General features: G+C 38.1%; 5 protein-coding genes across 9 annotated transcripts; 4 read left to right on the plus strand and 1 right to left on the minus strand.

The window, feature by feature from the left end:
* Positions 1-7,034: 7,034 nt before the first annotated feature.
* Positions 7,035-38,766, plus strand: LOC117300026 (integrin beta-1-B-like). Its single transcript, XM_033783676.1, has 24 exons — positions 7,035-7,111; positions 14,891-14,997; positions 15,270-15,346; positions 16,200-16,313; positions 16,838-16,925; positions 17,413-17,544; positions 18,611-18,707; positions 18,865-18,949; positions 20,439-20,525; positions 20,622-20,705; positions 20,991-21,068; positions 23,593-23,688; positions 24,339-24,428; positions 25,291-25,478; positions 26,407-26,491; positions 27,003-27,145; positions 28,128-28,200; positions 31,753-31,834; positions 32,871-32,998; positions 33,569-33,661; positions 34,430-34,556; positions 35,499-35,612; positions 36,811-36,977; positions 38,163-38,766. The coding sequence occupies exons 2-24, from the start codon at positions 14,904-14,906 to the stop codon at positions 38,223-38,225; spliced, it is 2,385 nt and encodes a 794-aa protein (XP_033639567.1). The 5' UTR covers positions 7,035-7,111; positions 14,891-14,903; the 3' UTR covers positions 38,226-38,766.
* Positions 38,767-44,926: 6,160 nt separating this feature from the next.
* LOC117300374 (integrin alpha-9-like) lies at positions 44,927-70,659 on the plus strand. Its single transcript, XM_033784151.1, has 25 exons — positions 44,927-45,211; positions 46,842-46,975; positions 48,996-49,111; positions 50,586-50,721; positions 51,531-51,632; positions 52,545-52,637; positions 53,156-53,298; positions 54,513-54,647; positions 55,524-55,629; positions 56,536-56,630; positions 57,047-57,177; positions 57,596-57,741; positions 58,582-58,733; positions 59,783-59,902; positions 60,250-60,332; positions 60,988-61,132; positions 61,824-61,922; positions 63,229-63,392; positions 64,632-64,923; positions 65,828-65,935; positions 66,537-66,692; positions 67,771-67,884; positions 68,437-68,541; positions 69,095-69,220; positions 70,089-70,659. Exons 1-25 carry the CDS (start codon positions 45,042-45,044, stop codon positions 70,200-70,202), a joined length of 3,285 nt encoding a protein of 1,094 aa, XP_033640042.1. The 5' UTR covers positions 44,927-45,041; the 3' UTR covers positions 70,203-70,659.
* Positions 70,660-73,756: 3,097 nt separating this feature from the next.
* On the plus strand, positions 73,757-90,014 carry LOC117300313 (methylmalonyl-CoA mutase, mitochondrial-like). Its single transcript, XM_033784056.1, has 19 exons — positions 73,757-73,872; positions 75,142-75,285; positions 76,845-76,976; positions 77,621-77,727; positions 77,878-77,956; positions 78,454-78,558; positions 79,662-79,796; positions 80,309-80,426; positions 81,131-81,342; positions 82,410-82,586; positions 82,992-83,075; positions 84,073-84,178; positions 84,749-84,885; positions 85,375-85,449; positions 86,149-86,301; positions 87,051-87,191; positions 88,154-88,281; positions 88,875-88,963; positions 89,426-90,014. Exons 1-19 carry the CDS (start codon positions 73,819-73,821, stop codon positions 89,506-89,508), a joined length of 2,259 nt encoding a protein of 752 aa, XP_033639947.1. The 5' UTR covers positions 73,757-73,818; the 3' UTR covers positions 89,509-90,014.
* Positions 90,015-92,196: 2,182 nt separating this feature from the next.
* Positions 92,197-97,667, plus strand: LOC117300066 (cytochrome c-like). The gene is made up of 3 exons (XM_033783743.1): positions 92,197-92,285; positions 94,912-95,127; positions 95,649-97,667. Exons 2-3 carry the CDS (start codon positions 94,938-94,940, stop codon positions 95,801-95,803), a joined length of 345 nt encoding a protein of 114 aa, XP_033639634.1. The 5' UTR covers positions 92,197-92,285; positions 94,912-94,937; the 3' UTR covers positions 95,804-97,667.
* A 13,904-nt stretch (positions 97,668-111,571) lies between these two features.
* Positions 111,572-116,395, minus strand: LOC117300297 (serine/threonine-protein kinase greatwall-like). Of its 5 annotated transcripts, none has more exons than XR_004520153.1 (4): positions 116,365-116,395; positions 113,079-113,205; positions 112,549-112,659; positions 111,572-111,757 (listed from the first exon to the last, which is right to left on the minus strand). XR_004520153.1 is itself a non-coding variant. In XM_033784033.1 (4 exons), the coding sequence occupies exons 1-4, from the start codon at positions 115,032-115,034 to the stop codon at positions 111,711-111,713; spliced, it is 366 nt and encodes a 121-aa protein (XP_033639924.1). In that variant the 5' UTR covers positions 115,035-115,136; the 3' UTR covers positions 111,577-111,710. The 5 variants fall into 5 exon arrangements, 1 of the variants encoding a protein (XP_033639924.1); XR_004520152.1 differs by lacking the exon at positions 116,365-116,395 and adding an exon at positions 115,245-115,356; XR_004520154.1 differs by lacking the exon at positions 116,365-116,395 and adding an exon at positions 115,241-115,356.
* Positions 116,396-116,422: the final 27 nt, after the last annotated feature.

Consider the following 116,422-nt stretch of genomic DNA (forward strand, 5'->3'; position numbering starts at 1 on the left):
AAAGCCTTGAGCAAGTATTTTAGTATGATTTTTGCTTTGTCATACTTTATCCATATTACCATCTTACTAGGCCAGGACGACTAATGTTGAAGTTGCGACTAACCGAGTAGTAAATTTCACTAGTCGCCCAGGCCTACATCTTACTATAGTTTGGACAGTGATATTTTGTACCTTTTGAACAAGTCCACTCTTTTAAATTCGATTGGGAAAATCATGGTGTGGGGGAAGTAAATAGTTGGTATTTTGTGACGTTCTATGAGGACTGAGCCAGAACCCTATAGCAAGTTTTATACGGATACTTTTATAACAAATTTAGAGACTAGATTTGTAATCATAACAGTGATTAGTTTTTAAGTGAAATATCTTGTGAACGTTGTGGTGAAAATCAAAAGAAATTCGACATTCTTGATAATTTCAAAAATGGAAAACGTCTTCTTTTTTTTGGGGGGGGGGGGTGCTTTTAGTATTTGCGAGTATTGTTATATTGGGGTAAAATACACTGGAAGATGTATATATTCCATAAAGACATAAAATCTTTATTTGAAGACTGGGGGAAAGTTGCCGTGCTGGTGTGAGTGTGGATTGTAGAACTAGAAATCAAACGGGTCTTTCAGTATCTAGGGTCGTCTGTAAGGAAAGGATTCCGGTTTATTGACAGGGTATCAGAGTAGTCAAAACTGAGGTAGGGTCGTCTGTAAGGAAAGGATTCAGGTTTATTTACAGGGTATCAGAGTAGTCAAAACTGAGGTTTAACAACTTTGTTGGTGTTCATTAACGTTTTCTGATGATGAACAGTTAATGTTTTGGGAAACTATATATGGTTCAGGTTAGGTCCTTTGCGTACACAAAACAGCATTAAGAAAGTTGACCCCTCTTTTGCTTTCAGTACAGAGTCACAAACTCATTTTCTGTTGTTTTTTTTCTTTACAGAAACGCTTTAAAGATAAATTCATTTACTGATTTGCCGCAAACAAAGTCTATTCTGATCATAAACAAAATTAACAAAAACAATTTTAAAATGTTGTTATCACTTTTGAGTTCATGATCACAAATTCCTCAGAAGTGTTTGAGAAAATTACAGAGTCCTGTTTGAAAAAGTCTTTCAAATACATCTCAGAGATGAAGACAATGAAATTACACTATTAATTTTCAAGGTACTTCTCGGGCTATACATCTTTAAAAGTTTTGAGCAATTAAAATAGAAACCAAAGATTATTTATTTATAGAAATCAGAAAATATTTATTGTTCTTTTAATTTATCAAATTTCTTCTTTTTTTATGTTTAAAAGTCCATATAACGACATTGAATTAGAAATAAAACCCTTATTGGAAAACAAAATATTTAAAAATGTAATTTTTATTATGTGAACATGACTCTAGGAGCATATAAAACATTTTAGTCACTGATTTAGCACCCAAAAAAACGTCAACTTGATTTAATTACAATGTTAAACAAGATGGCTGGTCTGCAAAAAAGGTAAGGTGTCTTTTTTGTTTGTCTTTCAAGAAGAGTCTTTGAAATCGATTATAATTTTCTTTCAAATTTATTGAATGCATCCCAAAATCGAATAATTCAAGGCTTCTTTCTTTTTGAAGAAAAAAATATAGAGTTTGCATCTTCTGTTGCCATACTCTCAACTTCACATCCAGAACAAAAAGAAATAGCCTGGGATGTAAACATTTTGGGAAAATTCTATCAATCATCAAATGTTGTTTAAAATATGAAAAACCAATCCAGCGGTCTTTTTTTTTTAAAGATAGTAAGAGAAATAAGTAAAAGTGACATTTTAACAAAAATACTCAAGATATAAGTATATTGCTACATTTTTAAACTAAACAGAAGTAAAGATGAAGTTTTCATTATTGTATTTGTAATCCAAAGATATCCGGAAAAAAAACTCTGGCAATTTGCCTTTTAAACTATTTTGACCTTTTTCTGTACTCAGTAGCTTTCCGTAAGATGTTTTGTGTATAGGAGAGATTTTGTCCGTGTTTGTAAGTCAAAGAGATCAGCGGAACCAGATCGTTCAAAAACTGTTTCGCAATGATGTTTGTAAAACTGGGTAACAATTTCTGGCTAGAGGCCCATGATTGAAATTAAAAGAAGAAAAATGAAACTGTAAAGTAATTTTGATTTTTGTGATTGCCAAGCTACATTTAAGATTATGTATTATAGTACTGTAATTATTGTTCCGTCCATTCTTTATAAAACATTGTTCTCAAGTTGTTCATTCGTAGATGTCTTAATATTCATGAAGTTGCAAAATGTCCGAAAACACCTGTTCCATTTAAACGATGCTTTTTTCAAAAGAAACAAACTTGAATACTTCGGATAACTTTTCCACGGAGAAATTGATAACTAGTCTTTAAGCACCGAGTTCGTTTTGAATCTAGACGGATTTTTACAAAAAGAAAGGTCCAATGGTTTCAACAAAAAACATTGACATTTAAGCAATTTCAACTGTATATAAAATCGATATGTGATTGATGCTGATTCATTTAATCAATGTACCTCTTAAAACTCAGTTATTGAAAGTCAAATAATCTTGAAATGATGTGCAATGATGATGATTAATGATTAATAGTATCAATATCTTATCTTGCTGCTTACATAAAACGAATCCCTTTAAATGATATTACTGCCACTAGTCAAAGAAATACTTTAAGTACTTTAAAGGGGCATGTAACTTCATTGTTATAAGTTGGCAAGATAATGATTTATTTGAATGTGCCTTGCTCAAACTATTTAAAAAAGAGGTTTTCTGCAAATGTTGATATTTTCTTGAGTGTCGAACTGATTGTAGGGAAGATGAAGTTATTTATGAACCGACTTAATTAATCAGGCCTTTTAAAAACATACCTGGAATTTCATCTTTTAGAAGAAAGCAATTTTCCATTAGGTTCTTTATTCTTAAAGGATTCGGGTACTTTTTCCAAATGTCCACAGATTTACATTAAACTTACACGACTTGAAGATAATGATAGTATAAAGCTTCCCTGAAAATATTACGTGCTGAGGTGCTGTAGTTTTTGAGAAATTAGTAAAACAAGTCACAAACTAATTTGTAAAAAGAAATTAACCAGTTATGGTATTATACTATAAGATACCATAACTGGTTAATACGTTTTTACACGCTAAAACTGAGGCGAAAATGATTTTTGTGACATTGTTTTACTCTTTTCTCAAAAACTACAGCACCTCAGCAAGTAATATTTTAAGGGAAGCTTTCTACTGTAATTATCTTCAATCTGTTAAAGTTTAATGTAAATCTGTGAACATAGTGTTTTAGAGTCTGAAGCCTACAAGATCTCCCAGGTCAGTCTCACCAAGACAATCGTTTGGTGGTTTCTAAAATGTTCCAAAAATAATGTTGAATTTCCTTATAGAGGTGCCCTTTACAAAAGAGAAAATGCCTTGGTGCCCTTGCTCTTTCAAAAACCAAGCATCAGATGGTATACCTCTTGACAATTTCATTGATTTTAGTTCATGGTGGCCTATTTTTGCACTTGAGAAAGTATCGACATTAGAGAATTCTTAACCAAAAAAAAAAAATGTGTATATATAATGTGTGTGATTACTATAAAAAATTAATATGATCTATTGTTTTATACACCAATGAAAGACAAAGTAAGAATCAGTAAATATGTAAAGAAAGTTTGTATTCAGGCGTTGATTTTGTCAACATTGTGGTGAAGATACTCGCAGACAAAGTATGTGTTTCGTATATCAGGAATTATTCAACCTCGTTCCCAGGGGTGATCGATCTTGCCGCACTTTTTTCCCAGCATGCCTTGTTCGCTCATAACCCCTGGAATAGGTTCGTTAAAATGTACGAGAATTTAACACTTTTAATTAGGCCTGTGATCGATCCCCCGTTTTATTTTTTTTATTTTTTCGTGTTCGTGCAAACATGCAAACATCTTAAAACTATGAGTGTGTGCACTTTACATCTACATCTTATGCATTTAACCAATTTCATGAGCCAATCAGCGTTGTTTCTCAGTATATCGAGAGCTATCGATCTGGCACGCTGCCCCATGGTAGCGAGGCTGGACATTCCTATACTCGCCATTGATTCAATGTCAACTTTATTTTATTAGTCGTGAAAGTTTTCTGTTCACAGTGGACTTCCATGCCCCAATTTCATAGAGCTGCTAAAGCACAAATAGTAGCTATAGTAAGCACAACAAAAGTATGCTTGCCAGAACACGGTTCCCCAGCCAAAATACCATGGCACATATACAATTTGTGACTGGTATCATGCTCCTTTCTGTTAAGCAGACAGTTATTAAGCAATATTTTCTGTTAAAGCAGCTCTATGAAATTGGGAACAGAATTGTGGGAGCTATTGTTTAGATGTGAAGATAACTATGCAAGAATTTTAAGACAACTTAATATCAATTTCTCCATGTATCTCTGGGGGTAATACAAATTACATTTTCACTTTTATGATGGTAATGTAATGGTAGAGTTTTGTCACCAAATTACAATGAGTGCATTCATCATCAACGATCAGAACTTTGTTGCAAAATCAACACTTTTTAAAATTGTATTGTAGTCTAAAACAACTAGTGTAGAAAATAAGAAACTGTAGTATGTAATACAAACGTTAGAAAGAAGAGTAGTTAAATGTATTTATGAAAGTTACATGTGCCACTAGACCTTGTCAAGAATGAAAATAAGAAATTGAAATTATCTTTTGGCAAAGAATTAGAAATTGATTTTTACTCAGCAGGAAAATGGTCATGATTTGTGTTCATTTTATTTCTAAACAAGGATTGCCTACAGATTAGATGGACACCAGAAAAACAAAATTAAAAAATTTGGTCTGGAATAGTTTTATGTTTATCTCTAAGAAGATTTATATTTTATTTTATTTAAATTATATTATACTATTATGCAACTGTTAGCAACATGATTGATTAGACAACCCGGAATATATTTGTTATGATCGGTTTGAATTGGTGTATGGCCCAATTTCATAGAGCTGCTTAAGCACAAAAGTATCTAAGCACAGCAAAACGATGCTTACCAGAGCCCAGTTTCATAGAGCTGCTAAGCACAAAAAATTTGCTTAGCATGAAATTTTTGCCTTGATAAAAACAGGATTACCAACCAAATTTTCATGTGATTTTCAGGATAAGCAAACAACAGCTGAATACCATTAACAAGCAATATGCAACAAATGGAATATTGGTTGCTATTCCTGATTTCATCAAGGAAGAATTTTTTGTGCTTAGCAGCGCTATGAAATTGGGCCCAGGTGAGCTACCAGGCTCATATGGCTCTTAGCAGAAAACTGTTAAGCTGTATTTTCTGCAAGTAGATCTAACAAATTGGGTTCTGGTAAAAGGAAAGGGTTGCATAACTAAAATGCAAAGGTTAAAAATGATGAACACTCTGATCTGATTACCCCAAAACAGGACAAAGGACTCTAATAAAAAGTGTTTTCATAAATCATTCTTTCTGTCAAAAATACTTTATTATTCTATTTAGAATGGCTACTATACTACATGCAATGAAAAACATGTTACAATATGTAAAGATGATCATACTTTGTACTGTTAGACAATCAAACGTGATGTATCAGGCTTCTTTAAAACTCAATCATATTAACATGTAAAATGATTTTGTAAGAAAAGAGAACGAATCAGATGATGTTTTCAAGAAAAATAAATAAATAACTTAGAATCAGACAGAATGAGTCTCTCAAATTGTTTCTTTTGTCTCTTGGGTCAGTAGGTTTGTTGGTTGGGGAGGGGGGGGGGGGTCTCCCTTTGAAAATTATATGCTTCCACGACTGATTGATTGGGGGCTGGTTATTTGATTTAGCTTTGGCTGTTGGTTAATTCTTGGTTAAGTTTAATCAAAAGAAGAAGGCATGCAGTATTTTTATTTTCCTTACCCTTCAAGTAGGATTGATAAGTTTTACACTTATCTGAGTTCAAACTTGGGTACAGTTTCATAAAGTTGCTTTACCACAAAGTCTTGCTTAAAGATTTCTGCTAAGCAAACATTAGCAGGTAACAAACTATACCTTGGTATTTTGGCTGGTAATCTTGTTCTGGTAAGCATAATTTTATAGTGCTTAGCTAGTTTTTTTCTACACAAGGCTGGAAGTAAGTGGGCCCAGTGACTAAAAGTTATACAATTTGATCTACTGGTTTTTTGTGCTGAATGTTATCTTCCCAGAAGCACTGAATTATTTAATTCCAGAGACTTATATTACCAAAAGGTGGAAATTCCACAATTTCAATAAAATGTTTCATAATAAAGCTTTGGATTCCAGTTACCAATTAATTTGTTTTATCAGCAATGACTCTCATCCCCGCCCCCACCCTCGAATTTCAATATTGAGGGCGCTATTCATAAATTGTATAGGGTCATTTCAACTTTTATCAAAATCATTTTGCTCTAGCTCTCTCTGCACACAAAACAACATCAGAACATTTTGTAAGAAAGTTTATCCCTTCCTCTGTATGATTTAAAAACTTTCTTGTATTATGGCTAGTCCTACGTAAGTGGTCCAATAATCAATTGTTTGAAAGGAAACATTTCATTCAGTATCAAAATAATACATTTTGTGCCAGCTTTATGGCATAATGGTGCACACGGACCACGCCCCTCCTTTTGTTTTCTTAAAGTTAAAATCTCAAGAATTCTGGCAAGGATTTTAGGGAGCAGTTCTGTACACGAGTTTAAAAAGTCTGTTAAGAGTACAGGAATATTTAGGGGGCACCCTCTACAATATTTGGCACGGTACAACAATTTTCATCCCCTAACAGTTTTGAATAAGGGGAGGGGCGGGGATAAGTAAGTGCACCCACCCCGAATGTTATAAACATCGCCCTCTGTTGAAAATAATTTAACATTTGCCTATACGTCATATTAATAATAAACTTGTTTCCTAGTCCATCGTTATAAAATTCGTCGGTGATGTGGTCTCAATGCACTATTTACATACAGTGAAGGCTGCGCGTCATTCTTAGACGACTGCAGGGTAGACTAGCACAAGTTTAGGGCACTAACAAACCACACGTACCGGAAGTATATGGGTTTAGTTTGAGTTTAGAAACTGCAAAAGTCTGAACAAGTTGAAGAAGTCGGACGGTAAGTTTGTCTCAATTTTATTGTAGTTTTCATTTAATTTCACGACTGTTACTTTTCACCTTATGACCAAGCTAGTCTACCCCTTTATTACTAGTTCTTTCAAGTGTTACTGTGAAGGTAGAAAGATACATTTTTTGTTTAGTTCCGGTAACTAAAATAAAAGTATAACTTGACGAGTTTGCAGTTTCTCCCAGCAGTATCACTACATCAGGCAGAAGCAGAAACATTTGCCATAAATGGTTTCCAAAAAGTCAATGATTAATGAATTCAAACACAGTACAACCTGACTACCGCCACGATCATACACGTACTTTGTAGTGTAGGTAACCATTATTATAGGTTACATGCAGTTGCTTTATTTAGTCCGTAGTTGGATTAATATTTTAAAATAGAACATTTTACTTCAAAAGGATTGGTGTACTTTTTGTATCATATAACACAAAACACAATGTCCACAGATTTACATCATTAAATTTTTGCCGTTTGAAGATAATAATAGTATGTAGAAAGCTTGAAACCTTAAAATATTACTTGCTGAGTGAGGTGCTGTAGTTTTTTTTTTTAGAAATAAGTAAAACACTGTGACGATAGTACTTTCAACCTGCTATAATAATTTTCAGCGCATTATGACATCAAACATTATTTTCATGACTTCTTTTTCCCCTCAAAAACTACAGCACCACAGCAAGTTATATTCTAAGGGAACCTTTCTACCATCTTTATCTTCAAACTCAGTAAGTTTGATGTAAATCTGTGGACATTGTGTTTTATGTCCTACAAAAAGAACCCCAAACCCTTTGACCAAGTTCTGTGTATTTGCTTCCAAGAAGCTGGCTGGTCCCAACCATGCTTTTGAACAATTTGGTTTGACAATTAGGGTCCGAGTGAATGCTGTTTATATTATTGATACATGTGTACAATGTGTTTCTCAAATCAACACTCAAAACCAGCGATGACAAAAAATACTCTAAAAACTTACCAAAGACGTCTACAAGTGCAATCAATCATTTTACTCACAATCACAGACATTACTCGAGCTGTACTTTTTCTGATTTGTTTTACATCTTCTTTTTCAGTCGTACTGTTTAGGGTTTGCAGTGATTAACCAATAGAACTAGTTTAGCACGTCATTTCCACTTGTGCACACACAGGAATTGAAAACATTAATAATTTGTTGATAAACTTTTCAATTCAATTTTAATTTTTTTTTTTTTTTTGCAGAAAACTCTGATCTCTTAAACTGAACAGAAAAAAAAACACTTTCTTTTTATAATCATCATGATAAAATTAAAAAAAACAACTATTTTGTGTTAAAATTAGAATGGAATTTTCATTCTGCTCGGTAAAAACAACATCAATCGATTGTCAAGTTTCAGTATGTCAATATCCTGCTTGTAACCACTAAGTTCTACTTTGATACCTCTTCGTTGTATTCAGTCTTTTTTTACAATTGCCATGACTTTGTGTGTAACCACCAAAATATCAAATAACGAAACCACAAGGGAAACTGACAGGGTCAATTTCATTGTCAGTTTCCCTCCATGGTTTATTTTGATATATTGAAACAAAAAGTCACATCCTCTTTTTAAGTGTTTAAACAAATTATCCCTTGGGCTGCCGCTTTCAAGGTTGTGTCTTAAACTTCCCGTTGTATCTTAAACTTGGGTGTGGTCCTCGAAGATAACGATTGTATTGCTTCTAACTGGTATCACCAATGTAGATATTGACAAAATAGGGAGACCCCCAACTTAGGGCTAGATAGCTCAGTTGGTAGTACACCGACAGGTGGATCTGGTAGTCGTTGGTTCAAATCCCACTCTAGACAACTTTTTTTGGTTCAATCTCACAGTACAAAGGAAGTTGTGTATGTATGCCGAAGATCCAATGTACATGTAGTCTCATTTTGGTTAAATCTTTAAAAGCTTATAAACTTTGACCTCATAGAAGGACATTGTTTGAGCTTTTGACTGTCATAAACTGATGCTAGGTTTGTATTAAATCAAATTGTACAAAAATCACACACAGGTTTTATTTGAAGCACTTCATAACCAATTTTACAATAGGCCTAAACAAATAGGTGAAATTACATAACTTATCTGGGAGCTGTTGAAGTTGATGACTTGAACATTAGTTAAACATGTAAATACAGTGCACTGTGTTGCATTCAGTAGTCTACAGTACATGTATCATGTTTCAAGTTGTTTCAAGAATGAAACATAGGCCTATTTGTGTATGTTCAGAGGCTTGATTCTGGTTGTACGAATGTTACAGGAAACGACCCTGTAATTTCATCTCATTTAGCATAAGAAATTAACATTTTGTACTACATCTTGTGGGTACAACCTTCAAGTGTGAAATCTCTTATTGACTACAATCTGCTTTGGGCCAAAGTTTCATAGAGTTGCTTAACGCACAGAAATAGTTCAGACAACATGCTTCAAGGTTACCGGCCAACATAACATTTGACTGGTATTCTGCTCATTGTTGTTCTGACAATACTGAGAATAGCTTAAGAGGCGTACTGTTTTTATTTGAGTAAGCACCACTAGGAAAGACAATATTTATCATTGGTTTACATACTTCATTACTCAATAGAATTGAAAGGTGTTTGTGGGACTCAAATTCAACAATTGAACATAACTGTTATTTGTTTCTACACAGGATCAATGTTTTATTATTCAAATGGAAAACACAAGACTGCCTGACTTGAAAAACACAAGACCGCCTGACTTGTCCAGTCATGCACTTTAGTACAGGCTAGCGAAAAAATTGCTGACCTCGGGTCTGTGCTGTGGTCCAGTGATAAATCCAAGCCCTATTGTATTATACTTGACTTAATAGCCTTCTAAATCCACATCATGCAAAGCTTGAAACATTTAGCATTGATCTACTTGGTGTTGAAAGGTTCTTTCCTCCATTGTATTTACAATTGCCATTGATTGTGCACCCAACCATGCAGACAGCGTCCTTGATTTTACCTAATATGGACGACTGCGTCCCTGTAACACTACAATGCTATTATTACAATCGGTCTTTTAAGGAAGTAGACAATAGTATTTAGTAGGACCTTCTCCTTGACCCAAGATGACCTCTAGGTAAAGTACCACCACTCCTCAATGACATCATGGGATGCTCTGTGATGTTAACCTACATAGTGACACATACTCATTGATCCTGGGTGATTAATATGTTAGTAATGTGGATGTGGTAAAGAGTCTTATTCCGATAGTCTCCACCTGTTTGAAATATTCTTTTCCTTTAAGTTGGTCACTTTTTGGGGATTTATTAAAACTTCAGATTATACCTCTCTTAAAGGCACTAGACACTATTGGTAATTACTCAAAATAATTGTTTAGCATAAAAACTTACTTGGTAAAGAGCAATAGGGAGCTGTTGATACATTTTAGTATTAAACAAATTGTGAGAAACGGCCCCCTCTGAAGTAACATAGTTTTTGAGAAAGAAGTAATTTTACACTAAAATATTTTGATTTGATTATGAGACCTCAGATTCAGAATTTAAAGTCCTGAAATCAAGCATTTGAAAGCACACAACTTCGTGTGACAAAGGTGTTTTTTTCTTCCATTATTTTCTCGCAACTTCGACTCCAAATTGAATTCAAACTTTCACAGGTGTGTTATTTTATGCATAGTGTTGATATAAACCATGCGAGAAGACTGGTTTTTGACAAATTACCAAAGGTGTCCAGTGTCATTAAATGCATCTCTCTTTATCAGACTCAAAGTCAACATTCTAACACAACTTGTTTTTGTTTAAGATATTTCACAGTGAGGTTTTATTATTCAATTGAAAAACACAAGACTGTTGGACCTGGTCCAGTCATGAGTCTACTGGCCCGACACTGTACAAGTACTTGGCCCAATTTCATGGCTCTGCTTACTGCGAATTCTGCACTTACGATCGAGATTCACCGCTTACGTGCAAGCGCTGAATTTCTGCGCTAGCCTTGTAAGCGTAGAATGCCTAGTAACGTGGAGTACGCACACGCAGAAGCCCAAAGTAGCCGCTAACCCGTGAAATACACTTGCCGTAAGCACAGAATTCCCTGCTTATGGTAAGCAGAGCCATGACATTGGGCCCTGGTCTGTTCTCTTATAAGGATGTGGGTACTTCTTGTAAGACAAAACACAATGTCCACAGATTTCTTGTCATTGAACTTAAACAGTTTGAAGATAATAATAGTAGAAAGCTTCCCTTAAAATAATACTTGCTGAGGTGCTGTCGTCTTTTAGATGGGTAAAACAAGTCACAATTATATTTTAGTATGTGAAACGTATTGATCAGTTTTATACCATATTTGGTCATTTGTTTTACATCTTAAAAGTAAAAAACTGAGACAAAAATTATTTAATTAGAAAGGCAAGGAATAAATATTGGTTGTTAGCACCCATAGTCGTTTTAATCCAACATAAACAGTGCGTGGGCATCAACAATTTTGTGCAAAAGTGAATTATTTAAAATATCAATGTGGTTGTTCAATATAATTCTTAGATGAAGATGAAAAAACCAATTACTCCAATCAAGCAGACAATTGGCCCTTTTTCAAATCCATGGCTTTGGCTTTACAATCAGCTTTGTACAGGCTCTGTCGTCTAAGGTGAAGCCCTGAGCTTGTACGAAAAGCAAGCGCAATAGTTGTCTAAACAACAGCCGAAGCCGTAATTTTGAAAAAGTCCATAAATAGGTCTGAATTCAGAGAATGGATTAGTCTGGTATACTCTCAACCATCTCTTACATTGCATACAGTCTGACTATACCTTCACCATATTTAGAGGCAGATACTAGTCTCTCTGTCATCTCTGTTGCTAAATATATTTTATCTCTGGACAAAGTGTTCCACGATTCCATACCGATGACAGTTGGCTTATATTATCATCCAATTATTAGTCATCTGGTTTTCTAGTTACGTCCAACACTCGCTTCTTTCTCGAACTGCCCTTTAAAGGTGGTATACAGCTCTACATGATAGATAGAGCTGACCAAAAAGTCACAGACAGTGTTCATGTTTTTTCGTAATCAACCAATGTATAAATATCTATTCTGTGAAAATTTTGGCTAAATTAGGGCCCAATTTCATAGAGCTGCTAAGCAAAAAAATTTGCCTCGCTTGAAATTTCTTCCTTGATAAAAACAGGACGACATGCACCAAAAAAAAGTTCCATTTGTTGCATATTGCTTGTTACAGGTATTCAGCTGTTGTTTGCTTATCCTGATAATCATGTGGAAATTTTGTTGGTAAGCAAATTGTTGTGCTTAGCAGCTCTATGAAATTGGGCCCTGTCCTGTGAGTCAGGAGTATATAGTGAGGAAGACGTATTGTACATGGTGAAGATTGGGCTTGCATCTTAAAGGCACTGGACACCTTTGGTAATTGTCAAAGACCAGTCTTCTTACTTGGTAGGCCTATATCTCAACATAATAGCATAAAATAACAAAGTTGCGAGATAATAATCAAAGAAAAAAACGCCCTTGTCACACAAAGTTCTGTGCTTTCAGATGCTTGATTTTGAGACCTCCAAATCTAATTCTGAGGGCTTGAAATAAAATTTGTGGACAATTCTTTGTCGAAAATTATGTTACTTCAGAGGGAGCCATTTCTCTCAGTGTTTTATATGGCCAACCTCTCCCCATTACTTGTTACGAAGTAAGGTTTATGTTAATTATTTTTAGTTATTGCCAATAGTGTCCAATGCCTTAACAAACAAGCCTTTCAGTGAAAATTTGTCATAAATGAAACCGGAGCTTTGATTTTATGAACTGCTGTTCCTGGAACTGCCCTTTAAAGGTGTTCTGTACATGATCGATAGAGCTGACAGAAAAGTCACTGACAGTGTTCATGTTTTTTCATGATGAACCAATGTATAATATGACACACATATATATATAAAAAGCTACATAAAAATTTCATTTCATTTCATTCATTTCATTTATTAATTTCACAGGCAAAAATTCAAGCACAGACAATAAGAACAATAAGAAAGCAAAAACAAGAACATACAATACAAAAGCCTTGGCTTGTACAGAGCCTGGACCCTTTATAGTATAAATTAATTGGTTTTAGTTTATATTGATACCTCACCATGCAATGCCTCAAATCCTATAACAAAAATATTAATTGATGAAATGCAGCAAAAATAGCACACAAACAATATTTTTAGAATTAAACTGCTTTTAACAATTTGTTTGCTATACAGCCATCAAAACATATAATAGTAAATCGAAAGTCTATAACAAAAACGAAAATTAACACAACATATGGGTAATTACAAGACTAGATAACTTAGAATTAATAATCATGGTCAAGTAAATGGCGTCATTTTAGACAATATTGGTTATAAGTAGGTTTTTCAAGTATATTTTGAAGGTATGTGGGTGAGCTGATTCCATAGTAGGGGGCCTTGATGTCTGACTGTTTTCATAAATAAAGTGGTCCGAGCCTTTCCAATATGAATTTTAGTAGCTGATCTAGAGTTGTGAATGGGTCCATATTTCGCGAAAAAGAGGAGTCTATGTTACCTGGTATCATTACAAGTTATATTACAAACTTACAGAAAGAGAGGTTATTGAAGTGATGTATTCTGAGACCCAATCGAAATGACGAAGCAATGGTTAAGTGTCTTGCTTAAGAACACAAGTGTCAAGGCTGTGAATGCTGCAGCCAGATGTTCCGTTTGTACCCACTGTCACTTAGCTAAATGTGGATGGATTTGACGATCTGGTGAAAATACTGTGACGGTTTTTTTTTCAACAAGTAGGCCTATACACTGCAACTAGGATTTGAGGCATTGCATGGTGAGGTATCAATGTATATTTGGTTTGCGGTAACACCATGTATACACTGCATTCAGCTGAAGCAGTTTAGGGTCACGGGATAAAATTAGGGTCAGTTGGGCAACCGTAAACTGAACATTTATTTATTATGGGCTAATGGACAGGTCTTTCCTTTGGTTTGAGGCATTAACAGAGGTCAGTCCCAACTAGTTCACTCCCATTAAATCAACAGAACCATGTCCGTTAAAGACACTGGACACTATTGGTAATTGTCAAAGACCAGTCTCCCCACTTGGTGTATCTCAACATAATGCATAAATAACAAACCTGTGAAAAGTTGAGTTCAATTGGTCGTCAAAGTTGCGAGATAATAATGAAAGAAAAAACACCCTTGTCACATGAAGTTGTGTGCTTTCAGATGCTTGATTTCGAGACCTCAAAATCTAATTCTGATGTCTCGCTCGAAATCAAATTCGTGGAAAATTACTTCTTTCTCGAAAACTATGTTACTTCAGAGGGAGTCGTTTCTCAGAATGTTTTATACTATCAACAGCTCCCCATTACTCGTTACCAAGTAAGGTTTTCTGCTAATAATTATTTTGAGTAATTACCAATAGTTTCCACTGCCTTTAACCATGTTCTAACATGTGTAATCTTATATTGATTCCTTGATCGGAACAAGGAAACAATAATTAGTATGGTTCAGATTATAAATGAGTTTCCTCCTTCATAACCCTAACCATTTCCTTTAAGTTTTATTTTGTAGTTTCATTGTTTTTTTAGTAGTTCATGGAATTCCGGTATATAATGGTTATTGTTGTTTTAAATACTTTGGTATGCTTATCGGCTGCATGTTTTACATCTTTTAATCTGTAAAACTCTTTGAAAGGCTTTTTAGGCGGATTTTGGCACTATTTATATTATAAATGCTTTTTATGTAAAATTCATTTATTTATAAGTCTCATGGTCTCTTTCTTTTTTCTTTAGCCCAAATAAAGAGATGATGGAAACGATAAACAGTGGCTGGTTGCCAAGGCAACTGATTATCAAAGCAGCTTTGATGACAGTGGTATTTGCATCATGCTATGCACAATGTAAGTTTATCTCTTGCAGTTTTCAACTTTCTTAAAATTTATCTCATATGTCATCCCACGGTCAGTCTCAACAATAATTTTTTCTTTCATTATTATCTTGCAAATTCGACGACCAGTTGAGCTCAAATTGCCACTGGTTTGTAACTTTCTGCATATGTTGAAAATAAAAATGCAATTTTTATTTCCCAATTTTTGTGTTTTGTGCTTGTCACTAAACAGTCAACACCTTATGATCAGCTTGAATATTAACTCGTTTGGTTCTTTTTTTTCAGCCAATATTTGTTCTGATGCCAAGACTTGTGGTGCATGTATAGTACTAGACCCTTCTTGTGGATGGTGTACAACCGAGGTAGGAAGATTTCTAGGAGTACATTATACATTATGTAACTCTAAATTAAGCCCGGTTCATTATTCCTGTGAATGCGAGAGCAAAGCAAATGTTGACGGTACAAATTGCCAATGAATAATTCGAGCAGTTGAGCTCTGCTGAACTCATGCAAATAGTCACAGCGAAAACAGAGTTGTGATGTCAAATTACGTCAAATTCACTTCGCACTTACAAGGAGTATGAACTGGGCTTTAGTATTGACTGCTTGAAGTGCTATGGTTAAAACTCCAACTCCCGAGGTGATCCCTGGAGCGTTCTATTTTCCCGAGGCGAAGCCGGGGGGAAAATGGAACGGTCCGGGATCACCGAGGGAGTCATAGTTTTAACCATAGCGCGAGTTAAAGCAGTCAATATTTGTTTTATAACACCCCAGCAGACTTTATCATCTTCGTACATGTAATGTTCGTACGCGCATTTCAGATACACAGATGCACAGCTGATTGGGTTCTAGGTGGGTAAAAAGACGTCTGAGTACTGCACGCCGTATGATTGTCATCGGACTATCACACGGCAAAAAATGCACTACCACACGGCCGCCGTCTAGTAAAACTAAGACATATCATGTGACGCGCTCTAAACCAATAAAAAGGCAGAATATTTGTAAGGGGTGTTATAATTTTTATATAATTTTAAACTATAGACGTACACTAGTATCCTCTGATTGTCTTCAGAAGTAAGAAGCGTCGACCTCTGTTTTTCCCTGAATAAACTCAAAAGAGAGATTTTCACATGGTGCTACCACAAACGTCACCTAATTTAACTTTCACTGTTTTAATTCTCTACCATTTTACGTGACTTTAATTGTCTTATACAGATCTTTAAAGATGTCGATGGAAACAGTTACTCACGATGTGATCTCATTCAGAATCTAGAACAGAAGGGCTGCGGGGCTATCAGTAGTCCAAAAAGCACTTCAACAAAAACTAAGGTTTGTAGAACAGAATGGCTACAGGGAGGTCAGTCCCATGAGCACTTGCAACAAAGCTATTGCATCTTAACTAGTATTGTCACAATTCGGTAATCTTTAATAATGAAGCGGTACTTGGGACGGAAGAAGAAGAAAACCTGGGCCCAACTTTCATGGCTCTGCTTACCGCCGATTTCTGGGCCTTCAGATCACCATTCTCCACTTGCGGTGCAAATGCCAATTTTCTACGCTAGCTGTGTAACCATAAAATGACTAGGAACTTTAGCATGCACACGCACAAGCAAAAATAGCCCGCTTACCCATGAAATACACTTGACGCAATTTCCTAAGCTTGCCGATTCTTTGCTTACAGAAGCAGAGACACCAAATTGAGCCCTGCTTTAATACTGTTAGAGAAATTCTGTAAATCGTTGAGCAAGACACCTAGACCCTAACTCGCATAAGGAGCCAAGGAAAGTTTTACTGTATACTTAACAGCAATAAACCAAATCTTATTTATTTTATCTAATCTAATCTAATCTTAGGATGAGCCCCTGAGTGATGCAGGAAGTCAGTCTACGTCTAGAGCAGTACAAGTCAAACCTCAAGCAGTTAGTCTCAAGCTCAGACCAGGTCAGTCAAGAAATAACTGTAGTTTGTGGAAGTATTGTTGTTGTGGCATGTCGTGGTCGAGCAGATCAGAGCTCCAAACTCAAGCTCTAGTGTATTTTTGTGGCGTGTCGTAGATTGCAACTAAGAGCATGGGATTCAAGCTCTGGTGTTTGATCAGCAGCAGGTGGGTTCGTGTCCCGATCGTGACCCTTGTGTCCTTCAGCAAGACACTTAACCATGATTGCTTGGTAAAGTTGAGGAGGTAGTGCTTTCTGCTCTCCCAGCCAGGCTTCTGATGGATGATACCCAAGCCTACCCAGGAGTAGGTAGCAATGGCCCCTAACAAAAACACATTGTAGCCCACACCTTGAAGTGGCCTTCAGGCCTTGTGTGTCTGGCGACTTGCATAATTTATTTTTTTAAAATATGATCTGCGGATTGTAGGTTCGAGTCTTGACGTTTGAATTCATTAGGATTGCTATTCATTTATTTCTCTATTTGTCATTAGGACTACCTGCTGATATCACATTGAGTGTCCGCCAAGCTGAGGACTATCCCGTTGATCTTTACTATGTCATGGATTTATCCAAGTCCATGGAAGATGATCTTAATAATTTGAAGGAGCTTGGAAGCACCCTCGGTGAGTAACAATAAACAATATTTCATATTAGCCTCCACGCCTCCACTGGGCCAAGTACTTAAAGGATTTGGGTACTTTTTCAAAATGTCCATAGATTTACAGTAAACTTACGGGGTTTGAAGATAATGATAGTGGAAAGCGTCCCTTCGAATATTACTAACTAAGGTGCTGTAGTTTTTGAGAAATGAGTTAAACAATGTAATGAAAATACGTTTGTAAATGATCAAAATAATTTTCGTCTCATGCAGCGAAAATTATTTTCATGACATTGTTTTACTCATTTCCCAAAAACTACAGCACCTCAGCACGTAATATTTTCAGGGAAGCTTTCTACTATCATTATCTTCAAACTGTGTAAGTTTAGTGTAAATCTGTGGACATTGTGTTTTTTTGTCCTACAAAAGTTACATAGACCCTTTAAGCAGTATCCAGCAACAGAGTCCAGCATTCTCTTGAAGACGATCAGAGCATACTGATCAAAACATTAAGTCATTAACCACCGGTTCAGTTCAGAACCAACACTACCCAAAAAGAGTTATCAAAAAAACCTCACAAGGGGGGGAAATTCAAACCCAAAACCTTTGCATTGCTGGAGCAGGTGTCAAACCACTAGAACACCGAAATAGCACGGTGGCTAGAGGCTGATCAAATCCTTATGTGTGTATTATTCCAAAATCAATCTCCAGGTCTGATACTTTATGGAGAGCCTCCATGCCCACTGGTCATGCCTTGGTACCCTTGAAATGCTACAGTAGAAATTTACAATTTCATCATAGGGTGCCCTTTACCAAAGAGAAAATGCCTTGGTGCCTTTGCCCTTTCAACAACAAAGCATACAGGTCTGAATCTGTAGGATTTGAAACTTTGCATGGTGGAAATATGATATAGAAAGGTTTGCGGTAACACCATGTAATGACTATCTCTAATGAGTTGGGGTGGTTCTGAAAAAAACCGTTGGTTTCAACTCAACGGTATGCTCTGATCGTCTTCGGGAGAAAAAGGTCTGAATCTCTTTTACTCCAGATTGGATCAAACTATTCATGTAATTTTTGTGTTCTTTTTGTAGCTCAACAAATGAAAGCCATCACCAGGAACTTTCGCCTTGGATTTGGGTCCTTTGTGGACAAGACTGTTATGCCCTACGTGAGCACCGTACCGTCCAAGTAAGTGCTTCGTTGCAACTTTACTCTCTTTCTTTCTCCTTAGTGTGCCATTTCTGTTTTCTTTTAAAGGGTTTGGGTACTTTTTGTACAACACAAAACATGATTATAGTGTGTACTAATGTTTCATGTTTGATTAAACTGTTTTACTTTACTACAGGTTGCTCCATCCTTGCTCTGGCTGTGAAGCCCCTTATGGTTTTAAAAATGTTCTACCACTCGACAACAATACTGATAGTTTTACCGTAAGTAAAGAACATTTCATTTCAAAGTTAATCGTCTGACGTTCCGACCCCTAGAAGAGTCTTTCTCAAAGGGTAGTGACAACACAACAAACACAAAATACATTTAATTTCATAGAGTGGGTGCGTTCGATTAGCTTCCCTGTGTCGTCCCCGCAGTGCTCACTGGGGTGGGCCCCTGACAAGAGCTACATGTACATGTAATCATATGATCACTAACCCTCTCGTTTTGACATCATGCACCTGGGGCCAGCCCCAAGTGACCCGTTCCACAAGCAGGGCACTTGGGACTGACCCGGTTGAGCCCCCGGAATGACGTCAAAGCTATTCAAACGTACCGGGGGGGAGATCGGGGTAATCCCAAGGAAGCTAATCTAACGCACCCGTAGTTGCCTGACATTAACGACCCCCCTAGCTGAGTCTCAAAGGCTAAGTGACAACACAACAATATATTTTGTCTCCCTATTCATTGTGTGTTCTGAGTCTTTCTCTCCTCTCATCTTTTTCCCCTTCACTTCCTATGTAACATTAGTTACCTGTTCATGTTTGTTTTGTTGTCATTTAGCTTTTGTGAAAGACTCTGCTAGGGTCAAATCGTCGAGCTATTAAAGGGAAGGTACACGTTTGGTAGTTACTCAAAACAAATATTAACTTAAAAACTGACTTGGTAACGAGCATTGGAGAGCTGTATAAAACATTCTGAGAAACGACTTCCTGTGAAGTAACATAGTTTTTGAGAAAGAGTTCAATTCTCACTAGAATAATTCATTCATTCAAACTGATATTTATTTCCATACTTCATGAAAACAGAGTATAAACAATGTTTTTAAGGAATAACCAATAAACAAAGCTATTTAATGAGGGTGAGAACAATAAATACATAGAGTAGCTAGAAGTCTTTTATTCCTATCTGAGAGCACACAAATTCGCCCAACAAGGGTGTTAATTCTTTCATCATTTTCTCGCAACTTTGATGATTGATGGAGCCAACATTTTCACAGGCTTGTTATTTTATGCTTATGATGGGATACACCAAGTGAGAAGACTGGTCTTTGGCAATTCCCAAACGTGTACCTTCCCTTTAACTGTTTTGTGGAACCCTACATTTCATTATGCCCAAAATGTTAACCTTTGTGGTTATAATCATTTACTGTTACTAACCAAAAGCCGAAGCTATAATACACCCCTGCATATGATGTCTCAAGACCTAAGCACACCTGAACTGGGCCCAATTTCTTAAAGCCGTTAAGCAGATAACACTGCTTAGCAAATTGTTATGCTAAGCAAAAATAGCTGGCGCACCAGTCACCACAATGTAAACCTCAGCTGGTAACCAGTTTCTGCTAAGCAATATTTTGTCTGTGCTAAGCAAGTTTTTGTGCTTACAGGCTTTATGAAATTGCGCCCTGATATTCCCAAAACTACATGTTAAGTTTACTTTCTAAAACTGCATATAATTATTATAATGTAATTATTTTGATTGTTATTGTAGAGAATTGTCAGATCCCAAAATGCTTCCGGGAATCTTGATGCCCCAGAGGGTGGATTGGATGCTCTTATGCAGGTCACTGTCTGCACGGTACGTAACCTCATTGATGACCTTATTGATGACCCCATTTGTGACCTCGTTGTTGACTTCATTAATGACCTTGTTGATGCGTTATTCTTTTTTTAGAGTGAGATTGGATGGCGTGATCAGGCTCGTCATTTAGTGATATTCACTACTGATGCACCATTTCACTATGCAGGAGACGGCAAGGTGTGTATACAAAACAAACTATACCCATTAGTCCAGGGCAAAATTTCGTAGAGCTGCTTAAGCATAACGAGAAGCTAAGAACAAAATGCTTACCAGAACAGGGTTACCAGCCAAAATACCATGTCACATGTACAATTTGTGACTGGTATCCTGCTTGTTGCTGCTAAGCAGCTCTATGATATTGGACCCAGCTTGTTTATTGAAGAGGATTGAGGGTTCGGAATGCATTCATTATTCTCTTTTAGTTAATGTTAGTAATTGAAATGGGTTAATGTTTATTGACAGCTTGGTGGTATAGTCACCCCTAATGATGGTAGATGTCATCTCAGTCCAACACAGGAGTACCTCATGTCCAAGGAATTGGTAAGTAGTCTTGCATATAGTAATTTTGGTTTTACCCATACACTGATGTGTGTTAGCACTGTATACTCAGTACTTTCCCCGAGTCCTGTACCTATACACTGATGTGTGTTAGCACTGTATACTCAGTACTTTCCCCGAGTCCTGTACCTATACACTGATGTGTGTTAGCACTGTATACTCAGTACTTTCCAGAATCCTGTACCCATACACTGATGTGTGTTAGCACTGTATACTCAGTACTTTCCTGAGTCCTGTACCCATACACTGATGTGTGTTAGCACTGTATACTCAGTACTTTCCCCGAGTCCTGTACCCATACACTGATGTGTGTTAGCACTGTATACTCAGTACTTTCCAGAATCCTGTACCCATACACTGATGTGTGTTAGCACTGTATACTCAGTACTTTCCCCGAGTCCTGTACCCATACACTGATGTGTGTTAGCACTGTATACTCAGTACTTTCCAGAATCCTGTACCCATACACTGATGTGTGTTAGCACTGTATACTCAGTACTTTCCAGAATCCTGTACCCATACACCGATGTGTGTTAGCACTGTATACTCAGTACTTACCAGAGTCCTGTACCCATACACTGATGTGTGTTAGCACTGTATACTCAGTACTTTCCCCGAGTCCTGTACCCATACACTGATGTGTGTTAGCACTGTATACTCAGTACTTTCCAGAATCCTGTACCCATACACTGATGTGTGTTAGCACTGTATACTCAGTACTTTCCAGAGTCCTGTACCCATACACTGATGTGTGTTAGCACTGTATACTCAGTACTTTCCAGAGTCCTGTACCCATACACCGATGTGTGTTAGCACTGTATACTCAGTACTTTCCAGAGTCCTGTACCCATACACTGATGTGTGTTAGCACTGTATACTCAGTACTTTCCCCGAGTCCTGTACCCATACACTGATGTGTGTTAGCACTGTATACTCAGTACTTTCCCCGAGTCCTGTACCCATACACTGATGTGTGTTAGCACTGTATACTCAGTACTTTCCAGAATCCTGTACCCATACACTTATGTGTGTTAGCACTGTATACTCAGTACTTTCCAGAGTCCTGTACCCATACACCGATGTGTGTTAGCACTGTATACTCAGTACTTTCCAGAGTCCTGTACCCATACACTGATGTGTGTTAGCACTGTATACTCAGTACTTTCCAGAGTCCTGTACCCATACACCGATGTGTGTTAGCACTGTATACTCAGTACTTTCCAGAGTCCTGTACCCATACACTGATGTGTGTTAGCACTGTATACTCAGTACTTACCAGAGTCCTGTACCCATACACTGATGTGTGTTAGCACTGTATACTCAGTACTTTCCTGAGTCCTGTACCCATACACCGATGTGTGTTAGCACTGTATACTCAGTACTTTCCAGAGTCCTGTACCCATACACTGATGTGTGTTAGCACTGTATACTCAGTACTTTCCCGAGTCCTGTACCCATACACCGATGTGTGTTAGCACTGTATACTCAGTACGTTCCTGAGTCCTGTACCCATACACTGATGTGTGTTAGCACTGTATACTCAGTACTTTCCCGAGTCCTGTGAAAAAATCACAAGCATGTTACTCGGGTGGGATTCGAACCTACAACCTTTGCAATTCTAGAGGAGTGTCATACCAACTAGACCACCGAGATTGCCCAGTGACTTGATGTCAAACTACTACAGGTTTAATAATAGATGTTAAATTTGCATCGGGGATAAAGAATATTAATTTTGGTTTTTACCCATACACCGATGTGTGTTAGCACTGTATACTCAGTACTTTCCAGAGTTAGTGAAATAAATCACAGGCATATTACTCAGGTGGGATTCGAACCCACGACTTTCTAGAGCAGTGTCTTACCAAAAAGTCACCCAGACTCCACGGTACCTAGAGGCAGTTTGAATCCTATGTTTTAGCAGCGGGTACCGCAATAATATAATAGACGTTGAATTTGTATTGGGGATATTTGGTTTTACCGTTACACCGATCTGTATATGATATTGTATTTTGTGGTCAAACTTTATTCCAAGAACATGTAGAAAGTTCGATTGTATTCCCCCATGGGACACTTGAGAACATTAGGGTTAAATATTTGTTAGTAATAACTATTGGTTTAAGGGAAGGTACACGTTTGGGAATTGTCAAAGACAAGTCTTCTCGCTTGGTGGATTCTCCCATCATATGCATAAAATAACAAGCCTGTGAACATTTGGGCTCAATCGGTCATCGAAGTTGCGAGAAAATGATGAAATAAAAAACATCCTTGTTGGAGGAATTTGTATGTTTCAGATAAGAATAAAAGATTCTAGCTAGAAGTCTTTTATTATTTTAGTGAGAAATTACCTCTTTCTCAATAGCTACATTACTTCAGAGGGAGTTGTTTCCTTCAATGTTTTATACTATCAACAGCTCTCCAATGCTCGTTACCAAGTAAGTTTTTAAGTTAATATCTGTTTTGTGTACCTTCCATTTAATTTAAATGAGTGTAATTTGGTTTATTTTAGGATTATCCATCAATCAGTCAGTTGAATTCCAAGATGCAGAAGTACAGCATCATTCCGATCTTTGCTGTAACGTTGTCAGAGATTCAAATCTACTCTGTAAGTCTCCCGGTCTTATTTTCATCAATGTTCTTCCACCTTCTTTCTAACTGCTAATGGACCTTGTCCATTGACGTCATCAATATTCCATCTTAAGGGCCGGTCACACTGCAGCAATAATGAAATCTTTAACAATAATGACGTAAAAAGAATGCATTCTATTGGTTGAATTGCTCCATGCAGAATTCGCGCTTTCTTAAACAACCAATCGAGGGTGTGCATTAAATAACCTTCACGTTTTTCGTTTTCGAGGCCTGTTTGTCCACCCCTTTAGAGGTAAAGCAAAGACAAAATATTAGAAAATGCACATGATGTATGCACAGCACAAATTGTGAGCCAATGAACAACCGTCATTTGACCTCTTGCTGAGGGCGCCCTTCTTAAATGATCTCATGCGCATCAGCATCATCATCATCCTTTGGCTGCGAAGCAGGCGACTACACATTTCTTCCATCTACGACAATCTTTGGCAAGTGATGAGATGTGAGAGATGTGCATAGAACCTTCAGATACTAAATCAGTCACATCGTTGATTTAACATGAAATCAAAATTGAAGATGTCTGATACTTTATTTACAAAACTAAATCTGAGAAGAGGCCTTATACCCCAGGAGTTTTAATTTACAAATTATTCATTGTCTTTGTTTCAGAACTTAACAAGATTCATAGAGGGCGCCACAGCTGGCATCTTAGCAGCTGACTCCAGCAATATCGTGGATCTCATCAAGGAAAATTATGAGGTAAGATCCGGCAATATTCAAAATGAAATGAGCAGTATCTACATGTTTCTGGCGTGTCATGGCCTAGCGGTAAAAAGCACCCAATTCAAACTCTGATGTTTCTGATCAGCAGAGTGTGGGTTCGAGTCCCAGTCGTGACACTCTTGTCGTCTGCGTCATTCAGATGGGATGTAAAGCTGTTTTTTCCTGTGCGTTGTGTAACGCACATTAAAGACAGTGGACTCTATTGGTTATTTTCAAAGACCAGTCTTCTCACTAGGTGTACATGTATCTCAACATATGCACAAAATAACAAACCTGTGAAAATTTGAGCTCAATTGGTCGTCGAAGTTGCGAGATAAGATTGAAAGAAAAAACATCCTTGTCACACGAAGTTGTGTGCTTTCATATGCTTGATTTCGAGACCTCAAATTCTAAATTTGAGGTCTCTAAATCAAATTCGTGAAAAATTACTTCTTTCTCGAAAACTACTTCACTTCAGAGTGAGCCGTTTCTCACAATGTTTTATACTATCACCCTCTCCCCATTACTCGTTACCAAGAAAGGTTTTATGCTAATAATTATTTTGAGTAATTACCAATAGTGTCCACTGCCTTTAAAGAACCCAGTGCACTTATTGAAAAGAGAAGGGGCTCGCCCTGTTGTTGCTGGTTTAATTCTCTGCATATTATACCACAGCACCTTGTAAACCATTACATGGTGCTATGTAAAGGAATAGCCCCATTCTTTAAAATGTAGCTCCACAAACCTTGCAGGAAAAAATACTATGCGATTTGATACGGCCCTAGGGGCTTAAAGCACTATAAAAGAACCCAGTTTTACTATTATTAATAACCGAACTTCATTTGTTTCATTAATGCAGAAAATCACCTCCAAAGTTCAGATTGTTGACAATGCTCCGCAGAACATCACAGTAGAATATGTCGCTCATTGCCTGAGGGGAGAGGTCACGCCAGGGTCAAAGGTTTGCCAAGATCTTAAACTTGGTGATACCGTCAACTTTACCCTCTCCATCACGGCCAAAACGTGTCCTGAGCAGCGTATACAAACGTAACTACGCTCTCAATTTCTGTAGGTTTCGTTTAAAGATATTGGACACCTGTGGTAATTATCAAAGACCAGTCTTCTCACTTGGTGTATCTCAACATATGCATAAGTTAACGAACTTGTGAAAATTTGAGCTCAATTGGTCGTCGAAGTTGTGAGATAACTTTTAAAGAAAAAAAACACCCTTGTCACACGAAGTTGTGTGCTTTCAGTTGCTTGATTTAGAGACCTCTGAGGTATGGAAATCAAATTCGTTGAAAATTACTTCTTTCTCAAAAACTACACTACTTCAGAGGGAGCCGTTTCTCACAATGTTTTATACTATCACCAGCTCCCCATTACTCGTTACCAAGTAAGGTTTTATGCTGATAATTATTTTGAGTAAATACCAATAGTGTCCACTGCCTTTAAACAGGGATATATATCAAAATCTTGTGCAATTTTTAGAGGGTTTGTGTCTTTTTGATCTCATCCAGTTACTGCATAGGCACACACAATAACAATGATGGCACCCTTTAAAGGAGTTGGGTACTTTTTCTAATAGTCCACAGATTTATATTAAACTTACACGGTTTGAAGATAATGATAGTGGAAAGCTTCCCTTCAAATATTTGAGTAAAACAAGTCACAAAATCAAAATTATTTTAGCATATATAAATGTATTAACCGGTTATGGTATTATACCATTACATACCCTAGCTGGTTAATATGTTTTTACATGCTGAAACTGAGACGGAAACTGTTAGTTTCAATTGTATATATTTAACTGGAACAGGTTTCATATTCTATGAAGTGTGTTTTGTTAAGCTATGTGGTTTTTTATTGAGGTGTGTTGGTAAACGCATCATAACATTGAGAATGAATGATGAGACTAAACTGCTCTAAACCAAAGAATCAGTTGTAATTTTGGTTTGATTGTTTTCTCTTACAGATTTACCGTTCGACCTGTTGGATTCAATGAGGAAATGACGGTGACTGTAGAAGTGGTGTGTGAATGTGATTGTGAATCAAAAAATGTAAGTATAATAATAAATAAAACGAAATTCTTATATTGACCCCTTGCGTGCACGCCACACGCGGCGACTGTGCCACCACGTTGTTGGGCAATAGGTTTACGTGTAAACGCCGTGTCGCCTAAATGCGCACTTTACGATAACCGTACCAATGCGCTTTACATTAATAGTGCCTTGGTCATTGGGCCAATAAAATTCTTTAAATCTTTCTCAGTTCCCTGGGGAGTATACATCCTGGGCAACGGTTGCGCTCCAAATGCTTTTTCATTCACAATATGAACCTGTACACTCGCAGGTACCCATTTATACCCCTGGGTGAAGAGAAGCAATTATAGTAAAGTATCTTGCTCAAGGACACAAGTGTCATGATCGAGATTCGAACCCACACTCTGGTGACTGCACCAGAACTTGTATTCGATGCTCTTAACCACTCGGCCATGACACCCCACAACTGTAGAAGTGTTTACACATGTCGCGTCTGGCCTTTGATTTTGTATTTGGTTTTACATTACAGGTGCCAACTAGTGACCAATGCAGTATGGGGAACGGAACTTTAGAGTGTGGATCTTGCGTATGTAATGCTGGACGCTACGGTCAGGAATGTGAATGCAGTAGCAGTGACGCTGATCTGGGTGATAATGATTCCTCGTGTAGAGCGTAAGTCATTATTATCATTTCACGGGCGGGATCTTTATTTTACTTTTCATTTTTTACAACCTTTTTTTACAACTTTTTTTTCCTAGGGGTGCTGATATGCACAGGTCGCTGGTTCGAATCTGGCTCGAAGGACCCCCAAAATAAAACAATAAAACATATTTATATTTTTTTACATTTTTTTTTTGTTCAACTTTTTCAGCAAATCCATAGGTCGCTGGTTCGAATCCACCTCGAAGGACCCCAAAAATAAAAAAAATAAAAAACATATTAAAAAAACGTAGTTTGTGGGTTCGCCTCTCACCCGTGACATTAATCATTTTATTATCTTATTGTCAATAAAACATAAAGTTGCATTAAAAAAAAAAAAACCTTGGAGAATAAGCCAGTTACGTGTTAGATTTGAACAAAGTCTTGTACAATGACTTGTCAAATGGTTCAGGGCAAGCTTTGGGTTACAACCTCCAGATGAGCAAACATTGGGCCATACACATCCATTCAGCAACTGTCTGAGGAATTCAAGTTTAAGTTGTAATTTGTGATCAAGCATGTCATTGTACCAGACAATAATCAAATCCATATTCATATAACTGACTAAAATAAAGTGTTTCCACATAATTGTTAATTATCTTTAGGGTGGCATGGTTGGCATGTGCATCAAGTGCTCACCTCTCACAAAGGTGACATTGGTTTGATTCCCGGCAAGGGCCATATATGATTTGAGTTGTGCATTGGTTCTCTGCTGTGCCACAAGGGTTTTCCAGACTATCCGGTTTTCCTCCCTCGGGAAAAATCAAACCCTTTCAATCTCTGGCTCTCCGTGGTCATAATGGGTTGATGTGGCTAGCAGCCAAAGGCGCCCTTCCATGCCTGCTTCTCGAACACGTTGTAGCCGCGTCCTTCGCAGTTTAGCTCTTAGCTGCGAGTAAGGATGATTAGCTCCCCAAATTATTATTATTATTATATACTTGTTTCGTTTCCCCAGTGGTAATTCATCCATAGTTTGCTCAGGCAGAGGATCGTGCGTCTGCGGACAATGTGTTTGTTTTGAACGACCGGTAAGTGGGATTTTTTAAGAAAATATAATTCCTAATAATAACTGGGCCCAACTTCATTCATGTCATTGGGCTGCTTGAGCACAACATGTAGCTAAGCACAACAAGAAAATGCTTACCAGAATAAGATTACCAGCCAAATTACAATGTCACATGTACAATTTGTGACTGGTATCCTTCTAGTTTCTGCTTAGCAGACAATTATAAGCAATATTTTCTGCTTTAAAGCAGCTTTATGAAATTGGGCCCTGCTTACCGACCAAAAGGACTTATGGTTTACATGCCAAAAAAGCTTAAACAGGGGCTACAGAATAATCTCAATATTTTAACTATTGCCTTGAGAGTCAAGAGGTGCTTATCTAGGATAATGATATGCAATGATCCTTTGACGTCATTGGCGCAATTTCCCAATAGGGTTTGTGCGCAGTTCTCCAGCTTTGCCCAATTGAGGGCGCTATATTCCATATCAAATAGCCGCCAATGATGCCACAAATCCTTGGTGGGGCGGGTTTGTTTGGCCTCCCGTTTTTTTGAATTTTGGCTTGGAGTGTTTCGCAGAAAAACCATTGTTACCATGTTTTAACGTGAGGTAAGAGACTCGTTATATTTGTTTTCTGTTTCCTATGGACTCCATCTATTAGAAAAATGTAATGACTAAATATTTCAGAGCATTCTGTAGCCCCACTTAAATGCCTTGCTAAATTCAAAACACTAGGTCATTAAACCTTTTTTTTTGCAGTTTTACTTTTTGTAGCATCATTGTCTGTAAAATGATCTAAGTAAAATAGTTCCTCGTTACTCAAATAACACTAGAGTCATTCAGATGAAAAATTTGAGCTGGCAGATCAAACAAGGAAATGAATTGAGAAAAATAGTGAGGATCAATTTACTTGTTTATTTTGATGATTGAAATTGGAGAAAGTTTAACAGGAACTAAAAGTTTAGGTTATTACAGGCATGAGAATCTTCCGGTTTAAACCGGAATTCCGGTTTTTTTCCTTTCAAAATTGTGGTCTCCGAGTTCGATGTGAATTTGCTATAAAATTCGGGGGGTAGGTTTTTGGGGGTATACATTTGGATTTCTCTAATCCCTCTTCTCTAGTCAGACAATGTCAGTTTACCTTTGTAATTGTTATTATCGTGGATCCACATATACGGCGTTCATGAAAAAAACGGCACCTAAAAACTAAACAATAAATGGCCGTCCAGCAACTGGCCCAGTTTACGGCTTGTGGTCTTCCTGGCATCGCGCATGCATGCAGCAGCAGCGACAGATGTATAAACTTGCCTCATTTCTTGCTTCGTTTATAGTGGTACGGTTCAATAATGTTTGCGTGTAATGCGCTTGCTGCTGCAGCAAAGATAACACGTGTGGAGACTTTTGAAAGTCTACTGAAAAAACAATGCACGTGTTTGTACCATGTGTACTGTGTACTGTGTACGTGCAGGTTTGTACACGAACCAATGAGCGGCGCGGCACGAATCTGAGATCGCCGGCAGGCCATGGAAAACTGGTACCTGTTATTGCCTCACAACCAGCGAATGATATATTGGGAACCAGCGAAGACACTGTACGTCCGGACGACGTGCTTTCTTCATTGGTTCTATTTCTATGTTGGGGTCTAATCTCAACCTCGTTCCAGTTATACCCTATGCTGAATAACAACCTCTTTCTCAAAAACACATCGCTCTCGCCAGATATATAGGCCTATATATATTTTAAAATGTGCGTCGCCGACGGATCGTTAAAATCACAAACATTTAATTGCAAAAGAATTTCTTTTACACAACCGAATTTCAAATCAAGAACCTATAAAAATGGTTGTTGGTGAGAAAAAAAGCATTTTCAAGGGCAGAAATAAGGGATAAGATCGTCAGAAAAATTAAAATATTATTACTATTATTTTTTTTTTCCTTTCTTTTTCCGGAATTGTTACAAAATCGCAGGCGAACCCAAAATTGTTTGAATTGTTTGAGCTTTAAATTCCTTATTTTCCCTTAAACTCCTTATTTTCCCTTAAACCTATTATTAAAATAACAAAAAGGAAAAATCACACAATAGTAGCTCACTTCTACCTGGAAAAATAGGTGTCAGAAATGCATCAGAGACCACCACAGAGCTTCTAAAATACCCAGAGCTCCCAGGGCCCTTAAGCGGGCCCTGGACCCCGGCCGTACGGGACTTCGCGCAAAAATGATGGAATATTGACATTTCCGATCAACTGAATTTTTTTCCTGTTTTTTTTATCATCACCCATTCTCATGCCTGTTATTATAATAACTCATCCACTAGAGTAATATATAATCCCTGTGATTTTTTTCACAGAGCTTAGGAAAGTACTGAGTATACAGTGCTAGCACACATCGGTGTACATGTATATGTATGTAACCCACTCTGTGAAAATGAGTCAGATGTTGCCCACTGCATTATTGAGAAATGTACAGTTTGATGTGGAAAATATCTTTTTTTTTAAACTTGTTTTTTTTCCCTTCTTTTTTTTGTCTTTAAATTTTGTAAGATTTATATTTGCTTGGTAAACATTTAGAACACCATTTTTAGGCAATAAAGCTATGAAAATAACAATTTTGTGAACAAACTTAAGTGTAATTTGTATCCTTTTGTGCGAAATGGTAGTTTAAAACTTTACTTGTAATTCTTTATTTAACTAAAAAGGATATTACATTTACTGGCTAATTTCAAATGGTAGCAACGCGAAAGCTTAGACATATACCAAATAAATGATGCTGGTGTGTTCTTTGCAGCCATGTCAACATCTGACTCATTTTCACAGAGCAGGTCACATACAGTGTAAACATGTAAACAGTGCTAGCACACAGCACAATCAATTTTAAATTAATAAGAATTAAGATTTATTTTATAGGTATGCAGTAACATAGATTATTTTACCATTGTAAGAATTCTCTCTGCAGTAGTAGAGAAATTTCACAAATTCAAAAAAATCGACTCCGCAGTAGTAGAATATAAAGGAAGAAAAGTTCTCAAAAGAACAAACTCTACCCAGGAAGTAGGGTGTCGTGGCCGAGCGAGTAAGAGCACCGAATTCAAGCTCTGGTGATTCTGTTCAGTGGAGTTTGGGTTCGAATCCCGGTCGTGACACTTGTGTCCCTGAGCAAGACACTTCTCTGTAATTGCTTCTCTCCTTCCAGGGGGTAAACGGGTACCTGTGAGGGCAGAGTTGGTTCTTGTGATTGATTAGCCTTGATTGCGCTACATATTTTGCAGCACAGGCTGTATACTCCCCAGGGAGCTGAGATGGTTTAAGGAATGATTTAAAGCCCAGTGACCAGGGGTAATAATGTTGAAGCACCATGAGCGTCACTGCGTGACGAACATGAGCGCTAAATAAGAAGCCACTATTATTGTTATTATTACACACATGGTGTTACCGCAAACCAATACATTGATACCTCACCCTGCAATGCCTCAAATCCCATTTACACTAGTATTCATTGCATTTTGGGGCGGACATTTTCTCTCATGTATCAAAACCGGTTACCTTTGCTCTTTTACCTTTGACCTATGACCTCTTATAGAACAAGGACGAGCAAGTGTCGTCAACATTCTGTGAATGCGATAACTTCTCCTGTGACAGGTATAAGGGAGAACTTTGTGGAGGTAAGTAGGGGATGATAAGGGCCCAATTTCATAGAGCTGCTAAGCACCAAAATTTGCTAAGCATGAAATTTCTTCCTTGATAAAAAAAGGATTACCAACTAAATTTCTGTTTTGTTGCGTATTGCTTGTTAATGGTATTCAGCTGTTGTTTGCCTATACTGTAAATCATGCGGAAATTTGGTTGGTAATCCTGTTTTTATCATGGAAGAAATGTCATGCTGAGCAAATTGTTGTGCTTAGCAGCTTTATGAAATTGGGCCGAGGGGTGTAGGGGGGGGGGGGAGGTTTAGGTTTAATACAAAGTAGTTTTTATTTTGGTGAAATGGGTTTTGAAATTAAACATTGAGTCAAAACATCCAAGAACAAACTCTTGGATTCAGTGAATTAGTTAGGATTTAATATAAGTTCATTGCTCATTTTCAAGTAAACTTGACCCAATTTCGTGGCTCTGTTTACCGCTAAATTATGTGCTTACAAGCACCACTCTTCGCTTACTGTGCAAGTGATGATTTTCTGTGCTAGCTGTGTAAGCGAATAACGCCTAGTAAATATGCTTGATGTAAGCACGAATTAACTGCTTCCATAGACTCATTTTCTTTCCTTGCAGTAACCAGAGTCATGAAATTGAGCCTTGATATAAACAGTAGGGTTGGATTTATCTTGAATAATTTACCATTACAAATAACTTTATAAACACAAGTATATTTACGACTACAAATAAACTGATGAACACAAATGTATTTTTAACTACACTTAAAATGACTAGGATCTGAAACTTTGTATGGTGGAAATACGATATAGAAAGGTTCTGAAAAGAGCCGTTGGTTTCAACTTGACGTTTCGATCAGCTTTCTCCAGAAGACGATCAGAGCATACTGAAACCGCGCGTTGAAACCAACGGTTCTTTTCAGAACCACCCCAACTCATTAGAGATAGTCATTACATGGTGTTACCGTAAACCTTTCCATACACTTAAAATGATTAGTACAAGTTTATTGATAACTACAAGTAAATGGATTGATTGATTAATTTGCAGGTCCTGATCATGGTGTTTGTGTTTGTGATGAGAAGACGAAACGAAGCAAGTGTCAATGTAAACCAGAATACCAAGGAGACGCGTGTGAATGCTCAACTCGGACTGAGACCTGTGTGGCGTCAAACGGGGTAAAAATAGCATTCATTAGAGAGGTTTCTCAAGTGTGTGGATACAGATACAGATATGATACCGCTGTGGCATGTCGTGGCCTAGCGGTTAAGAGCATCGGATTGAAGCTCTAGTGTTTGATCAGTAGAGTGTGGGTTCGAGTCCTGATCGTGACATTGGTGTCCTTAAGCAAGACACTTAACCATGATTGCTTCGTAAAGTTGGGGAGGTGGTGCTTTCGGCCCTACCAGCCAGGCTTCTGATGGATGATACCCAAGCCTACCCAGGAGTAGGTAGCAACGACCCCTAACAAAAGCACATTGTAGCCCACACCTTGAAGTGGCCTTCAGGCCTTGTGTGTCTGGCAACTTGCATAAAACTAAAAATACTTCAAAAAATGTATCCGTTCACAGAAGCCGCATATTGGATTTTATTTCACAAAGTATGGGTATATGTCACTTGAGAGCGTAAGCATTCATCATGAGGTTATTTCCAACAAGCATGACCAATAGAGACCCCGTGTTTTGTACACTGCATTTTCTCATCATTTTGCTCGCAAATATAATTGATGTTCTGCTTTTGATTGCTAGCTTTCTTGTAACGGTCACGGTGAATGCAAATGCGGTCGATGTGAGTGTAATGCAACGACGCCGTATAGAGGGGAGAGATGTGAAGAATGCCCGGTAAGTTCAAAGGTCAAAGTTCATATCAAGAATTTAGTAACTGGGAACTTCCTCTTCATTTTTGTAACAATTAGACTAATCAGGCAATCTTTTAATTTATTGACTTTTAGTTCCTGATAAGGCAAGTCTTGTGCGTATTTATTATTTGAAGTGTGTTATTTTGTTTCCTTTATGCACGAATGTAATGTACATGGAAACCTTATTTGTCACTGTGGCTTGATTTCATGTGACATGCATTTAACTATTTTAGCAAAACACCCAAATTATAAGTAACTAAAGTTGTTGCTGTAACTGTGTCCGCCCAAATGGACATGGTCTTATACCTTGGCTCAAGCAGACAATTTTGCTTACAAATTTTGTGCTTAGCAAAAATGTGCAGGATACCAATCTCAAGTTTGTACATGTGACATGGTATTTTAGCTGTAATTGTAATTGTGTTGTGCTAAGCGTCTTTGTGCGATTAAGCAGCTCTATGAAACTGCTCATAGGGAGGCCCTTAGCAACAGCCGTAAAAGCGTGGTAACACAGGCCCCGATAACGAGAACGAAAACGAGAAGGATAAAAATGTATGCCCTCGATTGATTTAGTTGCTCCACGTAGAATACGCCCACGCTTGATCAACCAATCGAGGGCGTGCATCTTTATCGATCTTGTTTTCGTTCTCGTTATTGAGGCCTGTGTGACTGGGCCTTTATGGTGTTCTGTACATAGGTCTGGTTCCCAATGTTTCAACTGTTCATTGTTATTGGATTTGATTGTTTCCCTCAGGCATGTCCAGGCAAGTGTGAGGTGAATAGAGATTGTGTAGAATGTAAGCAGTTCAAGACCGGGTTGAGTCTAGAGCAGTGCGATCGCTGTCCATACCCAGTTATAGCTGTCGATGAACTCCCTCCAGGTATGATGGAAAGTTATTGTAATCTAAACCAAAATTAATATTCTAATAAATAAATTGGAATAAAGGCTAATGTGGAGAGAGGTGTAACTAGGGTCAGAGTTTAAGGGTGCTCAAGGGTTTCACCAATGTTTTGTTTTGGTAGTCACTTCTGGCATGTCTGGGAAGTTTCTATTTGCCTTCTTCCAAAAAAGCCACAAATGTTAGCCTTTTCATTTGCGGTTTTCTGTTATCTGAACAACTTGTGTTTTGGTTGTATTTATGTCTTTAAGTTCTGTAATTACTTTACTTATTTGGTATTTGTAATTTACTTCCCAACTCACTTCCTTGTATAGTTTTGTAGATTTTTAAACTTCATGTTGTTTATAAAATAATAACCAACAAGGGAAACAGACTTGTGTGCATCCGCAATTCGGCTTAGTGGTCGCCATGTTTGCATTTTTATTGAACCAATAATAGAACAGCAGCCGATTTCACAAAACGCCAGGATTAATTCTATCTGGAGTTAGGACGAGTAACCCGTCCTAACTTAGGATGGGTTCAATGCGTCCTACGTCTTCAAATAAGGAACTGAACTCGTCCTAAGTCCTAATATTAATCTTAAGTTATGAAGAGATTGGTGAAATCGACGACAGGCCTCAAAATGGTGCCCTTTACAAAGTTCCTATACAAATTTACATTTTCCTGATAGTGTGCCCCTTACAGAAGGAAACTCACGGCATGATAGTAGTATTGATAATAAGTAGGATTTGCAACTTTGCATGGTGGAAGTATAACTAAGAGAGGTTTGCGGTAACACCATGTGGAAATCTCTTTTGAGTAGTGTTGGTTCTGAGTGATGCAGTTTACCACCGGTTCTTTTCAGATCCAACACAGATCCATGTTAGCAAAATCTCTATTAGTTGATAGTAACAATAATTGTGTTTATTTGTTTTCTTGTTTAAGTTGATGAAGTTGAGGAGCGTTGCTTGTACCATGACGACAATGATTGCTCAGTCCTCTTCACGTATCAGAGCTTAGAAAATGGGACATTCCTGCTTCTGGTACAAAAGGAACCTGGTAAGTAGGAACTAACTCTGCTTAGCAAATTTCATAAAGCTGTTAAGCAGAAAATTCTGCTTAGCATATTTCTTGGCTTAGCAAAGAATGAGCGGGGCACAACTGCAACAATGTAAACTCTATGGAAAATTGGCTGGTAACCAGTTTTTGCTGGTATGTTTTTTTCTGTGCTTAGCAAGTTTGTATGCTTACAGGCTATATGAAAGTGGGTCCTGATTGTTCACTTCATTTCTCAGTGTATGTAAAGCAATACTCGTTGATAGACATAGATATTACATTATGTATTAGTAGTTTTATTGTTTTTCTTGAATGCAATTTAAGTTGAAAATGTCATAGCTTAAGTCTGTATCACTGCGAGTTAAGTGATCTTCTGAAATGTATGTAACCTTACTCATTAACCTTTGACCTCAGTGTGCGCAGTACCAGTCAACAGTGCTGTAGTGAATCCCATTAACAGCTGCCAAGCATGTGTTAGCTTTTAGTGCTTGCACTAGGAGACTTTTACCATTCCCCTATTGTATATGACCATCTGGGAATGTCAGCTGTAAATGGTGAACAATGAATTCCAAAACCCCCAGTGTAGTATAAAGCCCTATTGTAAGTTCTTTTGTGTTTGCCTATTGAGCAGGCCCTAATCCTTTTCCTTAGTGTACATAGCCATATAAAAGCAAATGCAGACAATTAGTCACTCTCACTCTTCTCCAGCTTTTGGTACAGCAAGGTTGTATCTCTCTAACGTATACAATCGTAGTACTTATTAAGGTTCATTTATTGTGGTGGTTGCCCAAAGGCTGACTGGAAACTGAATTGGTAGTACACTACTCCTATACAGCAACCTTTCAGCTGGAGGACACCATTAGGGTATAAAGTAATATCTCTTAAAGGCAGTGGACACTATTGGTAATTGTCAAAGACTAGCCTTTCACCGTTGGTGTATCGCAACATATGCATAAAATAACGAACCTGTGAAAATTTGAGCTCAATTGGTCATGGAAGTTGCGAGATAATAATGAAAGAAAAATAACCCATGTCACACGAAGTTGTGTGCGTTCAGATGGTTGATTTCGAGACCTCATATTCTAAATCTGAGGTCTCGAAAACAAATTCGTGGAAAATTACTTCTTTCTCGAAAACATAGCTGGTATTGTTGAGAGTTTAGTTATCTCATGAATCTTTACTCTTTAACCTTTGACCTCAGTGTGCCCAGTACCAGTCAACAGTGCCATTATCATAGCTGGTATTGTTGTGGGGATCATTCTGATTGGTCTACTGCTACTCATCATTTGGAGAATACTCACTTACATCCATGACTCCAGAGAGTACGCGCGATTTGAGAAGGACCGGGCCAAGGCAAAATGGGACCAGGTAAGGAAGATAAATGTTTCAGATTTTTATATCGTACCCTGATTTCATTTTATCTAAATGCAGTAACACCCATTTTAAACAGGTGCTCCAGAGTCGCGCTGAAGTTGGACGTCTGAAACAGTTAGGAGCTAATGGACGCGCTAGAAGCCGAAAGAACGACCCTGGAGCACCTTGGTTTCAGTCGTTGATCTTGTCATGAGCTGAGCCAATGTAAATGTTATGTTAAGTTCGCCTGTCTGAAATAAATCTATTTGGTTCGGCGCCATTATGTACAAGGATCAGAATAGTATCAGTATAGACCGTATTGAATAACCCCTTTTTGCTATGAAAAGTCGCTACCTTGTAGGGCAAACCGTATGCGCGTCCTAACGTGTACATCATCGAAGCACGCAACATGCAACATTCCCGGTTTGATTTCTATGGCACATGCTACACACACGCACAGACGCCATCTTGTTGGTCAGATATTTGAATGGTGACATCATATTCAATACGGTCTATAGGGTCACAGCGTACTGCAGCTTTCAGAAATTAATAATAATACTTGGTTCTTATTTTGGGCTTAATCACAACCCTAGGGGCAAACACTCAGTATTTTGTTCTGTAAGGTATGTGAAGCTATATTTTGAACTATGAGACCTACGCCTTTATAGCACCATGTAATGGTTACTGGGGCGAACGCCTTCTCTGTATAATAAGTGCACTTGGTAAGGACAGAAGTTTCACGCCCGAGACTCAAACCCACACTCTGCTGATTAGAAACAACAAAACATGAGTCCGTTTTCTTTTTATTTGCTTGGCCACGACACGCCAAATTTAATTCATTTTCTGATATCAAAATCTCCTTTAGCCTGTTAGACTAATGGAGTCAATGTGTGGTGAAGAGGTTTTCAACTAGCGGTTTAATCCCAACGAGGCCTGGTTCTTGATAATTACTAATGGAATCAATGTGTGGTGAAGAGGTTTTTAACTAGTGGTTTAATCCCAACGAGGCCTGGTTCTTGATAATTACTAATGGAATCAATGTGTGGTGAAGAGGTTTTTAACTAGTGGTTTAATCCCAACGAGGCCTGGTTCTTGATAATTTACCGAGACAAAGTCGAGGTAAATTAACAGCTTAACACCAATAGGAGTAGAGAAACTGTCTGGGGTATTAACGATTGCTAATTAATTATTTCTTCACAGAGTGAGAACCCAATCTACAAACCGTCGACTTCCACATACAAGAACCCACTGTACGGCAAGTAAAGACTCTATTTTTTTATCAACGTTGTGTTCGGATAAAAGTTCGTTAAGTTTGGGTTAACTTTTTGGGTTTATCATGAAAAAGTCAAGAGATAAACTACAGAAGGTTTAAACACACACAAGTACAATTAACCATTACGTAAGAGGACACTTATTGCACTTTCTGTTGTTCCTGTATTGAAGCAATCCCTACTGGTTTTGTACACAAATAACTAGTGAGGACCCATGAAAACAAAGAACCGAATAGTGAGGACCTATTGAAAAATGTCCTTGGAGGGAAGGCCAAACCAATCCACTGTTTCATACACAGGTCAAAGATAATCAACAATTTGTTTGATGTTGTTTTCTTGTTGTTGTTGTTGTTGTTGTTGTTTTTTTTTTGCATGCCAAAGCTAAATTGTAAAATACTTTTGCTTTGTAATATTTGTTTTGTCCAGTGTAAATCAATCGTTGTCGTATGTATAGGGGAGGATTTCACAAAGAGTTAAGACGAGTCTTATCTTGAGTTAGGACGAGTTACTCGTCCTAACTTGGGACTAGCTGTACGTTTTTGATATCTCCTAGGACTAGTCCTACAATGTAAGTTAGTCCTAACTCTTTGTGAAATCGACCCCCTGGACATCTAAGTTGTTCAATTTGTTGCTTATTTACACAGTCGTTTTAATTGATTACTTGAATTGTGTGTGTAAACATTTCACAAGTGCATATATCTATATTATATAAGTATAAATGCAAAATTTTGATAATTGGTGATTAGTGGGGTTTAGGCCTGTGTTCTTTTGTCGAGACTATGGTAAATTTGTACTGTTTGTATGAGTTAGTAATTTGATAGAAAATGCTGTTTTAGCGAAACTAGTTACTGCTCTAAAAAAAACTAATGTGTTCAAGGCATATTTTTAGTGTTTCTCATAGAATCGGTTATGTTTGTGTTAATATTAGATGTACAGAGTTCTGAGTGCCATTTTTGCAATGGTGCCTTACACTTTCCATAAATACTTTCTCAGATCTTACTACATACTGGATCTAAAACTTTTCTTAGAAGACTTGAACAAAATAACACTCGGAACTTATACTTTATTTTTTGCTGTAACAACTTAAGCCAAACTTTTTCGTTAGTGCGTTGACATTTGAAGCAGTTATTTAGTGTCAGTGTCAATATTGGATTGAGTTTTTAAGATTATTATTGCAATTGATAAAAAATAAAGGCACTTCGTCTTCCCTCTTCCTAATTGCTGCCTGGGTTTTTAGACCAATCCGGGTCCTAGCTATAGTCGAATTTATACAAATGTTTAAACAGATAAAAATGACAAAAGTGGAAAGAATCCACAACTATGCAAGTAAATAGGTGCACTGACATTACATTTTTAACCTAGAAAACACTTTGTAAATACTTAATATTGTTTATCTTGTTTTATTGCTGTATATGAACACGCTTCCAGAGTCTTACATTATTAAACTCAGACATTTATCTATGCAGTTAAAAACCATCCCTATATACTATTTATAGATTTATAAAGTTTAAAATCCAGTTCCCCAAGACATGGGCCCAATTTCATAGAGCTGCTTAGCACAAAAATTTGCTTAGCATGAAATCTCTTCCTTGATAAAAACAGGAATACCAACCACATGTTTTGCAGATTGCTTGTTACTGGTATGTTGCTTGCTTATCCTGAAAATCACGTGGAAATTTGGTTGGTAATCCTGTTTTTTTTTATCGAGGAAGAAATTTAGTGTTCAGCAAATTTGTTGCGCTTAGCAGCTCTATGAAATTGGGCCAAGCTGGGCAGTTCCAATAGAAACAAATACATGTACAAAACAAATATTTTGTCGAGCCTGCAAAATATTTGAAGACCAATCAAGCATAAATGATCTATTTCCGTATCCATTATCAAATCAAAGATAGGGTGTCCATTTAGTTTGGGTTAACAAAACTGGTTTCAGTTTTAAACAATCATATTTCTTTTAGTTTCATATTGGTCGAATTCGTCTTTGAAAAGAGTTTGTAACTCTTTGTTATAAAATGCATATGGGTAGAAAGATGTTGTAAAAGTAGAATACCATTATCTACACAAACATGCCTCTAATTTACACGGTTTTCCTTTCACATCATCGACCAACACGGTCGGCCATTTATGGGAGTCAAATTTTTACTCCCATAAATGGCCGACCGTGTTAGCTCGCACAGTAAAAGGGAAAACCACACAATTTTGAGGCAAATTTGTGTGGATCATTGTATTCTACTTCTAAAACATCTTTCCAACCAAATGCATTTTATAGAAAAAGGTTACAAACACGTTTTATAGACCAACTCGTCCGATCGAAGGCAACGTGTTCCTTTAAAGTCACCTCTTACTTTATTTAGTAACTTTAATGAGACGTACATACATGTACACAACAAATTTGTCTTTTTGATGACGAAAAAATGAAAAAAAAAAAAAAAGATGCAACGTCAAAAAGGATGAGGCAGGGCAGGATCAACTGGTATTTTTTTTTTTTTTTGGGGGGGGGGGCCTTTTATAGTTATTCTGAAAATGTTGTGCCTTCAAATTTGGTGCTTTTATTTAAGACTGTGCTTTTGATGAATCAAGATCAAAACCATGGGTTTAATTAGAGCATTTCTTTAAAGCTAGACCTAGTTTTTGGTCTTGTGATTTCAACCAATGCTTTTTTATACTCTGAAACAAAATTGCCTGAAATAGAATACGAAGCGCATATTGTTATTGAATAGTGCCATATTGATCATGTAAACTAACACTCAATCCTCGGACAAATTTGCAACTAAAACATTTGTAATTAATAACATTTTGTATGAAAGTAATATTTCTGACTTTTTCAAGAGGGTGTGGTTACATTTGAAAAAATAGGTAGCATTTTAATTCTCAAAACAAATGCGAGTCACAAGAACGTGTGATACTTTTCCCATACTATTGACCTTCATTTCAATATACCTGAGCTTAAAAAAATATCACAATCAGAATGTCATATTGTAAACAACTCACAACTCGTATGCAAACATTTATGTAGATACCATAACAGTACAATTACCAACACAGAACTGCTTTTAAAAATTAAAATGCCTTTTGAGTCAAAGAGCCATGGTGATTTAAGAACGCTAAGTTAACATAAAGGAAAAGTTCAAGTTAAGTTCTTGATAATTACTTGATATTTTTTGAAAAAGGTCAATATTTTATTGGTCAGGATAACATTGTGTAAATTTAGTGTGACTTGGATGAAAGACAGTGGACACTATTGGTAATTGTCAAAGACCAGTCTTGTCACTTGGTGTATCTCAACATTTATGCATAAAATAACAAACCTGTGAAAATTTGAGCTCAATCGGTCATCAATATTGCGAGATAATAATGAAAGAAGAAACACCCTTGTCACACAAAGTTGTGTGCGTGTAGATGGTTGATTTCGAGACCTCAAGTTCTAAATCTGAGGTCTCAAAATCAAATTGGTGGAAAATTACTTCTTTCTCGAAAACTATGGCACTTCAGCGGGAGCCGTTTCTCACAATGTTGTATACCATCCACCTCTCCCCATTACTCGTCATCAATAAAAATGTTATGCTTATAATTATTTTGAGTAATTACCAATAGTGTCCACTGCCTTTAAGTGATCACACCTTAGAATCAAGCTTGTAGTCTTAAATTTGTAACGGCTTACATTGCGGAAGTTTTTTCCATTTATAATAATTATAAATTCACCTTGAATTTCACTAAGAGTGTCTTGCTTTCTGTTCACCAAATCATTCCAAATGGGAAACATTGTATAAAAAAGAAAATTATTTTACAGAACCCAAAACTTGAACTGGCTTTTTGTCACAAGACATGCTTGATGGCCGAGTGGTAAAACCATGGCCCACTTTAATAGAGCCACTACAGCAGAAAAAGTAGCTAAGCACAACAAAATTATGCTTACCAGAGTAAGGTTACCATCCAAACTAACATGCCACATGTACAATTTTTGACTGGTATTCTGCTCATTTCTGCTTAGCAGACAACTGTTAAGCATTTTTTGTCTGCTTAAGCAGCTCCATGTACTTGGTTCCAGTCATGCTTGGTGGTTTAGGGGTAAAACATTTGTTTTGAAATGGGATGGTCTTGGGTTCAACTCCTACCCGAGTATAGTATGCCTTTATAATTGTTTTTCTGTATGACTCAGAAAAGCATGAACAATGCTTATCACACATTGGTGTAGATAGACTTGTGGACAAGTCGTTAGAATGTCTGTCGCAGTGATAGCATTCCGACTCTATTACGAATCTCCCCGCGATTTCCGCGATATTCTCGTGAGACTGCTGGCCCCATGAGATTACTGCTCTCACGACTACGCTCCCAATTAATGGGGAGTAAAAGTTGGCAACCAGCAGTTTGCACAAGAGCAGTGATCTAGCGAGAGCAGTATTCGATGCGGAGACCTGAATCGTTAAGACACAGCCACAACTCGACTATCTCACCGTGGCAGACCATTAACAACTTGTCCACAAGTCTATGGGGTAGGGTAAAACCACAATAATTTTTCACCATTTTGAGTTTATTTATCCGCCTTAATCTATGAATTTACTTGAGTAAAACATGAATCTCAGATCCTTTTAAACTTAACTTTTATTTGATTTGCGATTTGGAAAAGCTGCTTTGTATGCATCATCTTAATAATTGGTAGATTTAACCAACTTGTATTTTTATGTAAAATGGAGATTTGAGCTTTTTTACAAAAATAAACTAATAATACAAAATATTTGAGAGAGTTGTTTTTTTAATATCTGTTAAAAATAGTTAATTTAAAAGCACTGGACACCATTGGTAACTACTCCAAAACAATTGTTAGCATAAAAACTTACTTGGTAACAAGTACTGGAGAGCTGTTGATGGAATAAAACATTGTGAGAAACGGCTCCCTCTGAAGTAACGTAGTTTTTGAGAAAGAAGTATTTACCTATAAAATATTTGAATCCGAGTCCTGAGAATTAGATTTTGAGGTCTCGAAATCAAGCATCTAAAAGCACAAAACTTTGTGTGACAAAGGGGTTTTTCTTCCATTATTATCTTGAGCTCAAATTTTCACAGGTTTGTTTATGCATATGTTCAGATACACCAAGTGAGAAAACTGGTCTTTGACAATTACCAACAGTGTCCTGAGTCTTTAAAAGATTTTCAATCATGTTGAAATATAAGATGATGGCAATTCCTTTTAAACTGACAATTGATATGGTTAACCACAGGATGTTTCTTTTCCAGCTTTACTTCCCTTTTCATGTTCTTTGTAGTTTATGTTTCTCCCTTATTTGGAATTATTCTCCTTTCTATTTTACATGGTATCTGTTGATAACGACCACTCTATTCTTCCTTTCAAACTTAAAGGAACACGTTGCCTTGGATTGGACACGTTGGTGTATAAGAAGCGTTTGTAACCGTTTGATATAAAATGTATATGGTTAGAAAGATGTTGTAAAATATACAATGATTCACACAAATTTGCCTAGAAATTGCGTGGTTTTCCTTTTACCTCCTTGACTAACACGGCCTGCCATTTATTTTTGACTCCCATAAATGGCCGACCGTGTTAGTTTGCAAAGTAAAAGGAAAACCAGGCAATTACGAGGCAAATTTGTGTTAATCATTATATTCTACTTTTAAATTATCTATCTAACCATATGCATTTCATAACAAACGGCTTTAAACGCTTTTTAGCGACCAACTCGTCCGATCCAAGGCAATGTGTTCCTTTAAACATTTTAGCATCAAGGCAGACGCACAGCAGCGTTTTTCCCGACAATCTTAGTAGAATCTCCAGAATTCTGAAATTCTACTCGGCTATAGTAAAGAAGTCTCACAAATTCTTTATTATCTACTCCGCTGTAGTAGAACATTAGCAGGACAAGTTCTCAAAAGAACATAATGTACCCAGCAAATAGATATACAAATGGTTTTTCTGCAAACAAAATATATATTGATACCTCACCATGCAATGCCTCAAGTCATATCTTAAAGGGAAACGTTGCCTTGGATAGCTTTTCATAGACCAACTCACCAAGGCAAGGAAAGAAGTCAGGCACTGTGTCCCTTTAAAGACATAACAGTGGACACTATTTGTAATTACTCAAGATAATTATTAGCATAAAACCTTATTTGGTAGCGAGTAATGGGTACAGGTTGATAGTATAAAATAATGTGAGAAACGGCTCCCTCTGAAGTAATGTAGTTTTTGAGAAAGAAGTAAATTTCAACGAATTTGATTTTGAGACCTCAAAATTAGGTTTGGAGGTCTCCAAATATAGCATCTGAAAGCACACAAAATGGTGTGACGAAGGTGTTTTTTTCTTTCACTATTATCACAACTTCGACGACCAATTGAGCTCAAATTTTCACAGGTTTGTTATTTTATGCATATGTTGAGATACACCAAGTGAGAAGACTGGTCTTTAACAATTACCAGTAGTGTCGAGTGTCTTTAATCCTCGATTCTGATTGGTCGACCCATAGCAATAAGGGGTGATATAAACCTACATCACATGTTCCATATCACGACCCAAATGGATTGATCTTTTAATGGTGAAATTTGAACCCATGAACTTTACTTGCATAAATAATAATGAGGAACTATCCTAAAAATTGTGGAGTCAGTTTATGGGGGTGTGGTTTTCAGCTGATGATTGACATTTTTTCAATATAGTGATACAAGATCCTGTAACTTAATGGGCTTCTCTGTTTTCCCGCTAGCTTGTTTAGCTTTCACAACCATGTCAAAAGTTTCATTTTTACAAAGTTCATCTGGAAGTCAAGTTAACCCAAGTTTTGGCTCGGATTTGGAAAGATGAAAAGTTCAAGAGTAATATTGCTGACGGTGCATGTTGCATTGTTTTGCGAATCAGTTTTAGTGTTTGGATTTAATGTTGATGTGGATGATCCAAGAATTTTCCGAGGACCGGCAAAATCTCTTTTTGGCTTCTCAGTCCTGAGTCATCACACGGGCAGCGGTGATTGGTGAGTACTTTTTAAATTGTAGTTACTCAAAAGATTATCAGTGTTATTACACGAGCAGCAGTGATTGGTGAGTAGTTTCTTAATTCTAGTTGCTCAAAACGTTATTGGTGTTATGACACGACCAGCGGTGATTGGTGAGTACTTTTTAAATTGTAGTTACCCAAAATATTATCAGTGTTATTACACGAGCAGCAGTGATTGGTGAATAGTTTCTAAATTCTAGTTACTCAAAATGTTATTGGTGTTATCACACGACCAGCGGTGATTGGTGAGTACTTTTTAAATTGTAGTGACTCAAAAGATTATCAGTGTTATTACACGAGCAGCAGTGATTGGTGAATAGTTTCTTAATTCTAGTTACTCAAAATGTTATTGGTGTTATCACACGACCAGCGGTGATTGGTGAGTACTTTTTAAATTGTAGTTACTCAAAAGATTATCAGTGTTATTACACGAGCAGCAGTGTGAGTAGAGAGTAATTTCTAGCTACTCAAAAGATTTTCAGAAAAAAGTATGTCAGCATGACAACTCCTGATGAAGAAATCTTCTTATCTATCAGTGCAACACTCGTACAAATTAGAGTCAAGTTTCATAAAGCCTGTAATCACAAAAACTTGCTAAGCTCCGAATAGTAATGCTTACCAGGAACAGGTTACCAGCCAAAATTACATTAAGTTTCCTTTGTTGTGGCTGGTGCCGCACTCATTTGTTGCTTAGCAAAGAAATTTGTATTTTTTGCTTAACAGCTTTATGAACTTAGGCCCAGTCAGGTTACCAGCCAAAATTACATTAAGTTTCCTTTGTTGTGGCTGGTGCCGCACTCATTTGTTGCTTAGCAAAGAAATTTGTATGTTTTGCTTAACAGCTTTATGAACTTAGGCCCAGTCAGCTAGGTGTTTCTGATTAGCAGTGTTGGTTTGAATCTCCCAGTCTTGACACTTATGTCCTTAAGCAAGACACATAACCATTGCTTCGTCCTTCAGATGGAACGTAAAGTTGTTGGTCCCATGCGTTCTGAACACATGTAAAAGAACCCAATGCACTTATCGTAAAAAGAGAAGGGGTTCGCCCTGATGTTCCTGGCTGTGGCTGCTGAATGCGCCATAGCACCTTGTGAACCCTTTTAAGGTGCTACATAATTGGGTCTCAGAATTCATATCTTCAAAAATCTTTTTGTATAAATGTCTATACTAAGCGCCTTGAGTACCTTGTAGGTAGATAATAATAATAATAATAATTTGGGGGGCTAATGGTCCTTACTCCCCGTACTCGCAGCTAGAGCTGAATTGCGAAGGACGCGGCTACAACGTGTTCGAGAAGCAGGCATGCAAGGGCGCATTCAGCTGCCAGCCACATCAACCCATTATAACCACGGAGCACAGCCAAGATCAAAAGTGTTTGATTTTTTCCTGAGGGAGGAAAACCGGATAGTCTGGAAAACCCTCATGGCACCGCAGAGAACCCATGCACAACTCAACTCACATACATGGCCCCGACTGGGAAACGAACCGGGGTCACCTTCTTGGTGAGAGGCGAGCGCTTTACGCACAAGCCAACCGTGCCACCAAGATACATGCGCGTTAAGACTTTTATATTATTATTGTTATTATTGTATTATTATTTCCTTCAGGATTTTAGTTGGATCTCCTAACAGCACATCAGAATGCCAAAAGGAGAAGCTAGCAGGTCCCTCCGGAGCACTCTACAAGTGTCCGTTATTATCATCAGACGATATCTGCCAACAAATTTGTGTTGATGATCAGGGTAAGTTACTCTGGAAACTTTCAAAGCAGAACTGAAGACACTGCAGGCCAGGTTGCCTTAAATAATAATAATAATTGTGGCTTCTTATATAGCGCACATGTCCGTCACCCAGTGCCGCTCCTGGCACTTTAAAGCCATTGGACACTTTCGGTACAGCAAATAAAATAAAAGTTCACAGATTTACAAATAACTTACAGGGTTTACACAAGGTAATGGTGAAAGACTTCTCTTTAATTATTATTCCATAAAATGCTTTACTTTTTGAGAAAACATTAAAACAATATCATTTCTTGTTATCGAGACTTACAGATTTTTTTTAAACACATGTCATGACACAGCGAAACGTGCGGAAACAAGGGTGGGTTTTCCCGTTATTTTCTCCCGACTCCAATGACCGATTGAGCCTAAATTTTTACAGGTTTGTTATTTTATATAGAAGTTTTGATACACGAAGTGTGGGCCTTGGACATTACTGTTAACAAAAAGTGTCCAATGGCTTTAACATACAGTATTTCCTGCTGGATGTGGGACTACTTTGAATTATGAGACCTAATTCTGATAGCACCATGTAATGCTTTACAAGGTACTGTGGCGCAATTTGCTGCCGGTCGGACCAGGAACACCGGGGCGAACCCCTTCTCTTTTCAATAAGTGCACTGTGTTCTTTTACATGCATTACACAACACATGGGACCAACGGCTTAACATCCCATCTGAAGGACGAAGCTATGGTTAAGTGTCTTGCTTAAAGACACAAGTGTCACAGCTTGGGATTCGAACCCACACACAGCTGATCAGAAACACCAGAGTTTGAATTTGGTGCTCTTAACCTCTCAGCCACAACACTTCCATGAAACGCTCTAGTAATAACAATTTCCTCAAATGGTGCCTTTAACCAAGGAGAAAATGCCTTGGTGCCCTTGCCCTTTCATATACGAAGCATGCAGGCCTGCACTGCTCTTTACACTAGTACATGTATGCTGTGTCTAGTTTCTTAGCTTTGAATTTTATCATTGTTCTTGGTTTGATTGGCAACATATTCGGCCACTGCAACTTGTCCAACCATCACATGGTGCTATTAAGGAATAGGTTTCATACTTCAAAACATAGCTCCACAGTACCTTACAGGAAAATACTGAATGTTGAATCGCCTTGAGCATTACTGAGTGACAGATATGAGCGCTATTTAAGATGCCATTATTCATGTTATTATTATTATTATTATTGTTTGTATAACATCTTTCAACTCGCTGTAGCGCTATGAGTAATGATTTTTTAGTATGTACGCTTCATGAGTTGATATACATGTATAATTATAATTAATAAAGGCACTGTACACGTTTGGGAATTGTCAAAGACCAGTGTTCTCACTTGGTGTATCCCATCATAAGCATAAAATAACAAGCCTGTGAAAATTTGGGCTCAACCGGTCATCGAAGTTGCGAGAAAAAACACCCTTGTTGGACGAATTTGTGTGCTTTCAGATAGGAATAAAAGACTTCTACATCTAGCTAGAAGTCTTTTATTATTTTAGTGAGAAAATACCTCTTTCTCGAAAACTACATTACTTCAGAGGGAGTCGTTTTCCACAATGTTTTATACTATCAACAGCTCTCCAATGCTCGTTACCAAGTCAGTATATTTGTTTTGAGTAATTACCAAACGTGTGTACCTTCCCTTTAAAGGCACTGGACACCTTTGGTAATTGTCAAAGACCAGTCTTCTTACTTGGTGTATCTCAACATATGCACAAAGTAACAAACCTATGAAAATTTGGGCTTAATTGGTTGTCGAAGTTAGGAGAGAATAATGGAAGAAAAAACGCCCTTGTCGCACAAGTTGTGTGCTTTCAGATGCTTGAATTCTGAGGTCTCTTATTTAGCTCATATATATAGAGAGAAGTTAACAGATATTTTGAGTAATTATCAATAGTATTTAAATGTCTTTAGGGGGAACTGACCAAATACAAACTATAAATAGATTATTTTGTTTTCAGATAGTTGTGTTTTTTGTTTTGTCAGGAAACAGAAACTTTAGCTTGCCTTACAGAGGCGTTGTGGAGGAAAAAGTCAGCCAGTTTCTTGGAATGTCGCTGATCAGCCAACCTGGACCTACTGGCATGATGGACAAGATTGTGGTAAGTAAAGGTCAAAGGTCGAAGGTCAAGAGGTCATAGCAGGTCAAAGTAGACTAATTGGGATATCAGGGCCCAATTTCATGGCTCTGCTTACCGTCGAATTCTGTGCTTACCGTCGAATTCTGTGCTTACGATCATTCTTCGCTTGCACAGCAAGTGCATAATTTTAGCAAAAACACAAGCCAAAATTCCCTGCTACATGTAACCCGTAAAATATGCTTGACAAAAGCACAGCATTCCTTGCTTCCGCAAGCGCCACTTCTTTGCTTACAGAAAGCAGAACCATGAAATTTGGCCCTATTTTGGATATTATCACAAAGATTTTTGAATTCACTTCCTGAAGACTTCGGACCAATGCACAACATCACTCTCTTCCAGCAGAAACTTGAAACACACTTGTTCTTGCTTGCTTTGTCGTCAATTTGACAATACTTTTACTTAACTTCTAGTAGACCGGCGCCTTAAAGGCAGTGGAAACTGTTGGTAATTGTCAAAGACTAGTTTTCACAGTTGGTGTATCTCAACATATGCATATAATAACAAACCTGTGAAAATTTGAGCTCAATCCGTCATCGAACTTGCGCGATAATAATGAAAAAAAAAAAAAACCTTGTCACACTAAGTTGTGTGCGTGTAGATGGTTGATTTCAAGACCTCAAACCCTAAATCTGAGGTCTCGAAATCAAATTCGTGGAAAATTACTTCTTTCTCGAAAACTATGGCACTTCAGAGCAAGCCGTTTCTCACAATGTTTTATACCATCAACCTCTCCCCATTACTCGTCACCAAGAAAGGTTTTATGCTAATAATTATTTTGAGTAATTACCAATAGTGTCCACTGCCTTTAAAATGGTTTACAGTAAGGTGTGCCTTACAAATACTGTATTATTATTATATTATGGTTTAGAGCACCGAATTCAAACTCTGGTGTTTCTGATCAGCAGAGTGTGGGTTTGACTCCCCTGCCGTGACACTTAAAGAGAAGGTACACGTTTGGTAATTACTCAAAACAAATATTAACTTAAAAAATGACTTAGTAACGAGCATTGGAGAGCTGTTGATAGTATAAAACATTGTGGGAAACGACTCCCTCAGAAGTAACATAGTTTTTGAGAAAGAGGTAATTTCTCACTGAAGAAATAATAAAAAGACTTCTAGCTAAAAGTCTTTTTTCTAAACCCTTATAAGGTGCTACATATTGGGTCTCAGAATCCATCACTGCAATAACCTATCTTTCTGAAAGTTTGTATATTCTCAGAGCCTTGAGTTCCTTGTTTGGTAGATGCGTGCACTATATAATACTTCGATATAATGTTCACATTTTTACAAACAAACTTTTTCTTCTCTTGACAAGCTTATTAAACTTTTGCATAAGAGATTCCAAAATGTACAGAGCAATTACTCAAGAAATGTTTTTCTCTTTTACAAAATTACTTTGTGACTTGATTCTTCCTTGGTATTGTTTTGTTTGTAGGTTTGTGGTCATCTTCGAGCTAACACATACTTGGTTTATTCTTATGCAAATTCCTACGCTGGAGTATGTTACAATGTCGAAATGAATTCCACTCTAGAAATTCAATCTGTGGAGCAGATACAGCCATGTCTTTCAGGTAAGTGCGTATAAGATTAGAGGACTCAAACTCTGGTGTTTCTGTTCAGCAGAGTGTGGGTTCAAGTCCCGGCAAGACACTTAACCATTATTGTTTCTTCGTTTGGATGGGGCGTAAAGGCGTTGGTCCTGTGTGTTGTGTGATGCACATAAAAGAATAATAATAATAATTAACCGTATTTATATAGCGCATATCACTAAAACAAAGTCCCTATGCGCTTTAAGGAAAACAAAATAAAGAAAGAATGAACCATCAAAGAAAGTTACTGAAAAGCGTTGAAAAGATGAGTTTTAAGGCGTTTTTTGAATGTGTCAACTGTGGAAGCATCCTTGACAGACTCGGGTAGGCCATTCCACAGTTCAGCTGCAGCTACTTGGAAAGAGCGAGCACCATAAGATTTTGTAACGGGTGGAAATGACAAGAAGAGACCCAGTACACTTATTGTTAAGAGCTGCTTAAGCACAAAAAGTAGCTAAGCAAAACAAAATTACGCTTACCAGAATAAGGTTACCAGATAAACACAAGTACAATTTGTGACTGGTATCCTACTCATTTCTGCTTAGCAGATAATTGTTATGCATTATATTTGCCTAAACAAGTAGCTCTATGAAAAGACTACTTGACAAATTTGTTTGCTAAGCAAAAATTAAGTGGGGCACCAACAACAATGCAAACTTAACGTTATACTTGGCTGATAACCTGTTTCTGCCTAGCAAAACTATTTAGTGCTTAGCAACATTTTGTGCTTACAGGCTTTTTGAAATTGGGCCCAGGTTGTTAACAATCTCAGTGATCAATACTATTTGCAGAAAGTGGTAACTGGTTTTGGTGTATGGCTGGAGCTAGTGCCCACTATGCTGTGGATGGGGAGACTCTAATGCTAGGTGCACCAGGAGCATTCTACTTTAGAGGCAAGTCTTATCTTATTTGATACATCATTCATTCAATTTGTTTAATTTCATATATTCTTAAATAGTTTGCAGTACGAATGCTAAACATAAGTTTTGAACTGCCTCTAGCTTTCGGGCAATCTCTGTGGTCTAGTTGGTATGACACTGCTCTAGAATTGCAAAGGTCCTACCGTCGATTTCACAAAACTCTTCCTAACTTAAGATTGATCTTAGGACTTAGGACGAGTCCCAACCCTGCACTGTAGCATGCAGACCTTAAGATTAATCCTAAGTAAGGACGAGTAACTGGTCCTAACTCGAGATAAGACGAGTCCTAACTCTTAGTGAAATCGACCCCTGGGTTCAAATCCCACCCAAGTAATATGCCTGTGATTTTTTTTTCACAGAACTTGAGAAAATACTGAGTTTACAGTGCTAACACACATGGTGTTAAGGATAAAACCAAAATGAATTTAATTTATTCTGGTTGTGAAGCCAAAGATCTCAGAAAAGCGATCTCAATAACTGTACTAGAACCCAATGGAGAGAAGACAAGGAAGGAAGTTTCAGTTTAAGATGTCAAAGGAAAACACTCAGAATTATTCCAGGGAAAGCCCATGCAGTCAAGTAGAGACTTAAAAAACCAATCCCACGGCAAGCGCAGAATATCTGCGCCAGCTGTGTTAGTATAGAATTCCTACTAATGTGAAGTATGCCTGCACACATGCCAAAATCCCCGCTAACCCGTGATGTGAGACCTAAGCGCAGAGTTCACTGCGTTCGCAAGCGCCGATTCTTTGCGTTACGTTGTTTTGGGCTGAAATGTCCTTCACTATTCTCCCAAAGTGATAGAATTTAGACAATATTTTGTTCTGTTTATCTGTATCATAAATTTATGTACACATGTACTCCGTGATGCTTCTTGCCCTATAGGTTCTGTAATTACCCAGCGAGGATCTCAGACAGTTTTCTACCAACAATCTATGTGGAATTTTCCAAGTGAATTTCACCAATACCCTTCGTTAGGTGAGTGAGATTTCATAATGATAAAAAATGGTATCTGTTCATGCACACTTACTGGTGACATATAAACATGAGTGCGCAAATAGTCTTGGTGCAAGACGTTCTCATTTTCCTTTCACACACAGCACTGCCAACTAACCGACAGCGCCCTCATCGCCAGTAACAAGAAACGTCTTGCACCAAGACTAGCCGAAATTAACCGGTTATATAAACAGAGCTTCAGCTGGTCATTATTAACCGTTTAAATAGGAATAGCAAAACTGTCTGAGGTATTTATAAATTTGGTTTTTAAATTGTTTTGTGTAATGACAGTATAATGTGGTCAGCGATATGTGGCAATTTCATAAAGCTGTTAAGTAGAAAATTAAGTAGAAAATTCTGCTTAGCACATTCCTAGACTAAGCAAGAAATTGCCAGGGTACCAATGGTAACTATATTGCTAAACAATATGTTTGTGCTAAGCAGTATTTTCTGCTTAGCAGCTTTATGAAATGGGTTTGGTGTAATTGTTTGATTGACAGGCTACTCCTTGACCTCGGGTCATTTCTCCAGCCCACTGGCTGTAGAGGGAGTCACAGGTGCGCCAAGATACGCAGATTTAGGACGTGTCTATATCTTTGATTTGCATGAAAGAGCGGTCACCAGGGAACTTACAGGGGAACCGGTTAGTAATTGAAACCTACAACTAATTTAGTTTAACCCTTACACCGATGTGAATAAAGCACTGCATTGACCCCTTGCCCTCGCGTCACACGCGGCGACTGGTGCCACGCTCACCATGTTGGTAGTTAGGTTTACGTGTATTAACGCCGCATCGTCTAAAATGCGCACTTCACTGCATAACGCACAGCATGCATAGAGTTATATATGAAAGCGCACAGTGAAATTGCCCACCAGTATGGCGCATTCAAGATTTTTCTGACTCTGTACTTTCCGAATCCTGTTAACAAAAATTCAAAGGCTTATTACTCGGGTGGGATTCGAACCCACGACCCTTGCAATTCTAGAGCAGTGTCTTGCCAACTAGACTACCGAGATTGCCCGGTAGCTAGAGGCAGTTTGAATCCTATAAATTAGCAGTGAGTAGCGGTGGCACTGAGAAGAGCTGGTCAGGGCACACTGATCGAAACGATGAGCAGAATCCAGCTCTTCGCAGAGCCACCACTACTCACAAAAGAGATTTCTTACTTGGTGTCTTCGCAAACCTTACTTAGTATGTTTCCAGCTTGCATAGCCTTTAATTAGGTCTGTTCTTACTATAATAATTGTTGTTTATATTGATGAGGTCAATACTTACTTTGGTGCCATAATGGAGGCTTGTTAATTATTGTTGTTTTTTACCATAATAATAAGGGAATCAATGTGTGGTGAAGAGGATAATTTTACAGAGACAAAGTCAAGGTAAATTATAAAGAACCAGGCCTCGGCAGGTTTAAACCACTAGTTGAAAACCGATTCAACACACTTTGATTCCCATTCATAAATACCTTTTCGGTCAAAAACATCAACACTTTTTGGTCAAAATGTAAAATAAATGCAAAAATTATACTTGTTAAATGATTTCTTTCAACACAACACCCCTCCAGTCATGAAATGGTAAAGCCCTCCGCCGCCCTCGGGTAAACAACTCCTTATAAGGGAATGTTGTGCGCGTCGCGCGTATCGCGTGATGTGGCACAACTGTTTCAGCCATTGCTCTCGACCAATAGGAATGAAGAAACTGTCTTATAAGAACAGGTGCAAGGTCGTGTGTCATGCCCATGAGTTAACACCTTTTACCGGTCATAAACAAAGGTTTATACACACCCACGTGATATATTCCAATAGGAATAGCGAAACTGTCTGAGGCATTTATGAATTGTCGTTTATGTTGATTAGGTAAATACATACTTTGGTGCCAGCGTGGAGGCCGTTGATCTCAATAATGATGGATATTCAGATCTTTTGGTTGGAGCTCCTAATTATGCAAAGAAGCAAGATGAAGGATGTGTCTACGTCTACATCAATGAGATGGTAAGATACATGTAGCTCCTGCAATTATGTATGGTTGGAGAACAGTTTCATAAAGCTGTTCAGCAGATAATTCTGCTGAGCAAGTTTATTGGCTGAGCAAGAAATGACAGAGGTACCAGTCGCAGAAATGGTAACTGTATGGTGTTCTGGCTGGTAACCTATTTTTGCTAAGCAAAAGTATTTTGTGCCAAGCAAGTTTTTGTGCTTATAGCTTTGATGAAATTGGACTCATTCATGACCAAGGGTGCAATTTCTAATGGACCTGCTTAAGCAAACATTTGTGCTGAACAATTTTCTGCTAAGCAAAATTCAGCAGAACACCAGCCAAGTATTGTTAATGAAATGGTATTTGAGGTGGTAACCCTTTTGTGGTAAGCAAACTTGTTTTGTGTTTACTTACTTGCTGTGTTAAAGCAGCTCTGTAAAAACTTAGCTCTGGCTTTTTGCAGTATAAAACAATAATAATAACAATTTGGGAGGCTAATCATCCTTACTCGCAGCTAAGAGCTGAGTAGCGAAGGATGCGGCTACAACATGTTCGAGAAGCAGGCAGTGATAGGAAAACCCTTGTGGCACAGCAGAGAACCATCGCACAACTCAACTCACATATGGCCCTGGCGGGATCGAACCAGGGTCACTTTGGTGTTAGGCTAGCAGCTTTACGCATAAGCCAACCCTTCCCCCAATGGTTGGTATTAGGGACCTTATCCTCTGTACAATAATAGCAATGGTTTAAACTTTGTTTGAATGTTTGTCTTGCAGGGTGATTTACAGCTTCAAGTTAAACTCCATGGATCAAATGCCATAGGGGCACGCTTTGGTTCAACAATCAAGAATGTTGGTGACTTAAACTTTGTTTGAATGTTTGTCTTGCAGGGTGATTTACAGCTTCAAGTTAAACTCCATGGATCAAATGCCATAGGGGCACGCTTTGGTTCAACAATCAAGAATGTTGGTGACTTGAACAAAGACGGTTATAAAGGTAATCTTAATACTTACACTCTGATCTTAGTGTATTTGTTTTTACGTTCTACATTTCAAGGCAAAGTATACCTTTGGTTCTGTAACCGTTCCATTGTTTTAATCCTATATAATTTTAGATGTACCCAGTAAAACTAACCTGTTTGTTAACATTATATGGACGCGTTTCTTATAGCTTTTCTTATAGCTAAAATTGTTCAACCCCAAAAATCTTATAGCTATCGTCGATAAGCCGGAGCGAATATGTCCACGCAGGAAGATTAATCCCAAGTACACAATCTGAAAAGCGTTACTAACAGTGACCCTCATCAGATTCAAATTCTGGACATAAAACTTAAAGACCCTGGACACTATTGGTAATTGTCAAACCCCAGTCTTCTCACTTGGTGTATCTCAACATATGCATAAAATATTAAACCTGTGGAAATTTGAGCTCAATTGGTCGTCGAAGTTGAGAGATAATGCAAGAAAAAACTTCTTGTCACATGAAGTTGTGAGCTTTCAGATGCTTGATTTCGGGACCTCAAGTTCTATATCTGAGGTCTCGAAATCAAATTCGGGGAAAACTACTTCTTTCTCAAAAACTACTTCACTTCAGAGGGAGCCATTTCTCACAATGTTTTATACTATCAACCTCTCCCCATTACTTGTTACCAAGTATGGTTTTATGCTAACAATTATTTTGAGTAATTACCAAAAATGTCAGCTATCTTTAAATCTTTTTACAGAACCACTTTACTTTGAATTGAATTGTTACTTTTTACTATCAAAGGCTTCTGTAGACTTCAACCAAAAGTTTTTATTGTCATCCTTTATAAGAGTGATTACCAACATAAACCTTCCCTTTAACTCTTTATCATCTTTATACTGTGTGACCTTTTTTGTATTGTTATTACTTTGCCATTAGATGTTGCCATTGGCGCACCGTATGAAGATGAAAGCTTTGGAGCTGTCTACATTTATCATGGGACAAGTTTTGGCATCAACTCAAAATACTCACAGGTGATAAACCTCAATTCTTTGAAACAGAATTACTAAACTTTATTAATTGATACTTAATAATAAAGAGTTGTATCCCCTTAAGGTGATCCCCTGGCTGCCGCCTCTCATATTGTTTCGTAATTTGGGTGTGATCCCTGGCTACACGGCAGTTAACGGTTGTATGGCTTCTGACTGGCACCCCAAAACCGAGACTTCTAGCCAGAAGTATTTTATTCCTATCTGAAAGCACACAAATTTGCCAACAAGGGTGTTTTTTCTCTCATCATTTTCTCTCAACTTCGATGACCAACTTAGCTCAATTTTTCACAGGCTTGTTATTTTATGGTTATGATGGGATACACCAAGTGAGAAGACTGGTCTTTGACAATTACCAAACGTGTACCTTCCCTTTAAATGAAATATTATATTTTGTTCAGCGGATATCAGGAAGAAGGTTTGGCGTAACAAGTTTTGGGACGTCCCTCTCTGGCGCTCAGGATCTGGATGGGAATGAGTATCCAGATTTAGTTGTGGGAGCTCCTCAAAATGACTCAGTTGTCTACCTTAGGTAAGAAGAAGGATTAAAAAATAATCCAACCATTTAAAGGGTCATGTTGCCTTGGGTCGGTCGAGTTGGTTTATGAAAAGCGTTTGAAACCGTTCGTTATGAACTGCTAGTAGTTAGAAAGATGTTTTAAAAGTAGAATACAATGATCCACACAAATATGCCTCGAAATTGCTTGGGTTTTCTTTTACTTTCCGAACTAACACGGTCGGCCATTTTATGGAGCCAAAAACTTGACTCCACAAAATAGCGTGCCATGTTAGTTCACAAAGTGTAAGCTTTCTACCATCATTGTTTTGAAACTGAGTGAGCTTAATGTAAATCTGTGGCAATGTGTTGTGTGTCCTACAAAAAGTACCCAGACCCTTAAAGTTTATTTATTGACATAACAAAACAAACATCACCTTTTTTTCTTGACTAGGTCTCACCCTATTATCAACATGCAAGCCAGCATGACGATATATCCCAGCGTTATCATTAAACAAAGCACAGACCCAACCAACGTGCCTGAAGTCAGTGTCTTTGTGTGTTTCACCTATAGTGGCATCAATGTGGGTGCCAGTCAAGGTATAGTAGTTCTTCTTCTTATAACATTCCTTAATGAAGATCTGAGTATCTCAAACTGCTGCCTTTGACCGTGCACAATCATCAGGTATCTAGTTGTCACCGTGTTGATAATAACAAATGATAAGTCGTGGACAAATTGTGTTTTATCGACCCGGTAGTTTATTTGCACTCAGCGAGGAGCAGGTGAAAAATGTTTACTGGGGAAATCACTTCAACACAGTAGGAATGTACAGGAGTTTACAGGAGTTAACAGGAGTCTACGGCGGCATACAGATATAACAACAGAAATCGGCAATGAAACTAGCTGGGGTTGACTACAGAAAATACGGCGAGCTTAACCAAATGAAACCAGGAAAAGAAATGACTTAGGAATACCGGTTGCGTACAGAACTATGGGCTTGCCACACCCTAAACAAGATTCCTAAGATGCCAGCAGGCGATTGACTGTGGTCACTGAACTGAATAAGCTGATAAACGTAAGAGAAACGTGTAAAATAAACAACAATATAAACGCATCACCGGTGGGAGATCAGATGACAATAAAGCTGGTTGATTGTTTGTTGTTTTGATAGTTTGTAATACTTGCTCATTATCTATTGTTTTTTTTTTTAAACCTTTTAGCTCTTTTTAAATAATCTTTTATACTGTACATGTTCCAGTGCAATTCAACCATATCAGTTCACACTGTTCGTTCCTTTGTCATGTTTTTATGAAATAAATCATTCAACATATTGATGAAGCACTGTGTAATGTTCATTTATGTACTTGCTAACATTTCCTGGCATTGCAAGGTGATAATAATATTCTAAGATCTTACTTTGTCTTGGATTATCCCACCAGCTTTTGACTATTCTTTGGAAGTAGACTACCAAGTGTCATCGATCCTTTCATCTCGGGTTAATTTTGTCTCTTCATCGACCGCCACGTTGGAACGCGTACAGACTCTACGTCATAGTGTGGAACATTGCAATAATCATACACTGGTTCTCAAGGTATGTAATTCACAATATTAATCATAATCATAGTTAATTAATTAATGTTGCAGAAATCACAGTAATTCAAAATGCAGAATACAAAATGTTATAATAGTATAGTCAAATTGATAATAAAAGTAAATTTTACAAAAGTGAACTTTAAAGAAATGGGAACATCTAGGTCTGGGGAAAAGCAGCAGCTTTTATTCCCCAGCCTACGGACGGACAGAGAAATTGACAACAATACATGCTCTTTTAAAGCCATTGGACACTTTCGGTAAACAGTATTGTCCAAGGCCCACACTTCGTGTATCACAACTTCTATATAAAATAACAAACCTGTGAAAATTTAGGCTCAATCGGTCATCGGAGTCGGGAGAAAATAAAGGGAAAATCCACCCTTGTTTCCGCACGTTTCGCCGTGTCATGACATGTGTTTAAAGTAAATCCGTAATTCTCGTTATCGAGAATTGATTATTGTTTTAATGTTTTCTCAAAAAGTAAAGCATTTCATGGAGTAATATTTCAAGAGAAGTCTTTCATCATTACCTTCTGCAAACCCTGTAAGTAATTTGTAAATCCGTGAACTTTTTTTTTCTGTACCGAAAGTGTCCAATGGCTTTAAAGGGAAGGTGTACATTTGGTAACTCTTAAATGTACATGAAATGCCAATTAAAAACTTACTTGATTAGAATAACAGCAGCTTTTGATAGTATTTTAGAAACATATCTCACCTCGAAAATGTGGTTATGCAAAAGGCTATAAGTTTTTTATGCCCCAAAACTTGAGAAGCATTTCTCAGCTTGTGTATTTCTATTAGGGATTATTCATCCTGCGTGGACATACTTGCCCAAGATTCATTTTCAGCGATATCTAAATAATGCGACCCCGTTTTGAAATGAAATGTTCACATGTTAGTTTTGTTGTATATGTCTACTTTTAAATTGGGCAAAAACAATCAAACGATTCCAAAAGCCAAAGGTATAATATGCTCTTACAATAACAATTAAGAACAATTAAATAATACATTCATACAATTTTACATTTTCTCTGTTTTCTTGTTTTAGAAAAATGTCAAAGATCTGCTGAGTCCAATTCCTGTCCGTTTATCCTTCTCTTTTGCTGACAATTCCTCTTCATTTGCACCGACTCTAAACCCAGCAACTTCAGAAAGAATTACTAAAGAGGTAACTTAAACGTAGTATACAGGATTGGTAAAACGGAAAAATTAGTCTCGTGTTTTGTGTGATCAACAAATACATGACGTATAAAGACCAAGTCACACTGCAGTGGTAACGAAAATGATAGCGATCACGACGCAAAGAGAACACATTCTATTGGTTGGAAATGCTTCACGCAGTATACACCTCAGACACATTCAACCAATCGAGGGCGTGCATTGTTAACATTCTCGTTGCCGTTCTTGTTATCGAGGTCTGTGTGACCGAACCTTTAACCTGTGCGAATTTGACCCTTATTATCTGTTGTATGGGTCACAGTCAGAGATGATGCATGATGTTTTTTCTTTCTGCAGATTGGTTTTGGTCGAAGCTGTGGAGATGACGATACCTGCCAGACTGATCTACAACTTGTTCAGAACTTCAGTCAACTGGACAGGTTTGTCCTCAAAATGTTCAATCTTATGGTAAAATTAGCACTTTATACAAAAATAATATTGTCATCACTTTCTGTCCATCTAACACAATTTTGTAATGTAAATTATTTTGTTTGTGTCTTAACAAAGAACAATATACTGGACCAACAACCTTCGTATTAAAGTGTTGGCGCTCTACAACTGAGCTTTCTAGCCCTATTTTCGAGGTCTCCCTACTAGTCAATATCTTTGTTCAGGTGTGCCAGTCAAAAGCCATATAAGAGGGTGGCCGCCGGACAAAGGGCTGGTCAGCTCAGGTAGAGTGCTCCAGTCAATTTTTCTTTGTTTAAACCCAAGTCATTTCAAATTTATTCAGCCATAAATTCCCTCTTTGTATATCATTACATTAAGGTGTTGGCTAGTTGGCTGCCGATGTCAAATGTTGATGAGGAACATAATTGCTATTTCAGAAAAATATTTTACGATATTTTGTGATATAATTAATAAATGTTAAGGATATACTTTTCTTGATTGCAGTGGTCTTGATGTGATATATCTTGACGGTCATTCTAGTATTAGTATCACTGCTGAAGTAGTCAATAATTGCTATTTTAGGAAAATATTTTACAATATTTTTGGATAACCTCAATGTTAAGGATATACTTTTCTTGATTGCAGTGGTCTTGATGTGATATATCTCGGCGGTGATTCTAGTATTAGTATTACTGCTGAGGTAGTTAATAATGGAGAGGAAGCTCATCAAGCTAAACTCATCATTAATCACCCGAGGACTGTAGTCTTTGAAGGAGCTTTGACTCTAGAGGTAAGATCCAAAAAAACACTTCCCTTAACAAATTTCATGGAGCAGAAAATATTGCTCAACAAATTTCAGCTTAGCAGAAATGAGCAGGATAGTCACAAATTGTACATGTGTCTGATCCAACAAATTGAACATTCATCGCAAATAAGTAAATATAGTCTGTCCAGAGCCAATAGGCTCATCATGCTGGTGTTTATATCCAGTTTCCTTGGCAATAACGGCTGAGAATATTTCTATTCCCCCTGGACTTGATGCCAGTCCACCGCAGGTTACTCATAGCTCTAACCGGCACCCATCTGTACTCCTGGTGGAGTGAAGCAATTATGATAAAGTGCCTTGCTCAAGGACACAAGTGTCGAGACTGACCAGGCCAGGATTTGAACCAACATTGTGTAAATTACAGAACTTGAGTCCACCACCCTAAACCCCACGACCACGACACCACTCTCAAAATACCCCACTTTGCTAATAACAGAATGCAATTATCTTCTTTTTGCTGGACAGTGAAGTCTGATTTATGTCGCTAATGTGTAGTCTATGTTTTATTTTCCTTGCTGTGTGTGGTTTCCCCTCTTGTGCACCTTGAGCACCTCATTTTGGTGGATTTTGGCGGATTATTATTATTATAATTATTATTATTTAACTGTTATTACAGTATATAAGAGTCTCGGTGGGGATGCTTTCTACTTTTTAGAGTACCGATGGTTTGAATGTCAAGTGTGTGCCTTTGTATGACGATGAGGTTCCGTTCATAGAATGCAATATTGGTAATCCGATGACTGCTCAAGCAAAGGTATGGAACGCAAGTTTTCTTTGTTCACAACTCCAAATCATTTAAAAAAATACCAGTTAGTTTTTCCTTGTGGTTTTTTATTTGATAGCTGAAATAAAAAGTGGCATCCCCTTAAGGTGATCCCCTGGCTGCCGCTTCCCAGGGTATTGTTAACTTTATGGTAAAATTAGCTGCTCCACAGCAGCTAATGGTTGCATGGCTTCTGACTGGCACCCCTGAACAAAGATAATGACAAAAATATGGAGACTGCCAAAATAGTGCTAGATAGCTCAGTTAGTATGAGCGCACTGGCATGTTGATCGGGAGGTCTTTGGTTCAATTCCCGTCTTGTCAAGTTTTTTTTCAATCCCAAATCCCACCAGAGGCACGTTGCCACCTACTCCTGGGGCTGAAACAGGATTACCCCCTTCACAGTCCATAAGGACGTAGGCATGGGTATCATCAACTAGGAGCCACCTACTCCTGGGGCTGAAACAGGATTACCCCCTTCACAGTCCATAAGGACGTAGGCATGGGTATCATCCACTAGGAGCCACCTACTCCTGGGGCTGAAACAGGGTTACCCCCTTCACAGTCCATAAGGACGTAGGCATGGGTATCATCAACTAGGAGCCACCTACTCCTGGGGCTGAAACAGGGTTACCCCCTTCACAGTCTGTAAGGATGTAGGCATGGGTATCATCCACTAGGAGCCACCTACTCCTAGGGCTGAATCAGGATTACCCCCTTCACAGTCCATAAGGACGTAGGCATGGGTATCATCAACTAGGAGCCACCTACTCCTGGGGCTGAATCAGGATTACCCCCTTCACAGTCCATAAGGACGTAGGCATGGGTATCATCCACTAGGAGCCACCTACTCCTGGGGCTGAAACAGGGTTACCCCCTTCAAAGTCCGTTAGGATACAGGCATGGGTATCATCCACTAGGAGCCACCTACTCCTGGGGCTGAAACAGGATTACCCCCTCCACAGTCCATAAGGACGTAGGCATGGGTATCATCCAGTAGGAGCCACCTACTCCTGGGGCTGAAACAGGGTTACCCCCTTCAAAGTCCGTAAGAATGTAGGCATGGGTATCATCCACTAGGAGCCTGGCTTGTAGAGCAGAAGGCACTACCTTCCTAATTTTGTACAAAGCAATCATGGTTAATCGCCTTGCTTAAGGGCACAAGTGTCATGACCGGGATTCGAACCCACACTCTGCTGCTGACAACACCAACGCTTGGGTTCGGTGACCGCTCAATAACGACGTGCCACAATGTTTTAGATTGAGTCATAATATATGTATCTTCTTCTATTAACAGGTGATGTTGAAGATTCGTCTTGACATCAGTGCGTTGGCAGCAAGTGCCACAGAATTGAATATCTCTTTAACCATATCAACAAACAGTGAAGAAGTCATTATGGAGAACAATAATGCTTTTGTTAGTGTACCTGTCAATATACTAGCAGATATAATGGTCAATGGGTAAGTCACAAGGCCAAGTTATTGTCGGTCACGCGATGGTCGGCGATGGAAATCTTGACGTGCGATCATAAAAAGACACAGTTTTTAGGCCTCATCGATGACTAAAAATTGTGGTTTTCAGGATTGCGCGTCAAGACTTCCATGGCGCGACCATTGCGTGACGGACTATAAACCGGCCTACACCCAGCTATGCTAAACTTACGCTTCACTGCTTTTATTTAATCCTTTTAGGTTATCAATTTTTGGTAAACTTTTTGATGAAAGTCCTTCAAGTAGATTAATTTTTCAGCCCAAGTTATTATTTATTTCTCAATTTATGTTCCCCTCAAGGACCATTTGGCAATCTTGTAAATTCCTGATTAATATGATCCATGGTCGATTCATGTCCTTTTGCAAACTTTCATCTTGTAATTTTTACGATTTGTAGGTTCCTTACTCAGAACTAGGGGGTACCATCATACAAGAAGGCTAAATACCATACTCCGGTAGTCAGATTGGTGTAGTGGTGTCTTGCCACGCCTTCCACCTCTTATAGGAATTTGCTTTTAGAAGGCTAAATACCATACTCCGGTAGTCAGATTGGTGTAGTGGTGTCTTGCCACGCCTTCCACCTCTTATAGGAATTTGCTTTTAGAAGGCTAAATACCATACTCCGGTAGTCAGATTGGTGTAGTGGTGTCTTGCCACGCCTTCCACCTCTTATAGGAATTTGCTTTTAGAAGGCTAAATACCATACTCCGGTAGTCAGATTGGTGTAGTGGTGTCTTGCCACGCCTTCCACCTCTTATAGGAATTTGCTTTTAGAAGGCTAAATACCATACTCCGGTAGTCAGATTGGTGTAGTGGTGTCTTGCCACGCCTTCCACCTCTTATAGGAATTTGCTTTTAGAAGGCTAAATACCATACTCCGGTAGTCAGACTGGTGTAGTGGTGTCTTGCCACGCCTTCCACCTCTTATAGGAATTTGCTTTTAGAAGGCTAAATACCATACTCCGGTAGTCAGATTGGTGTAGTGGTGTCTTGCCACGCCTTCCACCTCTTATAGGACACTAGTTCGAATCCCACCGGGGGGCACTATTTGGATTAGGTTTGTTCAGTCCCTCACCTAAATTTCTTCATTGTTGTCTCTCTTCTCGCTTTGCTTTAAAGAGCATCGAGAACATCCAAATCTAATGTTTATCATTGTGCAAGCAAACTGAACACAAACTGAACTGAAAGTTTTGCTTTGGTTCCAATCAGAGCATCAACCCCAGCACAGCTAGTGTATAAAGAAGACAAAGATGTATCATCGTCTCACCAATACTTAAATTCCGTCTTAAAAGTCATCAAACACCTCTCCGATACTAGAGATACAACATCATCAAATCAAGATGGCTCTGGTATGGGTTCTGGCGCTGTGCAAATAGATCTTCAAGATCAGGCGTTGGGCTTCACGACCCCAAGCCCCCCTGGCGTAGGACTCTCTCCTAAACCAGACAAACCTCTCGTTAGCGAAACTGTGATTGGACCATCATTCAGCCATCAGTTTGAGGTAATTATAAATACCTTCAATTACACATCCTTTTTGATTTAAAGGCACTTGTTACTATTGGTAATTGCTCAAAAAAATTGTTAGCATTAAAACTTACTTGTTAGTGGTCAATGGAGAGTTGTTGATAGCATACAAATATTGACTGCTTCGAGTGCTATGGTTAAATTATGACTCCCAAGGTGATTCGCGGAGCGTTCTATTTTCCCGAGACGCAAATGTAACGGTCTGGGGATCACCGAGGGTGTCGTAGTTTTAACAATAGCACAAGTTCAAGTAGTCAATATTTGTTTTATAACACCCCAACAAATTATTTATCATCCTCGTACACGTAACGTTCGTACGCGCGTTTCAGATACACAGATGCACAACTGATTGGGTTCGAGGTGGGTAAAAAGACGTCTGGGTACTGCACGCCGTGTGATAGTCGTCGGACTATCACACGGCAAACGATGCACTATCACATGGCAAACGATGCACTATTACACGGCCGCCGTCTAGTAAAACTAAGACATATCATGTGATGCGCTCTAAACCAATGAAAAGGCAGAATATTTGTAAGGGATGTATAATATAAAACATTGTGAGAAGTGGCCCTCTCTGAAGTAACATCGATCAAGAAAAAAGTTATTTTTTCACCAAAATATTTGAATATGATTTTGAGACCTCAGAATTTGATTTTGAGGTCTAGAATTCAAGCAGCTGAAAGCACACAACTTTGTGTGCAAAGGGAGTTTTTTTCTTCTATTTTTATCTCGCAACTTTGGTGACCAATTGAGTTCAAATTTTCACAGTTTTATTTTTATTTTATGCATATGTTGAGATACACCAAATGAGAAGACTTGTTTTTGACAATTACCGAAGGTGTCCAGTGCCTTTAATGCCTGGTTGATATTTTGTACCCCAGGTTGTTAACATTGGTCCAAGTCGTATCCCCTACAGTAGTCAGGTGAACATCTCCATCCCATGGAGAACGCAGTCCGGTGATTGGTTGATCTTCATTACTCAGATCCAGGTAAGTTTGTCTCTTTACTCAACCCAAAATCATTTAAAATTTACCTATAGTCAGTTCCCCTTGTGGTTTGTTATTTGACATTTCAAATTTTAACACAAACACTTATCTAGTAGGACAATAACTGTGCTTTCTGTATTAAATGTACTTTACTGAGAGTCTGCTGACGATGGACAGACACGAAACATTGATACCTCCTGTTCTTTTCAGAACCACCATCACCATCTTCATGGAGTCACCGCAAATTTTCTAATGCCCAGTGTCTACTGCTTGGAGTTATAAACAAAATGATTCAGGCCAACTTGTTTAGAGTCCTGCTTAAGCAGAAAAGCTTGCTTAAAATTTCTGCATATCACAAATGAGCATGGATACAGTCACAAATGGTTCATGCAATGTGGTATTTTGGCTTCTTATCTTATATTCTCGACCTCATAAAACCTGGGTGTGTCAGCTAGAAGCAGACCTCGCATTGGTTGAGTGGCTATATATACTTCCTGATGATGGATACAGAGCATCATGTTGATGTCAATGAACTCATAATTTGGCAGGCATAATTTTGTTGTACTTTGAAATTGATGATTGATAACCTTTTTTACATCATCAGGGAAGGGATGGTATTGAAGCGTGTGACACTGCGAGTATTCTAGAGCAACAACATCGAGACATCTTAGATCACTATAAACCCAAACTGAAGGACGGATTGGACATACACGATGAAGATGAACAACAACTCAAGGACATGAATCCAAGAACAAGATTTGTGAGTTTATTCCTCTTGTTTAATTCCAAGTTTCCTTTTTTTTTGAATGATTATAATTTTGCGTTTCCCTACAGCCCAAAAGAAGTTTAAGATCAAACTTTTTCGATATGTTTTAAAGGCAATGGACACCTTTGGTTATTGTCAAAGACCAGTCTTCTCACTTGGTGTATCTCAACATAGGCATAAAATAACAAACCTGTGAAAATTTGAACTCAATTGGTTGTGAGAGAATAATGGAGAAAAAAACGCCCTTTGTGCACCAGTTGTGTGCTTTCAGATGCTTGATTTCTAGACCTCAAAATATAATTCTGAGGTCTCGAAATCAAATTCAAATATTTTAGTGAGAAATTCCTTCTTTATCAAAAACTATGTTACTTCAGAGGGAGCTGTTTCTTACAATGTTTTATACTATCAACAGCTCTCCATTACTCATTACCAAGAAAGTTTTATGTTAGTAATTATTTTGAGTAATTACCAATAGTGTCCAGTGCCTTTAAACCCAAAGAATTAGTACTGCATAATTATTTATCACACAATCGACTGGCAACTATATTGTTAGAGTTGACTGCTACCTCTATAGCCCTTTTCCAAGAGCTGTTCGAATTCGCTACCAGTGGCTACCAGTCTACCAGGCTACCAGTGGCTGCAGTCACCGCAACAAATCTGCAAGGGTTCCAGCGAGAAGCACTGCCAGCTATAAGAGGGATGGAGCTTTCAATCTCTCTCAGGACAAACTGACAATATTTCACCTTCATTAGCACAATATTGGGTGCGTTCGTTTAGCTTCCCTTGGTCTACCCCGGTGTGTGGCGTTTTTTTTCTTCTAAGACGAACGTGGGTAATTATCTGCACACCTTCATCTTGGAAAAAGAAAACGCCACACACTGGGGTCGACCCATGGAAGCTAAACGAACGCACCCATAGACAGCATGTACAAGCACAGAGCATGGAATTTGCAACCCACCCTCTCCAGGACAGCAGCATTGCTTGTAAGAGAGAACAACAATGCAAGATGTTAAAACCAGTTCCATTTGAAAGCAGTCCAACTTTTTAAATGAGACTATACTTTTACTTGTAGGACTGTGTGTCAGCGGAGTGTATTACGATCCATTGCCGTGTACAACCAATGCTGCCTACAGCTAGTGCAGTAATTCAACTTCAAGGAAGACTGTGGAAACATTCATTCCTAAAAGTAAGAACATTATCTATTGGAAAATAATGGATCACAAATCGCAGTTTGCCTGGGAGCCCCTCGTCTAAGTCTTTCAAAATTATACCAAATCAATTGATTCTTGGTTATGTGGGGTTTCAAGGTGTAAGAAACAACTGACAAGTTCCAGTTTAAACCAGTTGAACTGGTGTAAACTGGTCCCAACTGGTCCCGTTGAACTGGTAACTGGTTGGAACTTGTTCCTGTTGACACCACAATAATTACAAGTTGGCAACTACTGGTTTCAACTGGTTTCTTTTGCAACCAGTTGAGCTACCAGTTGATTTCAACAGGTACCAGTTGGACACCAGTTAATTCTAGTTGAAACCAGTTTGAACAAGTTGACTGTTTAACAGGTTTCAACTGGAATATTCACCTAGCACACCAAATTTATACAATTTATCTGGCTTGCATATATCCAATCTGTCCTATTTGTCAAACTTTGAAATCATATTTTAAAGAAGAAATTTACTCCACAATGTTGATTGATCGCCTTCATCATGATAATTTAAGTTCTTGTTTCATTTTTTTCAGTCTAGATACGGATTAACATCAATCATATCAGATGTTAAAGTCCAAATTAACAATCCTCAAGATCTATTGTCTCAGCCTGAAAACCACAAACCAGATAAAGCATTGGTAAGTTTTAAACAATCATCTTTCAACTCTCTTGCCTCGACCTTTCTTGTTTTCAATTCAGCATCAGTTGGGAACGTAATTGCATTCTGCTCTACCAGCCATGCTTCTTTAGAAGTTGCCTACATCTTTATGGACTGTGAAGGGGGTATCCATCCCTGTTTCAGCACCAGGAGTAGGTGGCAGCGTTCCCCTGGTGGCAGTTGATTTGGGTCGATGTTGTAATGTTAGGCGATATCTCATTTAAGAAAATTACAAATCAGTTTTGCCAACCGCTTACCAACCAATAAGATGCAACTTTTTGAATGGTCTGATGAACCCTAGCTGAGTATTTCTTAAAGACCATTTGATAATTGCTTAAAAAGATTCATCTTATCTAGACAATCTGTGTTGTCGACTGTCTTTTGCTGAAACATCCTCTACACTATAAACTCCTCCAGGATCAAAATTTGAAGCTAATTGGAAGTTGTGACATCTCTGATCGTCTTCAGGAGCATATACTGGTCCCACCCTGCAAAGTTTGAAATCCTGTTGGTTTTTGGTTTCCTGTTTACAGATAACTTTGACTGTATCCAGAGAGAAGATTGAAGCAGGTGAGATTCCTCTAGCCGATTGGGTTATCCCAGTCAGTGTAGGTCTTGGAGTCTTACTGCTAGCAGCAGTCGTGCTTGGAATGGCTAAGGTAAATACTCCTATTTTTCCTTAATAATTACTTGCTATTTATTAACTTGGGTTTTGTTATGGAATGGCATATTAATAGGCCACTGTAGCCACTGTTTGATGATGTCATGGGCTATAAATAAATTAACCACTCTCCGAGAAAGATATTACGGAGTCCTGCCTTCTAATACAGTATGGTGTCAGCAGGACACCAGTAATATCATTCACTAACAGTGGTTTCTTTATAGCCCATATGACATCATTATACAGCATGCCACAAAGCCTGTAAGCACAAAAACTTGCTTAGCACAAAAAACTTTTTCTAATAATAGATGTTAAAAATTAATTTGCATCAGGGATAAAGAATATTAATTTTGGTTTTTACCCATACACTGATGTGTGTTAGCACTGTATACTCAGTACTTTCCCAAGTCCTGTGAACAAAATATCACAGGCATGTTACTCAGGTGGGATTTGAACCCACGATCCCATGCATCTCTAGAGCAGTGTTTTACCAACTAGACTACCGAGGTTGCCCGGTAGCTAGAGGCAGTTCGAATCCTATCTTTTGCCAGCAGGTACTGCAACGATATAATAGATGTTAAATTTGCATAAAGAATATTAAAGAATATTAATTTTGGTTTTTAAGCAAAAATAGGTAACCAGCAGAACACGACACAGTTACCATTGCTGCAACTGGTATCTTGATCATTTCTTGCTTAGAAATTTGCTATTATCTGCTTAGCAGCTTTATGAAATTGGGTCCTGTATCTAGTTCTTTCCCCTACTTCAGTACATGTATCTCGGACCATCATCCACATCAACTTATTTTCTTCACAAATTCTATTAATTTATCTGATTGTTTATTTTTCTTTTTTTCTACTGCACAGTTTGGATTTTTCCGTCGCAACACAGTTGCCAAGATGAAGAAAAAACTTAATGAGGAAGCTGATGATAAACAAGAGATTAAAGATGAAGAGAAAGATGAACCTATGATGACCTAGTTCTATTAAGGCCATGGTTGCGTTAGTATCGGAGGTTTTCATTTTACTTAGCAAAGAAAGAAGATGCATTGATGACAAGACTAATCTAGGCCAAAATAAACTAAATAAGTGATGTAAGGGGTTGAACAAAGACAAGTTGACCATCAAGAGCAGGATTTGAACTGACAATCTCCGGATTAAAGGGCAATTGATGCAAAGAAATAGTTGGACATTGGAAGTGTCGAGGCGCAGCGGTTAAGAGCACCAAATTCAAACTCTGGTGTTTCTGATCAGCCTAGTGTGGGTTCGAGTCCCAGTCGTGAAACTTGTATCCCTGAGCAAGACACTTAACCATTGATTCGTCCTTCGGATGGGACTAAAAGACTTTGGTCCCATATGTTGTTTAATGCATGTAAAAGAACCAAGTGCACTTATCGAAAAAGAGAGAAGGGCCGGGTTCGCCCCAGGTGTTCCTGGCTGTGGCTGCTGTATGCAAATGCAACAAATGCGCTAAATGTAAACCCTTATAAGGTGCTACATAATTGGGTCTCAGAATTCATAACTGTCATTTAATAACCTCTCTTTCTTTTTAAATGTATTTACTAATTATTAGCATAAGTTGAGATACACCAAGTGAGAAGACTGGTCTTTGACAATTACTATAGTGGCCAGTGTCTTTAATATGAAACCCCTTAATCCAGATGGCATTCGTTAAATTCCTGCTCATGTAATATTTTCTTTGTTCAACCCCAAAAGTTTTTTATAATGATGCCTGTTTAAAAGAAAACTTATTCTGACTTATTAGTTTAAGCATTTGATCATTCGTTAATATGAAAAGTCCATTGCAGCAAAGAAAATATCATACCACTTTTTAGATGAACTAGTTTTCCATTATACTTACTTCCACCCACTGTAACAATGACACATACATCCTTTGAATATAGTTGTGTGTTTTGGGGTTTTTTTTTTTGAGGGTCTGGGTAACAAATGTTGTTTACAGTTGGGAAGAAACACATGATATGAAAGTATTGTAATAAGGAGAAACATGGTTTCTGAAATGGTTTCTTGATTGGTTTCTTTATCTTTGCAATCTTCTAGGGGGAAAATGCACTAGAATTGTTCTTCGGGTATAAGTAATATATTTGATGATGGATTCAATTCAGAACTTTATTGGTACATAAAATATACGTTTTGGATTTTCCTAGAAATTATCTGGATTATTTAGAAAGTTTAGATCTGGTTATAAAATATACAATAAATTAACTTTAAGGCTCCACAGAAATGTTAACCATAAAGCCTGGTTTATACTTCCTGCGAATGCGAATGCGATACGAATGTTGACGTCACAAATTCACAACGAATTATTCGCAGCAGTTCAACTCTGCTCAACTCACTTGCAAATGTCGCTGTGAAAGGAAGGTTGTGACGTCAAATTCACGTCAAATTCGCTTCGCATTTGCATTAGCAGGGAGTATGAACCGGGCTTAAGTCCAGAGATTATGCCGTATAAGTCAGTTGTATATAAAACTTTATAAGTCAGTTGTTGATAGAAATAGCTTATCTATCCAATATTATGCTAACAGCACAAATAGAATTATGCTAACAGCACAAATAGAATTATGCTAACAGCACAAATAGAATTATGCTAACAGCACAAATAGAATTATGCTAACAGCACAAATAGAATTATGCTAACAGCACAAATAGAATTATGCTAACAGCACAAATAGAATTATGCTAACAGCACAAATAGAATTATGCTAACAGCACAAATAGAATTATGCTAACAGCACAAATAGAATTATGCTAACAGCACAAATAGAATTATGTTATATGAATCTGCCTGTTGTACTGCACTGTTTAATATGGTTCTCTTTTGTATATTTCTTAATGTTTAACAATGTTTCTGTGCTGTTTTTGGAGCTTAAAGACAGTGCACACTGTTGGTAATTGTCAAAGACTAGCCCACAGTTGGTGTATCTCAACATATGCATAAAATAACAAACCTGTGAAAATTTGAGCTCAATCGGTCATCTAAGTTGCGATATAATAATGAAAGAAAAAACACCCTTGTCACACGAAGTTGTGTGCGTTAATGGTTGATTTTAAGACCTCAAGCTCTAAATCTGAGGTCTCGAAATTAAATTCGTTGAAAATTACTTCTTTCTCGAAAACTATGGCACATCAGAGGGAGCCGTTTCTTGCAATGATTTATACCATCAACCTCTCCCCATTACTCGCCACCAAGAAAGGTTTTATGCTAATAATTATTTTGAAGAATTACCAATAGTGTCCACTGCCTTTAAAGCAATTTAAGAGATGTTATGGGGTGTCGTGGCCGAGGGGATAAGAGCCCGAACTCAAGCTCTGATGCTTCTGTTCAGCAGAGTGTGGGTTCGAATCCAGGTCGTGACACTTGTGTCCCTGAGCAAGACACTTAACTATAATTGCTTCTCTCCACCCAGGGGTAAATGGGTACCTGTGAGGGCAGAGATGGTTCTTGTGATTGGTTTAGCCATGTAGCGCATATAATTGTCGCACAGGCTGTATACTCCCCAGGGAGCTGAGATGGTTTAAGGAATGATTTAAGGCCCAGTGACCAGGGGTAATAATGTCGGAAGCGCTTTGAGGACACCCCATGAAAAAGCGCTATATAAAAACCGTGTATTATTATTATTATTATGTAAATTTGTATCTTTTTTAATAGTAGATAATAAATAATTGGATTGAATTGAATTGAGTTGAATTGAATGGCATTTGTGGTTATTCTTGTGTGTTCATTTTCGGTACCTTTGTTGGGGAAATAAAATGTGTTTCAGGGAGTTCTAATTATTGGAGTCGTTCCACAAGGAAATTTGCGTACAAAGTCTATAAAACATGGAACAGTAGATGTTTTACTATTCTATAAATGGAACTATTATATAACCTGTAATGAGTAGGGTAGATGGCCTTAGCTTTCGATCCAAACCGGACCTTCTTCAGAGGCATAAAACAAGTACAAACAAATACATATCCATTTATAGAAAAAGAGAGGGGAAGGATCCAGAAAGAAGCGGGAAAATAACAGCCAATCAAGTTTTATAATATTATAAAATTGCAGCCAAAAATAAAACAGGCGCCACCCAAAGCCAAACTTTAACTCTCTAACCCCTTATTGACCCACCCACATAAGGGCACATGTTACTTCAAGAGATCTTTCATGTGAATTAGTATCCTTGTCACCTTGAAAAAAGACTAACGTTTTGGTTTTGTGAAGTTGGTAGTGCTGAGAAAGAATTGATGAACAGAGAGTTGTTTGTAATATTTAAGAAAACAAAGAAATCTCACTAAAAAACGAAAGATTATAGTTACAAAAATTAGAAAATAGTTTAGAATGTCTGGATTTAGTGTTTTGGGTGAGTGGGTTAGTCTTTGCACAAGACGCTACGATTGTTAATGATTGGTCTCCCTCTCTCTCTGACTTGTAGAGGGCGCTATCACATTGAATAATTGTTTGTTTGGTTCCATACCTTCCCGTAACGTACTTATAGCGTTATACGCAACAGAACGAAACGGAGCCAGACTGTACTTGTTTACGTCGTGCAAAGAGTACTACGTGCAGTTTTGCTGCAGTTCTGAGGAGATAAATCACCGCAAAATGTTGCGTTTACGTGGGGTAGTACAGGCCAAACATTTGAGGTTGTTGTCTAAGGTAAATTGTAGCGATATATTTCTGGTTAGTTATAAATAATACAGCCCTTGAACTGACATTTGGAAAAGTTTCCGTATGGCGCCACCACTTTTTCATTCGATATGAAATAATAATATAGTATATAATTTACCTCAATGAGAATGAGATATCCCTTTTTGTAAAAATTAGTGAAAAAGTGGTGGCGCTGTACGGAAAATTATCCCAAACATCGTATTTGATTATCGTTAACAACATACCTTATGCCATAGACAGTCATTTTCATGATGAGATAGGTATGAAAATGTGTTTGCTTGAAATGTGCACTATTTGCTTTTAGACATAAGTTTTAATCTCACAGGGGCACAGTCACAAGTCCCCAACAAAGTTGCAACACTTTTAAAACTTACTACAGATTTTTTCTTGATCAGTCGCATGGACTCGTAGGTAGAAATGGTATCGTCCAGGTACGTCGAAAGACAACATGGCGGATATACCGTTCGTTACTAAATTCGGGGTGGAAAACAACTTTTTTGTACAACTAAAAATACAATTTTTCTAACAGTTTGAAAGTGATTTATATGCAAAATGACACTTCTGCATATATTTAACGGTTGACTTCAATGTTCAAATGTTCTTTTAAAGTGCATTGAAAATGTTGTTGTCGTGAGGGGTTTGACATGAGGGATTGTGAGTTTTCGGTATTTAGTGCGACCGTTCCTGACTGCTATCTGGTACCCTGCCATGTGGGTGTGTTAATTTCAAGGAGCACAGCCCCAGTTACTGGGTGTTAGACTACGGTACTAATTACCGTTGTAATACAACATTACAAATTCCTGACTCACATGACTCATGTTGTAAATTGTTAAAGCAGTGGACACTATTGGTAATTACTCAAAATAATTTTTAGTATAACAACTTACTTGGTTACAAATAATGGAGAGCTGTTGATAATATAAAACACTGTGTGTGAAACGGCTCCCTCTGATCGTTTTCGAGAAAGAACTTATTTTCTACAATCATGATTTCGAGACCTCAGATTTAGTATTTGAGGTCTCGAAATCAAGCATCTGAAAGCACACAACTTCGTACTACAAGAGTGTTTTTTCTTTCATTATTATCGCGCGACTTCAACGACAAATTGAGCTAAATTTTTCACAGGTTTGTTATTTTATGCATATGTTGAGATCCATCAAGTGAAAAGACTGGTCTTTGACAATTACCAATAGTGTCCAGTGTCTTTTACATAAGAAATGTTGAGACATAAAAAACGGATTTGTTAATTGCTTTCAGACAATACTCCCATCTGCCTTATGCAATCATGTTCCACTGAGGTACGCCAGTCGTGAACCTTTACATGAAGAATGGGCGGAGCTTGCCAAGAAACAGCTGAAGGGGGCAGACCCTGAAGAGAAACTCACATGGCGGACACCAGAGGTAAGTAATGTATTGAAGAAGTACAACGGCTCAGTTTTGGCCAAAAAATGCCGGCTCCTCTGTTCACAAATGGCTCAAAACATTGACTCAAAATTCAAATTGAGTCAAAACTGCCTCAGTCAAAATTGAGCCAGCGTACAAAGGTGCCGTCATTTTTTTGAAGTACATTCACTGGTAACAACAACGGCTCAGTGTGAGCCAAAAAATGCCGGCTCCTCTGTTCACAAATGGCTCAAAACATTGACTCAAAATTCAAATTGAGTCAAAACTGCCTCAGTCAAAATTGAGCCAGCGTACAAAGGTGCCGTCATTTTTTTGAAGTACATTCACTGGTAACAACAACGGCTCAGTGTGAGCCAAAAAATGCCGGCTCCTCTGTTCACAAATGGCTCAAAACATTGACTCAAAATTCAAATTGAGTCAAACTGCCTCATTCAAAATTGAGCCAGCGTTCAAAGGTGCCGTCATTTTTTGGCTCAAACTGAGACGTTTGTTTCCTAGGGTTCTACCCACTAAAATTCCAGACCTATAATCAACACAGCTACTTACCGAATGTCATCTGCCTGTGGAACTCCTTCCAGACCTATAATCAACACAGCTTCTTACCGAATGTCATCTGCCTGTGGAACTCCTTCCAGACCTATAATCAACACAGCTTCTTACCGAATGTCATCTGCCTGTGGAACTCCTTCCAGACCTATAATCAACACAGCTACTTACCGAATGTCATCTGCCTGTGGAACTCCTTCCAGACCTATAATCAACACAGCTACTTACCGAATGTCATCTGCCTGTGGAACTCTCTTCCCGCTTCAGTCGCATCAGTATAATCCCTGGTAATCGTTAGGAGCGGGCTGAAGCCATTGTCCCTCTGCTAAATTGGATTCAGCCAATTATACCAACCTCAACACCACCACTTTCTACACTTGTTTGTAACTACTTGTTCCTGTGGCAGCAGCTTGGCACCCACAGTGTGGCAATTCTTGGGAGGAGTCAGTTCAGCTTCTAAGGGCCATGTCATGAGAAGCATGGAAGGAAGTTTCAGGTTTAGATATGGGAGGAAAACTCAAGATAATAGTTCCAGGGAGAATCCATGCTGTGAGGTAGGGATTGAAAACCTAATTCACATAGTGTCCCTGTTTGGATTTGAACTGGGGACCTAGAGGTGGAAGGCAGGGAAAGGTGTACCACTAAGCCAACTTGACCACCAGTCCCACTCACACCACCATCCCATCAGTAAACAAAGAGACATAAGGGAGGACAGGTTTCGCATGCCAACAGATACGCATACCTTTTAGCTATCCGTAACCTACTTACGTGTATCAAGCATATATAAGTGTCGTCTGCACGTATAACGGGTAGCAAGTAGCGTATCATGTCATAATGATGACAAATCCATCGCACTAACCGTATCCGTTCGCATGCGAAACCTCCCTATTGACTTATTGACTGTGTGTAGCAATTATAAGTTCATTATCAAAGAAATGTTTTAACTTATTAATTTGATTGTAGGGCCTATGTTTATTACTTGATAATTTGATTGTATGTGCTTTATTTAGGGAATCAACATTAAACCTCTGTACACAAGGCAAGACACAGCAAAACATGAGGAGGAACTTCCGGGTAAATTCCCTTTTACGAGAGGTCCCTACCCTACAATGTACACACAGAGACCATGGACTATTAGACAGGTGGGTAAACTAATAAACTCAATTTAAAATTCTGATTAACTTTCTCAATTTACAATGAAGCCAGGCCTTGAATTTCATTCTTCATGGGGCACAGTATACTTTGCTCTGGTAAGGGGCAGTTCTATGAGGAAAATTTGTTAAATTAGTATTTGACCTTTGCAAAGGGCACCACAGCAAAAGAACAGGGCACCGCGGCAATTGCTGTGGGTGCTGAGGGTTACTTCGAGGTCTGGAACCCATCTTCACCATTGAGACACAAATTCAATATAAGATAAGATCATGCTGCCTGTGTACACAGCATACTTGACCAACCAACTGACCTTGCATAAAACATCTCATAAAAACTTGCGCTCCTGTCGGACAAGTCTGCATTATTCATTCCTAGAAGCAAACACAGTTGGGGTGACTGCGCCTTTTCTGTTGTGGCACTCAGGATAAGGAAGTATTCCTTACAAAATCAGGCAATCACCTACAACACACATTTTTAAGATGTCACTCAAATCTCACCTGTTTATAAGAGCTTACTGTACGATGCCATGAGCAATGATCGTTGGACTATAGGGCCATATAATTAATATGCTTGATTGGAAGACGAGAGTTTTCAACTTGATAGATAGTATTATTTCTTTTTTTTCTCCTAATAGTATGCAGGTTTCAGTACTGTGGAAGAGAGTAACAGGTTTTATCGAGAAAACATCAAGGCGGGACAGCAAGGATTGAGTGTTGCGTTTGACCTACCTACTCATAGAGGGTATGCTTTCATCCTGCTATTAATTGGGTCTCAGAATTCACAACTTTCAATTACCTCTCTTTCTGTATAAATGTATACACTCAGCGTAGGTACGTGTGCTGTTTAAGACTTTGATATTATTTTTATTACTTTTTGTCTTTTTACACCAAGGTATGATTCTGATAATCCTCGTGTCCATGGTGATGTTGGTATGGCTGGCGTTGCCATAGATACAGTTGAAGATATGAAGGTAAGCTGGTCAATCTATATCAGAAGTCCACTTGATCCACTAAGCAAAAGTAGTAGTCCAGGTCGATTTTCGATCCTCTGCCAATGTAAAAGTTAATAAGCAGGACAGTTCTATTCAGAACTGAGAAGTCTCCCGAATTCTGGAAAAAATCTACTCCGTGCTAGTGGTATATATAGTAAGACAAATTATCAAAAGAACAAAATCTAGCCAGCAAGTAGATATACACATGGTTTTACCGCAAACCAAATAATGCTTTGATACCTCACTATACAATGCCTCAAATCCCTTATAATTTACATCATGTGTTAAAACTACATATTTTCAATATTTGTTTCCCATACATGCTGTTTGTGAAATAGACTGGTCCCTGTTCTAGATGTTGATTATTAGGGATTTGCTCATACTGTCATTCAGGGACTCAAACCAAGATGGCCTCTGCATGATGAATAATCTGGGTTTGTAAATCTCATTGTACCTTTATATTCAAACCTTTTAAGATGTTGTTTGATGGAATCCCATTGGATAAGATGTCCGTTTCCATGACGATGAATGGAGCTGTTCTACCAGTTATGGCAATGTTTATCACCGCTGCTGAAGAACAGGTAAACACCAAAAAGGATTCCTCTTAAAAATAGGATGACATTTTCAATTTGGGTTTTAAAGGCAGTGGACACTATTGGTAATTGCTCAAAATAATTATTATCATAAAACCTTACTTGATTAGGTTGGTAGTATAAAACATTGTGAGAAACGGCTCCCTCTGAAGTGACATAGTTTTCGCGAAAGAAGTAATTTTCCACGAATTTGATTTCGGGACCTCAAGTTTAGAATTTGAGGTTTCGAAATCAAGCATCTGAAAGCACACAACTTCGTGGGACCAGGGTGTTTTTTTCTTTCATTATTATCTCGTAACTTTGACGACCGATTGAGGTTTGTTATTTTATGCATTATGTTGAGATACACCAAGTGAGAAGACTTGTCTTTGACAATAACCAATAGTGTCCACTGTCTTTAAGACATTAAGATGAGACATAAATTTGGGTGGCACGGTTGGCTTGTGCGTAAAGCGCTCGCCTCTCACCAAGGTGACCCCGGTTCGATTCCCGGTCGGGGCCATAATATGAGTTGAGTTGTGCGTTGGTTCTCTGCTGTGCCACGAGGGTTTTTCCAGACTATCCGGTTTTCCTCCCTCAGGAAAAAATCAAACACTTTTGATCTTGGCTGTGCTCCGTGGTCATAATGGGTTGATGTGGCTGGCAGCTGAATGCGCCCTTGCATGCCTGCTTCTCGAACACGTTGTAGCCGCGTCCTTCGCAATTCAGCTCTTAGCTGCGAGTAAGGACGATTAGCCCCCCAAATTATTATTATAAATGAGGCACAAATCATCATACTCAGCACTTCATCCAGAATCCATCGGATACTAGTCCAAACTGTTACTTACCCAGGCTCGCTTTGCCAAAGCTAAACCATCTGCGAAGTGGTGTCGGACATTTCAAGGCCAACAAGTTCAGATGAGGCTTGGTCGACAGTCCAGCTTTTGAGTGTGGTGCAGCGCAGCAAACACCTGCCCCTGTGTAAACCACCAAATGGCATCACTGGGCTTATGAGAGTGGCTGCTTCACAGAACTCTAAAAAGTTTTGTTCTTGACATACGCCAGAAAAAAAAGAATATGAGACGTCACTATTATTTTCATTTTTTCCTTAGGGAGTAAAGCAAGAACTGTTGACAGGCACAATACAGAATGATATATTGAAGGAGTTTATGGTTCGTAATACCTACATCTATCCACCCGACCCATCAATGCACATCATTGGAGACATCTTTACTTATACATCCAAGGTAAGTCATCCAAGAGTTTTTCTGAACAAATATCTAAACAAGATATTAAATATTGTGATCATAATAATGATGACACAAAGACATAATAGAAATTCTATTTGTATCAGTACTACATGTGGCGTGTGGTGGCGGAGTGGTCAAGTGCTTATGGTCAAATGGTTATGTTTATCTTGGTGTTTCTGTTAGTGGGGACGTGAATATGCCTTAGCACCTTGTACTCCATCAGAAGGTGCTACATAAATGGGTCTCATAATTCAAAACATTGCTCTGTTTATCCTGCTGAAAAACACATAACATGCGCTTCGTTACACACCTAGGGGTATGATAAAGCGCTACAAAAAAAACCTGTATCGTTACTATCAATCTTACTGCAGAAGATGTAAGAATGTTCTTTAACACCATTATATTTTATCAATCTCCTGCGCAACATTTGAGTCATCTTTAGAAACAAAAACGTTCATTTTTACTGTAGTATGAGTTATTGTGAATAATGATTGTTTCGTTTCCTCCAGTACATGCCAAAATTCAACTCGATCTCAATCTCTGGATACCATCTTCAAGAAGCAGGAGCTGATAATGTCTTGGAGTTGGCCTTCACTTTAGCAAATGGACTTCAGTATTGCAGAACAGGTAGTTATTTCAATTCAGTCTTGGCCGTTTTGTTCCCAGTGTGTGTGTAAAAGTAATTTACATTGCAGATTCTTATGAGCAAAATAGGGCTAAGCCATTTCTATGGCCCTGTTTGAAACCACGGCTTCAGCTTTGGATTTGGCTTCAGGCTCCGTCCCGTCATCTGAAGCCCTGAGCGCATACGCAAAGCATGTGCAATTTGTCAAAACAACCGCATGGCCAATCTATTTATGCGGTCTCGTCGCAGTTGTGCAAGCAGCATCACCAGTGCGCCCTCTAGTTCTTATGTATAACTCTATAGCGGTAGTGCAGTTAATAACGATCCGATAAGCTAAAGTAGTAGTCCCAGCCAATTTTCTATACCTTCTGCCCACGTTCTCTTAAGATAATAATCTACCCAGCAAGTAGATATCACACATGGTGTTACCGCAAACCAAACACAAATTGATACCTCACCATGCAATGCCTTAAATCCCATATATCATAAATAATGTTTTTGTTCCGCTGTGTAGGCTTATCAGCTGGTATAATGTTTTTGTTCCGCTGTGTAGGCTCAGCTGGTATAATGTTTTTGTTCCGCTGTGTAGGCTTATCAGCTGGTATAATGTTTTTGTTCCGCTGTGTAGGCTTATCAGCTGGTATAATGTTTTTGTTCCGCTGTGTAGGCTTATCAGCTGGTATAATGTTTTTGTTCCGCTGTGTAGGCTTATCAGCTGGTATGGACATAGATGCCTTTGCTCCTCGTCTGTCATTTTTCTGGGCTATTGGGATGAACTTCTACATGGAGATTGCCAAGATGCGAGCAGCAAGACGTCTTTGGGCTCATATGATTAAAGACAACTTCAAACCCAAGAATCCTAAATCACAGATACTCAGGTGTCATTCGCAGACATCGGGGTGGTCTCTCACAGAACAAGTTAGTCATCCAAATTATTATTTTAATTTTAAATTGTTTGCACCGGGATAAAGAATACACTCAGTACCCTCCAGAGCTCTGTGAAAAGTAGATCCAAAAGCAAATAAATCAGTAGGTATTAAAACACACGACCTGCTAGTGGTAAGACATCTGGGCCCAATTTCATGGCTTACGGAAGCAGGGAATTCTGTGCTTACGGCAAGCGTATTTCACGAGTTAGCGGCGAACTTTGGCTTCTGCGCGTGCGTACTCCCCAATTCTAGGCTTACAAGGCTCGCGCAGAAATTCAGCGCTTGCACGTAAGCAGGAATCGCGATCGTAAGCGCAGAATTCGGTGGTAAGCAGAGCCATGAAATAGGGCCCTGCTCTAGCAATGCAAAGGTTGTGGGTTCGAATCCCACCCAAGTGATTTGCCTGTGTTTTTTATTCCTTCTAATTTACATTATTGAATTGCTCAGATATAATTTTGATTTTCATTTGTTTGAGGTTGTAGTTCACTCACACATTGTCAAATATTGTTTTGTCTAATGACCACGTCAAACTAGGCAATTTACAGGTAACCGGTTCCAGGCATCTCAAAGAAGAAAGTCCATTCACATTTCAATGTCCACATATTTTTCGTTGGGATCGTATTAAGACATTGTCTGAAATATTACTCATGTGATACCATTGTGATCCTGTAACATGAACTGCCTCCAAGTTGCCTCATGTTACAAGACTCTAATAGTCTTTAAAACCATTCTTGATTGTATATTGATTGTTTTTTTTTGAATCCTATGTTTTGGCAACGATAATAAGTTACCTCGGTAGTCCAGTTGGAAAGACACTGCTCTAGAATTGCAAGGGTCGTGGGTTCAAATTCCACCCGAGTAACATGCCTGTGATTTTTTTCACGGGACTCTGGAAAGTACTGAGTATACTGTGCTAACGCACATCGGTGTATGGTTAAAAACAAAAAAATTAATATTCTTTATCCCCGATGCAAATTTAACATCTCTCATTCTTGATTGTGTTCTAAATTTGAAACTTTATTCGATATGAATTGCATTTTTCTTTATTTTTAACAGGATCCCTATAACAATGTGATTCGTACAACCGTAGAAGCAATGGCTGCAGTGTTCGGTGGTACCCAGTCGCTTCATACTAATTCCTTTGATGAAGCTTTAGGGTTACCAACCGTCAAGAGTGCAAGGATTGCAAGAAACACACAGATCATTCTCCAAGAAGAAAGTGGTATACCAAACGTAAGTCAACAAGCATCCCATTCTCCGGAAGATGATCCAAACATTGAGTTGTCAACCACCAGGGCCCAGTTTCATAGAGCTGCTTATCACAACAATTTGCTTAGCATGAAATGTCTTCCTTGATAAAAAAAGGATTATCAACCAAATTTCCATTTTTTGCATATTGCTTGTTACTGGTATTCAGCTGTTAAATCTGAGGTCTCAAAATCAAATTCGTGGAAAATTACTTCTTTTTCGAAAACTATGGCACTTCAGAGCTAGCTGTTTCTCACACAATGTTTTCTACCATCAACCACTCCCCATTACTCGTCATCGAGTAAGGTTTTGTGCTACTAATTATTTTGAGTAATTACCAATAGTGTCCACTGCCTTGAACAGCATTTGTCGTTTTGCGTCTCTTTTTAGGTGGCAGACCCATGGGGTGGGTCATTCTTAATGGAGAGCTTGACGAATGATATGTATGAAGAGGCAAAGAAAATAATAGATGAGGTAAGTGATTGATTTGTTTGTTTGTTTATTTGTTTATTTGTTTAGATGATCAATTCCTAACAAGGGCTATCGGCAAACTCCCACCAGGGGATATAAACACCAAACTGGCAACAGCCAATCTCTCTAATACAAACACTGCCTTAATGTCTACCATTTAAAATTGCACCCATTAAGAAATAGTGATTCAGTAAAGCCCGGTTCATACTTCCTGTGAGTGCGAATGCAAAGTGAGTTTTGGTGACGCAATAATCGGTACGCGCTCCATTTCCCTTTGTGGCGCAATCAAATTCGCATCGCACGAAGCAACTAGACAACAATACTTGTGAAATCAGTGGTAAACTTGGTAGGATTCGAACCCACAACCTTGTGATTGCAAGTGAATAAGTCTAGAACCGCTTGACCACAGTGACCATTTATCGGTGTTCGTCTTAATATCATTATTGTATATTTCTGGTAATAAAACCAAGGATGCCTCATAAGTTACTTTAATCAATGCAGCTCACAAGTATGAGGAAAGATGTAAACAAGGGTGCTCTGAACCAGAAACACTTGGGTTAACCCCTTCTCTTCCAGGGTATGGGTTCTGTGTTCCTTTAGTTGATGGACCTTTGGCTTTACGTCCCATCCGAAGGACAAAGCAATTATAGTGAAACATCTTACTCAAGACACAAGTGTCAAGACCTGGACTCGAACCCACCTTCTGCTGATAAGAAACACCAGAGCTGTCGGTTTCACAAAACTCTTCCTAACTTAAGACTAATCTTAGGACTTAAGACGAGTCCCAACCCTGCACTGTAGCATGCAGACCTTAAAGTTAATCTTACGCAAAATAAGACGAGTCCTAACTCTTTGTGAAATTGCCGGCTGAACTGCTCGACTACTCTTATACTAAATAAGAGAGTAGTGGCTGGAAAATACAGGGAGTTTTTGCTGAAATTGGAATTTACCTTGTTTTGGAAGTAATTTGATCAAAAGGCTTATCTTTTCTTTATCTCAGATTGAAGAGATGGGAGGGATGGCTAAAGCTGTTGCCGAGGGATATCCCAAACTCAAGATTGAAGAATGTGCGGCTAAACGCCAAGCTCGCATTGACTCAAGTCAAGGTATGGTACCTCATCTTAGTAAAAATAACTTTGCCCAAGATTTTAAATAGTAACTTTGGGGCCATGTTACACGAGGCATTGTTATACACGAGTTTCATTGGTCGAGAACCAAACACGCGATGTGATACAAAAACGCATGTACCATGGCTGCACAGTGCGGGGGGTAACATGAGTTCTGTTTACCAAATTGATCGCTCCCAACTTTGGCCAATTTTCTGTGCTGTTTAGAAACATGGTTTGAGACACCCGCGGGTTCAAGGGAACGGTGAAGAATTGTTTCTTCTTTGAAACATCTAGTCGTCTGCTATGCATACGCCGTCGTATTTGAAGATGACAACTGAACTTCGAGAAGGCAATCTCAAAGACGACAAGCCATTTACATTTGAATGTTCACATAGTTTTCTTGTTGATCGTAAGAAATTGTTGAAAACTAACCTGTATACTACCAAAGTGATCCTGTCGCATGGACTGCAGCTGGTTGCCTCCAAGTTGTCTGTAGTGGTGTGACAAGGCCCTTTGTCATATTGTATGAAAATTTAAATATGTGACTTGTTTTCTGTTTGACTTCAGAGGTGATTGTCGGAGTCAATAAATATAAGCTAAAGGAAGAGGATCCAATCGAGGTGCTTGCTATTGATAATACAATGGTGCGAGAACAACAGATTAACAAGCTAAAGAACATCAGAGAGACAAGGAACCAGACCGCTGTGAGTTAAAAACTATAAATTATGCAGAACACATAACACAAATTAATAACATGAAGTATATAAAGCAATCTATTAAATATTGTACAAATAATGAAAGTTGCAAGATAATAATGAAAGAAAAAACACCCTTGTCACACAAAGTTGTGTGCTTTCAGATGCTTGATTTCGAGACGTTGGAGTTCTAAATCTGAGGTCTCGAAAACAAATTCGTGGAAAATAACTTCTTTCTTGAAAACTACGTCACTTCAGAGGGAGCTGTTTCTCTTAATATTTTATACTATCAACCTCTCCCCATTACTCGTCACCAAGAAAGGTTTTATGCTAATAATTATTTTGAGTAATTACCAATAGTGTCCACTGCCTTTAACACACAATGATGTAAGGGTCAAAACCAAAATATCTCTCTGATGCAAGTTTAACATCTATTGAACCACAAAGTGTTAGATCTTTGCAGATTGGTAAGTATAAGCTCTATTATTCTTGTTTCAGGCTCAGCAAGCGTTGGATGACTTGACTGAATGTGCTCGGACTGGAGAAGGAAACCTTCTGGAAATGTGTGTCAATGTAAGTTGGGAACCAAAACTTATATACTATGTGGAGTGTCATGTTTGTCTAATAATCTTGTTAGGCATGGTCACAAAAGGACCAAAGGTAAACGAGTGGTTGTTTAGTGCCGTATTTAGGGCATGCGCACAGAAGTTGAAGTGCAAACGATTCTAGCCCTGTCATGTTAAAGCGAACGACGGCTCCAGTATGTTATTGTTTTCTGATAACTGGTTCACTCTGACTATACTACACAAACAGCTATTGGTAACCATTGATACAACCATGCCCAGTTGGCTAGCTCCAAATAGTGTACTAGAATAGTCCAACTATTGCCGGCTACACAAAGTTTGGGCTAACTTAATCAAACTTAGGTGCACTATAAGCAGAGAATATTGCTTATGCTAAGCAGAAATTTTCAGGATACCAGTCACAAATTGTAAACATGACATGGTAGTTTGGCTTTGTAACCTTATTCTGGTAAGCAAAATTTTGTTGCGCTTAGCTACTTTTTGTGTTTAAGCAGCTCTATGAAATTGGGTTATTCAGATGCAGAAGCTTTTGTATGTAGGAAGACCACAAGTCCTCAGGCCTTTGTGCTGTAATATTCTGATCAGACTTAAAACCACTGATCGTATGTTGATGCCGGTTTTTATCACTTTTCTTTGACACTGAATATTTACAGACACTTTCACTGTAACTGTGTATTGTGGTTCACAGGCAGCTCGTTTGCGATGCAGTGTTGGTGAGATTTCAGACGCTATGGAGAAAGTTTTCTCTCGTCACGTTGCTGTTGATAGAATGGTGAGCGGAGCTTATAAATCAGAGTATGGAGAAGACAAGGAACTAGACGCTTGCATCGCTAGAATTGAGGTAACTTTTTCTCAGAAATGGAATATTTAACAGCAGCAATGTTAGTTTTGCCTGTAGGATAAAGAATATGATTAGTTTTACCCTTGTGTAAGCTGTATATGAGCAATGTATATTCTGTACTTTTCCCAACTTCTGTTAAAAAAAATCCACGAGCAAATCACTGGGGTGAACCCACAACATTTGCATTGCTAGAGCAGATGTCTTACCACTAGACCACCGAGTGTAGCCCGGTGGCTAGAGGCAGTTCAAATCCTATGTGTTAGCAGCGGGTACCGCAATGATTAAATAGATGTTAGTCAGCAGCCATGTTGATTTTATAATACACAACTTGATGGGACTCAATTGATGCATAACCAAATGTATAGACCATGTGAACTTTGTTTACAATAAGTGTGACATTGTGCATTCTTTGGGTATTCTGGCAGGCAAGATACTGCACTGGTCATATGGGAAAGTTGACATTTTGTGTCATAATTTCCACACAAATCCAAGAATTATGAAATAATAAAGCTGGACAAGTTTTGAGATGTGCCCCTATCATCATATCAAAAGTTGATCAGAATTAGACAGTGCAATCTCCATAACATAAATAAGATTTGATGTTTTCTTCCATTGAGCTGTGTACAAATCAAGCCTACAGGAAGTCCAGGCTTGGTGGCTCTTTTGTAAACATATGATGTCACAGGTCACATCGTCTATACAACTGTTTAGTTTAATCACCCTTATTATTTGGGTCTTTTTAATGATAGGAGTTTTTGGAGAAGGAAGGGCGTCGCCCTCGTATCCTGGTCGCTAAGATGGGTCAGGACGGTCATGATCGAGGGGCAAAGGTCGTAGCTACAAGTTTTGCTGACATTGGGTTTGATGTAGACATTGGACCTCTCTTCCAGGTAATCAAGATAAAATCTTGTTAATGGCAGAAGTTTGTTTAATCAACTGTCACTTATGAAGAGTGTTTATTGCTATGATTAAAAGACACAAATCTCAATCTAAATGAGACCCTACAACTCATGAGGGATAAAGGAACCTGGCACCATTTCATCAAAGCTGCTTCTACTATTCCAAGCAAGGACAAAGGATGATGATGATGAAAAGTAGGATTATAGATTGGTTTTTGTCAGTGTTAAGGCCGGGTCCCACTCCAGCGATAACTAAAACGATAACGACCACGCCGCAAAGAGAACGCATTCTATTGGTCGAATTGCTCCGCCCAGAAAACGCACACGCTCTTTCAACCAATTGAATGCGTTCTCTTTGCATAGTTATCGTTATCGATCTCATTGGGACCGGGCCTTAATGGAGTGTTTACCAATCTTTTACCCTTCCTTTAAATCATTCAGAGATTTTATTTGCATTGATATGAAAACTGCCTACAATAATTATTGCTCTACCAAAGGGCAACATCAGCCATCCATTTCACCAAACTCTTCCTAACATAGAAGTAGGACTTAGGATGAGTTAAAATTCCGTATCTTAAGATGTTAGGAGCTATGAACCCATCCTAAGTAAGGAGAGATAGGATTAAAATTTCTTGAAATCGCCTGCTGGGATGAGATAGTTCAGACTTTCATATAAACTCTGTCTTTTGACAGTCTACTTGGTAATCAAGATCAGCTGATCAATATGTTGTATTTGTCTTCAAAGTCTTGCAGTCTTGGATAAGTCTTGGATCTAATTTTCTAGCACTGAGGATGTTCCTAAAAGCTCCTCGGATTCTTACTCGAGGGGTGATCAAAAGGTACAATTGCCATCATTTCTATGTAGCTCCTCAGATCTGGATTTGGCTTCAGAATATTTTTGTCAGCAATAAATCTCATCCCTTCAATATTCTGTTTTCTGATTGATATCTTAGACTCCTGAGGAAGTCGCCCAACAGGCCATAGATTCTGACGTCCATGTTGTTGGAGTTAGTACCTTAGCAGCGGGTCATAAGACGTTGGTTCCAGAGCTGATTAAAGCACTCACTAAGATGGGTAGAGGGTAAGTACTCGCTAAGGCACTCACTCATCCACAAACAAAAAACGCCCATCCTGTAGACCTACCTTGCCTATATCTAACAGCAAGGTGGTGTGTCGTGGCCGAGTGGATATGAGCAATGGACTCAAGCTCTGGTGTTTCTGATCAGCAGAGTGTGGGTTCGAGTCACAGTTATGACACTTGTGTCCTTAAAGCAAGACACTTATTAACCAAGATGCTTCGCCCTTTCGGATAGGGCATTAAGCTGTTGGTCCTGTGTGTTGTGTAGTGCACGTAAATGAACCCAGTGCTTTTAACGAAAAGAGAAGGGGTTCTCCCTGGTGTTCCTGGTTTGATTGGATGTATATTGCACCACAGCAACTTATATGCCGATAAAACATAGCCCCACCACATACACATACCTTGCAGGGCAAAAAACACCGATTTGTCCTAATGATTCTGCTCTACTGATCTTTGTTCTAATGATTTTTTATTTTATTTTTTCCAGCGATATCTGTGATACACATACCTTGCAGGGCAAAAAACACCGATTTGTCCTAATGATTCTGCTCTACTGATCTTTGTTCTAATGATTTTTTATTTTATTTTTTTTCCAGCGATATCTGTGTGATTGTCGGTGGAGTAATTCCTCCTCAGGATTATGAATTTCTCTTCGACCAAGGAGTGAAAAGCATCTTTGGTCCTGGTAAGTTCATAAACAGTAGCTAAGCAAACAAATATTGATGCTTACCAAAATAAGGTTACTAGCCAAAACGTTGGTTTCCTGCTCCTTTTTGCTTTAACTAAGAAAATTACAGAGCCGACTTCACTATTGGTGTATCTAAACTCAATTGGTAGTTGAAGTTGCTGTCAGATGCTTGATTTTGAGATCTCAGCTGAGGTCTTGAAATCAATTCAATTATTTTAGTGAGAAATTACTTCTTTTTCAAAAACTACGTTACTTCGGAGGGAGCCGTTTCTCACAATGTTTTATTCTATCAACAGCTCTAAGTTTTTATGCTAACAATTATTTTGAGTAATTACCAATAGTTTTCAGTGTCTTTAAGTATTTGTATGAGATTGGGCCCTTGACATTAGGACAAACAGACTGTTTCATAATATTCATTTTGTTAATTTTTTGTTTGTTTATTTATTTATTTTTTATTAGGAACGAGGATTCCAGTTGCAGCTATTAAAGTCATCGATGATGTTGCGGAATCATTGAATCATAGGATAAGTGGCAGTAACTAAGGAAAATATGTATTTTGTTTGATATTATTATTATTATTGGTTTATTCAAAACACTTCTTGTAACCCAAAAGCTGAATTCCACAGTGTTTGTACATAAATAGTAAAAAACAATAAAATATAACAAAATACAGAGTTTTACTGTTAACAGAAATAACAGCAATACAATATAGTACCCTTGATATGTTATTGTTATGACAACAATATAAGTGTCTCTAATGTGTTTGTTTTGAGGTTTGTTTGTTTCTTTGTTTAGCAGCATATAGCTTCCCTGGTCAAGTTTGAACAAGATGACTAAAGTTGACCATTGGATGCACCTATAGGTAACCATTGAATATTGACTAGTAGTTTGGCCCCAGTTGCAGCCATTGGATTCATCCGTGGTATTTCTGAATCACTGCTTCATAAGTGGCAGTACTTATGTAGGACTTGCCTTTAAAGGCGGTGGACACTATTGGTAATACGTTAAAATATTTATTGGCATGAAACCTTGCTTGGTAACGAGTAATGGGGAGCTGTTGGTAGTATAAAACATTGTGAAAAACGACTCCCTCTGAAGTAACGTAGTTTTTGAGAAAGAAGTAATTTTCCACGGATTTGATTTCGAGATCTCAGAATTAGGTTTTGAGGTCTCGAAATCAAGCATCTGAAAGCACACAACTTCGTGTGACAAGACTGTTATCTCGCAACTTGATGACTAATTGAGTTTAAATTTTCACAGGTTTGTTATTTTATGCATATGTTGAGATACAGCAAGTGAGAAGACTGGTCTTTGACAATTACCAATATCGCCAGTGTCTTTAATCTGACAGCCTCATACTCTCTTTATTTTGGTTTATATTGATTAACTCTTTCCCTCCATCTTCTGTGCTTATTATTTTGCTTATCTATGCAATATTCTGTATATATATATATGTTTATATCTTGAGAAGAGTAGTATGAAATAAATGTTTACTTGAAATGCTCACTTTTTTGTCTTTTCAAATGTGCAAAATAAATGTGTAAAATTTGGTTAGTTATTTTGGAGTGTGTATGCATCATTTGACCAATAACTTGGTGTGATAGCTACCTTTATTATCTTCCACCTCGCGCTAATCGCTGTTTCTGATTGGCTGATCCATAGCAACAAGAGTGTGATATTAACCTTTATCTTCCAGTACGCGCTAATCCACCAATCAGAAGCTCGAACTACTAGGGGGATAAAAACATAATATCTGCTACTTCCTCTGTTTTTATTACCCAGTGCGTTTTGTGAAATGTCATTTTGTCACGCTCCGTATACGGACAGTGCAAAAATTACATTCAAAACTTTGTGCGTGTGAAATAATGAAATTTTAAATTTTGCACGTTGCAAGTGAGACCGGAAGATAAATTCGCAGAAGCGCTATATTTTTTCGTATTTCACTCGCGCTTGTGTGATAACTTATAATAATGCACGGCCCATATCACGACCTGTGTATGGTGTGTTCTATGTCACGCGCCAAGTTTGCTTGAAGATAATAAGGTTTTCTGCCTCGTTGTATAAGGGAGGCAGAAGCGCTAAAGTTTGTCCGTATTTCACTCGCGCTTGTGTGATAACTTATTATACATCAGAGAGATACACAAATTTTAAAAATCTGGGCTACGAAACACCTCTGTATGTTTTGAGAATGTGGAAATTAAAGTTTCTGAACTAATAAACTGTAACAGCATCAAGACACCAACATCAATCTTCGATTTGTTTAATTGCTTGTTTTGTTACTTATACAAGAGAAATCTATTTTATTGGTAAAATAATTTGGTAAAATATTTTTTGATGGAATGTATGGTATTGGGTCTGTATTTTGTTTTTCTACTGTTTGGCAATGTTTGAAAATAAATTGATATTGCTTGGGCATGAAAGAATCCTTTCGAAGTGTTTCAAAATAAACAAATGCTTTTATATTTTTGTCTGGCCATATCAAGTTATTTGTAAAAGAAATTGTGTTTAAAACCAGGGGTGAATTTCACAAAGAGTTAAGACTAGTCTTATCTTGAGTTATTAACTTAGGACTAGCCTTAAGTTTTTAATATCTCCTAGGACTAGTCCCCTATCTCTTTGTGAAATTCATCTACCTTTTTTTTTAAAGATTGAAACATTGTATTGCTATAAACATATAAAGTAAATAAACACAAATTAAGTGAGATAAGTAAACAAACTATGTTGTTTGGAGTTTTTTTTATCATGTGGTAATAGATCATTCTATGATCTTTGGTTGTAACAACTTTGTATTTTTTACAATGGTTGTGTATCATGATGTTTTTGTTAAGAAATACTTGTTTTCTTTCTGAAACTCAAGTTCAATCAAACCATGGAAAACTTGTGATGCGGTAATTTAGTTCAAATGAGCAAGTGCAGTTGAATATTTTGTAATTGCACACATGGCTCTCCCTTGAAGATAAAGTTTCCTGAAGTTTCTGGCTAATGACTGCCCTGAACAACAGTTTTATATGACAATTTTAAAGCTAATTGTTAATATTTCCGGAATTGTACTATTGATCCAAATTTTTGAGGCCATCAGATATTTTTGTAAGTTAACTCCACATAGGAAAACATGTGGGAGGTAAGTTTTTGATGACTCAAATGTAACTTTAACTGACCAATCAAAATGCCTTATTACCGGCTTTTTCCATATAAGGAATAAAGCGATGACGTAGCCAGGGGGGGCCGACCTCGCGTGCGCGTGCGCATTACTTACGCAATTCCCTTTTTGGCGTCCGCGTGTGGAAAAATACCAGTTGAAAAAGCTCCTGTAATTTCGGTAAGTTTTTTAATAAAATTGTGTACATGTTCACAATTTCTTTATGTTATTTTATAAATAAAGGGTTGGTTATTGGTGTAGCTAAGTTTGGTTGTGACTGTGCGTAAATTTAGCAAGATATATTGGTTTTTATTGACGAGTATTTTCCGTTGATAATGATGTAAAGTGCATCCATGTATTACATTGATGTACGTGTGCATTTTCACCGTGTGCAGTGCTGTGCTGTGGTGAAGTGCTTTTCCATTTTCTGCATAAAAAAGGTATTTTACGACGGAAATCCTCTACACTAGCCTTTAGTGCAATCATAGCAGAATTATAAATATTTTCAGGGATATTGCGATATTTAAACCATGATGGATAAGCAAAATTGGATGGCCGATTGGAATGGATGGGTAGCTAGAAAAATGGATTATGACGAATGTCATAAAAAACATTGATTGAATTAATGTGGTGGTTGCCCTTTTTATTTTTTAAATTAAACAATAGGAGACTTTCCAACGCTAGGCGGCAGCAGACATTCCGGGTAAATTTCCATTGTTTACGTAGTTCTGAACATGCTCATAATTCTGAGAACAATGGATTTACCCGGTAAGTCTGCTGCCCTCTATCGTCCCAGAAAGTCTCCCATTGTTGCTCATCTACTCAGCTGCGCCTAATTATATGGTTCAGCTAACTGCTTATTTCTTCGTTTATGATCACCATTCTCCGGTTACTGTGCTAGTGCCAAATTTCAGCGCATGCTTCTTGAAAATAAAAGCAAAAAATGCCTAGTGCATTACAACACTGTAGTTTGAAAAGTGCACTTGGAAGCAAAATACATGTACATGTACCTCTGTTAGTAACACTAACACTAACCCCTGTTTGCAAAGACATAAAACAGCCAGAAGCTTAGTTGCGATTGAAAACGTAATGTAACCGCCTTAGGAGGTTTACGTTATCGCAACAACCAGAAGCGTCCATCCTGTGGCTGTTTAAGTGTAGTTAGTGAAAAATAACATCAAACAAGACATTAGCATAATGTCTTGTTTGCATTTATTTTTCACTTAGTTAGGCCATGTTAGGCCTACACTTCAAAATTTTTAAATTCATACACTAAAACAGAAAGTTCTAATGTCTGGCTTTTTACTACTGTTCATGACATGTCGAGACGACTGAGTCTGAGACAACTAAGTCTGAGACCTTGCCATGGGTGCCCACCTTTCAAAGCCAATTTCCAATGTTTTTTTTAATGCTGAACCATTGCTTCCGCCCTAAGCTCAACATCATCATTATCAATATCATGGAGAAATTCCTTCATGTCAACATTAACAATAGCAGAATATAGCCTAATTACTAAAAAATTCCGAGTGCAGTATTGGTTTTGGTTGAGTTGGTTTGATTACTGAATAATTGCAATAATCATTACCCACCATCTTCCTGACACAGTTGTAACCATTGTTAGAATCGAGGGTTGCAATAATCAGATAAATCGCAACTATCTGAAAACTTGTTTTTATCAGAATTCAATGATAAATTGATAGCAATACAAAGACCAATTAAATGCAGGGAATTTAGAACTTGTTCACAGCTAATGTATTTGTTTAAGGGCTGAGTTCACTTATGCTGAGGAATCCACATGGACATGTCATCCTTAACCATTTTAATTGAACTTCCTCAAAGGCCATGAGACGGAGGTTAAATTGAGGCCATAGGGGTATGAAGGTCACTAGGCTATGAGTTCAACACTAGATCAAGGGCCATACAAAGTTAACACATTCCTTTTTTAATAGAGTTTATTTTAAAATTATTTGATAACGACTCAATACTCAAAAGGCTCTGAAGTTTTAACATAAGATCAAGGACCCCCCCCCAAAAAAAAAAACTCCAGTCAAAGTCCAAAGTATTTTTGAAAAATTTGTGATAATGACTCTAAAACTAATCTCAAAGTGAGAAATTTATGTAAAAAAGATCAGCGCAGGAGTGTGCTCATACCCAGTCAGGAAAAAGTGATGTCATAGTTCCATTCTATGTCATCACCCGATGCTGGGTTTCTGATGAAATGTGTTTGATGGTGTTTCCCCGTTACACAATGTTTGCACATTGTATAAGGATTATGCAAGGGGGCCTGGTGGACATTGGCAAATCGCCAAGAAGAATATTTATGAATGGGGGAGTGAGTCTGTGCATAGAGCAAGGACCTTGCATGATTTATGGTCTGCAAATGCAAACATTCAAATGCAGACCTACTTCTGTTCTGGGAAGGGTTACATGTTTGAAATTTACCCCGATCGTAAAACACATGACCATGATCCAATTTCATAAAACTGTTCAGCAGAAAATACTGCTAAGCACATTTCTTTGCCAAGCAAAAAATGAGTGGGGAACCACTTGCAACAATGTAACCTTTATGGACTTTTGGTTGGTAACCAGCTTCTGTTCAACGAGATTTGTCTGTGCTTAGTAAGTTTGTACGCTTACAGGCTTTTATGACATTGGGCCCATGTGGGTCCAGGATTACACAATTACCCACACCCCCAGTCCCCTTTCACACTTTAATAAAACCAATATCAGTAAAGCTTATTATGTAAAGGTGTTGAGACTGTTATATGATAATTCATTTTCTGTCTTTTATCTTGTGTGTGTACAGCTTATATATAACAAATCAAGATCAAAATGCCTGAGGTTGAAATCAAAAACGGAGATGCTACAAAGGGTGCTGCCATCTTCAAGCAGAAGTGTACCCAATGCCACGTCATAGATAATTCAGGCAAACACAAGCAAGGGCCCAATCTAATGGGGTTATGGGGACGAAGAACGGGCCAAGCAGCAGGATTTAGCTACACAGATGCAAATAAGAACAAAGGTGAGAATTTTATTTTGTTAGGCCTATCACACAAGTGCGAGTGGAATTTTAAAACTTATATCCTTCAGTCCGAAGGTCGAGTTGGATATGGAATCAATACAAATGCACTACATTTTGCAGTGTTTCACCAAGCACACATGTGATAGCGAATTTATCTTCAAACAAACTTGACGCCCAGCACAGTATGAAATAAAATCATCCTGCTGTCGGAGAAAAGAGAAAAAAACTACACATTTCTCCCACAAACACACTTGCATCTTTCCTCCTTCGCCCACTCTTGCTTTTCTCCCCATTCTTTTAATCCTCCTCCCTTGGGTGTGTCGTTGATAAGGGACGCAGATGCGCTGTAATTTCAATAAGCATGCTTGTGATAACAAAACAGCACAGTAATACATGTACATGGTGTGATATAGGCCTTGCAATATCATGCTCGTGTTTCTGTTGATCAACCAATCAGTATCAAGGATTCAAGTTTGCTTGAAGATAATTTATTTGTCCATGTTTTGTTTTTGCATTAATAGGAGTAACGTGGGAGAGAAAGACATTGTTCTCTTACCTGGAAAACCCTAAGAAATACATCCCAGGAACGAAGATGGTCTTCGCTGGCTTGAAGAAGAAGAAGGAACGAGAAGATCTTATATCATACCTGGAAGCCGCCACACAGGGGAAAATGTAACCTTTGATGCATCATCTTACAACATTTGACCTCTGATGTCTAAGACAATATTTACTGTGCTGCCTTTACGCTTTTTGGTTTTTATTTTATGAAGTGAAATTTTCAAGATTTTCACAGTGCATCTACATCGAGCGGTTACTTAATACCACAAGTCTAAAAAACCACGCTGATCATTACTGGCAAAACAAGGAAGAAAGCATATATTATTCCAGGAGCCGATTTCACAAAGCACTAAAGATTCATCTTTACTTACAATGAGTTGTTTGACATAGTGTTGAGACATACCACTTTGCTTAGCAATTAAGCTGATCAACCCAAACTGTTTGTGAAATTGACCCCTGTAATGTTTGAACATGTACATTACTTTATATTTATGTTCTCTTGCTTTTATGACTGTTAATACATAACATATCAAGTGGGTTTCTGTATGACCTGACCACTCTTTCATTCTGTAGCCACAACTTATTCTTCTCTAATTCTTGAAATTGATTTGTGAATAATTTAACGTATTTGTGACATAAGCTGGATAATATTTAAAAGATTTATTTATATTAAGTACCTAGATTTGGGGCATTGTTCATGTTATTAATCGTCGAACAATTCTCAATGAGAAATGAAGTCATTGTAGTTTTTGTCTTAAATTATCAGAGGTCAAACAAAAAAATACTTGTGTGAATATACAGATACTTTCCTAACGATTAATTATATTCCCTCCAGTTGAAACTGCTCCAATAGACACTATATTGACATATACCTGTGATATAGTTTTACCGATAGCAATATAACAGTCTTATTGTAGCAACAGATTCCAAACTGCTGTGAAAGAATTTTTTAACAAGTATTACATTTGTGTGTGGATTTGGTTGGTATATTATTTGAATTTTATTTTGTGTTTTATTTTTGAACTCACAATTGATTGCTGTATAGACTGTAACGTTTAGGTACGGAGCCCCTGAAGGGATTTATGATGAAAACAAATGTACATACGAAGTTATAATTTGAGTTCTTCATTTAGAGCACTCAAAAGCAATACGAGCACACAAAATTATTTGGCTGCTGTGCTTGAACTGTAATTGCTCAAAATATTTTGTTGAGCACTTGCAATAAAGAACTGAGATGATATGTTGGTATGTGAATTTGCTTTCATCATTCGCCCTTTAGCGGCTCCATACTTGGGTCCCAATGCATTTAGAGACTCTTGGTTTCACGTAAATTATTCCATGTTGGAATATATTTTTTAGAACACTTAAGTATGATGGAAATAGTGGTACATTACAAACATGTATTGCAATAATATCTACCAACAAAAACAACTTATTCATACTTCCACTTGTTATGAAGTTTGTGATCTGACAAGACATTGAAAGGAACTAGATGCACCCGGTTAAATCAAGCACTGTTCCTTTTTGAGTTTTCTTTTTCACAAGTTTTCCAGCATTATAGTTTCCAACATTTTAATATTTACAAAGCATAGTCTTACCTCCATGTCAGTCAGTCTGAAAATGGTTATTTTGTTAAATTTTAATGTATTTTTAACAAAAATGAACATTTTTCTAATAGGGTTAGTCTCTAATGTTGTCATTTGAATTAATACCGATGTGGGTTCCATTACTATTAGATCTAAAACCTCAAAATAATATCTAGATTGAACGAGTTAATTCCCCTCAACTAGTTTATAGCATCAGTTATAATTCAAGAATCTGAAGCTACGTGAACCACTGGACCGACCGGAATAAAGTTTCCATCTACCTTGTCATTTTCAATATTTAATAGCTGATTTTTTAGCAATACTTGTATTACCCAAATGTTGACATTAAGTTCGAAAATAAAGACAACTTTTCATGGTTGTTTGATTGAGATTTTAGAGTGTGTACTTGTGAAGATATCCTGCTCTTTTGTGACTTTTATCAAAGGTAATACAATGTACATGTACAGTCGCATTTGTACAGTATTATTTTTTGCATCGTGTATACTTTTTTTGGTGTACCTAACAAGTGACTTGTGGACAAGTCTACCCTTACACCAATGCTGATAGAGTGAACTTGATAGAGGGCGCACTTCTTCCTTATTGTGCAGTGAACGGAAACATTTGGAAGCTTAGTAACATTTGAAAAATGAAAGGGCTGCATCGGATTTGTTGGGTGTCATGACCGAGTGATTAAGGGCATTGAATCTAAGTTCAGGTGGAAAAGTCAGCGGAGTGTGGGTTCGAATCCCAGTCATGACATTTGTGTCCTTGAGCAAGACACTTGACTATAGTTGCTTCTTTCCACTCAGGGGTATAAATGGGTACCTGCGAGGGTAGAGGTTGATATTGTGTATGAAAAAGCCACTGGTGTGCCAAGGCAGTTCAGGGCTGTATACTCCCCAGGGGGGCTGAGAAAGATTACAGGGATGTAATTTGCCCAATGACCAGGGCACTAATCTAAAGCGCATTGAGATGGTTATTGAAAAATGCGCTGAATAAGAACCTGTCTTTATTATTATTACGTCTTCAATTAATCGTGATGCAATTAAGCCTGGGCGACTATTGCGACTAGTGTCAAAGTCGCAACTATTGATTGCTTAGTCTAGTAGCGACTATCGTTTTTTAACTACTCGGTTAATCGTACCTCGACAACTACAACAATAGTCGTGGCTTCCTGCTTGGTGAACCAATGGTGTTGCTCACCACTATTTACGACGACATAATTTACTTACGAAACACAATCGGACATCACGATCAGAAACACAATGCGACTCGATGAGAGCTGTTGATAAAATAAAACATCGTGAGAAACGGCTCCCTCTGAAGTAACAAAGTTTTTGAGAAAGAAGTGATTTCTCACTGAAATATTTGCATATGCGAAAGACTTCAGGCGTGAAGCCTTTCTCAGACTTCTAAAAAGAATTTTTTCTTCAACTATTTTCTGGAAGTTTGATAATCGATTAAGGAAAACTTCCACAGGTTTGTTACATTTTATGCATACATGTTGGGATACATGGGCATGGCAAGTGCTTGAAAACTGGTCTCCGACAATAGACCGATCCATTAGGCTCCGCCCACGGCGCACATGTGAGCAAGAACACGTGAGGCTCTCCTATGCCATTCTGCACAACTCGTCCGCCCACGCCAAGCATACGCATGTCAGACTTTATTTGTCAGACTTTGTGTTGCGCAATGGGATGTGATTGGTCATTACGCAATGATGGGGCGGAGCTAAATGGATCGGCCTATTACCAAAGGGGTCCAGTGCCTTTTACTTACTTTTTGTTTTCTCTCCATTTATTTAGACGTCGACTTTGACCAGCTTCGCCTCGTCGTTCGGAATAAACCAGTCGCAGATGACACCCCAGCCAAACATCAGCTGGATCCCCATGACGGTCCTAGATAATGGTTTCAGAAATCAAGAAAAAAATGGCACAGGATCAGAACTTTTGGAGGAAGTAACTGTAATTTTTGTATTTTAACAATTTTAAGATTTGGGTACTTTTTGTAACACAAAACATAGTGTCCACAGATTTACATTAAACTTACTCAGTTTGAAGATAATGATGGTAGAAAGCTTCCCTTACAATATTACTTGCTGAGGTGCTGTAGTTTTTGAGAAATGAGTACTAAAACAAGTCACCAAAATCACTTTCGTCTCACGAATACCCGAACATCTACTCTGCGGTAGTAGAACAAAGCAAGACAGTTCTCTAAGAACAAACTCTACCTGGCAAGTGGTGTTACCGCAAACCAAATATATATACATATAGGACGTTTAAAAAGAACTTCGACATATAGCCATACCTAAGTTATTTGTACACAATCCTCAATATCGTCACTGCTTAGCAAGGTTTAGGTGCTAAGCACATAAACTACAAGTTGAGGTTGGGCGATATACAGGTGTAGAATTTAAGGATCGTATGTATTCACTGATTGGAGGATATTGAAATCCAAATTCATTTCATTTGTTTTGTCAAATGTTTACTGTATTCGGAAAGATATTGTATGATACCATGGGTCAAAGTTACACAGGTTTTAGTATCTTATCTGACAAGAAAAAAATAATTTTCCTTGTGAGTTCTCAAAGGAAAACCATTATTAATTGTGTTTCGAAACCCAAACATAATTTAAAATTTGTTCTTGCTGACCTCTCGAGAGCTCTTCTTCTGTGTTGTATAATAAGTTTAAGTTTTGTTATTGTTGTACAATACAGTACGATACAATACAATGCAATTATTATTATTATTAATGCATCCATTATTTGCAAAATATTGCGTGTAGTTATTTAAATGCCTCGTAGTTTTAATAGCAACTGTACGAAATTAAATTGCAATTGAATAAGGTTGAATCTGTGTTTCATGTTTTCTCTTTCATTATTGTTGTGCAAAGCCTTTAACGTAAAATCAAACTTCAAAACTGTGCACCCTCAATATTGGAAAACATCACAAGGGGTAGTAAGTCCAGGATTTTTATCCATTACGGGCCCGAAATTAAACAAAATCACATTAAAAACAAAACAAAAGAGGTCGTGATTCCAGCATTTTCATCAAAAAAAGACCTAAGTGTAAATTTTAAGGAACAAACATTTTTCATCATCAGAAGCCAAGCATTTTAGTCGTTTTTTAAAATGATTTCAGTGATGAAAATGCTGGACTTACCCCTTGCCTTTCTTCAATTTTAGGAGATTTTTTGATGAGAATGCAGCTGGACGTCTTTTTTTTCAGTTTATAAAAAGAAAGATAATTTGAATACACATAATTGTCCAGAAGAAAAAACTTCCGAGGTCAAATAAATAAAACAAAAACTACGTCTTTAATGGTGTGGTTAGTTGGGTTCATTTAATTAATTGTACTAAATCTCATAGCTTGATAGGTGGCGCCGTAGCTACACTAACTACGTATGGGACTGGGAGCCACGAGACCCTGGTTCAACTCTACTGGGTGTATGTTTCTTTTTCTTTGTTGCTTGAGTGGACGCAGTGAATTATTATAAGTAGTATAAACCCCCCCCCCCCCCAGACACACCAACAGCGTGTTCTACCGAGAGCTGGTACACCCGGTTCGAATCCTGTACCCGTACATTATATAGACTTGATTTTACTGCTTGTCGCGGGAATGAATTTGGGGTAGGTCATACCCAAACTAGGTTGGATTATTTGGCCAGGTGGTAGAGTAAAAGACAGTCTCCAAGTTACAGGTTGCTGGAACAATAGGATGGGTCTCGAACACTCATTTTAACCTTGATTTTAAACCGTCGTACTATCCGAAATGAGGCATTATCTCAAAAAGTAGCAATCGTAGACGACTAAAACCAAGATTTTCCTGCTCCTCGCCCTCTAATACACCTAGGTATGAAATTTCAGGCGATTTGGAAGACAAAAATTTTGGCCGATTTCTGAAAAAAACGACAAGGGGGTAAGCTTGACGTTTTTTCAGCCTCGGAAACATTTTCTCTCCGAATTGCCTCAAAATTTAACCAAAGGAAGTTCGTCATATGTAAAAGACAGTTTCCAAGTTACAGAAAGCTGGAACAATAGGATGGGTCTCAAATATTCATTTTAATCTGGATTTTAAACCGTCGTACTATCCGAAATGAGGCATTATCTCAAAAAGTAGCAATCGTAGACGACTAAAACCAAGATTTTCTTGCTCCTCGCCCCCAATTACACCTAAGTATGAAATTTCAGTCGATTTGGAAGACACAAATTTCGGCCGATTTTTGAAAAAACGACAAGGGGGTACTGACGTTTTTTCAGCCTCGAAAACGTTTTCTCTCCGAATTGCCTCAAAATTTAACCAAAGGAAGTTCGTCATGTGTAAAAGACAGTCTCCAAGTTACAGGTTGCTGGAACAATAGAATGGGTCTCAAACACTCATTTTAATCTGGATTTTAAACCGTCGTACTATCCGAAATGAGGCATTATCTCAAAAAGTAGCCATCGTAGACGACTAAAACCAAGATTTTCCTGCTCCTCGCCCTCTAATACACCTAGGTATGAAATTTCAGGCGATTTGGAAGACAAAAATTTCGGCCGATTTTTGAAAAAACGACAAGGGGGTAAGCTTGACGTTTTTTCAGCCTCGGAAACATTTTCTCTCCGAATTGCCTCAAAATTTAACCAAAGGAAGTTCGTCATGTGTAAAAGACAGTCTCCAAGTTACAGAAAGCTGGAACAATAGGATGGGTCTCAAATATTCATTTTAATCTGGATTTTAAACCGTCGTACAATCCGAAATGAGGCACTATCTCAAAAAGTAGCAATCGTAGACGACTAAAACCAAGATTTTCTTGCTCCTCGCCCCCAATTACATCTAAGTATGAAATTTCAGTCGATTTGGAAGACAAAAATTTCGGCCGATTTTTGAAAAAACGACAAGGGGGTAAGCTTGACGTTTTTTAAGCCTCGAAAACGTTTTCTCTCCGAATTGCCTCAAAATTTAACCAAAGGAAGTTCGTCATGTGTAAAAGACAGTCTCCAAGTTACAGGTTGCTGGAACAATAGAATGGGTCTCAAACACTCATTTTAACCTTGATTTTAAACCGTCGTACTATCCGAAATGAGGCATTATCTCAAAAAGTAGCAATCGTAGACGACTAAAACCAAGATTTTCCTGCTCCTCGCCCTCTAATACACCTAGGTATGAAATTTCAGGCGATTTGGAAGACACAAATTTCGGCCGATTTTTGAAAAAACGACAAGGGGGTAAGCTTGACGTTTTTTCAGCCTCGGAAACGTTTTCTCTCCGAATTGCCTCAAAATTTAACCAAAGGAAATTCGTCATGTGTAAAATACAGTCTCCAAGTTACAGGCTGCTGGAACAATAGAATGGGTCTCAAACACTCATTTTAACCTTGATTTTAAACCGTCGTACTATCCGAAATGAGGCATTATCTCAAAAAGTAGCAATCGTAGACGACTAAAACCAAGATTTTCTTGCTCCTCGCCCTTAATTACACCTAAGTATGAAATTTCAGTCGATTTGGAAGACAAAAATTTCGGCCGATTTTTGAAAAAACGACAAGGGGGTAAGCTTGACGTTTTTTTCAGCCTCGGAAACATTTTTTTCTCCGAATTGCCTCAAAATTTAACCAAAGGAAGTTCGTCATGTGTAAAAGACAGTCTACAAGTTACAGGTTGCTGGAACAATAGGATGGGTCTCAAATATTTATTTTAACCTCTCTTTTTGGAGTCACTGCTATATCAACAAGTAAGCGACATTGCGACAAGAACACGAATAGTCGGGTACCCTATAGTTGGTCTTATAACCCATGCTTCGTACCCAGTAATTTACCGCGTACACATGTATTCAAAATGATCTCCAACCATGCAGTTGACTCTGGCTGTCTCCGTGGACGATATTTAGAGCCTTTTTGATGTAGTTTTAATCTTCAGGGAACTGTTCAGGCAAGACTAATGTGTACTCGTTTATTCTGATTCAATATGAAGTCGTTCAAACCCATGGTAAAAGCAATGTTTGTGATTTTGTTTGTTTCTATTAGCTATAGGTCTACACTACGTTAGCTGGTATGCTGGTATGCTGTGCACAACACAATGGGTATGGTGTGTTATTGCTCAATATAATTCTCTGTTATAGTTAGTAGGCCTGTAGGTTGCTGTTTTCCCGTTGATTATTCGGAGATTAAAACAAAACGGCCAGAAATTGGTGGTGAGGTCGTAAAATTGTTCCAATCTAATTATTGGATAACTTTCCGTATGGCGCCACCACTTTTTCACTCATTTTTACAAAAAGGGATATCTCATTGAGGTAAATAAGATACTATATTATTTTATATCGAATGAAAAAGTGGTGGCGCCATACGGAAACTTTTCCATACGATATGGACAGGTTTGCGGTAACACCATGCAATGACTATCATCTCTAAATATGGGGTGGTTCTGAAAATAACCGTTGGTTTCAATTGACGTTTCGGTCAGTATTCTCTGATCGCCTTTGGAGAAAAACAAAATTCTTTTACGATGCACAAACACTTGACGTTTAAATTTTAAGTTTAATGATTTAAATTATTTAAATAAATAAAAATAAATAAAAAATTGCTGCTTAAAATAAATTTGAATGTGTATGTCAATTATTGTCTGAATTCTTTTTATATTGATTTAAAGAGCAGTCATGTGAAATGTAGAAACTCAAACATTAAACAATATTGAATTAAAACATAAAGAATACTCCGTCCCGTGTCTTATTTAGAGTTCAATTTCCTTAGACTATCAAATATTACATTATATTATATTATATTACATATAATAATAAATGGTTTTGTTGGTCACATTGTTACGCCCCCTGTTTGAATATGCCCCCCCCCCCCCATTCGCCCGATTTGCCCGGCTTCTAGAGACTTTTTCAATTGCTGATATTATTTTCTCAGTTAGATAGACCCGTTTTAGTCCCGTGCATTTTATTTATCTCAAACACCGTCGAATTTGTGCATGCATCAACTCTGTTGTACCCAGTCCCAATCTTTACATTACCTGGGGTACTATGGCATCGGGAAATCCTTGTAAAACACGCGAGTGGAAGGCACTCGCTATATACGTTTTGATTAAAAGTTGTCCACTCTAAGGTTTATAATTAAACTCGAACTCATTGTTCATAAGAAGAGCGGTTGCCCAGTGGTAGAGCTCCGGATTCTGAGCGCAAAGATACTGAGTTCGAGCCACGGCGCGTGTCTTTTTCTACGCGTAAGAACATTGGTTTAAGCGGAACCCTATGGCATAGGGAAACCCTTGCTTTATACCTAATAAATAACATGCGAGTGGAAGGCACCCGCTATTACGTTTTGATTTAAAGTTGAGTTCATTCTAAGGTTTATATTTAAACTCGAACCTTTTGTTATGAAGAAGGACAGTGGCACAGTGGTAGGGCTCTGGACTCTGAAGCCAAAGGTGCTGGGTTCGAACCCCGGTGTGTGTTCTTTTTCTGCGTTGAAGAACATTGGTTTACGCGGTACCCTACGGCCTAGGGAAATCCTTGCTTAACCCTTAATCAATAATTAATGCGAGTGGAAGGCATAAGCTATAATACGTTTTGATTTAAAATTGTTCATTCTAGGGTATAACATTAAACTCGAACACAAATGATGTAAGAGTAGTAGTGGCCCAATGGAAGGGCTCCCGATTCTACACCCAATGGTACGGGGTTCGATTCCCGATCTGTGTTCTTTTACTACGTTTTGATTTAAAGTTGTTCATTCTAGGGTATAACATTACACTCGAACGCAAATGAAGTAAGAGTAGTAGTGGCCTAATGGAAGGGCTCCGGGCTCTACAACCGATGGTACGGGGTTCCATTCCCGATCTGTGTTCTTTTAGTATGCTTGAGAACATTGGTTTGCGCGGTACCCTATGGCATAGGGAAATCCTTGCTTTACACTTAATAAATAAATTGCTAGTGGAAGGCATAAGCTATAATACGTTTTGATTTAAAATTGTTCATTCTAGGGTATAACATTAAACTCGAACGCAAATGAAGTAAGATGAGTAGTGGCCCAATGGAAGGGCTCCGGGCTCTACACCCAATGGTACAGGGTTCGATTCCCGGGTGTTCTTTTACTACGTTTTGATTTAAAGTTGTTCACTCTAGGGTTCAACATTAAACTCGAACGCAAATGAAGTTAGAGTAGTAGTGGCCTAATGGAAGGGCTCCGGGCTCTACACCCGATGGTACGGGGTTCGATTCCCGATCTGTGTTCTTTTAGTATGCTTGAGAACATTGGTTTGCGCGGTACCCTATGGCATAGGGAAATCCTTGCTTTACACTTAATAAATAATTTGCGAGTGGAAGGCATAAGCTATAATACGTTTTGATTTAAAGTTGTTCATTCTAAGGTATAACATTAAACTCGAACGCAAATGAAGTAAGATGAGTAGTGGCCCAATGGAAGGGCTCCGGGCTCTACACCCAATGGTACGGGGTTCGATTCCCGTGTGTTCTTTTACTACGTTTTGATTTAAAGTTGTTCATTCTAGGGTATAACATTAAACTCGAACGCAAATGAAGTAAGAGTAGTAGTGGCCTAATGGAAGGGCTCCGGGCTCTACACCCAATGGTACGGAGTTCGATTCCCGGGTGTTCTTTTACTACGTTTTAATTTAAAGTTGTTCATACCAAGGTTTAAAATTAAACTCGAACGCCATAAAAGTAAGAGGAGACGTGGCTCAATGGAAGGGCTCCGGACTCTACACCCAATGGTGCGGAGTTCGATTCCCGAGTGTTCTTTTACTACGTTTTAATTAAAAGTTTGTCATACGAAGGTTTAAAATAAAACTCGAACGCATATTAGTAAGAAGGAGCAGTGGCCCAGTGGAAGGGCTCTGGTCTCTGGACCGGAGGGTCCCGGGATCGAATCCAGCTTCAGAAAAGTTGGAGACGTTTTAAAAATGTTTTATTTTTAATTTTTTTTTTAACTTATATAAAAAAGAGCATAGGTTCGTTTTAAGTTTTAAGTTTAAAGTTTCTTTCCTCAGCGAGTGCTAGCGGTGAGTGCCACTGCGCGGTGTGTGCCACTGTCTGGTGGGTCGAGACTTCTCGGACGGCAACCGCGCTGCCACCACCGGGGTTCGAACCGGGGACCCTTTGCTTGGGAGGCCGACACCTACCCACGACACCCACTTGGGTCCCCCCCAGGATAATTCGCATTTTAGACCTGATAAACCTTCGGTTCATACTTTACACAGAGAGCTATGGCATGGGATTTCAGTGCTTTATACTTAGTATATAATTGAATACTCATCATAGGATACTATGGTATGGGAATATCAATGCTTTATACTTGGTGTATAATTTGCGAGTTGAATACTTTTCATAGGATACTATGGTATGGGAATATCAATGCTTTATACTTAATTTCGAGTGAAATGCACAAGTTGTGGGCTGGTTACATAGGCATGGGAAACTTATTGGTTCGGACTTAAAACATATTTGAGTTAAAATCTACACACTGTATAGTTTAAAATGGGAAAAGGGGTACGCATGGTACTATGGCATAGGGAAATCCTTGCTTTGGACTTGGTAAATAATTTGCGAGTGGAAGGCATAATACGCTTTTACTGACGGGTATTGGTAGTAGATATGGGACTCTTGTGTTCAGACTTAAAAAGTATTCGACGAGTTGAAGGCACACGCTGTAGGCATAAAGATAGACAATTAGTTTAATTAATGGGGAAATGGTACGCATGGTACAATGGCATAGGGAAATCCTTGCTTTGGACTAGGTAAATAATTTGAGAGTGGAAGGCATACGCTTTACTGACGGGTAGACAGGGGACTCTTTGGTTGTGATTTAAAAAATTGGTGAGTGGATGGAAGGTACACGCTGTAAGTATGGCGCATTGGTTTACAAGGAAACATAGGCATAATAGGGGACTTACAAAATAATTATTTGAGTCGAAGGCACACGATGTAGGTATAGAAAATTAGTTCACAGGGGAAGTTGGTCTGGCATTTCGATGGGAATTGGGGATTGTCGGTCGCTGTGGAAAGGGTAGCGGGGTACACTGGGGTTGGGTGGCTGAGTCTTTAGTAGGCTAGCTGGGATCAACATGACGGCGGGAATATAACTTCTTTGAATTTCCACCAGTGTTCTTGGTGGGTACTCGCCGTGATGGTACAATTGGTTTTATTGAGTTTGATACAATAATTATTTGAGACATTGTTATATCGAAAATCAGGCAATAAAAACAATTACATCAAAAAGTTACTAAGGTAGACGACTAAACCCAAGTTTTCAGGCGATTTTGAAAAACACAACTTTTTTCGGCAGATTTTTGAGAAAACGGCATGGGGTATAACTTGACGTTTTTTTCACCCTCAAAAAAAATGTTACTCAGATTTGCCTCAAAATTTAACCAAAGAAAGTTCTTTATGTGCAAAAGACGCTCTACGGATACAGATTGCTGGAACAATTGGAAGGGCCTCAAATTAATATTAATTTTAATCTTGATTTGGGGGCATCGAAAACTAGACAATATCTCAAAAAGGTGGCAAACCAGTTTTAGATTTACAACTTGATATGAGAAAGGCAATCTGCAAAGGCTTAAACATGATGTATCAATTCTTTTGGATGGTAGGCCTACGACTCCGAATGTCAGACCACCGGTCATTTTGGTTGGTAAACAGTTTACGGCAGCTCAGTGTTACATAACATGTAAACAAAAACTGACATAGAAACACGTAGGAGTGGCCGACACGAATTGAAGTAGATAATCTATAGAAACTACACAGAAAAGTCGATTGTTTCATCAGATCATGAAGGAATTCTTCATCCAGTATCTGATTGACGGCAAATTGGCAATGACAATGCAATGACCTATGCTCTAACGTTACAGCTACTTCCGGATTGCCGTTGTTTATGTTGAGCATGAAGGTGGAATAAAGTTGCGACAAGAATTGCCCGTTTTATGACAAACTAGGTGGTTACACGCCTTCCACGAGGACTTCATCCTATTCTACATTATGAACTTGAATAAACTACATGATAAAGCTTACCCATAGAGACATTAAATCACATCAAATCATCCTAAGTATATCCATGGTGTTGATAAAATAAAGCATGGCTGGTGGCCATTTTGAATATGGCGTCACGGTATCAAGCCGTCGAGTACCCAGACCTCTACTACTCTGTTGGTGTTCATTTCGCGTAGCGTGGAAATCGGGTACCTGTCGGTTGCTTTAGCTGGTTCCAATCACCGGTGCCTGTCCAAGATCAAAGGGGCAAACTGGCTCCCGCAAGATCTCGCGGAATGATTCGAAATGCGAGAATCGAAGGCTTGAATCATATTAAAAGTGATGAATAAACGCTTACACTGTAACTAATTGTGGTAATTAAACCAAGTAGCCTTACATTTGTTTAACTTGAAATGATTTAGCGCAAAGTTGAAAGAACTAAAGGTAATATATGAGGTCTATTTTTTGTTCGTTTCTCAGCTTATTATTAATGTAGGAACAAATAACTTGTAGGTAGATTATTAAAAAGTGACCTTATTTCGTTGTTGAAAATATCTCACTCAAATTTGCGCCACCAAATAATCTAACTTTTAAAGCCTTCGGTACACTTCAACCCCCCCCCAAAAAAAAAAAAAAAATAATAATAATAATAATAATATTAATAACAAAATATGGCCATCTTATGCATGTTGTTGTGTTAGAAAATTGCAAGGATTTTACTAAAACGCAAGGCTTACCATTTGAATTTTTGTAACAAAAAATGCAAGGCTTTGAATATCCATTTTTTGTAGGGTAAACCGTTTTTGTTTACTGAAAAAGTTTAAAGAGATGAGCCTTGTGCCTCAAAATAAATACATCAATAAAAAAAAATAAAAAAATACAAACAAAACAAGGGGTAGATGTCCTACAGTTTATCAAACTTTGGGCCATAAATTTAAGAAAACACAAAGAGTTGTTTTTATTCTCTAAAATAATGCGATAGGTACCTCTGACTCTGATGTGTGTTTAACTTGAGGAATAACTTTTATAAATAATATTTTCAACTTGAGGAATGGTTTTAGATATAGATTGGTCAACATCAAATCTCAATCTTAGAAAAAAATGAAAGGTACATGCCATCACTGAAGAAACCAGCTTCATTTTAATGCATACAAATCGAACTTCATAAAATGTGGTCAAATAATACAAATAAATAAAATCACAAGGCATAAGTCAAGCATTTTTTATCAATGTTTTGTAATTTTGTTTATTGGAATAGTACAATATAACACATTTGGCTTGATCAGAAATGTATAAGGTTAAATCACAATAGTTAAAGGCAGTGGACACTATTGGTAATTAGCATAAAACCTTTCTTGGTGACGAGTAATGGGGAGAGGTTGATAGTATAAAACATTGTGAGAAACGACTCCCTCTGAAGTGCCATAGTTTTCGAGAAAGAAGTAATTTTCCCTAAATTTGATTTCGAGACCTCAGATTTAGAACTTGAGGTCTCGAAATCAACCATCTGAACGCACACAACTTCGTGTGACAAGGGTGTTTTTTTCTTCATTATTATCTCGCAACTTCGATGACCGTTTGAGCTCAAATTTTCACAGGTTAGTTATTTTATGCATATGTTGAGATACACCAACTGTGAAGGCTAGTCCTTGACAATTACCAATAGTGTCGTATGCCATTAAACCTGCAATTGTATGTTGATTTAAAGACACTGGACATGTTTGGTAATTGTCAAAGACCAGTATTCACTCTTGATGTATCTCAAAATATGCATAACATAACAAACCTGTAAAAATTTGAGCTCAGTTGGTCGTCAAATTTGCAATTAAAGAACAATGAAAGCAAAAACGCCCTTGTTGCACAAGTTGTGTGCTTTCAGATGCTTGATTTCGAGACCTCAAATTCTAATTCTGAGGTCTCGAAATCAAATTCAAATATTTTAGTGAGAAATCGCTTCTGTCTTAAAAACTATGTTACTTCACAGGGAGCTGTTTCTCATAATGTTTTATACTATCTCCAGCTCTCCAGTTTTATACTATCTCCAGCTCTCCATTGCTCGTTACCAAGTAAGTTTTTAATGATAACAATTGTTTTGAGTAATTACCAATTGTGTCCAGTGCCTTCAAAGGAATTGTATAATGCTGAACCACGGTTCTATAAGGTTATATCGCAAATTGTATAAATTTATATCGCAATTGTATCAGGGAAATATTGCAATAGTTCAAGATTATATCACAATCATATAAGGTTATATCGCAAATGTAAAAGGTTATATCGCAATCGTATAAAGGTAATATCGTAACTGTATATACAGTTATATTGCAATTGTATAAGGTTTTATATTCAAGGAATAATGACCCAGGATTCTGTGTTGTTTTTGTCTTGGAATTTTGACATTAAATTTGCTTTGACACCGTTGCCCATATTGAAGTTTTAAGTAAAATAGTCTTTTACGTTTTGCATAATTTGTATTGAACATTAGGAAAGCTCTTTAAAAGAATTTCCAAGTGTGGCCTTTGAATTACTTGGCTCATAAAAATTAATGGATGAGCAGTTAATATGACATGGGTAGTCAGCCCAGTGATCTCCATGACCCCTCCTAAAATTCCAGCCCGGACGCCCACGATTATGAATTGTAAATCAAGAACTTGTGGTTCAGTAACTAGACGCTTGTCATTTTTAAAATAGCGGTTAGCTTGGTAGCATTTGAACTCACAACCTTGTCATTGCAAGTCCTGTAGTCTAACCACTGAACCATCACAAAATTGTCATTGTAAAATTAGCAGTTAGCTGGTAGATTTCGAACCAACAACATTCTGATTGCAAGTCCTGCAGTCTAACCACTGGACCACCATTAGCTTGGTAGGATTCGAACCCACAACCTTGTGATTGTAAGTCCTGCAGTCTAACCACTTGATCACAGTTTGATTGGTAGGATTCGATCCCACAACCTTGTGATTGTAAGTCCTGCAGTCCAACCACTGGACCACAGTTAGCTGGGTAGGATTCGAACCCACAACCTTGTGATTGCAAGTCCTGCAGTCTAACCACTGAACCACAGTTAGCTTGGTAGGATTCAAACCAACAACCTTGTAACTGCAAGTCCTGCAGTCGAACCACTGGACCACAGTTAGCTTGGTAGGATTCGAACCTACAATCCTGTGATTGTAAGTCCTGCAGTCTAACCACTGAAACACAGTTAGCTTGGTAGGATTCAAACCTTTAATCTTGTGATTGCAAGTCCTGCAGTCTGACCACTGAACCACAGTTAGCTTGGTAGGATTCAAACCAACAAACTTGTAACTGCAAGTCCTGCAGTCTAACCACTGGACCACAGTTAGCTTAGTAGGATTTAAACCTACAACCTTGTGATTGCAAATCCTGCAGTCTAACCACTGGACCAAGTTGACCACCATCCTGGAATAGTTTCATTACTTCTGTTGATGAGTTGTGGATTGCACTATCATTCATGAGGTCAAAGTGCAAAAAAAGACATCTGGAGATGCTGCATGTTGTTCCGAGCTAAACAAAAAAGGGAGACAAACAAGTAACCTGTTAAAGGCAGTGGACACTATTGGTAATTGTCAAAGACTAGCCTTCACAGTTGGTGAACCTGTGGGGTGTCGTGGCCGAGTGGATAAGAGCACCGAACTCAAGCTCTGATGCTTCTGTTCAGCAGAGTGTGGGTTCGAATCCAGGTCGTGACACTTGTGTCCCTGAGCAAGACACTTAACTATAATTGCTTCTCTCTACCCAGGGGTAAATGGGTACCTGTGAGGGCAGAGATGGTTCTTGTGATTGGTTTAGCCATGTAGCGCATATAATTGTCGCACAGGCTGTATACTCCCCAGGGAGCTGAGATGGTTTAAGGAATGATTTAAGGCCCAGTGACCAGGGGTAATAATGTCGGAAGCGCTTTGAGACACCCTGTGAAAAAGCGCTATATAAAAACCATATATTATCATTGTTATTAACCTGTGAAAATTTGAACTCAATTGGTCATCGAAGTTGCGAGATAATAACAAAAGAAAAAAACACCCTTGTCACATGAAGTTGTGTGCGTTTAGATGGTTGATTTTGAGACCTCAAGTTCTAAATCTGAGGTCTCGAAATCAAATTCGTGGAAAATTACTTCTTTCTTGAAAACTACATCACTTCAGCGGGAGCCGTTTCTCACAATGTTTTATACTATCAACCTCTCCCCATTACTCGTCACCAAGAAGAGTTTTATGCCAATAACTATTTTGAGTAATTACCAAAAGTGTCCACTTTTATGTGTATGGTGAAAACAAAATACTGTGAATATTGTTTACCGTCAAAATAAGTGGTGTCCGTTCTGTCATCTGGGGCTGGGATGAAAGGGGCTTCTGTCTCCCTGATTCGCTTCCAGTCGATTGCATGGAATAGTGGATGGGACTTCAGGTCTGAAGAAAGCAAGATAATATATTTGAGAAAATTATGGGAAAGCGTCATTAAAGAAAATGGTAAATGTGAACATCCTTTTTATCTGAAAGTTACCAACCTAACACACAAGACAAGAACATAAACAAAAACAAAAACAACAACAATAAACTGTCAGTGTCTTCATTCCCATTTTAGCATTCGACCGGAAGTCGCATGTCTGGCTTGATCCCCAAAATGTGGATGATAACAAACAACAACAACCACATGAAACCGCGACCAAAATGGTGGTCTCTTTTAATTTGCGTAGACTACCGACGGAGAGAGCAAAAAAATCCCCATCGGATTGCTTCAGAAAGAAAAAAAACGGACCTAAAACATCCATCAAAAACCTCCATGTTCCCCCTTCCCAAATGACCTAAAAAACATGCTCAAAACTTACCTTTAAATATTGAAAATGCTTGAAAAATGCGAGTTCTAGTGGTTGTGTTTTTGTTAACCACCGTCCTAGCTACACGACGTACACACACGCATCACGGCAATAACCAACGGAACTTTCGCAATGCTTTCTGAAAAAACAATAAAATGGAAGTTTATTTAAAGGTGACGCAATGGGGTGGCACTACTAATAGTAGTACTATTATTGAAATACTATCTAAATCACCAAACTATCTTTTTGAATTGTACAAACAGAGCCAAAATATTCGTTGATATTTTCACAAACTTACCCGCAAAAACGCCCTTGTTGCACAAGTTGTGTGCTTTCAGATGCTTGATTTCGAGACCTCAAATTCTAATTCTGAGGTCTCGAAATCAAATTCAAATATTTTAGTGAGAAATCACTTCTGTCTTAAAAACTATGTTACTTCACAGAGAGCTGTTTCTCATAATGTTTTATACTATCTCCAGCTCTCCAGTTTTATACTATCTCCAGCTCTCCATTGCTCCCTTGTGATTGCAAGTCCTGACGGTTAGCTTGGTAGGATTCGAACCCACAAACTTGTGATTGCAAGTCCTGACGGTTAGCTTGGTATGATTCGAACCCACAACATTTTGATTGCAAGTCTAGAGTCTAACCACTGAAACACAGTTGGCTTGGTAGGATTCAAACCCACAACTTTGTGATTGTAAGTCCTGCTGTCTAACCACTGACCACCATTAGCTTGGTAGGATTTGAACCTACAACCTTTTGAGTGCAAGTCCTGCAGTCTAACCAATGGGCAAATAGTGATTCAGTAACAATAGCGGACAATATTTATTTTAGTCATTATAAAATTGGTGGTTAGCTAGGTAGGATTCGAACCCACAACCTTGTGATTGCAAGTCCTGCAGTCTAACCACTGAACCACAGTTAGCTTGGTAGGATTCAAACCAACAACCTTGTAACTGCAAGTCCTGCAGTCGAACCACTGGACCACAGTTAGCTTGGTAGGATTCGAACCTACAATCCTGTGATTGTAAGTCCTGCAGTCTAACCACTGAAACACAGTTAGCTTGGTAGGATTCAAACCTTTAATCTTGTGATTGCAAGTCCTGCAGTCTAACCACTGAACCACAGTTAGCTTGGTAGTATTCAAACCAACAACCTTGTAATTGCAAGTCCTGCAGTCTAACCACTGGACCAAGTTGACCACCATCCTGGAATAGTTTCATTACTTCTGTTGATGAGTTGTGGATTGCACTATCATTCAAGAGGTCAAAGTGCAAAAGAAGACATCTGGAGATGCTGCATGTTGTTCCGAGCTAAACAAAAAAAGGGAGACGGACAAGTAACCTGTTAAAGGCAGTGGACACTATTGGTAATTGTCAAAGACTAGCCTTCACAGTTGGTGAACCTGTGGGGTGTCGTGGCCGAGTGGATAAGAGCACCGAACTCAAGCTCTGATGCTTCTGTTCAGCAGAGTGTGGGTTCGAATCCAGGTCGTGACACTTGTGTCCCTGAGCAAGACACTTAACTATAATTGCTTCTCTCCACCCAGGGGTAAATGGGTAACTGTGAAGGCTAGTCTTTGACAATTACCAATAGTGTCCACTGTTCTTGTGATTGGTTTAGCCATGTAGCGCATATAATTGTCGCACAGGCTGTATACTCCCCAGGGAGCTGAGATGGTTTAAGGAATGATTTAAGGCCCAGTGACCAGGGGTAATAATGTCGGAAGCGCTTTGAGACACCCCGTGAAAAAGCGCTATATAAAAACCGTGTATTATCATTATTATTAACCTGTGAAAATTTGAACTCAATTGGTCATCGAAGTTGCGAGATAATAATAAAAGAAAAAAACACCCTTGTCACATGAAGTTGTGTGCGTTTAGACACAGTTAGCTTAGTAGGATTCAAACCTACAACCTTGTGATTGCAAGTCCTGCAGTCTAACCACTGGACCAAGTTGACCACCATCCTGGAATAGTTTCATTACTTCTGTTGATGAGTTGTGGATTGCACTATCATTCAAGAGGTCAAAGTGCAAAAGAAGACATCTGGAGATGCTGCATGTTGTTCCGAGCTAAGCAAAAAAAGAGTGTTGATTATAAACTTAAAGTTAAAGTAAAACATGGAGAAAGCAAAATGCTACAAAGTACATTCATAATTTCGACAACACTCACTCACTATTAAGTTGGTGTCCACTAGTTGACCCAGCTAACTGAGCTAGTAATTGAGCTGAGTAACTGATGCTCTGCACTCATTTTGGATAACTTTCCATATGGCGCCACCACTTTTTCACTCATTTTTACAAAAAGGGATATATTAATCAGGTAAATTAGATACTATATTATTTTATTTCGAATGAAAAAGTGGTGGCGCCATACGGAAACTTTTCCCTGCAGGGGTCTTGGTAGTACAACACAGTACAGTACACTTCACAATCAATCAGATGGAACCGACTTTCACTTCCATAGTGTTCAGTGTTTGTTGTTGTAATTAAATGAATGATAATGATATGGAAGTCTTATATAGCGCACGTATCTACTAAACAAGGTACTCAAGGCGCTGAGTATATACATGGAGCAATAGTTTATTGCTCCATGGTATATACAAACTATCAGAAAGATGGTTATTGCAGTGATGAATTCTGAGACCCAATTATTTAGCAGCCACAACCAGGAACACCGGTGTGGCAGTTTCAACTTTCCGCTGTGTTCAGTTTTCCGAATGACCAAATACGGTAGCATTACGTCATGCGATGCCTGCGCACAGCAAGCGAAAGTAGTCCATTTTTAGTGCCGTATTGAGTCATCCGTTACCCTCTGGTAGCTGTCATGGCGACGTCCACGAGTCGAGTACAACTATGCGGCAAACGCGTGGATCGTATGAGGTTTTTTTATGCAAGCAGAGTGTGACCTGCCTAAAGTTGTACCCATGAATACATGTAAAGATGGGGCAAGAGATTATGTGACTACACAGAAAAGAATCGTAATATAAACAATTTGGGGGTCACTGCTGAGAGAACTACAGTACTCGCCAGGGTACTCGCGGCGGTATCTGACAGGTCACCCGTAAAACTGAACACGCCGGAAAGCTAAAACCGTTCGAACAACATGTTATGTTCGACTACGTCACCCGGAAAACTGAACACGGCGGATAACTGAATGAAACCGCCACACCTGGGCGAACCCTAGCCCTGGTAGGACGTCAGTCAGTGCCACTGCACTGACGTCCTGGGTATAAAGGTTCTTTACAATAAGTCAATGCGAACACAAGTTTGACTACAGTTTTCTTTATTTTTTACCTGATTTGAGAAGCTGAAATTCCGTTCATATATTCAGAGTGTCCCTCACTATATTCTC

The sequence above is a fragment of the Asterias rubens genome, chromosome 15 (assembly GCF_902459465.1).
Source record: "Asterias rubens chromosome 15, eAstRub1.3, whole genome shotgun sequence".
Lineage (NCBI taxonomy): Eukaryota > Metazoa > Echinodermata > Asteroidea > Forcipulatida > Asteriidae > Asterias > Asterias rubens.

What these genes read in the sequence shown, in the direction of transcription:
- LOC117300066 (XM_033783743.1), top strand. Translation starts at nt 94,938, where the DNA reads ATGCCTGAGGTTGAAATCAAAAACGGAGATGCTACAAAGGGTGCTGCC. An exon ending in AGATGCAAATAAGAACAAAG is followed by an intron (nt 95,128 to 95,648) that starts GTGAGAATTTTA and finishes TTGCATTAATAG; the next exon opens with GAGTAACGTGGGAGAGAAAG.
- LOC117300313 (XM_033784056.1), top strand. Translation starts at nt 73,819, where the DNA reads ATGTTGCGTTTACGTGGGGTAGTACAGGCCAAACATTTGAGGTTGTTG. An exon ending in ACATTGGACCTCTCTTCCAG is followed by an intron (nt 87,192 to 88,153) that starts GTAATCAAGATA and finishes TTGATATCTTAG; the next exon opens with ACTCCTGAGGAAGTCGCCCA. An exon ending in GAAAAGCATCTTTGGTCCTG is followed by an intron (nt 88,964 to 89,425) that starts GTAAGTTCATAA and finishes ATTTTTTATTAG; the next exon opens with GAACGAGGATTCCAGTTGCA.
- LOC117300297 (XM_033784033.1), bottom strand. Translation starts at nt 115,034, where the DNA reads ATGGTGGTCAACTTGGTCCAGTGGTTAGACTGCAGGACTTGCAATCAC. An exon ending in GCAGGACTTGCAATCACAAG is followed by an intron (nt 114,380 to 114,983) that starts GTTGTAGGTTTG and finishes TTTTTTGTTTAG; the next exon opens with CTCGGAACAACATGCAGCAT. An exon ending in GCAGGACTTGCAATTACAAG is followed by an intron (nt 112,660 to 114,222) that starts GTTGTTGGTTTG and finishes TGCTTTCTTCAG; the next exon opens with ACCTGAAGTCCCATCCACTA.
- LOC117300026 (XM_033783676.1), top strand. Translation starts at nt 14,904, where the DNA reads ATGATGGAAACGATAAACAGTGGCTGGTTGCCAAGGCAACTGATTATC. An exon ending in ACAATACTGATAGTTTTACC is followed by an intron (nt 18,950 to 20,438) that starts GTAAGTAAAGAA and finishes TTGTTATTGTAG; the next exon opens with AGAATTGTCAGATCCCAAAA. An exon ending in TGTCGATGAACTCCCTCCAG is followed by an intron (nt 34,557 to 35,498) that starts GTATGATGGAAA and finishes TTCTTGTTTAAG; the next exon opens with TTGATGAAGTTGAGGAGCGT.
- LOC117300374 (XM_033784151.1), top strand. Translation starts at nt 45,042, where the DNA reads ATGAAAAGTTCAAGAGTAATATTGCTGACGGTGCATGTTGCATTGTTT. An exon ending in TCACCAATACCCTTCGTTAG is followed by an intron (nt 52,638 to 53,155) that starts GTGAGTGAGATT and finishes TTTGATTGACAG; the next exon opens with GCTACTCCTTGACCTCGGGT. An exon ending in CATTCAGCCATCAGTTTGAG is followed by an intron (nt 64,924 to 65,827) that starts GTAATTATAAAT and finishes TTTGTACCCCAG; the next exon opens with GTTGTTAACATTGGTCCAAG.